Below are 144,179 nucleotides of genomic sequence, written 5' to 3'. Positions count from 1 at the left end.
CAATCCAGGTCATATTCCAGGGCCAATCTGAGTCATCATTATTTTATTGATAGTCTCTTATTGCACTGCTCCCATTTACTAACCAAAAGCTTGGTCCCAAAGCCATGTTTTTAGGTTTTCCCCCTGAAGCTCAGGAGGGAGAGGGCCAATCTAATTTCACTGGGGAGAGAGTTCCATAGACGAGGAGCCACAATTGAGAAGGCCCTGTCTCTTGTCCCCACCATTCACACTTGCAAGAGGTATTAATATACCATGTTAATATATATTAGGCCCTTTACATTCACAGGGATTACAGGATTACAATGAAAGGAAAAGTTGTGAATTGAAAAATCTGCTCTTGTTTTTACCTGAGAAACACCTCTTTAGGAAACTTCTGCTGCTTTCTGCTGGACATTGTCCATAGAATTGCTCAGGAAGACCTAGAGATTTCTAGAGAGTACATATTAACAATGGGTAATCAGATCCATAAAAGTTAAATTCACAAATGGGAGGAACTGACAGTGCCATATTTATATAACATTTTCCCCATGGAAACCCATTGGGTGATCTTAGGCATACTGCCTTAGCTTCAGAGGAAGGCAAAGGCAATTTGTTTCTGAACCAACTTGGCCTAGAAAATGCCAAGATTTTTAAGTGTTTAACATCACCTTAGATCAAAAATTGCTTGAGGACATACAACATTTATGTGACCCACAAAGGGAGTGTGTGCAGAAATTTGTAAACATGTATCTAAAACTCAAACATTTGAAAAAGGTTGCATTTCCAAGAGAAGAGCATTCCATATCACATCATACATAACACGGTGTTAAATGGCCTACTTTAAGCAGCCTCAAAGCACACTTTAGAAGTATGTGGTACTTACCAGGAGACATGCAGATGACCTCAAAGATTCACTATAAGGAGGAAGGTAATTTTTCAACCAAGCAGGGTACAGCTTATTGAGGGATTTATGCACTAACAACAAAACTTTCAGACTGGCTAGTGCAATTCATTCAGCATAGATCTTATATGATGTTGCAGGCAGTTTGTGATGACTCATGGGCCTTGTAGTCCTGCTCCTAGTACTATTGTGGCAGACGAAGAGGAAAACATGGGGTTTTCGCCGGTTCAGCAAGAGCCGGAGCCTCTTCACCTGCAGGATGTTAATGTTTGCCCACAAGAATTCAGCCAAACAGGCCTTGGGCAGAACTTCCCCCCGTTTTCCAGGAGGGAAAATTATTCTAAAGATAGGGGAGTCAGGGAGGCTAATCGCAGAAGCCTGAGAATCGCTGCCAAACAAATGGCTGATTAGGTCTGCTTCCCTTGGGAAATTCTAAGGAGTCATGCATCTGGACAGAGTTGGGTTTCGCTTCTCGTTCTCTAGGGAAAGAGTTCTGTTGGCGGGAAAACGAGACCCAATATAGGTGTTTGGCGCAAGGGATACTTTGCGGAGTCAATTGATCAGCTTGAGGAGAGAGATCGTGTGTGGACTTCATAATCCCAGTTCCTTGCTTCCCGGATCAAGCTTCAAGCCTTGCCTTGTCTCATGGTTTTACCACGGACTCTGTTTCATGCTTCGTGTTCGTCTTGCCTCCAGTCACGGATCTAGTCGAGAATCAAGTTTATTTCCAGCCTTGTTGTCAAGCTTCATTGGACTTTAAAGACTCTGTTATTTCCCCACACTATTGCTTGGCAAAGTGTGTGTTTCGGTCAAGTGGATTAAAACTTTGAACTCTAATATCTTATATTGGACAATACATTTCTGGACTATATTTGACCTTATCTGAAAGGTCTGCTTCTGAACTATATTCTTCACTTGTTTTTATTGATTTTATATATTTCTTTAATAAAGATATTAGATAGAGACTGGCCTCTGTGTAAGGTTATTGATGCTCTGCAGTCAGGGTCCTGACAGTTTGACTCCGCCGCCCTAAACACCAATTAACCTAAGGCCAGAATGTCTACAGGAACCGGAGCGGAAGCTCAACCACCCAGTTACACCATTTCCCAGGAAGAATTCAATAGGATCCGAGACACATTCCGTACGCAGGAGGGAGAAATACGGGGCTTGAAGGAACGCGGAGCCCGTCTCCCTGCCCTAGCGCTACCAACCAAGTTTTCTGGAGAAGCCTCCAAGGTTCATGTTTTCCGTCGCCAGTGCCAGGCGTACTTAGAAGCCCGCCAAGCCGAGTTTTCCCAAGAAGATGTCAAAGTGGTGTGGATCTACAGTCTCCTAGATGGGCCTGCGGCCACTTGGGCTATACGGCGCTATATGATGCGGGTTCCACGCATCTAAGTACCGCGCAAAATTTCTTGAACCACCTTAGAAAGACCTGGGGGATCGAGGACGAGGAGGAGGCGGCCGGCCATAAACTCCGGCGTCTCTTCCAAGGGGACAGGCCATTGTCCCGGTACATAGCCGAGTTCCGGGTGCTGGCTCAGAGCACCGGCTGGAACGATATAGCCCTTAGAGGACAGTTTCGCGAGGGCCTCAACATCGAGATGCAGGAAGAAATCTCTAAGGTGGACCCCCCAGGGACTCTTGAGAGACTCATCAACCAGTGTTTACGAGCCGAAGCCCTGCTTGCCAACAAAAAACAATGGCTCCGAGGCCAGAGTGGAAGAGCCAGAGTGAAACCTCCCGCTTCTGCTAGTGTTCAGCCACGTCCAGTATGGAGATCCTCACCGCCAGCCCCAAACCCCATGGGAAGCGAGGAAGAACCGATGCAGTTGGGCAATGTGCGCCCCCGACTAGATGTTGCCAAAAAGGCCCGCCGCCAACGTTTGAATCTGTGTTGGTACTGCGGGAATGGGGGCCACTTCGCCAGAGAATGTCCAGCCAAAAAGAAGCCCGCCGCCCACCTGGCGGCGGCGTCCTCCGCGGAGGTGGAGGCGGCCGAGGCGGCTGGAGCAAAGCCGGTGGGGGAAGCCAGCGACCGGGCGTAGAGAGGCTCGCCAACCCGGTCAAAAACCCCACTCAAGAGCCGCAAACCGGGGTCCTATTCCTCCTGGTGGTCATGCTGTGGTCAGCGAAAAAAAGACCCGTCATGATCCATGCCATGATAGACTCAGGGGCAACAAACAATTTCATCGATAGAGAGTATGCCGACTCTCTGGGATTACAATATCATGATTTCAAGAATGCCCGGGTGGTGCAGGCCATAGATGGCCGACCCCTAAAGACAGGTCCAATAAGCCAATGGACTGAACCCACCAGAATGTGGATAAGGGAACACATGGAAGAAATTTCTTTCTTCGTTACCGAGGTTCCCCACTTCCCTGTGATTTTGGGAATTCCATGGCTGACACTCCACGACCCAAACATCTCCTGGTCCAACAGAGAACTGCAGTTCGCCTCAAGATATTGCCAAAACCATTGTCTAGTAGCCAAGGTCTGCCATGCCACAGACGCAGAGCCCATCATCACCTTGCCCAAGAAATATTCGGACTTTTGGGATGTTTTCAATGAAAAGGAAGCCAAGAAACTACCCCCACATAGACCCTACGACTGTGCCATTGACCTGGTGGAGGGGGCCCTGATTCCGCGAGGACACCTCTACTCCCTGACTGAACCAGAGCAAGAAGCTCTCAGGGAGTTCATAGAGTCAAACCTCCGCAAGGGGTTCATCAGACCCTCTCAATCCCCAGCAGCTTCCCCAGTGATGTTTGTGAAAAAGAAGTCAGGGGACCTACGCTTGGTTGTGGACTATAGAGCATTGAACAATATCACGAAGCGGAATCGCTACCCCCTGCCTCTGATCTCGGACCTATTAGACCGGCTTCGAGGGGCCAAGGTTTACACCAAGCTGGATCTCCACGGGGCTTACAATCTAGTTCGCATAAGAGAAGGGGACGAATGGAAAACCGCCTTCCAGACCAAATTCGGATTATTTGAGTCCCTAGTCATGAATTACGGATTATCTGGAGCTACCGCAACATTCCAGCATTTTGTCAACGATATCTTCCAGGATTATCTAGATCGGTTCTTGATCATATATTTGGACGATTTTTTTGGTGTATTCTAGATCACAATCGGAACACGAACAAGACGTCAGAATGGTGCTACAACGATTGCGGGATCATGGACTATATGCCAAGTTAGAGAAATGCGCCTTTGATCTGTAAGAGGTAGACTTCCTGGGATACCGCGTCTCGCCACTAGGGCTCTCCATGGACCTGGCAAAGGTTTCAGCAGTATTGGAATGGCGGGCGCCAACCAACAAGAAGGAAGTACAGTGCTTCTTGGGGTTTTCAAACTACTACCGCAAATTCATCCCAGACTTCGCTCGCTGGTCTGACCCAATCACCAGCTGCATCCGAGGGAAACAGCCTTTCCGCTGGACGGAGCAAGCAGAGAAAGGGTTCCACCAGCTAAAGCAGTTATTCACGACCCAGCCAATTCTACAGCACCCTGATCCTAAAACCCCTTTTGTTGTGCAGGCTGACGTCTCTGATGTGGCAATTGGGGCTGTACTCATGCAACCAGTGGGAGAACATCTTCATCTTTGTGCCTATTACTCCCGTCAACTAACAGCCCCAGAGAGAAATTACACTATTTGGGAGAAAGAACTTTTGGCCATAAAGGCAGCTTTTGAAAATTGGAGACATTGGTTGGAAGGGGCCAAATTTCCCATTGAAGTTCATACTGATCATCGAAATTTAGAACACCTAAGGACCGCACGAAAGTTAAATCAAAGGCAGCAGCACTGGGCCTTGTTCTTTGAACGTTTTGACTTCCAGATCCATTATGTGACCCCGGCTCAGACCAAACAAGCAGATGCTCTATCATGGAAACCAGAGTATGCTGCAGGACGCAGAGAGACCTCAGAATCTCGATTGCTGCAACCCGAGAACTTTGCCACGCTCACAGTGAGAAACACCAAATCCACTCCAATTGAACCAACTCCCTCTAACCCAGAATCCCTTTGCACTCAAGAAATTAGAGCCAGTCAACAGACAGATGCCTGGGCTCAAGAACAGATTCGCCAAGGACTACGTTTCCCATTCTCACTTAAGGATGGACTACTATGCTACAGGAATCATGTTTACATTCCTCCAGGTCCCGGCAGAGAAAAAGCACTTCATCTGTGTCATGACAGCAAGCCAGCAGGGCATTTTGGGCTATTTAAAATCATGCACTTGATCCTGCGAGATTTCTGGTGGCCCAAGATCCGCAAGGATGTGGAGAAATATGTCAATACCTGTCCTGTATGTCAGCGCTCCAAGACACGAAGGGAGAAGCCGTCAGGGCTACTACATCCCCTTCCCACTCCTTCTCACCCATGGGAGATAATTTCTGCGGATTTTATCACTGACTTACCACCCTCCCTTGGATTCACCACGATTCTAGTAGTGGTGGACCTTTTTACCAAGTTGGCCCATTTCATCCCCTGCGATGGCCTTCCCACGGACAAAGAGACTGCAGATTTATTCCTTCAACATATCTTTCGACTACATGGATTGCCCAAGAGTTTAGTCATGGATCGTGGATCTCAATTCACCTCTCGTTTCTGGAAAGCACTACAAAAACTATTGGGCATAAACTCTCGTTTATCTTCAGCTCACCATCCCCAAACGGATGGACAAACTGAGCGCACCAATGCCACTTTGGAACAATACCTTCGCTGTTATGTAAACTACCAACAGGACAATTGGGCTTCCCTATTACCTCTGTCAGAGTTTGCATACAACAATGGTGTCCAGGCTTCAACTAAAGAAACCCCGTTCTTTGCAAACTACGGTTTCCATCCACATTTCTTTCCTTCTGTCATTGAAACCTCAGAAGTCCCTGCAGCGGAGGACTGGCTACAGGAACTCACAGCAGTACAAGAACTCTTGCACCAGCAACTGGATCAAGCCAAGGAGGACTACAAACGCCACGCTGACAGCCATCGCCAGCCGGGCCCCGAGATCAAGGTAGGAGATCGGGTTCTGTTGTCCACTCGCTTTTTGCCCTCCCACCGTCCCTGCCGGAAGTTAGATGCCCGTTTCATTGGTCCCTACCCAGTGGTGGCGCAACTTAACCCCGTGACTTTCAAACTCCAACTTCCGCGCTCCATGCGCATTCATCCGGTGTTCCACCGTTCCCTGCTCCTTCCGGCGGATGGTGTCCGCCCCGACACGAGCCGGCCGGCCCCCGCCCCTGTTCTAGTGGACGGAGAGGAGGAGTTCGAGGTTCAGGACATTTTGGATTCTCGTTTCCATCGCCGCCGCCTTCAGTATCTCATTGACTGGGTGGGTTTTGGCCCCGAAGAACGCTCCTGGGAAGACGCTTCCACAGTCCATGCCCCCGACTTAGTCCGCCGCTTCCATCAGGCCTACCCTAACAAGCCGCGGCCCCGCGACTCGAGGAGAGGGGCCCTGTTTGAGGGGGGCCTTGAGGGCGGGGATAGTGTGATGACTCATGGGCCTTGTAGTCCTGCTCCTAGTACTATTGTGGCAGACGAAGAGGAAAACATGGGGTTTTCGCCGGTTCAGCAAGAGCCGGAGCCTCTTCACCTGCAGGATGTTGATGTTTGCCCACAAGAATTCAGCCAAACAGGTCTTGGGCAGAACTCCCCCCCGTTTTCCAGGAGGGAAAATTATTCTAAAGATAGGGGAGTCAGGGAGGCTAATCGCAGAAGCCTGAGAATCGCTGCCAAACAAATGGCTGATTAGGTCTGCTTCCCTTGGGAAATTCTAAGGAGTCATGCATCTGGACAGAGTTGGGTTTCGCTTCTCGTTCTCTAGGGAAAGAGTTCTGTTGGCGGGAAAACGAGACCCAATATAGGTGTTTGGCGCGAGGGATACTTTGCGGAGTCAATTGATCAGCTTGAGGAGAGAGATCGTGTGTGGACTTCATAATCCCAGTTCCTTGCTTCCCGGATCAAGCTTCAAGCCTTGCCTTGTCTCACGGTTTTACCACGGACTCTGTTTCATGCTTCGTGTTCGTCTTGCCTCCAGTCACGGATCTAGTCGAGAATCAAGTTTATTTCCAGCCTTGTTGTCAAGCTTCATTGGACTTTAAAGACTCTGTTATTTCCCCACACTATTGCTTGGCAAAGTGTGTGTTTCGGTCAAGTGGATTAAAACTTTGAACTCTAATATCTTATATTGGACAATACATTTCTGGACTATATTTGACCTTATCTGAAAGGTCTGCTTCTGAACTATATTCTTCACTTGTTTTTATTGATTTTATATATTTCTTTAATAAAGATATTAGATAGAGACTGGCCTCTGTGTAAGGTTATTGGTGCTCTGCAGTCAGGGTCCTGACACAGTTCCACTAGACATTTAGCTTAAGAGTTCTACATCAGCTGCAGACTAGGCTTAAGAATATGCTACAATGGTCCAGTTATGAGATTATCTGAATCACTACAAGTTATTTTTGTCCATGAATGGTTGCAGCTGACATAACAGCCATTCTAAGACCTGGGTATTTGATAACAAAGAGGAATCAAGGAAAACTCTTAGGTTGGGAATTTGATCTTTTAGAGCTTAAAGCCCACCTAGGACCAGTAGTTTACCAGTACCCCAGAACTGAACACTATTCACTACACCTTGACAGGATTTAGCTTCAGTTTAATAATCTTCATTGAGTCTAAACTCTGGGTCAGAACATGCATAACTGTACTTAGTGTGAGTTAATGATATTAATATATTATTAGGTACAAAAAAGAAATAAGAGTTGCTTCTATAAGAAGTTTTACTTTCAATCTTCTACTCCCAGCATATTTATATAGATATTAAATACCACTGGAGAAAATCGGTAACCTGCAGCATGCCATGACAGGTTTGCCAATGGCTGAGAATCTTTCAATATGTCAATCAAAAACCTTCCCTTGCAGGAGATAATAGGGCCACTATAGTACCCCCAATTGCAACCACACCTAGCCAGTATACAAAGTCTCATGGTCATTGATAACAAAAGGTCTCTGAGATATCCAGAAAAATAGGACTTCATTTTCTCTTTGAAAATGCTTCCTGCACTTTGCATAATTTTATGCCCCTTAGTTATATGCCTTCAAGGTTTTTTTTTAAAAAAAACTAAATAACCCTACAACTTTCTTAGAGCTGCTCTCACCACTTAATCATTTTATTTACCTCCTTCTGCATATACTCTAGCTTTGCAATATTCTTTTTCAGTTGCAGCAATCAGAACTGCACACAATAATAGATTTCTATCACAGTACAGTAGGCCTTCCACTTTCAAGGAGGATTAAAGTAGAAAAATCAAGCTTTAAAACCACCTTTTTTACCTGAGAAAATGTTTCTAAGAATATCCAGACTCTGCAGCATGGTTCTGTGGTCAGTCTCCACCTGGCATTGACTTAGGCCCGGTTCTTCATTGATGCCGCTGAAACCACTGCTTCGGGTGCAGCCCTTCCTGGGTGCACCCAAAGTGATGGCAGCAGCGAGTGGTGGCGGCGGTGACCATTGGGTCGTTTGCTGTGGAACCAGGAAGTATTTTGTATTCTCGCGATATTTCGCAAGATCTCACGAGATCTCACGGAAATCTCGCAGGAATACAAGCTACTTCCTGGTTCAGCGGCAAGCGACCCTATGGTCACCACCGCTGCCGCTGGTAAGTTTGGGGTGGGGGGCATAATTTTGGGGGCGGGGCAGCCCTAGGTTGGCTTACAACCTGAAAAAACCTAGGGCCACTCCTGCATTGACTACAAAATCTCTTCAAATGCCTGGAAAGATGTTCTCTTTGTGAAACTCTAGGTTTATGAGCATTACCTATAGAGTCATGGTGGAGAATCTACAGATCCCTAGAAATAACATATTAATGAGATCCATGAATACAAAAATTACAAAAGTGAAACCTACAAATGTGGAGGGTCAGATACCACTGTACTTGCACTCCCTTTTCTTTGACCCTGACACTGATGGTCTCTTTCCTAGAGGCATTGCACAATCCATCGCGATGTCATGACCTCTCATCCAAACTACCAATTCCAGAATTCCACGTACTGTTTCAATTGCAATTAAAGTAGAATCATAGAACTATGATTGTGAAGTGTGAAAGGGCTCAAATTATTTAAAATGTTTTATCTGTTTAAATATTTCTTATTGTTCTACTCTTTTAGCTGACTTTGTTAGAGATTTCTCCAAAATCTTTGGATATGGAGTAGGATAGAAATATTTTAATAAATATAATTAAATATAACTAAATAAAAATAACTTTCTTAATAGATGTGTTGACAAAAGTCTACCTGCAGATGATGAGATGGAAATCAAGTTCAACAATGCTCAAGAAAATTTGAAGAGTAGCAATACTGAGGTGCTAGTCAGTTTCTTACAGTATGTTACCCAAATGTTATGTGGCACAATTGTGTCTGGTCGCTGGGGATCCTTGTTCCCTTGTTCATAGCCTCGATTGGCAGGATGCATTTAGTAAATAAGGCAGACACAAAGAAAACACCTTTATTTTCTTGATTTTTTTTATAAATGTTTAGAACAGCACTTCTAACTTCTGTGGCCAGCAACCACCCTTCTGGAAGGCTATTGTCAGGAGCAGTTCTTCTTTTCCCCCTTTTTAACTAGATGACAGGGACCAATTAAAGTAATGAGCCTCAGAAAGTATTTCCCTTATCTAGCAGCAACTGCATTAACATTTGCAGAAGTGCAGCATTTTAGCCTTAAGCTGATTTGTTAGATGTTAACACTAAGCAAGATACCTCAACATGCTTTTTGTCCCTTTATCAGAGAGTATCTTTCTATTCTGGAAAAGACTGAGAGTCCAGAAAATAAGGGTAAATACATGGGAGGAATATGATTCTATGGAATGAGTAACCATGCTTGGCTCTCTGAAAAGCTTTAAGGGACTTGAAAACAACAGGTATCAAGTCTGGTTCCTGAACTGTAACATCCATGAATCGTCACAGCATCAGTGTTTAGATCAGTATTTCTCAACCTGGGGTCTCCAGATGTTTTTAGCCTTCAATTAACAGAAATCCTAACAGCTGGAAAACTGGCTGGGATTTTTCGGAGTTGTAGGCCAAAAACATCTGGGGACCCCAGGTTGAGAACCACTGGCTTAGATAGTTGATATATATCATTTTGACTACTTCTGTTATTGCTGCTTGCTTTATTAGTTCAACTGCACAGATTTGCCATTCCATGCTCTTGCGATCATACTTCTGCACACCTATTATTATATGCTGCGGTAAATGTAATCATCTTGTAGCATTCAATTACATGTCTATTACTGTTTCTTCCACCAGTTGTAACTCCTGCACCCTGATTATTTGAGCGTAGGGAGTGTTGAATTAGTTTCTCCCCTCCTTTAGCACCTGTCACTTTAAGATTTATTAGACAAGAAGGGAGGGGGGTACAAAGCCTTTTTGTATATAATTTCTGGGCAACTCCCAAGGGGGGGGGGAGGAGAGGAGAGGAAGGAAAATATCAGCTTTAACTTCAAAGGAAGTGGAAGCAGGACAGAGCTGAAATAGGAACTCTGTCCATCTCTAAAAGCCAGGGCCAACATAACGATGGACCAGGTAGGGGGGGGGGGATGGTTGTCCAACAGCAGAGGAGCCCCTATAGAAGTAATTCAGGGGAGGGGGAGATATGGGAAAGGGAGGGAAAAATTAATTCGGCCTAGGGAAAGAAGAGTTCTTGTAGATTTAAAACGGCCTCCTGACACAGTAAATTTGGGTGGCCAGGTTGGCGGTCCCTCCGGTCTAAAGGTAGTGCTGTTGAACGCCAGGTCTGTTAATGGAAAAGCAGCGATCATCCAGGATCTTATCCTGGATGAGCGGGCAGACCTGGCGTTCATAACGGAGACCTGGCTGGATGAGGTTGGGGGAGCCAATCTCAACCAGCTTTGTCCACCAGGTTATACCATGCAGCACCAACCAAGATCTGGAGGGTGGGGAGGAAACGTCGCAGTAGTCTATAAGGAGACTATCCCCCTGTTCAGGTGCCCCATCCCGCAGTCAACCTTGTTTGAGTGTGCTCATCTGAGGGTAGGTGACCAGGACAGAATAGGGATTCTGTTAGTGTACGGACCAGCCCACTGCACTACAGTCTCCCTGCCTGAGCCTGAGCTACCCAGGGTGGTCTCAGGCCTGGCATTGGAGTCCCAATGGCTTATTGTGCTGGGGGACTTCAATGTCCATGTTGAGACCATTCTTTCTGGGGCGGCTCAGGACTTTATGGCCACCATGGCAACCATGGGGCTGTCCCAATTAGTATCTGGCCCTACTCACAGAGTGGGGCACACACTTGACTTGGTTTTCTGCCAGGGATGGGAGGAAGGTGGCGGTGTGGAGAAGCTTACCATTGCTCCATTGCCATGGACCGACCATCACCTGATCAGGTTTAGACTTGCTGCACCCTCTAACCGCCGCAGGGGTGGAGGACCTACTAAAATGGTCCGCCCCAGGAGACTCATGGATCCAGTTCTTGGGGAATTTTCTGCCACCTTGGCTGGTGATCCTGTCAATGCTCTGGTCGCTCTCTGGAACAAGGAGGTGACTAGGGCAATAGACATGATTGCTCCAGACTGTCCCCTCTCGAGTAACCGAGCTAAACCATCTCCTTGGTTCAACGAGGAGCTGGCAGTAATGAAGAGAAAGAAGAGGGAACTAGAGAGCATGTGGCGTTCAGAGCCGAATGAGCAAAACTGAACCCGGCTATGTTCCTATCTTAGAACTTATGCCGTGGCAATAGATGCTGCAAAGACTTCCTTCTTTGCAGCTAATATTGCGTCCGCAAAAAAGTGTCTGGTGGAGCTGTTTCAAGTTGTCAGAGGTTTGTTACATCCTGTCTCTCAGGACGGGATCCCTGACAACTCGGCAGCCCACTGTGAAGCATTTGCTTGGTTCTTTGCGGACAAAGTCTCTTTGATCTGTTCTGGCTTTGACACCATATTAACAGCAGCTTCCGAGGATGTAACATGAGCACCTGTCTGTCCCATTTTCATGGATTCTTTTCAATTGGTTCAGCCTGAGGATGTGGACAAGGTGCTTGGAGAGGTGAGGGTTACCACATGCATCCTAGACCCCTGCCCATTCTGGCTGCTGAAGAAAGCCAGAGGGGCTTTGGCCGAGTGGGTGAAGGTGGTGGTAAATGCCTCCCTTCAAGAAGGCATATTTCCAGTGAGCCTTAAATTGGCTGTGATCAAACCACTGTTGAAAAAGCCATCACTGGACCCCACTCAATTGGACAGCTATTGGCCTATTTCCAATCTCCCCCTTTTGGGCAAGGTCGTGGAACGTGTGGTGGCTGCACAACTCCACTCATTCTTGGTAGACACTGATTTTCTAGATCCGGCACAGTCTGGCTTCAGCCTAGGGCATGGTACTGAGACAGCCTTGGTCGCCTTAGTCGATGATCTACCCGGGGAACTGGACAGGGGGAGTGTGTCCCTGCTGGTTCTGCTGGACCTCTCAGCGGCCTTCGATCATGGTATCCTTCTGGGGTGCCTTGCCAGGATGGGTCTTGGGGGTAGTGTTTTGCAGTGGCTCCGGTCCTTCCTGGAGGGTCGTTCCCAGATGGTGTTACTGGGAGACTCCTGCTCGGCTCCACAACCATTGACTTGTGGGGTCCTGCAGGGTTTAGTACTGTCCCCCATATTGTTTAACATATACATGAAGCCGCTGGGAGAGATCATCTGGAGTTTTGGGGTACAGTGTCATCTGTACGCAGATGATGTCCAGCTCTGTCACTCATTTCCACCTGTCACTAAGGAGGCTGTTCAGGTCCTGAACTGGTGTCTGGCTGCTGTGTCAGACTGGATGAGGGTGAACAAATTGAAATTGAATCCAGACAAGACAGGGGTCCTCCTGGTCGTAGGGCCGAACAGGGTATAGAGTTATAGCACTCCCCCTAAAGACACAGGTTCACAGTCTGGGTGTTCTCCTGGACTCATAACTGAGCCTGAAACCCCAGGTTTCAGCAGTGGCCAGGGGAGCATTCACACAATTAAGACTTGTGTGCCAGCTGCGCCCGTACTTTGGGAAGTCTGACTTGGCCACGGTGTTCCACGCTCTGGTTACATCCCGTTTGGATTACTGCAATGCTCTCTACGTGGGGTTGACTTTGAAGACAGCCCGGAAGCTCCAACTAATACAATGGGTGGCAGCCAGATTAATAACTGGGGCGGCATACTGGGAGCGTACCAACCCCCTGCTAAGCCAGCTCCACTGGCTGCCGATATGTTACCGAGACCAATTCAAAGTGCTGGACTTGGCCTATAAAGCCCTAAATGGTTCTGGCCCAATTTACCTGTCCGTACGTAGTGGCCCCCTGGCTGTGGAACACTCCCCCTCGTAACGTCCGACAGGCCCCAACCCTTTTGGGCTTCAGAAAACCATTAAAGACGTGGCTGTTTGCCCAAGCATTCAATGAATAATCATCAGTCGACATGGTCTGAATTAAGGTTTATGTATGAGGTTCCAGAATGGATGTCCAAGAAGCCAGAATGGATGTCCAAAGAACTTCTAACTGAGCTAAAGCTCAAAAGTGACATGCACAAGAAGTGGAAAAGGGGAGAAATCACCAAAGAAGAATTCAAACGTATAGCCAACACCTGTAGGGAAAAGGTTCGCAAGGCTAAAGCGCAAAATGAGCTCAGGCTTGCCAGGGACATAAAAAACAACAAAAAAGGCTTTTTTGCTTACGTTGGTAGAAAAAGGAAGAAAAAGGAGGCGACAGGGCCATTGCAAGGAGAAGATGGGGTGATGGCGACAGGGGACAGGGAAAAGGCAGAACTACTTAATGCCTTCTTTGCCTTGGTCTTCTCAGAAAAAGAAAGCCATCTTCAACCTCAGCAACACGGAATGGACGAAGGATTGGAGGAAATCCAACCCCAAATAGGGAAACAAGTTGTCCAGGAACACTTGGCCTCTCTAAACGAGTTCAAGTCCCCAGGGCCAGATCAGCTACACCCAAGAGTACTGAAGGAACTAGCGGAAGTTATTTCAGAACCACTGGCAATTATCTTCGAGAGTTCTTGGAGAACGGGAGAAGTCCCAGCAGATTGGAGGAGGGCGAATGTGGTCCCTATCTTCAAGAAGGGAAAAAAGAACGACCCAAACAATTACCTTCCGGTCAGCCTCACATCAATACCAGGCAAAATTCTGGAAAAGATCATTAAGGAAGTGGTCTGCGAACACTTAGAAACAAATGCGGTCATTGCTAATAGTCAACACGGATTTACCAAAAACAAGTCATGCCAGACTAATCTGATCTCTTTTTTCGATAGAGTTACGAGTTGGGTCGATACAGGGAATGCTGTGGATGTAGCGTACCTGGATTTCAGTAAGGCCTTCGACAAAGTCCCCCACGACCTTCTGGCAAACAAACTAGTAAAATGTGGGCTAGACAAAACTACGGTTAGGTGGATCTGTAATTGGCTAAGTGAACGAACCCAAAGGGTGCTCACCAATGCGTCGTCTTCATCATGGAAAGAAGTGACAAGTGGAGTGCCGCAGGGCTCCGTCCTGGGCCCGGTTCTGTTCAACATCTTTATTAACGACTTAGACGAAGGGTTAGAAGGCACGATCATCAAGTTTGCAGACGACACAAAACTGGGAGGGATAGCTAACACTCCAGAAGACAGGAGCAGAATTCAAAACGATCTTGACAGACTAGAGAGATGGGCCAAAACTAACAAAATGAAGTTCAACAGGGACAAATGCAAGATACTTCACTTCGGCAGAAAAAATGGAAATCAAAGATACAGAATGGGGGACGCCTGGCTTGACAGCAGTGTGTGCGAAAAAGACCTTGGAGTCCTCGTGGACAACAAGTTAAACATGAGCCAACAATGTGATGCGGCTGCTAAAAAAGCCAATGGGATTCTGGCCTGCATCAATAGGGGAATAGCGTCTAGATCCAGGGAAGTTATGCTCCCCCTCTATTCTGCCTTGGTCAGACCACACCTGGAATACTGTGTCCAATTTTCGGCACCACAGTTGAAGGGAAATGTTGACAAGCTGGAAAGCGTCCAGAGGAGGGCGACTAAAATGATTAAGGGTCTGGAGAACAAGCCCTATTAGGAGCGGCTTAAAGAGCTGGGCATGTTTAGCCTGCAGAAGAGAAGGCTGAGAGGAGACATGATAGCCATGTACAAATATGTGAAGGGAAGTCATAGGGAAGAGGGAGCAAGCTTGTTTTCTGCTGCCCTGCAGACTAGGACACGGAACAATGGCTTCAAACTACAGGAAAGGAGATTCCACCTGAACATCAGGAAGAACTTCCTCACTGTGAGAGCTGTTCGACAGTGGAACTCTCTCCCTGGGGCTGTGGTGGAGGCTCCTTCCTTGGAGGCTTTTAAGCAGAGGCTGGATGGCCATCTGTCGGGGGTGCTTTGAATGCGATTTCCTGCTTCTTAGCAGGGGGTTGGACTAGATGGCCCATGTGGTCTCTTCCAACTCTACTATTCTATGATTCTATGATTCTAGATGAATTGATTTAATTTAATTATACATATGTTTTTAATGTTTTTATAATGTATTTTAATAATATTATTAACGGATTTATATGTATTGTTTTGATTTTATGATTTTATTCTTTGGGCATTACATTTTTCCAATTTTTGTAAGCTGCCCTGAGTCCCCTCGGGTGAGAAGGGTGGGGTATAAATGTTGTAAATAAATAAATAAATAAATAAATAAACAATACACCTTCATAACCCTGTTTTCCTGCACTACCTTCAGTTTCGTTATTATTAGTAGTATTCTTAACCCAACTGAGAAATTCTGTCACAGTCCTGTGCACCAAATTACTGTTAAACAGCCATACAATGTATCATAGTCCAAAGCAGCTCAAGGTCATCCATAGCAGTCAACCAAAATAAGGGTGAGACATAAGAGTAGTCCAAAGTGCCTTCCAAAATGTTCCAAGTCAAGTAATCTCACAAACACTAATTAAGGCTGCAAGCCAAAACATATTCCATACACCAAAGTTAAGATTCACCAAGAGAGATTCGCACTGTAACAATTTCACCAACATTGCTTCCAGCACCTAACTGATCCAGGCTCCAGCTAGTTGTGCCACTTTCTCAAGTGATCCCACTTGCTGGCCCTACTCGCAGCCAACCAACTTGATCTTTTCAGATGAATGGCATCCGTTCTTAATTGCAGCCTAGTTCACCAGCTGTTAGGAGTTGAAATTCAAAACACCTGGTCGACTGAAGTTTGTCCTTGCCTGAGAATCCTGAAATGAGGGTATAATGTATTCCAAAGAACTGATTTTTCAAATTCCTGGATAGTGCCCCACAGAAATATTGACAAGCCAATCAAGAGTTTTGTCCCAGTCAGTCCGCTCCCAATAAGGCAATAAATGGGGTTAGGTGGAGAACACTTAAACTTATACATTTTGGTCAATTATTATCATTACATCTAGCTTGGTTTTCTATCATGCAGTAATAACCCAAGAAACCACACTGCAGAATTTTGACAATTTTACGTCACTTTAACTGCTATGGGCCTAGCCTGTGGAATCCAGGTTTTTTAGTATGTGGTGGTAATGTAGCCCTCTGAAAAGAAAACTTAATAATTCACAAAAGTCCAAATCTCAGAATTCTATAACACTGAGCTATGGCAGTTAAAATGATGTCAAACTGCTATAATTATGCAGTGTGGGCACATCCCTAGCCTGAAGCCATAATGAATTATAATAGTTCTAAAACATATTAAATGTCTGAGCCATATGACCCATATAGACTTATGAGTGACTGGTAAGAAATGACCACTCTCAGCAGGAAACAGACGCTGGGTAAAAGTTCTACATGGGACTGATAGCACATTTCATTTCATAGCAGCATGGTGCTTTCCCTCCCCAATATAGATTGGCTTCCCAGGTGGCTTAACAGCTTGCAATGTTGGAAGTGTGCCTATTTCTCTTGAAAACAGACACTCAAATCATAGAGGAAAATCAGAAACATGCTCTGTAGCATGTCTTCAGTGGAAGGCAGTAAAGATTTGGCGTTGTGAGTATTTTCCTTTTACATAATAGTGTTGACTTTGTAATTTTGCTATATTTTATTGACTTTAATTGTCACTGTCTTCTCTCCCCATGATAAATTAGCAATCTTTGCAAGTGTGCTCTATAATACTTTAAATGTTTCTATATAAGTGTTTAAGCTCAACATATACTTATTGCTTTGTGTAAGTTGTATGTTACAACACCTATACCTATATTCAGATGTGATTGTGCAAAAGCTTCTTTATAGACGTCCTGTATTCTGCCCACTGAGTGATTTGCAGCCTTGCATAGGACAGAGAAAACCTAGATCTCAAAATAAGTTACTTTGTTGCTGCTGATGCATATTTTATTTCTAGGCTCTTCTGATCTTTGTTCTCAGTCCCCTCATGGCCAAGATGGGACTTACCTTTTACCTGCATCAACCCTCCCTCACCTTAAGCATTGTGCCGTCCGCCAGACAATAAAAAAAACTATAAAGCTGAAACGTGCCGTCCTTTATCCGGGCGAACTGCAAATCCCTATAAGCTGTCCTAAAATATTGAACGACTGAGTCTGGAGAACTTCAAAAAAGGATGTTTATTCATACAAGGTTGTAAACCTGGCACAGATCTTAAAGTTGCAGAAAATGAAACAAATTTCTATAGGTTTTAGGTACAGAATTATCCCTGGTTCCAGAGGGCAAAGGTGATTATAAAACCACTATACCCTAATCACGCTGTCTATATTAGAAGGAGAAACTCTTTCCTTCCCTATCTTTACAGCAAAGATTAGTTCTAGAAGCGACAGAATAGCCCTGCTCCTCTAACTAGATTTCCTATTCCAGATCAATATAATTCAATACTTATCTAATTTGGATAGGCTTAGATTGGCCTGGTTTTGAGGATGATTTGTCCCAGTTAGCTTTGCACAGCTCCAGCACGTTGGAAGACTATAGCCAGAATGAAGCTCCAAAATGGAGACTAGACCCTGGTAAAAAGGGCGGTCCTAAGATGTTGCACTCTTTGACCAATCACTGCAAAGAAAACTGCAGCCAGCTCTTGCAGATTCCAAGCCACTTTTCCTAGGCTTTTGCAGCCAGAGGCTCGAACAAAATGTAAAGGAGGGAAAACAAACAAACGACCAATAGGTAAGGCAAACCATCGTCCTGGGGGACGGAACACTCCCCGCTAAATTCCCAGGATGTGGGAATTTACCAATCAAAAACATACAAACACCTTTGTATACACAACAATACAAACACTAGAACTTTAAACATCTCCAATAAGCAACACGAGGTCACTAACTGGTCTGTCCAAAATGGACACTTTGCCTCTGTTGCAAGTCTTTAATTGAACTTTCCTGACCTTACCGTCCGGGCAAGGAAAGGTCTTTAATACAATGCCCATGGGCCACGCATGGCGGGGCGAGTCTTTGTCCTTTAACAACACAACGTTGTTAACCTCAATGTTGTCCTGTGGGCTTTGCCAGATTCTTCTAGCTTGAAGCTGGCTTAAGTACTCAGCTTTCCACCTTTTCCAAAAGTGGTTGGCCAAGGACTGCACCTGTTTCCACAGGGCACGGTGAGTTCCGTCCGGAACTGGCAACATGACGTCCTTCCATCCTGGCACCTTTTGTGTCAAAATAAGTGCAGGAGTCAGTGGTTGTAAGTTCTCAGGGTCACTGGTAAGGGGAACCAGCGGCCGGTTGTTGATAATTGCGGTAACTTCCGCCATAAGTGTCACCAAAACATCATGCGTCAATGACCTATGACTCAAAAGCATGGCATTAAGGATTTTGCGACTAATACCAATCATCCTCTCCCAAACACCACCCATGTGGGAGGCGTGAGGAACATTGAAAGTCCACATAATTTGTTCAGTATTCGTAAAGTTCTGAACCTTTGGGTCTCTCCCAAGCCTAGACACACAATTGAGCTCTTTGGTCGCACCTACAAAATTGGTGCCACAGTCCGACCGAATTGACTTAATTGGCCCTCTGAGGGCTATGAACCTTTTCAATGCGTTTAAAAATGATGAAGTGTCCATCCCTTCTATGACTTCTATATGGACAGCTCGTATTACTAAACAAGTAAACAAAACTGCCCACCTCTTGTTATTTACAACACCACCCCTGGTTTTCCTAGTGACAACCTCCCAAGGACCAAACACATCGATTCCCACATGGGAAAAGGGTGGGTCTGTCAAAGTCCTATCCTGAGGTAGTTCTGCCATCAACTGACTTTGACAGTTTCGTCTGAGTCGCCGACATTTGACACATTTGAAAATACAACTGTTGACCAACCTTTTGGCATTAACTACCCACAGACCTTCATTTCTAAGGGCTGCCTCAGTTAGAGTTCTACCCTGATGATGGATCCTTTCATGGTGATGCCGAACGAGCAGCAATGCAGTGTGACTATTAGGGGGTATGATGATGGGGTTTTTTATGCACGCCTTGAGTTTAGCTTTGGCTAACCTTCCTCCAACTCTCAAAATACCCTCCTTGTCTAGAAATGGGTTTAACTCATTTAGAAGACTTTGATTAGGGATGTTGAGCCCTTGCTCTAGCCTAGCTATTTCCTGCTTGAAAGCAGATCTCTGCACTGACTTGAATATGACGCTCTTAGCCTTTATCATATCCTGGACCTGTAAAGGCTCACTATCTTTGCAAGCTAAACGATGTATAAGCCTAGCTACTGCTCTAAGAAGACTGTGCCACTCCGAAAAACGTTCAAAACGGTGTGGTTCCAGGCAAGATCTTTGGCCCATCTTGATTTCTGTGGTTGATTTGCAGGCTTTCACCTCTGCACTTCGTGAGACTTGAGCATTCATAATGTCCGAAAACCTTTGCTCATCTTTCGAGAGCGCTGTGGCTTCGTCTCTCTCAGAGACTTTGAAAATGGAGGAATACTCTGGAGTTATTGCTTGGCAGTAGACTGAGATGTGACTTAGGCAACTGCGCACAAGTGTAGGACGTCCACCTTTAAGCACCTGTGCTTGATTGGAGTCCAACGACGATGGTGGGTGCATCTTGTTTATGCACACTGGGCCTGTAACTGTCCAGCCTAGTGGTAGCAGCTGAGCAATGGGCGCCCCTGGAGGTCCCTTAACTTGGTCGTTCACATAGAACAAGTTCGGACAGTCCGCAGCAAGCAGAAGGGCAATGTCCACATCTGGACGGAAAGCAGGTATGGCATTCTTTAATCGTCGCAAATGTGGATGAGCCTCCACAACTTCTCTAGTTACAATTTGTTTTTTGTTCCGAGGGATGGAGGAACACTCAATCAGGTCTGGCAACTTGAACTGCCTCTTCTGGTCGCAAGAGGAAACAACAAAGCCGGATGCTATGCGACCCTGCAACTTCTTCTTCCCTACACAGGTGGACATGGTGTAGTCGACCGTCTGGGTTTTTATGTCAAACAGTTGGAAAAACTCTGGAGTCGCCAGGGAGGCGTCGCTTTGTGAATCCAAAGCCACGTAAAGTCTCTTTTTAAGCCAAGGTCTTCTGGCTGGATATACATCTGCTAGGCAGATGGGATGGCAGACTCTGAACTGGTGCACGTCAGAGCATAGTTCAGTGCAGGCGACCGATGGAGCATCCTCCTGCATCCGTGACGCGGCCTGCATGTTGGTGGCTTCAGTAGATGATCCTTCTTTGGAAAACGTGTCCCCTTTGGCGCGGGAGACAGCGTCAGAGTTGTGCATCGCGGTGCAATGCTTAAGGCTGTTACACCTTGCGCATTTGACGTCCTCTTTGCAGTTGGATGCAAAGTGAAGAGTTGCTCCACAGCACCTAAAACATATGCCCAGCTTCTGTACAATCTGTTGTCTTTCTTTATAAGGCTTCTTGCCAAATTCCCGGCAGTTGGCCAAACTGTGAGGCTTTTGGTGAATGGGGCAGAGCACCTCTTTTACCTCCGACCTGGGTTCATCAGTCTTGTGTTGAGTTTCGACTGCCTTTACGCTGACAGGTCTATTGGCCTCTCTAGGTGGTTTCTTGTCCACTTCAGATGCCTTCCCTGGATGGGTCCCTTGGTATAAGGTGGGGAGGCCCGTCTGCGGATCATTCCTTTCTCTGGCCGCCCTGGTGATGAACTGGACCAAATGAGAAAATGGAGGGTATGCCTGGGAGTGGGCCTCCTTGTAGTTGAAGACCTCCTGTCCCCATCGTTCTTGCAAAGTGAAGGGCAGCTTGGTCAAGATCTGCCTCTGGGACAGGTGCTGATCGAGGCACTTCAAACCGGGCAGTTCTGGATTCTCCTTGGCCGACTCTAATTCCGTAAGGAGATCGCTGAGGTCCCACAAGAGTTTGAAGTCTTTGAGTTTCAAAGCTGGGAACCTTTGGAGCTTGTCCATAAGAGATGCTTCAATCTCTGTGCTGGCCCCATACCTCTGCTGCAACCTGGCCCAGGCCTTTTCCAGGGCTTTGTCGGGATCGGCTACGTGGGCTGCGTAGATCTTCTTAACTTGTGAGGATGAGGCTGGGCCCAACCATGCAGCCAGAAGAGTCAGTTCTTCCTCAGGCAATAACTTTAAGTCTCTGATTGCTCTCTGGAAGGTGGCCTTCCAGAGAAGAAATTCCTCAGGCTTGTCCGAAAACTTTTCGACACCCTTGTCCTTAAGATCTCTTCTGGGGCTTCTGATGATGGAGACAAGCTGGGACTCTGGCGTCGAAGGGAACAATTGAGGAGTTTGCTGTTGTGGAGTGGACTCCCACCGTGCACCTTGCGTCAACCTTTGGCCTCTTGGAGGGATGACATCGACCACTGATGAATCGGTGGCTCCCTGTGCAGCTGTCTGTAAGGGCCAACTAGCACTTGGCCTTGAGGCCCTGATTGACTGACCTAGGGATTTAGCAGGAGGCACAGGTAGCTCGGGCAAGGGTGAGCTCCCCGCTATGACGCTCTGCTCTGCAGGAAACTCAAAAGTGACTTTGGGGCCCTGCTCTGGGTAAGGAGAGAAGTCTTCCTGTTCCTCATCCAAAAACTGGCTGTTTAAGCTATTAAGATGCACAAGCACCTTGGAAGAAGGGTCCTGCTTCGGCAACTGACTTACATTTTCTTCTGTGAGTGGCTCAATTAGGGCCTTGGCCAAAGTCTCAGCCCTTACCCTTTTGGCTGCGGCATCCATCTTTATTCTAAGCATTTCTATTTCACATTGCCTTTGGGCCTGTTCTATTTGCATTTTGCTTTGCAGTCGTTGCTCTTCTTCTTTAAAGGGAAGGGTGAGATCAGCTGCCTTAGCATCAGCCTCCGCCCCCGCTACCTTGCTCTTTAGCTCCAGACGTGCAGCCTCCTTAATGTGCAAGGCAGCTAGGGAAGAGATGGCACTCCCAGCAGCAGAAGACTTGCTAGAGTGGCTATGTTTAGATGATGCACACTCTCTTAGTTTAGATACCTGGCTAGAGCGGTTGGACTTAAGACTAAGTGCCACAGCAGGTGATTTTAAAAGATTGGTCTCATGGCTGCATAAGGAAGACTGATTTCCTTTTGGCTCAGACCTTAGATTAACAGATGGAGAACTAAATTCCAAGGCATCTAGAATTGCCCTCACCTTATTTTCTTTCTCATTAGTGTCAGCTAAGACACTCACTATTTCTAACTCTGAATCCTTGGCGTTAATGCGCTCGAGGACCTGGACTATCTTAGACACCAAACCCCTCCAGAGACCGAAGGTCTCTTCAAGGTCGGTCTGTAATATGGATGGCACCCTTGTAATACCCAAGCTCTCAATTCTGTCCATCAATGTTACAATTCGCTCCCATGCCGAACCTAACCTCACATGGAGGAGCTCCTTTTCATCTATTAGATGGGCTAGCATCTTGGCTGAAGGGTGCTTTATCCTTTGGGGCCTTTCATTCCTACTTTCAGCCTCAGAAGGAGGTATACCATCTGTATCATCTTGAAATTGCATAGACATTATGTATTCTTAATAGCAAGTAAATTTACAACAAAAGCAAATACAACATACCAGCAAGTAAATTTACAATAAAAGCAAATGCAATATATAATACAATGCACAACACTTAACCATAGCAATATATATCACTAAGTAACTATACTTTACAAAGATTGTGACCTTTGGCGCCAGATTTTAGTGGGCAAGCTGCAAAATGCCAACTGACAGCAACTTGCCACTTGATACCTCCCTTGCCCGAGTGACGTAAACTGCCAAAATGGCGACTTCGCCAAATTTTCAAGCACCTCGTGCTCTGCGGCTCGAGGCCTGCCGCCGAAGGAGCACCGAGGCTGGCTTTGGAAAGGAGGAGAGAAAAGACGCCTCCTCCCCGCTGTGAAGGGAGGTCACCACCGCAGGACGATGAAGCAGGTCACCACCGCAGGACGATGAGGCAGGTCACCACCGCAGGACGATGAGGCAGGTCACCACCGCAGGACGATGAGGCAGGTCACCACCGCCAGGCGATGAGGCAGGTCACCACCGCAGGACGATGAGGCAGGTCACCACCGCAGGACGATGAGGCAGGTCGAAGCCGGCCGAGTGCTCCGGCCGAACTCGCAGCAGCGTTGCCAGGCCTGTCCAGGTTCTAGCCTGGTTCTGGTGGGCTTCACGCCTCAGAGCCAGCCAAAGAACTGTCGCTGGTGCTCCGCGGCTCGAGGTCTACCGCCGAGGGAGCCCTGGACGTTGCTGGGAACTGCACAGCCTGTGCAAACCCAGAAAGCCACTGGGCCACGTGCGCACACGCGAGCCAAATAGCAAGGAAATAGAGCCCCACTATTTGACTCCTTCAGGTCTGAGAGCGGGCTCCACTGCCTCAGACGCTGGTAGAGTCTTTAGGTATGCAGACTGAGCTCAGGCGGAAAAGCCGCGGCCTAAACTAAACTTCCTAAACTATAAAAAACTATAAGCCGTGCAAGCTAGCTCAAGCGGAAAAACCGCTGATCTACCTCAAAACTGTGCCGTCCGCCAGACAATAAAAAAAACTATAAAGCTGAAACGTGCCGTCCTTTATCCGGGCGAACTGCAAATCCCTATAAGCTGTCCTAAAATATTGAACGACTGAGTCTGGAGAACTTCAAAAAAGGATGTTTATTCATACAAGGTTGTAAACCTGGCACAGATCTTAAAGTTGCAGAAAATGAAACAAATTTCTATAGGTTTTAGGTACAGAATTATCCCTGGTTCCAGAGGGCAAAGGTGATTATAAAACCACTATACCCTAATCACGCTGTCTATATTAGAAGGAGAAACTCTTTCCTTCCCTATCTTTACAGCAAAGATTAGTTCTAGAAGCGACAGAATAGCCCTGCTCCTCTAACTAGATTTCCTATTCCAGATCAATATAATTCAATACTTATCTAATTTGGATAGGCTTAGATTGGCCTGGTTTTGAGGATGATTTGTCCCAGTTAGCTTTGCACAGCTCCAGCACGTTGGAAGACTATAGCCAGAATGAAGCTCCAAAATGGAGACTAGACCCTGGTAAAAAGGGCGGTCCTAAGATGTTGCACTCTTTGACCAATCACTGCAAAGAAAACTGCAGCCAGCTCTTGCAGATTCCAAGCCACTTTTCCTAGGCTTTTGCAGCCAGAGGCTCGAACAAAATGTAAAGGAGGGAAAACAAACAAACGACCAATAGGTAAGGCAAACCATCGTCCTGGGGGACGGAACAAGCATCAACTTAAGGAAACATAGCAATCAAGACGTGATTCAAGTTATATCACTTTCTTTTTCTGTATGATTTTAGCGTATTTGCAAACATGGTGTAGTATTGGTTTTGTTATTGGATCTAAGAGATCAGGGATCAAATCCCAGCATAGCCAGGGTAAATAACCTTGGGTAAATCAGCCTCTCTTCGCCTCAGAGGAAGTTTTAAATTTGTAAGTCCTTAAGTCCCTCGTGTTGAGGAAAAGGCAGGATATAAATTAATTAAAGCAGCAACAGAACTGATGTTGAGGACGAGGGTGATAAAGAGAACCTTAGATCAGTGGTTCTTAACCAGTGGGTCCCCAGATGTTTTGGCCTTCAATTCCCAGAAATCCTAACAGCTGGTAAACTGGGTTGCTGTGCATTTTCTGGGCTGTATGGCCATATTCCAGAAGCATTCTCTCCTGATGTTTCACCCACATCTATGGCAGGCAGGTGGTAAACTGGCTGGGATTTCTGGGAATTGTAGGCCAAAACACCTGGGGATCCACAGGTTGAGAACCACTGCCTTATACTTGAAACCAGGCCCAACATCCAATGTATAGCAAAGGAACTGTGATATTCATTGATTTCATTTGCATATGAGAGAGTTCCATTTTTTGGTTGTGTGTAGAATTAAAATTATTTTGCTAAAATTAACAGCAACATTGAGGAATGTTAGAAATACTCTTACATGCCAGAAGTTGCTAACTTTCATGCTATGGTATTCTTAGATGGTTGTCTTGTAATATGTATTTTGTCATGTTGCACTGCCAATAGCAACTTCTGCATTCTGTCTTTTTCATGAACTGAAGTCAGCACCATCACATCCTGGCCATTTTTTCACCATCATGCCTTAGCAGGTCTCATTTTGCAGGTAGTGTCTCTAATGAAATAGCTTTTTAAATGTTCAAAATCTATTCAAATGTATGCTTTTTACAGAGACAGTCTAATGAATTAAAAGGCAAATGATGCCTCAATACAGCTATTGTTCAAAACACCTATAGTTCTTTCTTATGAAGTTCTTTTTTATGAAGATTATGAAGTATGGTTTTAAGCAAGCAGCATTTTTATAACTTTAAAATTCAAATTCTGATTACAATTTGTGTTTGACCCTATCATGAACATGGAAATGAATAGAACAAAATGAAGCTCTAGATGTTTGTGATACTGAACTATAAGAAGTCATAATCAATTAATCAGTCTATTCTGTTCATCGCAACTGAAATCTCAGCTAAACAATATCTAGAGTTTTACAGTGCTGATTGCCAGCTGTTGCACATTCTAGCTGTTACTCCAGGACTTAGGTTTTTCTTTTTTCACACAAAAGATGTGATTTTTATCTGACAATCATCTGCAAAGTTTAAGTGATTCCTTTTAACAGACAGTTTGTAATAGGTTTCTACTTGCCTACAGTATTCTGAAACAAGCTACAAGTTGTGATTGCTTTTATTGAAGAAAATAAAATAGCTGAAATTATATTAAATTGCTTTGTCTTTTACCAAAGCTTAAAAACCTGAGCTCTGAGAGAAAGAAAAGATAGCACCAGGAGTGGCAGTAACCGTTTTCTTGAAATTAAAAGCTGCAGAAAACTGTGCCAGTTCTTACTGATACAAGTCATCGATTGCCACATATTGTAGAGCTATGCTGAAATCAATCTTCAGAATTCATCTCCAATGATGGTGAACTGGTAGAAGGCGGAGGGGTAATCCAAAGTGTTAAGCTTTGGAAAGATATTCCTTGACAATATTTTCTCCATTTTGAATGCCATAAATCCATATCAGCTGCACCTTTAGTGCCAAGCCTTTTTCTGGCGTGAACTCTGCACCTTGATCCAGCAATGTTCCTTCTTGTGCTCCTTGGCCATTCCGGGAGATTTTTTTAACGGAAAATGAAATGCCTTCTATTAAGTTCCTATTTCTTGGCATCATAGTCTTTACAATTTTTATTATATTTTTTGTAGCACAGTGTCTATTATTTCCTTGAGTATGAATCCAGAACCTCTTGCATTGCAGATGCATTGCAGACTCCTTATCTCCACAAGGTACAGGTGTATTTCCTATGCCCTTCTTAATACCACCCTGAAAGGCTAAATCATCAATAGCCTTGTACTTCGGTATTAATTTTTTTTATCACTTCCTACCTTTTACTGGATTAAACTAAGAGCCCAGGCATGACTTTCCATGATATTAAATAACCATGGTTAGGCATGGTTAGATATACTGGAGTTTATTTAATAATAGTTCCCCATCTTGTAGCCATGATCAGTAATTTGCAAGTAAGAAGCTTAACATTTTCCATTGGCAGCAGTTGTTGTCAATAGGTGATTCCTAAAGCCAGGGCTGGCCCTAGGTAATTTTCAAATGTAAGCAAGCAGTATTTTTGGCACCCCCCCCCCCCCAAAAAAAACCCACCAATCACTGAAAAATAAAAGGTAGAAGGTAGAGGTGAATAGAATGTGTGTGTGTGTGTGTGTGTAACATAATATATGTGTGTGTGTGTGTGTATATGTATGTATGTATGTATATATATATATATATATATATATATAGAGAGAGAGAGAGAGAGAGAGAGAGAGAGAGAGAGAGAGCACTTACGGTCCCTATATATAGTGTGTGTGTGTGTGTGTGTGTGTGTGTGTGTATATATATCTTATATATACATACACATACACACAATGTGGAGAATATGTGGCAAGGTAGATAGAGAAGTAGGGAGCCATGCCGGAGGAACCTTCCCGGGAGCAAGGCCTAATAATAATAATAATAATAATAATAATAATAATAATAATAATAATAATAATTTAAAAAGTATTCCCCTAGGCAGGAAGCAGTCAAGCTTTGAAGCTGAAAGGCTATTCAATGCTAATCAAGGTGGGCAATTTAAACATTCACACCTGCCTCCAACAGACGAGTTCTTTCTTTTTCCCACCCTAGACCTTCTGCAGATATATAAACCCCACTTGACTATTTTCCAACCTCTGAGGATGCCTGCCATAGATGCGGGCAAAACATTAGGGGAGAATACTTCTGGAACATGGCCATACAGCCCGGAAAAATCACAGCGACCCATTCCCCTGTGTTTTGAGAGTTGCTCTTTATTTACTGTCCTGATGGTATAGTTTTTAAAAAAATACTCAGTCTGTTTAGGGCTGTAAATTGAAATCAAAGCTTGAGCCACCCCTGAAGACCTCCTTTCCTCAGATGGGTGAAAGGAGGTCATGGGGTCCCTCTTTCTAGAGCAGGAGGGTGATGCAGAACTCTTCTGAAGATGTCATTAATCCCAAGGAGGGAATGAAGATGCAGAGAGGCAGGGAAAAGGTTTGGAGGGTTCAGAGACCCTGGGTGGGGATCTTTGCAGGGAGATCTCCAGGCTCTGGGTTGCTGTGAGTTTTCTGGGCCGTACGGCCATGTTTCAGAAGCATTCTCTCCTGACATTTCACTCACAACTATGGCAGGAATCCTTAGAGGTTGTGAGGTGTTGGGAACTAGCCAAGTAGGGTTCATGTATCTATATAATGTTCAGGGTGGAAGAAAGAACACATCTGTTGGAGGTAAGTGTGAATGTTGCCATTGGCCAGTTTGATTAGCATTGAATGGCCTTGTACCTTCAAAGCCTGGTTGCTTCCAGCCTGGGGGAATCCTTTGTTGGGAGGTGTTAACTGGCCCTGATTGTTTCCTGTCTGGAACTCCCCTGGGTTTTTTTTAGTGTTGTACTTTATTTACTGTCCTGATTCTAGAGTTTTAAAATACTGGTAGCCAGATTTTGTTCTTTCTCATGGTTTCCTTCTTTCTGTTGTAATTGTCCACGTGCTTGTAGGTTTCAATGGCTTCTCTGTGTCATCTGACATAGTGGTTGTTAGAGCGGTCCAGCATTTCTGTGTTCTCAAATAACATGCTGTATACAGGTTGGTTCATCCAATGCTCTGCTATGGCTGACTTCTCTGGTGGAGTTAGTCTGCAGTGCCTTTCATGTTCCTTGATTCGTGTCAGACTACACAGAGAAGGTACTGAAATCCACAAGCATGTGGACAATTTCAACAGAAAGGAAGAAACAATGAAAATGAACAAAAGCTGCTCCCAGGACTGTAAATAATGTGTACCACTCAAAAAAAGGGGGGGAATTCCAGACATGAATCATTCAGAGCCAGGCAACATCTCCCAACAAAGGATTTCCCAGGCAGCAAGCAGCCAGGGCTTGAAGCTGCAAAGTTTTGCAATAGCAGCATTCACACTTGCATCAAACAGACAAGAGTTCTTTCTCCCACCCTGGACCTCCACAGATATATAAACCCCACTTGCCTCATTTCCAACAGACTTCACAACTGCGGAGGATGCCTGCCATAGATGTGGGTGAAACGCTGGGAGATAATGCTTCTGGAACATGGCCAGAAAACTCACAGCAACCCAGTGATTCCAGCCATGAAAGCCTTCGATAACACATTCTCCAGGAGGGGGAAGAATAAGAAGAGAAAAGGCAGGGGAAAGGTTTGAAGGGTGCAGTGCAGGCATGGGCAAAACTGGGCCCTCCAGATGTTTTGGACTCCAACTCCCACCCTTCCTAACAGCCTCAGGCCCTTTGCAGCTTATTTATTTATTTGTTTGTTTATTTATTTAAAGTATTTATATTCCGCCCTTCTCACCCCGAAGGGGACTCAGGGTGGATCACATTACACATATAAGGCAAACATTCAATGCATTAACATAGAAAAAAGACAAGACAAACACGGGGCTCCAAGCTGGCCTCGAACTCATGACCTCTTGGTCAGAGTGATTTGTTGCAGCTAGTTGCTCAACAGCCTGCGCCACAGCCTGGCTTAAGCAGCTCAGGGGGGAAAGGTAGGGGCCTGAGGCTGTTAGGTTTATATATATTTGTGGAATGTCCAGGTTGGGAGAAAGAACTCTTGTCTGCTGGAGGCAAGAGGGAATGTTGCAATATATCACCTTGATTAGCATTGAATGGTCTTGCAGTTTCAAAGCCTGGCTGTTTCCTACCTGGGGTAATCCTTTGTTGGGAGGTGTTAAATGGCCTTGATTGTTTCCTATCTGAAATTCCTTGTTTTCAGCGTGTTGTTCTTTATTTACTGTCCTGATTTTAGACTTTTAAAAATACTGGTAGCCAGGTTTTGTTCATTTTCATGGTTTCCTTCTTTTTGTTGAAATGGTCCATATGCTTGTGGATTTCAATGGCTTCTCTGTGTAGCCTGACATGGTGGATGCCGGAGTGGTCCAGCATTTCTGTTTTCTCAAGTAATACGCTGTGTCCAGGTCGGTTTATCAAGCACACTGCTATGGCTTGAAGCAGCCAGGCTATTCAATGCTAATCAAGCTGGCCAACTGCACCATTCACACTCACCTCAAACAGACAAGAGTTATTACTTTCTCCCACCTTGGACATCCTTCCACAGATATGCAATAAACCCCACTTGCTTAGATTCCAACAAACCACACAACCTCCGAGGATGCCTCCCATAGAGGTGGGTGAAATGTCAGGAGAGAATTACCTCTGAAACATGGCCATACAGCCTGGAAAACTCACAGCAACCCAGTAATTCTGGCCATAAAAGCCTTCGATAACACATTCTATAGATATATAAATCCCACTTGCCTAGTTTCCAACAGACCTCACAACCTCAGAGGATGACAACAGAGGGCCAAGCTGCCCGAGACCCCGGTGCAGGGAGCCTGGCTGCTGGGCCTGAAGGAGGGCTGGCACCTGGAGGCCTTTGCAGGGCCCTCCCACTGTCCCTGGGGTGCTCCCTGCACTGCCTGGGCCTCTCCCTCCACTACGAGAAGGAGGAGCTGACCTTCTTTGATGCCAGACAGGCCCTATACCTTCTGCGGGGGCTTTCAGGCAATGCTCTTCCCCATTCTGGACCTCGGGCCCTGGGTGCACTAGAACCCCACCCCCACCCTGCCCATCCTCCTCCCCTCCCCAGCCATGATCTGCCAGCACCAGCAACAGGAAGATGAGGAGGAGGAAGAAGAAGAAGAAGGCAAAGAGCAGGTCAAGGCAGAAGAGAAGGAGGAAGAGGAGGGTTGCCAAGGGGAGACCCAGCAGTACACCAAATTGGAGACGGGAGGAGGGGAAGAGATAGAAAGGAAGGAAGAAAAGTAAAGGAAGGGAGGGAGGGAGGGAGGGAGGGAGGGAGGGGGGAAAGGAAGATAGAAGGGATGGAAGGAAATAAAGATAGAAGGAAGGAAGGAAGGAAGGAAGGAAGGAGAGTAAAGGGAAGGAGGGGAAAGAAAGAAGGGAAGGAAGGGAAGAAATAAAGACAGAAGGAATAAGGATAGATAGGTGGAGGGGAAGGAAGGAAGGAGAGAGGAGAATAAGAATGGATGGATGGATGGATAGATAGATAGACAGATAGGAGGGAAGGAGGGACGAACGGCGGGACGGAGGAAGGAAGGAAGGAAGGAAGGAAGGAAGGAAGGAAGGAGAATAAAGGAAGGGAGGGAAAAGGAAGATAGAAGGGAAGGGAAGGAAGGAAGGGAAAGAAACATGCTGCCCATGTCTCAGAGTGTTGCTTCTTATTTACCCCAACAAGTATCATGTCAGACTACACAGAGAAGCCATTGAAATTCACAAACATGTGGACAACTTCAACAGAAAGGAGGAAACCATGAAAATGAACAAAATCTGGCTACCAGTATTAAAAAAACTCAAAAATCAGAACAGTAAATAAGAAGCAACACTCTGAGACATGGGAACTAGGGGCAGTTAACAAAGAATGCCCCCAGGCAGAAAGTAGCTAGTAGATGTAGCCATTCAATGCAAATTAGAGTGATTATCTGCAACATTTACGCTGGCTTCCAACTGACAAGAGTTCTTCCCTCACCCTGGACTTCACACAGATATATATAAACCTTCCTTGCTTAGTTTCTCCATACCTCACAACCTCTGAGGATGCCTGCCATAGATGTGGGCAAAACGTCAGGAGAGAATACTTCTAGAACATGGCCATACAGCCCGGAAAACACAACAACCCTGTGATCCCAGCCATGAAAGACTTCGACAACACATTACCCAGAAAGACCTCAAACTTTAGTGGCACTGGAGAAAGGTAAAATTTCTAATCTCTGGATGATGAATGGGTAAAAGTGGGGTAATAAAATGTGAACATTTGCACTGAAATATTGGATACATCTGTAACAAATCATCCCTAAATGGGCCTTATTCAGTTTAAGGTTTCATTTAATGAATGTTCATCCAATCCTATAGTACTGGAATGGTTGTGATCTAAATATCTGCACAGCTTGTCTTCTTGAGCCTAAATGCAAGTTCCAAATAGAGAAGAACTACTGAAGCAATAGGATTTACATAAACACTGACTTATGATTCTATTTGCCCAAAAATAAGACCTACTTTGGGATTTTTGAGGATGCTTGAAATATAAGCCCTTCTTCAAAAATAAGCCCTAGTTACAGTTCATAAAAAGTCAATTTAAATAGTGTCCAGGCAACTATAAATGTAAAAAAGTAAAATCAATTGGCAATATAATGCAACAGGACATATAAACTCTTTATCAAGAAAAGCAGACACTCCTAAAAGAATCATACTCAAAAGACCCCAAGAAATCCTAAACAATAAGGATTGGCAAGTACTGGGTTCTCGCACACAGATTGGGTAGTCCTGCTATTGTCATTCCTGTCACAGGCATGTTATGTGCTGTCAGGTCCCCTGGCATTCCAGCTGCTCTATTCCATGTTCTATTGCAGCCAAGTGTAGTGGTTGGCTCCCCTTAGTAACCAGAAGTAGTTACAATACTCTAATATAATGGGCCTTGGAATGGCGTGATGCTAGCAAGACTACCAGATCTGTGTATGAGACCCCAGCACTTACCAACCCTTATTTTTTGGATTTTTGGTCTTTTAAGTGCAATTCTTTTGGGATGTGTCTGCTTTCCTTGGTAAAGGGTTTATCCACCATTTACAGTACCTTGTGTAAACAGATGAACAAGAAACATGTTGCCATGACTAATGAATAAATGTTGATTTTTTTTGTTCAAGAATAAATGCAGAATGTTGTTCATGGAAAAATCCCCTGAAAATAAGATGTAACACATCTTTTGGTTAATATAGGGTTTTATTCTGGGGAAACTAATCCACCAGATTTTTGTCACTTAACTTTTTTTTCTGTCCTTGAATGGCAGTTTATGCCCAAATGTTGCTGAACTGTCTTTTCCATCGAGGCATCCTCTAGATGTGTTGGATGACAACTCTTATCTTTGTCAGTTTGAATGCTCAGTTATCAATATGGCTGGATGAAGACACCAGATTTGAGAAGGATGTTGTAGGGTATTGCTCTATAAAATATCTCAGTTGTCTTTTCCTTGGGGCCGAATCCACTACAATTTCAGTATTACCTAGAAGACTGAAAAGGAAGGGAAGCACAAGACTAGACTATTTAATGCTGGCATAAAATAGTTCAATACTGCCAGTAATTTGGTGAACATCGCATTAATTCTTCAATCAACTGATAAGGAAAGGTATAAAAATGAGCCATAGAGAGTAAAAAAAACCCCAAACAAAACAACAACTGCTTCTAAAACTAGTCATACTGGAAATATAATGGGATTTTGAATTGTGTGCTGGATTTCAACTCTGGCCAGAGCTGATGAGATGTGCAGTGCTGTAACAGCTGGTCATCTTTGGTCCTACATAAGCAAAAGAATGGTGGTATTAAACAAACCAACAAACCAACAAACCAATACCTTTTTACCCCTACAATATAAGAACACTTGTGTGAGGAAACACAGCAATGTGTGGCAACTGCCAAACATATTAGTAGCAAACATCAGCTGAATGCTGAAATAGTGTAATTCTCTTATACAGGTAAACTTCAAGAGCAGCTTGAAATGGATACATGGGTGCTTCTAAAGAATAGGTTTTATGTAAGATCAAGACTTGACGGAAACAATAGCTTGTGTAATACAGATCCCTCTACTTTCCTGTGGAATCCCTCAAATCCCCATCTTCAGAGCTAGTGCTTGCTATTGATCTTGGCTGTAAATGAAACAGTATCACCACATTCTGGATGACAGGGAGAGAACTGAGCACGTCACATCCTGTAGTAAAGACAAGACCACAGAGATAAGGGTGTTGTGGACTTCCTGTAGAAAATGTCAAAGTGAGCTGTGAGACAACAGGAGAGTAAGAAGTGAATACTTGAAAGGAACTTTACATCATCATCATTTTTTAAACTCCATAGTATGATCAGCATAGCCCTTTCTGTCATTGATAGGCTGCAACTGATATTGCTTTAGTGATGCTGTCTCTTCCATTACTAATATTATATTTTAGTGTTAATATGATGAAATAGCAGAGCAGTTTATTTAACCTATATGAAATTTAGATTTTAACACTACTATATGAAGTGAAAAGATGTGATCCTGTAATCTGAAGCCTAAATGCACTAAACACACGAGATCCTGTCTAATCTTGGAAGCTAAGCAGGGTCAGCCTTGGTGAATAGTTGGATAGGAAAATACGAATGAATACCAGTGGTGGCATAGTCCATATTTCAAAAGAAAGTACTTGCAAATACCCTTTTCTAACAAAAACTTATTAAATCCATGGGATTGCCATAAGCCAACAAGCACTGTGAAGGCACATATACATGCAGCATTGAAGACCATAAATCCTATTTCCAAGTATATGTATGTAAGATAATTCCACATGTCCCTGGTCAAGAAATAATAATGGGATGGAGTATAATATGGAAAATATAATACCATTATAGATTCATTAACTGACCCTAATATGAAAGACTGTTTGCACTATTGGTCATTCTAAACTAAAATATACTGCAAAGTCAGAGGAAAGTCAGTATGGAGGAAAGATTGGCAGCAGCGGGGTGCAACGGTGCTCATATAAAAGCAGACTACAAATCTTGAGATTGTTTTCTTTCAAAAAAGAAGTGAATATGATCAAATATATTAAATAATAAATGAGATAGAAAATACCAAGTCTCATAGAACAAGAAGAGAACCAATGAAGTTAAATGCCAGTCAATTAGAATGGATAGCAAAGCCCAGCTTTTAGTTAAGGTGTGTGGAACTCTCTGCAGTGAGATTCCGACCATTCCCAAGTCATGCACCTTGATCCTAAGCACATTTCTTGAAAGTAAGTACCATCAAGTATGAAAAAACTCCCGAATGTATATGTGCATAATACAGCAGCATGTGATACTATCAGTCTTTCCTACCTCCATGCTAAATACCACACAAACTGCATTTTTCATTTGTGGATTTTGATTCCCATTTTGTGCTACTTGCCAAGCTACAGGTCAGGCACACAAATATTTATCTCATCCATCAGTATCTAAAACCAACCCAGTCCATATTTCCATCGAACCTTGACAGTACGGGAACATCATGTGTGCTGATTAAGGGTGCATCTGCACTGTAGAATTAATATGGTTGGACATAACTTTAACTATTACGGCTCAATGCTATGGAATCCTGGGATCTGTAGTGTGGTGAGGCACCAGCAATCTTTGGCAGAGAAGGCTAGAGACTGACAGAAATGGTAAAAGGATGCTGAGAACAGTGTGCTCAGGGGATTTTAGTACCTTAAAAGGGGGGAAAGCAGGATAATGAACAAACTCCAGTTTTTTGGATGCAGGATTTCTGGATGCATAGGATTTTCAGAAACTCCACATTTACACACAAAATTAACTCAGGAGGATGAGGCAAATCAGCTCTGTGGTATCCATTTGACAAATGGAGCTAAATCAGGTTAACACTAGCCAAGGCTCCAGAGTTTCCAGAGATTCTGGAGTGATATGGAACTATTTATATGGACTCAGGTGGCCTGGGGACATTGGATGGTATGCCATCCTCTTCCTGCTCTTGTCATAACAGTAAAAGGCTGGTGACTGTCAATTGCCAACTGGAGTGAAGTTGACTGGAAACAAGGGCAACTAGAGAAGAGATGGAAAGGGATGGATAAATTTCTCTTATCACCTTCCTGTCTCCGATATTGCTCTGGTGTCCTGGCCAATGTCAATCCAGAATGGCCATCTTCCATTCTGTAGCTGATGGTTGCTGCTATGATAAGAACAAGAGGGCATAATCAATGGAGGCCATCCAGCATCCTTGAAGTAAGTTCCTTGCCATTGGATGATCAGAATTCATTACTGCCACCATAGTAATGCAGGGACTGGTCATAGGCCAATCCAGAGTTCTGCACTCTGGATTGGTCTCAGGATGAATTGTCCATGTAGATAAAGCCCAGGATAATGAATTTTGTGGATACCATTTCTCAAAGACATAGCCAGAAACAGATTTTTCGGAAGGGGTGGGGGGTTGAAACAATTTTTAGAAAATCATGAAGAGTAGTTCCATAACACAAAATAATTTAAATTATATTATTCATCATTCTGTATTTTATATAAACTTAATTAAATCAAATTTCATTTTAGTTACAAAGTTTCAAGTCTTAAAAAACCTAAAAATGACTCTTAATTGGCAATTTCATGGTTCCAAAAGAATACCACAACATTGAAAACTGTGTCAATACACTTTGACAAAAATCAGACTCTATTGATAATCTTCAGTAGATACCAGGAGAGCAAGTCCAATCAGTATTTCTTAATAATAATAATGAAAACAATAACTTTATATCCCACCAACCTTCTCCCAAAATGGACTCGGGTGACTTACAAAAGCACATAATAGTTCTGCAAGAATATATAGAATACAGTAAAAGCATAAGGAGGTAAAGCTGGACCATAAGGAAGGCTGAGTGAAGGAAGTAGATGCTTTTGAACGGTGGTGTTGGAGGAAAATTCTGAGAGTGACTTGGACCACAAGAAGATCCAACCAGACCATACTCCAGGAAATAATGCCCGGCTGCTCACTGGAGGGAAGTATATTAGAGGCAAAGATGAAGTACTTTGGCCACATAATGAGAAGACAGGAAAGCTTGGAAAAGATCATGATGCTGGGGGAAATGGAAGGAAAAAGGAAGAGAGGCTGACCAAGGGCAAGATGGATAGATGATATCCTTGAAGTGACTGGCTTGACCTTGAAGGAGCTGGGAGTGGCGATGGCCCGGGCTTGGGCTGGTCACAAAGAGTCAGAAGCAACTGAATGAATAAACAACAACAAGGTAAAGGTTTTCCCCTGACATCATGTCCAATCATGTCCGACTCTGGTGGTTTGTGCTGATCTCCATTTCTAAGACATTTCTAAGTGTTGTCCATAGACACCTCAAAGGGCACGACTTCATGGAGCGCCGTTACCTTCCCACCAGAGCGCTACCTATTGATCTACTCATATTTGCATCTTTTTGAACTGCTAGGTTGGCAGAAGCTGGGGCTAACAGTGGGAGGTTACCCGCTCCCCGGTTTTGAACTGCCAACCTTTTGGTCAGCAAGTTCAGCAGCTCAGCAGTTTAACCCACTAAACAATAACAATATCAATTAATATAAAACCAATTTATAAGAAGTGTACAAATTTATTTATTTATTTGCAAATTTATATGTCGTCCTTCTCAACCCGAAATTAAATTTACAAATTAAATTTACATATATATTATATTATTAGCATAGTACAATACTGGCAATAAATTATTATATTGTACTTTATCAATATATTGTAATATTATTAGTAATATTACATGTAAAATGTAATATAGAATTAATATTATTATATTATATTAGTATTATATCATATTACAACATAATATTATGATTATATGTATATACAATATGTTATAATTATTATATATTGTAAAAAAAAACCCAATCAATTTAAAATGCTCAACTAAAACACAACAATAGCTGCGGATTAAAATGGACAGTGTCAATTTCCAGACTCTTTTCTTTCTTGCTCCCTTGTGTGACTTAAGTATCTTTTCAAAAGTTGAAGAGTTGAAAACAACCTTTCATTTCTAGCTGTTGACACTGTACTAGAGAATATTAATTATACCACAACATTTAGTAAAGTGCTCAAGTGCATTGGCATTGTCCAATAACAACCATCCCTTCCTGCCCTCCTACCAGTCCTCCCTGAGCCTAAATTAATGCACCAATTGATGGAATAGTCCTAATCACAATAGATATTAATTGTAGCAGCAACCATAATAAAATTAAAGTGCTTCAGTGCACAGTTCTCAGTCTAGTGATTAGTTCACAGGGCAAAGTTTCAGTCAACAGGAGTTCGATGATATATGAGGTAGGGTGGTTCAGTTAAGTTCATTAAGTGCAGCAGTCAAGTTTCTCCAATAAAGTGCTCAATAGTAGCAGTTCTGTTCCCTGAAAATCAACAAGGTGCTTTACAAGCAGCAACACTGTCCAATAAGTGCTTAATAGAACGTTCAATTAATAAAGTGCTTAATAGGCAGCAGTTCTGTTGGATAAAGTGCTTGCCGTCTAACTCACCATGCTGCTGCAACAACAGTGATATGATAGCAGCAGGCCAGGTCCAATGGCGGCAACAGTAATGATAGTAATGTCCACCCATCCAGCCAATGAGCAAAGGAGGCATCCCTCTCACAACCGTCAGTTCCACTCGGCTAGCCTGGGTAGTCCCCAGAGGCCTAACCCACGCAGCAGCAGCAGGGTAGAGGCAGTCACCACAGTGGAGCAGCATCCTCTTCACCTGCCATGCTGTTCCCAAACAATGGCTGCCCAGCTCTTAACAGGCACCTCAGGAACTGCTGCAATAGCCATAAAGCACAACCCTGGAACACTTTGCAGCGCGCCAACACTGCCAACACGGGCAACAGACGCACTGCCCTGGGGCGCTCCAGTACCGCCGGTGCACTCTCCACCAGCCTCACGAACCTCTAGTTGGCAGCCGCTCAGCTCTTGGGCAACAGGAACAGAACTACAAGGAGCACTACTGACTCAAAGCGATGGTCTCTAGCCAGGCACCACACAAGGAATAAACAAATGGAGTTCTAATTGACAGCCAGGTATATTGAATAGTGTAGTTCTCAATTCGCAAGTAGTGGTTTTTTGCAGTTCTTGTGGTCCAGAAGGCAGGCAGCAGGAATGCTCTTGTAGAAGCTCTTACCTTCTGGACTGTTTCTGCCACTGGAGTCAGGAGGCTCTTAAAAGGTCCAATGACCCACACCCAAAAGCAGCAGCCCTCAAGTGGAAGCCACGGTAGGTGCAGGGACCCATGCCCAGTTTGTAAGTAGGCCTGCTCAGCAGCAGTTTTTTGCAGTTCTTGTGGTCCAGAAGGCAGGCAGCAGGAATGCTGTTGTAGAAACTCTTAACTTCTGGATGGCATGTTTCACCTTTGCATTGGATGGTTTTTACTGCAGGTATAATCTTTTCCCATTTACTACACCACAGGTCAAACTCTTCCATCTTATAAAGTTCATTGTAAAGTTCTGTGCAATTTTTCAAGTCAGATTTTACTCAGAGTAGGTAACAATTAATTTTAAAGTTTTATTTATTTATCGTATCAGAAATGAATTGAGAATACAATTATAATGTATATTTTAAAAGCATAAGTTAAAAACTAAATTGCTAAATTTCCTTTTGACCAGAAGCTGGTCATTTTAAAGTGAACACAGTATAGTTTTGAAAGTAAAATATTAGATTATGAACAAGACAGTGTGCAGTACAATAGTAATTTTATAACAGGATGAAAGGATGGAAGGAGTAGAAAATGTCTCTGTGAGTAGTGGAAGAGGAATATTTGAATATAGTTCAGAAAGATCCAAGGAATAAGTATTCCAGCATGCTGTTCTATGTCTTTTAATCCAATGCTAGAAACAAGAGGCAACCTCTCTACACTCCTACTCATTCAGTTACCTGGGTCTTGTTGTTCTGCCAAGTACTTTTCCCCCATGGGGTTCAATAACAGAATGTGTTCTTTCTATATGGAAATCATACACATCAAAATAAGGGAAACTTTGCAGGTTACATTTTATATGTAGGAAAAATAAGTGTGACGTGTGCCCTTGACAAATGTGTTTTAAGGAACATGCGAGCCCTTACATGTGTGATCACTTAACCTGTCAAACAATATGAAGAAATTTGCTAAGAAGTATTTTAAAATGTGTATTATAACAGCCAAGAAAAACCAATGACAATCATATTTGCCCAGTATTCAATCAAGCTTCCTGGTTACAGGTTTGCTTGCTGGTGGGAGAGCAGAGGAAAGGTCATCCTGCTTGCACTCCGATCACTAGTTGAATGGAATTCCTTTACCCAATATAGCAGATAATTTTCATGGTAGACTGCTAGCCATTAAAAGGGGCTGTGACAAAATATGATAAGTGAATACAGGGCAGTTATAGATTTGTAATTCTAGGTTATAAATGCATAACTGCAATACTGAATACCTGCCAACATCCTTTTCATCCCAAAATGAAATAGACCTCAGTTAAGCCTAATGAGAAGCAGCATTCGAATCTCTTCCCAAAAAGCTCAAGTGGCATTTTCTTTGGACAATGATCACAAGCAAAACGTGTCCCTCATATTTCTGTTCTCTTGCTGTGTTTTTTTCAAGCAGTTTCCTTTTAATGGCAAACCAAGTTTTTGTTCTGCTTCCCCTAATACAGCTGTGGAAGAGCAAGCCAGGATCCTTGTCTGCTTCATGCATCATTGGCAAAATTGCTAGCTAAAGTCCTGCCTGCAGTTTCTTTATTAGTGGTGATAATGTGAGAGGCAGAAGGGAACACAGCTTGACTTTCAGCTCCCAGGTGGAATTTTCAGTTAGAAAAATTATCCCTCTACTCATAAACTGAGTGAATGTGCTATGGAGTTGTCAATAGGAAATATATATGTGGGAGGCCACAATGGGCCTCAAGCTTCTCTAGTAAATATCTGTTGGAGCTTTGCAGTTAAGAGCTTGATCAGATGCAATCCCATCATTTTTAGTGGGGAAACATTTTCAAAGGCATAAATGACACTTACAGCTGTGAGTCATAAACTTTCATGGAAGTGCGGGTGCAGGCAATCAATTTGGGAGGTGGAAAAGTTGCTGTGAACTGACATTTACCTCCTATTTTTGGACTTAAAGGAGACTTGAGAAAGCACCCTTGTCTATGTTAGCGATAGAAGAGACGTAGAAGGAGCCAGAGGTAGATGTGGTATTGCTGTTTTATTAAAAAAAAAATATTGCCTGTTAACCATGCAATACTTCTGCAATTGTTACATGTATAGGACTATAAACAGAAAGCTATGAGATTTTTTACAAAATATATAAGTTATTAAGGAAACAATACTAGGGCAAGTTATCAAACTCATATTCACCAAGGGTTGCATCAGGCTTATGGTTGCTTTCAACCATAAGGTTGTGAATTTACAATGAAGGTGTGCTTGCAATTAATGGGATCAGAGCAAGCATGGAGTGGAAATGTAATCCTACATGAACCAACACGAAAAGGAGAAGGTCAGTGGGCTTGATTAGACTTGTCAGCTGCTGAGTTAAGTGCTGGATTTTTGCCCCAGGGAGGGACTGTTGCAGTGATCAGAGGGAAGCTAGGAGATTAAATAAAATTATTTATGTACAGTCAGTCATCCACATTCCCTGTAGTTAGGGGCACAGGATCCCCATGAAAGTGAAAAATGGTGAATAGAAAAATTGCCGAGAGAATATGTCTGTAGGAATCCCTAGGTCCTCTATGGCCAACCTTTGCTGGAAGCTGAACATACAATTGCATTGGAGGCCTAAAGGTTCCTAGAGAGATGTTCTCTCTAGATCTTTCAGAGTGAATAGAAAATATTGACAATAGAGTCACACTGGACGACCAAGAGAGAACATAGAAAGCAAATCCACAGAAGCCAAACCCATAAATGTGAAGGGATAGCTGTATGCAGATGTGGACATTTGAAAAGCTAAAATTCCAAATACTTCTGGTCCCAAATATTTTTGCTACTGCAATTATGTTTAAATATTTGAAAGATTGTCATAGGGAAGAGGGAGCAGTCTTGAATATAATAAAAGTGAAAATATGTTTGTATTTTTGTATGTTTGTGGGTGGGCGATTTCTGAGATAGTTCCCACTTTCAACGAGTACTGTGAAACAAACCTAGCACACATACCCAATATCACCAACTTTGAATCCTCATGGGGTTTGGGGAGAATTGACCTATGATGTTGGGAGTTGTAGTTTAACACAATCAAAGAGCACTGAACTCAACTGACAGTGGATCTGGACTACACTTGGCACACATACCCAATATGGCAAACTTTGAATACTGGTTGGGTTTGGGGGGGGGGGGAATTGACACACTATGTTGGGAGCTGTAGTTCATCCACGTCATCATGCATTTTTTAACTGGAGCAATCAGAAAAAAAACAAATGTGAGCAATTACTATTTCTTTTAAACAGCATTACAAAAGGCCTAATCCAGGCATCGCCGAGTACCTAAGCTAGTATTAAATGAACAGAAAGTTTGTGAATGGTGAGGGGAGGGGAGGGGAGAGCTGCCAGCATGTTGGCATGGATGTTGAACAGACCCATTGCACAAGGTGATGGGAATATTTTATGATTGTGAGCTATTGATGGGTTTTACCAGTCAATAGCGAGGGTTAGATTAATTGCAGAGAAGAGGCAGACTTGGGGTGGGATGCACATGGCATTATATGATAGGGATCATCAGGAAAAGTCATGGCCCACCTTTAGTACTGGGCTCATGTGATAAACTCCTGTATAACATTTTCTGCAGTTTATCACTTTGTGTTATCTCTTAACAAATTACATTTATTGTATGATTGTTCATTTTCCTGACCATTTTTTCTCCCTCTCCAAGTCACTTAGCTTTTTTTCTGTACAAATGCTACACTTGCAATGCAAACAAGATTATGTTCAGGCATTGCTATGCACCATCTGTAGCAGGTAAGTCTTGCAGACTCACTGATCCTGTGTATTCCAAAGAGTAGAGCACAGACCAACTTCAGACCAACTTCATAATTTGTCATAGACATGCTTATGTTGCTCTTGTATTGTTATCTTACTTTTGAATCTTAGTATAGTACTTTAGATAGGATAAGTGATGTAAGAAGACTTTCTTTCATTGATTAATGTGTGTTTTGTAAAGCACAATGAAAATACAACAGAACACTAATGTCAGTCCAATAAATATATCAACCTGTAAATGTTTTTAAGGACATATTGTATTGCAAATGTAGGACCCTTTCTTGAAGATATTGTTGGAAGTTCTGAGGGCCCAAATGTATTTTTACAGTGCCTTTAGACAATTCTTTGGGTTTTGACAACTAATACCTGTTTATCACATGTTGCTGTTTTCTGAACCTTCAAATAATTTCTGACTTATGACAACCCTAAGGCAAATGTATTGTGGGTTTTTTGTGGTTATTGTGTGACTTGCCCAAGGTTGCTCAGTGGATTTTCATATGGGAATTTGAATCCTGTTCTCCAGAGTCTGTGTCCAATGCTCAAACCACTATGACATGTATACACTCAAAAGCTTGCAGTAACATGCACCAAATTTCCCATATCAATAAGTCAAAACCTTTTCATTGGGAAAGAAACCAGTGATATTGAAGTTGTCACCTTTACCATTGAGAAGATGAGTGCTGCATCATCAACTTAATCATAGCATTGTACTAGTATTGAAAGAGTCCACAAGGTCTGTCTAGTCCAACTCCCTGCCATGCAAGAATGAACTGTGGAACATTCTAGAAAGATTGCATCTAATCTCTGTTTAAAGATCTGCAAAGGTGGAGAATTTGTTGTACAGTGTTCCCTCACTTATCGCTAGGGTTAGGTTCCAGGGCCACCCGCAATAAGTGAAAATCCACAAAGTAGGGACACTATATTTATTTTAATATTTATACATTATTTTAGTAGTTATACACTATTTTAAGTCTTTATGAACCAATCATGTGTTGCTAAATCACCTCCTCCTCTTGTTGCCACTTGGGCTTCTTTTCTCTCCCTTTGGCTTCACCTTCCTTCCTTCCTTAGGCTGTAAATTGTAATTTTTAATGATTTATAATAGTCTTTTAGAGTTTATTGAAAAACCGCGAAACAGAGAATCCGTGAAAAGTAAACTGTGAAGTAGTTAGGGAACACTGTACTGTGAGACAGTCAATTCCATTGTCAGACATTTATTAGCATCAAGATACCTTTCCTAATATTTAAGTGGAATCATTTCACTTCTAATTTGAATCTAGTGGCTCATGTCCACTAATCTCTGGGACATCAGAAAAGAAGCTTGCTCTTTCTCCATATTCTGTGCAAAGTCCTTTCAGATTTTTAAAAGACAGCTGTCACATCACATCTCAGTGTTTTCTTCTCCAAGCTGAATATACTCAACTCCCTGATTCATTCCTCCCAGGACTCAATTTCTAGATCCTTTACCCTTTTGGTCACTCTTCTCTAGACAGGTTTGTGATCTCCATAATTTGCCCATGAAACCTCTGTAGAAAATTCATTTATTTTCTTTTTTTAACCCCCCCCCCAGTTTTATTTATTTAATTATTTGACTTACATTTTGCAATTTGTATTAAGTTTTCACAATAAACTTAAGAGTTCAAAAGAAGAAACAAAATAAAAAGCTCTGATACAAAAATAACCCCACAATATCCCACCCTTTAACTTCTCCCATCCCTGCCTACCAAAACTAACAACCAAACTCTATCTCCCTTTTTTTTACAAAAGAGATAAAACAGTAAAAATAGGAGGGGGATGAAAAACACAATAAAAACACAGCTGCCTTTCCTCCTCCTCAAGAAAGATTATCAAACTGTTAAATTTATTTTCTTGGGCATAGGTTACGAGATCATTTATCCAAAATAGGCAAACCACCCACCCATTGATTCTACTTTTTAAATGTCCATGCAGAAAAGCATTAAGACAGATACCAATGAGAATGAAAATCATTCACACAATTTCCACCAAAAATAAATTCTTGCAAATACTTCCTCAATAAGGCATAAAACCTTAGGCTGTGAGAAGAAATCAAAAAATGAGATGTTCATTTTCCCCTTGAGAGAGGAAGATCAGCAAGGATTTGCCTCTCTAACTAGGAACAATGGTTAATTATGTAAAGTACAGGTGAAACAGATAGCACCAAAACTTTTCAGAAACATTCCCTCCATTCTTTCTTTGCATTATGTCCCCAATGAATGTCTATATCTTTAAGATCCCTCCTAATCAAACCTCACACCACATAAGGCCATTTTCATCAGTGAAGACCTGGTTGACAAATAATCTGATCAGCCCGGGGGAGCCATTGCAAATGTGCCTCATCTTAATTTTTACCAAACAGAGCCAAATTATGTATCTCATTTCACCTTGCAGGCTCTGTGAAACCACTCCAAAGCAATAAAAACCATGAATTTAGTTTGGCATCCTACCTTTTAGGTTTAAGGTATGCCAAGGGAGCTTTGTATTAACAAATCATATCAAGTACCAGTCCAGCTTAGAAAGGCTGTGAAGGTTCCCCTGACATACACCAATAAATAGAATGAACTGGTTGAACAGGATTTTTTTTTGAAAAAAACCTAGCAGCTAAAGCTGCCCCCCAGTGAGTCTTTCTTGCCCCATCCTTTTGTTTTCCATCTGTTAAGTATCAGATGATTTCCTAAAATGGAAAATGTGATCATGAACAAAATACTGTGCTTCATTAAGTCATAATTTCCCAGTTCATAATCTACCTAGCCTACCTATGTATCATTAGGGTTATTCATGAGGTTTAGATCATGAATGTAAAATCAACAAGTTGTTTTGTATATGGTATGACCTAATTTGGCAGGGCATAATTTGCCAGGATTATGCCCAGATTTTGATATGATGGTCATTGAAAAATTTGAGGAAATACAAAAGAAAATGGGAATAAAGGCTCTTGAAGCTAAAACCAGAATACAAATTGGTCTACAATTCCATCCTCTGCTGTCGACTTGTGCTCCTTAGTCACTCTCTTTGTGATGTCCATCATATATTTCTTCTTTCAGGTCTTATCCTCTTCACAAAATGCCTCATAAAAAAGTTCTGATGGAATAAAGTTGATAACAAAATAAAGTTGATAACAGAATATGGGCAGTGGGCAGGAGTAGTCAGAAGGCATGGAGGCTGTTAAGACAGTTGAGCAATGACTCCTCACAAATTAATACCCATGCCAACATAAAGGCAGACCAGATAGCGCATCAACTTCTGGTGAATGGGAAACCCAAACTTGTCACCAAACTAAGAAGGAAACCAATAGTTAGACAACCAGATAATGAGAACAACAACCTTTATGAACTATTCACATCCACTAAATTGGAAATGGTTCTCAAAAATGTAAAAATGGCAATGCAGCTGACCTGGATGATCTACGGATGGAACAAATTAAGAACTTTGGTCCAAAAGCAAGGTGCTGGCTGCTGAAGCTGATGAACAATTGCATTGCATCCTGTCAGATCCCTAAAATCTGGAGGAAAGCAAGAGACATAGCCATTTTGAAACCAGACAAAGACCATAATGATCCAAAAAGCTAAAGACCAATCTCTTTGTTGTGTCATCTTTATAAAGCTCTGGAGAGACTTATTCTGCATAGAATTATGGAAAAAATAGACCCACTTATGATTCCACAGGAAAAGGAAAAGCTGCACATCACAAGTATTGAACCTGACTCAACACATAGAAAATGGTTTTGAAAGGCAGCAGATCACAGGAGCTGTCTTCATAGACCTGTCCTCAGCTTATGATACTGTGAATCATTGCCTCCTCTTGAGAAAAATGTATAATATCAGAAAGGATTACCACCTCACCCACCTCATAGGAAATCTGCTACAAAACAGGAGTTTTTTTTTTGTTGAATTCCAGGATCACAGAAACAGGTGGCGAAAACAGAAGAATGCCCTACATCAGGAGAGCATACTTGCTCCATAAATGTGTCATATTTACACAAATGATCAGCCACTACCAAAAGGGACGGAGAGTTTCATCTATGCCAGTGGTTCTCAACCTGTGGGTCCCCAGGTGTTTTGGCCTACAACTCCCAGAAATCCCAGCCAGTTTACCAGCTGTTAGGATTTCTGGGAGTTGAAGGACAAAACATCTGGGGACCCACAGGTTGAGAACCACTGATCTATGCTGATGATTGTACCATCACTGCTCAAGCAGGGAGCTTTGAAATTGTTGAACAGAAGCTCTTGGAAGCTTTAGGTGCTCTTGCTGCCCATTATAGGGAAAACCAGTTCATTCTTAATCCACCTAAAACACAGATGTATGCTTTTCATCTTAAGAATGACAAGCATCTCAAGCTCTGAGGATCACCTGGGAAGGAATGCCACTGGAGCATTGCAGTACACCAAAATATCTGGGAGTTACTTTGGACTGTACTCTGACCTTCAAGAAGTACTGCTTGACTATCAAGCAAAAAGTGGGTGCTAGAAATGATATCATACGAATGCTGGCTGACACAATCTAGGGGTCATAACCAGATATAGTGAAGACATCTGCCCTTATGCTTTGCTACTCTGCTGCTGGATATGCATGCCCAGTGTGGAACACATCTCATCATGTTAAAACAATGGATGTGGCTCTCAATGAGACATGCCACATTATTATAGCGTGTGTACACCTCACACTGCTGGAGAAATTATACTGTTTAGCTGGTATTTTACCACCTGATATATGACAGAAAGTAGCAGCCAGTAATGAAAGGACCAAGGCACTGACATCTCCGGCCCATCCTCTGTTCGGATATCAGCCAGCATGCCAACATCTTAAATCAAGAAATAGTTTTCTAAGATTTACAGAGATACTTGCAGGAACACCTCAGCAAGCAAGAGTTCAAAAGTGGCAGGGTAAAACTTGGAACCTCAATCAGTGGCAGATACCAGGTGGGAAACTCTCTCCTGGGTGCACAGAAGACTGGGTGATTTGGAAGGCGTTGAACAGACTGTGCTCTGGTATCATGAAATGCAGAGCCAATGTTAAGAAATGAGGTTTTAAAGTGGAGTTCACGACATGCGAGTGTGGAGAACAAACCACAGGCCGCCAACTACAATGCAGTCTGCCCTGAACATGACAATGGATGATCTTCTTACAGCAACACCAGAGGCACTTGAAATGGCCAGCTTCTGGTCAAAGGAAATTTAGTACAATGCCACTTTTTTAATTTTGTGGGTTTTTTATGCATTATAAACTGTATTCCTAATTTGCTTCTGACACAATGAATAAGGGTAGGGAGGGCAAAGAAACCAGGGAAGCTCCACTGAACATTTGGGCACCATTTCTAAGTATACATTGGGTTTCTAAGAATCTTCATATTTAAAAACGTTTCAGTGATAATAAATACTAGCAATGTAATCCCCCACACACACACACACAAAGTACCTGAAATCAGTAACAACCTTTTGCCAATGCTGAGTCCTCTGGTATAAAGTTTAAGGGCCCTAGTACCTCCTATCTAGAAGTTCAGCATTAAATACTGTAGAGCAGGATATTAGGCTTGAGCGATCCATGAAAAAATTGATTCTAAACTCGTTTCAAAAGTAGGGGGGGTAGCGTTTCGTTTCTGATGTCATTTCCGAATTTTGCCCCCCAAAAAATTCGAAATTAACAAAAATTCGTTAGTTTCAAAAGTAATTCGTTAATGGCGGACGCGCATGCGCAGTGGCCCAAAACAGCCCGAAGGGGGGGGCTTTTATGGGGCTCTCCTGCACTCATTTTTTCAGCTATACTGATCAAATTTGGTACAGTGGGAGAACACAATCCACCCTGCTTGCTCGCTAAATTGCAGAGCGTTTGCCCTTTCCTAAGATTTATTGCGTAATTTCATAGTTCATATTAAAAAACTTTATTTAACAATTGCAAAAATCTGTTCCTGCTTTTGAATTGTTATTTCCTGTTCAATAGGGGTTCCTTCACTGTGAAAGTCCTTCTTCTACTTGTGTGTAACATTGTTTCAGTGCCCGTAAATCTGTCAAAATGTTAGGACATTGGTGGCCATTGGCCAAGAGACACATTGTGCTGCCACAATGCGCAATGACTTTCCCCAGGCATCCAGATTGGAGGCCATTATACCACAGTGGTCAAGCCCCCCCCCCCTCCCAATAAATGTAAGATTTGTGTGACGTTGGTTTGATTTATCGCCTGATGGCAAAATGGGGGCTTGGATCCCACTCCCTTGGGGAGCCGGCCACCGTGGGCCGGCTCCCACCCCTGCCCCTTTCCCCAAAGCAGCAGGGCGAGGGCTTAACTGCGGAGATAGACATGGGGGCTTGGATCCCACTCCCTTGGGGAGCCAGCCACCGTGGGCCGGCTCCCACCCCCGCCGCTTTCCCCAAAGCAGCAGGGTGGGGGCTTAACTGCGGAGATAGACATGGGGGTTTGGATCCCACTCCCCTGGGGAGCCGGCCACCATGGGCCAGCTCCCATCCCTGCCCCTTTCCCCAAAGCAGCAGGGTGGTGGCTTAACTGCGGAAATAGACATATGGGGGCATGGATTCAACTCCCCTGGGGAGCCGGCCACCGTGGGGCGGCTCCCACCCCCGACCCTTTCCCCAAAGCAGTAGGGCGGGGGCTTAGCTGCAGAGATAGACATGGGGGTTTGGATCCATTAAAAGCACTGGCAGGAGGAGTGGAAGGTAGGACTGCAGCCGTTTTGCAGCCTTGGACGGAAGGACAGCTGGGAGAGAAGCGAGATGCATCGCGGGAATCTCGACACAATTGGCCAAGAGGCAGCAAAAAGCAGAAAGAAAAAATCACCGTGGGGATCCGAACAGCAGCAAAGACCCCACCCTGCGCCGGCCACAGTTGGCCGGCACGCATCCCGTAGAGAGAGAGAGAAAAAAGAAGAGGACCCCGCGTCAAAGGAAGGATCTGGGAAAAATTGCCCAAATATGTACGGAAGGACAGCTGGGAGAGAAGAGAGATCCGATGCATTGTGGGAAACTTGACACAATTGGCCAAGAGGGAGCAAAAAGCAGAAAGAAAAATCAACGTGGGGATCCGAACCTCTATGTCTATCTCAGCAGCAAAGACCCCACCCTGCGCCGGCCACAGTTGGCCGGCACGCATCCCGTAGAGAGAGAGAGAGAAAACAAGAGGACCCCGCGCCAAAGGAAGGACCTGGGAAAAATTGCCCAAATATGTACGGAAGGACAGCTGGGAGAGAAGAGAGATGCGATGCATCGTGGGAAACTTGACACAATTGGCCAAGAGGGAGCAAAAAGCAGAAAGAAAAAATCCCTGTGGGGATCCGAACCTCTATGTCTATCTCAGCAGCAAAGACCCCACCCTGCACCGGCCACAGTTGGCCGGCACGCATCCCGTAGAGAGAGAGAAAAAAAACAAGAGGACCCCGTTCAAAAGGAAGGATCTGGGAAAAATAGCACAAACATGTACGGAAGGACAGCTGGGAGAGAAGTGAGATGCATTGCGGGAAACTTGACACAGTTAGCCAAGAGGCAGCAAAAAGAAAAGAAAAATCCGCGGGGAGATACGAACCAGCAGCAAAGACCCCACCCTGCGCCGGCCACAGTTGGCCGGCACGCATCCCGTAGAGAGAGAGAGAGAGAGAAAAAAAACCAGAGGACCCCGCGCCAAAGGAAGGATCTGGGAGAAATTGCCCAAATATGTACGGAAGGACAGCTGGGAGAGAAGAGAGATGCGATGCATCGCAGGAAACTCGACCACGTTGGTCAAGAGGCAGCAAAAAGAAAAAGAAAAAATCCCCGTGGGGATCCGAACCTCTATGTCTATCTCAGCAGCAAAGACCCCACCCTGCGCCGGCCACAGTTGGCCGGCACGCATCCCGTAGAGAGAGAGAGAGAAAAAACCAGAGGACCCTGCGCCAAAGGAAGGATTTGGGAAAAATTGCCCAAATATGTACGGAAGGACAGCTGGGAGAGAAGAGAGATGCATCGCGGGAAACTCGACCACGTTGGCCAAGAGGCAGAAAAAAGCAGAAAGAAAAAGTCACCGTGGGGATCCGAACCTCTATGTCTATCTCAGCAGCAAAGACCCCACCCTGCGCCGGGCACTGTTGGCCGGCACGCATCCCTGAGAGACCTGCCCGGCCCACCCACAAAGTTTTCTGCTTTTGCGACCTTAGCCTCTGCCCTGCGGCAAATTCTGTCATGTAACTTCTCTCCGGGATGATCCGAACCTCTATGTCTACCTCAGCAGCAAAGACCCCACCCTGCGCCGGCCACAGTTGGCCGGCACGCATCCCTGAGAGACCGGCCCGGCCCACCCACAAAGTTTTCTGCTTTTGTGATCTGAGCCTCTGCGCTGCGGCGAAATTCTGTCATGTTACTTCTCTCAGAGAAGATCCGCACTACTGGAAGGTCTCCGTAACGGCTGTCATAAAAGCCCAAGTGTCATCCCACCCCTACGTGGGAAAGACAAATAATTATACCGCCAATCGATTAAACCGAAGAGGCTTTACTGCCAGACAAAAAGGCAGTTAAACAACTCCAGCACTCCAAGGCCTTAGCAGACAGTATATTGCCCATCACGACCAGGAATGCAGAAAAAAATTGGGCCCCCTGACCTCGCAATTTCTCTTGTTTGCTTTCCCTTTCCTCCCCTTTGCGTCGCTTCCACAAACTTTTATGTTTTTGTGACATCTCCTACAGCTTCACTCAATACTAAATCTTCACCATCCCCAAGTCGATGGATAGGATAATGCTGCTCAATTGACCCAAAGAAAAGGTTGTTTGGAGTGTCACAATCTCAGACACTTCCGAGTTATCAAGGTGAGGTAGTCCGTTGTTGATTTTGAGGTAGTCCATTGTTGACTTTGAGGTAGAGATGCAACACAACTGTGCTGTGGTCTCCATCATCCAAGACTCAGTGAGACGATATCAAAGCCATTACCTGTTGCATATGTTTTCAAAATGTCGTGATATTGCGGTGCTACTGTTTAAAAACAACTTCACATCGGTGCGTGTAATTGAACTCCTTTTTTTCTACCAAGAAGTAGCAATACATCATCTTTTCGTTTATCATTCGTAAAATCATGATTTTCAAATTGGATGCTAGCTTCTCGTCAATCTCACCTCGACAAAGATTCTGATGGACCGTTATCTCTGTAAAATGAGACTCTACCGTATTCCTTTACTGAATGTCTTACCGAAGGATCCACATCGATTATAACAATGTTCTTTCGGTACAGTAACTGCGAGGATCTGGAGAAGACCTAACAATCATGGCTCTTTCCCAAAACATTTTTAGCAAAAAAAGGGTAGAGATTTGAATTTAAATCCGTTCTGAACCCAAAGCGGATGCATTTCCTACCTTGGCTTTTATAGACTAAGTTCCCCCTGAATATCCTTCTTCCCAGCCAGAATCATTATTAAGGGAGACAAAACCTTGAGCAACTGCAGGGAACGGCCCCTAGAGATTGATTTACCCAAAAACGAAAGTGGGCAACGGTGTGTGATGATTAAGACGAGAACGGAAGGGATGAGAGGAAGGAAAGCATAGGAGGATAGAGGAGTTGTTGGACATAGGCCAAAGGGGCAAACCCCCCCCCCCCCAAAAAAAAAAAATTTAGCCAAAGTTAATCAGAAGCAGAGCAGCTTAAAGGAGGAGTACTGCTGTTCTAGGAGGCGTCAGTGTCAAAATCCAAATCGGGGAAATTCAACACGGGAAGGTTGGCCTTCAGGAAGACCAGTTTCTCAACTGTTTGAGGGTCCAGCAAGCTGCGGTATGGCGTGACTACATCTCCCGCTAGGCTGAAGACCCTTTCGCTCTGCACGCTGGTGGGCGGACAGCTGAGAAACTGGCGGGCTACGTGCGACAGATCCGGCCACATGTGATCACGTGAAGCCCAATAGGCCAATGGATCACAAGAAATTATCTCAGGAGGCTCCTCAAAGTACCTGTTGACCGAGCATTCGGCCGAGTCTACCTTTTGCACAGAAGCCAGCAAAGAGGAATCTTCCGAGCGGGCTAGTATGGCCACCGTCTCTGCAAAGAAAGCGTTTCCTTGTCGCGGCTGGAGATCCGTAACCCTACGGCAACCCCCTGCCGGCTCCCCGGGACTATCACTCTCGCCACTAGCGCTAGTGCTGGGGGTGGCAGGCATTTCCGGTAGAGGGGCCACTGTGCCCGTTTCCCCCACCCTGGCAGCAAAGACCTCCCTCACAAGGTTAACTAGTTGTGCCTTCCATACGGTAAAGTCTTTTGGGCAGACGGTGTACTTTAGCCGTGGATCACACAAGCATATGCATGGATCACAGCATATGGACCTTGCTGGAAAGAAGTGGCTCTAGGCGTTTCCGTACAGCAAAGGACAACCTCCTCACCACCTCCTGGACCGGCGGTGTCAGCGGTCCAGCCAGGGAGTCCAGTGTTCGACCGGCCCCAAGCATTTCTAGGTGCCTCCTTAGCCCCAAGACAAGGGGCACCGCCTGGCTAAGAAGGGCTTTTGATTCCGAAAGGGTCTCTGTGGCATGTTTGAATGGCTTTAGGACGTCTACCAGCTGGGAGATGGTGTCCCACTCTTGCTTAGTTGGAACAAGCTTGCTAACAGGCGCAACCAAGGTAAGGGAGATGCCGTGTACCGCCTTCTGCTGCTCGACCATGCATTCCAGCATCTTATAGGTTGAATTCCACCGGGTAGAGACGTCCTGGAGCAGCTTGTGCTGCGGGAGCCCTTCAAGGCTCTGTCTCTCTTTCAGCTGCCGGGCTGCCTTGATGCTCCTGTGGAAGTAGCCCGCGATCTTTCTACAGCGCTCGATCAGCAGGGCGATGTTTGCGGTGCTGGCCGGCTGCTCTTCCGGGTTCTTTAAACCTTCCTTGATGGTATTGTGAAGCAAGTGGGCCATGCAGGTGACATTCAAAAACCCTGCACTTTCAACCGCTTTGATCATATTTTTACCAGCGTCAGTCACCATGAACCCCCTCCTCATTTCTTCTGGCCTGCACCGCATCCACTCCCCCATCATGTTTCCCAGATAGCTGCAGATGGTCTCTGCCTTGTGATCACGATCAACTACCTCCAAAGAGAGGAGTGCCCAACGATGGGATGTATCCATACTGCCTTCCTTCTCCCACCAATGTGCCGTGAGAGAGAGGTAGGAATAGCCTCCTCCCAAGCTTGACCAAATATCAGAGGTAAAATGGATGTGTCCTCCCATGGCGCTCCGCAACATCTGGATAATGCGTTCCTTGCAGCCCTCGTACAATCAGGGAATAACTTTTCAGGAAAAGGTGTGACGGGAGGGAATTTTGTAGCGGGGGCACAGGTGTTTCATAAGACGGACGAAGCCATCTTGTTCAACCATGCGGAAGGGATGGTGATCAAGGGCCATCATCTCTCCCACACTTTGGGTAATCTGCTGGGGTGTGGGTAATGTTTCCCCCGTTCTCTTTCTGGCTAATGGCAGGCCCCAATCCTCCAAGGTGGACTGTGTCTGCCTTCCACCTTCTACACCAGGAGAACTTTATGTGCTAATGCTGCCATTGCAAGGGCTTGCAGCTCCCCCTCCTACCGATATCGAGGGATGGTGCCGCTTCATGTGAGAGCTCAACCCCGAGGTCGCAAGATGTCTCGGGTCTCTGCCTCTGCTGATATTTGCACCACAGTGTCTACAAACTGCCAAAGTGGCACGCTGAGTGTGGACATTAAAATGGTCCCAAATATATGACCTTGGCCTCCCCATAGCCACTGTGCCGACGCCCAGGGAGGTAGGAGTCGTGGGCACCATAACAGCGGCATGAGAAAGTCTATGATTTGATGGCACTACCTCCTCTACCTCCTCCTCACTGTCAGTAGCGGGAGGAGGGGTGGGGTTAACAAGATCCTCACTATCCACTACCTGTACTTCCAGGACGGCAACACCTCCATGTTCCATTGTTCGTGCACTTGTCTCAGCTCCAACCGACAACTGGCTCCGGGTGGAGGGCTGTGAACTTTCAACAGTCGAACAGCCAGCTTCATCATCAAGTCCACCCACTCCCATCGTTGCACGTTCCAGACAGATGGGATCCACCCTAACTTTTTTGGCCCCCCACAGTGTCTGGGCTGTAGCTTGACCACTAGCAGGACTTGCTCCACCAGACCCGCGTTCAGCTGAACGCTTCATGATAACGGGAGTGTTTTCAGCTTTCAGAAGGGAGGAAGGTATTGTGTTACTGGGGGGAAAGATGTGTTGTTTCTTGTTTGGCACTGTGTTCTGGGTCGAACTGCCGCAAACACGCTCCCTTTTTCCCAAACCAAGTGGTATTGCGGAGGATAATGGGACTTGCAACCTTTTGCCAGACTTTGCTAGCGTTGATAGGGAAAGAGAGTCACTGCTGCCTGCCAGCCCTATGAGCAGCAGCCCCGAGAAGAAAGGAAAGAGAGGGGGAACCAAATACACGCTCCCTTTTTCCCAAACCAAGTGGTATTGCGGAGGATAATGGGACTTGCAACCTTTTGCCAGACTTTGCTAGCGTTGATAGGGAAAGAGAGTCACTGCTGCCTGCCAGCCCTATGAGCAGCAGCCCCGAGAAGAAAGGAAAGAGAGGGGGAACCAAATACACGCTCCCTTTTTCCCAAACCAAGTGATATTGCAGAGGATAATGGGACTTGCAACCTTTTGCCAGACTTTGCTAGCGTTGATAGGGAAAGAGAGTCACTGCTGCCTGCCAGCCCTATGAGCAGCAGCCCCGAGAAGAAAGGATAGAGAGGGGGAACCAAATACACGCTCCCTTTTTCCCAAACCAAGTGGTATTGCAGAGGATAATGGGACTTGCAACCTTTTGCCAGACTTTGCTAGCGTTGATAGGGAAAGAGAGTCACTGCTGCCTGCCAGCCCTATGAGCAGCAGCCCCGAGAAGAAAGGATAGAGAGGGGGAACCAAATACACGCTCCCTTTTTCCCAAACCAAGTGGTATTGCAGAGGATAATGGGACTTGCAACCTTTTGCCAGACTTTGCTAGCGTTGATAGGAGAAAGAGATTTGCAGCGCACTGAAAGGAAAGAGGGAAAAACAATACACCCTCCCTTTTCCCCAAGTTGTTTTTCAGTGGATTGTGGGGAGTTTTGCCAGACTTTGCAAAATGAAAATTGGAATATTCGATTTCTTCTATTTGCAACTCGCTTTAATGCCTATGCAAAGAAAAGTTTCCTAATCAAACGAAAGCCCACCCCGCTCACACCAGGCAATATGGCGCAGCAGAAAAATTGCAGGGCTGGTGGGCAAATGGCAAACGCCAAGCTTGTGGGGAAAAAAGCCCACAGGCCCTTTGGAAAAACACCCTGCACAAACACCCAACAGTTTCCCACCTCACCTACCCACCCTTTTCTCCCGGTCTTCTAATCTTTAGCTCAGCCAAGGAAGCTGTGACGCAGCAATCTTGCCTGCCTGCCTAGAATCTCACTTCCACCCTCTCCAGATTCCCGGTGCAAATGAGCCACGAGGCTCCCTGTGCTTGCTGTTTTGACGTACAAGCCCCTCCCCTGAGTTAAAAGTACTCTCTGATTGGCCACAAGGTGGAAACAACATGCTAGGTTGCCCCAGTGCACTGAAACAAGTTTGGGTGATTTGCAAAAGCTTGTTTTCCTAACGAAAAAAAACGACGACATTAGAAAAAGGGCCTATCGCGGTTCGAAACTGCGGGATCCACACGAGTGGACAATCTAGGTCGAATATTGCTTCACAAGTTACAAAACTAACGAATTACTAACGACAAACGGGGAAATCGAATTATTTGAGCAAGCCTACAGGATATCCTCTGGATCTGATGCTGAGTTTTCAAAGAGACTCAGCACCTTCCTTTCCTCAACCATGTTTTCTCCATGACTGCTCTGCAGAAGACAAGATGTTACACAATTAACGCTAATATCCTTGCCGTTAGAAAAAAAAAGTATTCAACCTCTTATCTCTAAGGTCCCTTCCACATTGCCCCTATATCCCAGGATCTGATCTCAGATTTTCTGTTTATCCCAGATTATCTGGCAGTGGAGACTCATATAATCCAGCTAAAAGCAGATAATCTGAGATCAGATCCTGGGATATAGGGGCAATGTGGAAGAGACCTTAGAATTGAACTAAAGACTCCTGCTGTACAAAGGTAGACTGTTTTCATCCCACTTAATTTCTTTCTTGAAAACTGCAGCATAAATATTCATATTATGTATGCAACTCACAGTCTTCTCTAAGAAATTAGTTCCATTTCTTACCTCAGGCTTACCGTCTAATCAGTTTCTACAATGCTAACCATTGACTACATTACCTTGGTGCTTCTAAATTAGCTCTTGGATTCTCTCCTACCAGCGCCCCCCCCCCCCTTATTTATACATTGAATTAAAATCACAGTAGGGGATCTCCAGTTTTGCTTCTTCACATCTACAATCTCATCCCCTCCCCATCTGTTGAAAGATACTTGTAGCACAATGTAGCAGGATATTAAGAAGCTATTTTCCCCCTTTTTAAAATATCTGCCCTATTTCAAAAAAGGCACTGCAAACCCAAGTTGCTCCTTTGCATTCTTTTATTAGCTTACAGCATGCTTTGTTAAGCATGACATAGCAAAACAATTTAAAACTGGAAAAGAGTGGCTATGATGAATGCATTTTTTAAGAAAAGGCTAATCCACCATTTAGTCTGGCTTCCCTTTATTGTTGTGCCTTTCTTTTAACGGTCAAAAAAAGAATGATTTCGTTGGTTGCGACAATAAGAAAAGATTAAAATAACAAGAGCTCGGTTTGCTGCTGTAGTTAAAATAAAATCACTCAGAGGGCTAAGCTAGTCTGCATGTGTGGAATTAAAGTTGTGTTTCAGTGCATTGAACTCAGCAAAACTGACAAAGAATTTTCCAGAACTCTTGCATTTCTTACCACTCAGTGAGAAGCAAAAATGTTATTGCTGTGAACTCAAGCCCAGATCATGGAAAACCTTATTTTGAGAATTAGACCCTCTTACAGAATGGAAAACCAATGTGTTGTAGTTTTTTGCGTGTTGAACTAAGATGCTGTGGGCCAGGGTTTGAATCCCTGCTCAGCCATGGCCTTGGGCAAGTCACACTCTCTGCACTTCACTTCACTTCACTTCACTTCACTTCACTTCTTAATTAGTCGCTCTCCACCAGAGTGCTCCGAGCAACTTACAATTTAAAATATCATTCCACAATATAAAAAAACATTCAACATAAAAACATTCAACATAAAAAAATCAACCTAAAATCATTCAACAGTGACTATTTGGCAAATTAGATCTGATTTACTTAAATGCACAGCCAAACAGCCAAGTCTTGAGTGCTTTTACAAAAGGTCGCAACTCCGACATTGCTCTAACATATGGAGGCAATGAGTTCCACAGAATTGGAGCATAGATAGAAAAGGCTCTACGCCTTGTAGCTTCCAGGTGTACCTCCCTAGGGCCCGGTACGTATAGGAGATTTTCCTGGGAGGATCAAGGTGACCACTGATGGAAAAAAGGAATGAGGCGGTCCCTAAGATATAATGGTCCTTGGCCATTTCGAGCTCTAAATGTCAGGATCAGTATCTTGTAAGAGATCCGATGTTCTATTGGTAGCCAATGCAGTTGTTTCAGAATCGGTGTAATATGGGATCTTATAGATGATCCCGCTAGCAGCCTGGCTGCCACATTTTGGACCATTCGGATCTTCTGGGTTTTTGTCTTTGGAAGGCCGGCGTATACGGCGTTACAATAATCCAACCTAGTAGTGACTGTTGCATGGATTACTGTTGCCAATGCTTCTGTTGAAAGGTAGGATGCCAATTTCCTTGCCTGACAAAGATGAAAAAAGGCCTGCTTACTTATGGCAGTGATCTGGGCCTCTATTGTCAGCGATGAGTCCAACACAACCCCAAGTAGCAGTAGCAGACGGAACCAGAACTTCCCCATCAAAATCAGGCAGTGACTGGATTAACTCTGGTGGTTGGCCGGGCCAGAGTATCTCAGTTTTTGTGGGATTCACTTTTAGTCTACTCGCTCGCAGCCAACTCATCACTGCTTCCAAACACAGCTTAAAGTTCTCAGGAATCGTGGTTGTCCCAGGTTCGAGATGCAAGAGTAGCTGGGTATCATCTGCATACTGATAGCACTCTATGCCAAAGCTCCGCACTAGTCCAGCAAGTGGTCGGATGTAGATGTTAAATAACAGGGGCGAAAGGATAGCACCCTGGGGAACTCCACAGCAAAGGCAGGAGCTCTCAGAGCTTTGGTCTGACCACTCCACCTTCTGTCTCCGGTCCCAGAGAAACGAATTGAACTTCAAAGGAAGGCAATGGAAAGACAATATTTCCATCTAGATTTCAAGAATTTAGTTTGCCCATAGGTTAAGGAGCTGTCAGATTTTTTAATGTTTTTGCTCTCCATCAAAACTGGTTTATTTATTTTGCATTAAAAGCTTTGCATAAACTGATAAAAATAGAAGGATCACAAATGGCTAAATATCTTTTGACCAAAAACGGGCAACAGAGTCCACATTGTCTGTAGCTCAAACAATTATTCCTCTGTACATGAGGCAGGACATTCCGGACAAGCATACAGACACGAAGTTGTCTGTTCTGCTCCACAGGTGTAGGATCTTTTTAGATAGTGCCATTTTGCCAGGTTGTCTTGGTTTGCCCCTTGGGGGACATGGAAAGAGCCTCCTCGAAGACTGAGTAAATACAGTCGGGTGTCCCCTGGGCAACGTTTCTTGTAAATGGCCAATCTTTCCAAACCCAAAAGCAATGCTTTTAAACATCAAAACTGTTAATGTGGGATTTTTGTATTGATTGCACCATCCAGAGTGTACTATAGTCTGGAAAGAGTTAATTACTAAGAAGCTGTGTTGACCTTGATGTGTGGCTGGAACTGAGGAGTGTCCAGACACAAGTGTGTGTGTATTCCTGATTGCATCAGTTCTGTTCTGAGTTGAGTTGAGTGCTGTCTGCCTAGGTGTTAAGTCCTGTGTCCATTGTCTGCAAGCCTGTTTGTCTTGATTATTACTGCTTACAGTAAAACTTTGTATATAGTTTTACTAACGTCTCTTGGTGTCACTTTGTTCTGTGTTCCACTGATTCCATCCAACTACTGCTGTGCTGCAATTACTCTGACATTTGGTTATGGGTAAGAGTTTGAAGTGACTGTGATAATTTCTCTATCATCTTAAAGAAAACCCACACGATATCTATCTGCTCATTATATTATTTGGCATTGCATGATTCTTACATTTTAAAGGGGACATTTTGTTGTTATTTACCATGAAGTTATTTTGACTTTTAGTGACTCTATGGATGAGATACCTTGAAGATCCCTGCTCATCAACTGCACTGCTCAGATCTTGCAGACTCAGGCTATGGCCTCCTTGACTGAATCAAACCTTTTGTAAAGATGAAATTACATGTTGATTTACCCACTCCCTTCTCTGCTCTTCCTCAAAGCATATTTTATGCAACAAGTCATAAGATGTGTTATTCTGGGTTTGTTTGTTTTTACTAAGTGGGGACTAGTGTAAAAATAGTGAATGATAAACGCAAAAAATCTGAGAGTTGATACAGAATTAAATTATGAGCTTTTCCAATGAAATGACTGGTTTAAAGGTTCTGGTAAAGAGAACTAAATCTATTTAGCTTACAGTAAATATATTTGACTACAGTGTGTTAACGAGCAATTTAGAGCAGCATTGGATAGTAAGATCCAAGCTGTGGGTTACGTCTGGTGTGAAAAGAAGCCAATAATTTCCAGAATATAACTCACCAAGTCAAAGCAGAAGCCACCGAGGAATTTTATTTAATTTCAGCTGAAAGTGATGCCAGCTTGTGATAGTTCGCCAAAAATAGAATGAGATACATAACATAGCAAAGCATGCACTTTTATACAGTTTTCAGGTTCAAAGTTCCCACCACCCCTGGCTGGACCCAGCCTTGCTGTGATTGTCAGGGGCTCCCTGGAGAGGTTAGAGCTTGACGCGCCTCAGCCAATGAGAGAGCGCCACCTGCCTGTAATCAACCCCGGTACTCTGCTATTTAGCAGGCCCAAGTCATTACCACTGAAGTGGATAACCAAAACATTGGAAAGGGCTCCTCTCCCTGAATCAAACAACTGAGGGCATAAACCATCCAGCAGAGGCCTCTTCACCCCTTCCACTCAGCAGTGGCCATTGAAACCAAACTTAAGTGTTGGCCAAAATAACTCATACGGGCCTGTCACTCTGACCAATGGATGCAACTGTGATTGCAGATCAGCCCTTGTTGTCTGAATACCAGCCTCCTGGCATCTGAAACAATAGAAAATATTAATGTGAGGAAACTGGTTGAACATAATAACATTATGCCCAAGACCTCCATCTGCCCAATGATTGAATACTGTTGGTGTCATAAACCAAGGCTGCCCTGTAGAGGCAGGCCTCAATGCTGAGGAATGCATCACAAATTTCTGGCCATGTATATCCAAGGCTTTCAATGTCCTGGACTTAACAGTTCAAATTTGATATTTAGTGAGCAAAGAAATATCATGGTGGCAGAACAGTGAGTCTGCTGTGGCACCACTAAGACCAATGTGATGCAACATAGATTGTACTGGATATAAGTCTACACTGCTATCTTCCATGAGCACTATGAGGGATCTTTTTTTGTCTTGATCTGTCTTGGATTTTTAATGACCAATTGCAACTGATGAAAGGCTAACTATAGGTCAGAAAACATCAGTGCCATCCATGATTGGTCTTCCCTAACCACCAACTCCCTAAGTCTGAGGGATCATGTTCCAAAATATCTGTCGTTATGCAAGTAAAGACATTTCAATTGTGCTCCTTTAAATAATATATATTTCTAACCTTTTCCTTATACACCACAGCTTTTAAATATTAAAATGTATAGTAATATAATACATATTATATGAATTTGTTAATTTTTGATTGTATGGAGACTTCTAGGACACCCTGTATAATCATTCAAGCTTTGGATTTTGAGGGGGGCCATCATTGGGGGGCATGAATGGGGAACCTGGAGCCCCATGCCCCGCATTACTCAACTCCAATAAAGGGTGATCCTGTGTGGGGTAGTGTCGATCAGCTTCCCCCATGGATTCCAGTAGCAACACAGGAAGCCTCCCCTGTGATCGAGGTGATGCCATACACTGGCTCTGCCCTATTTCACCCAGAGAACCCCACTGGCATCATTTGATGGGAGCCAGCAGGTTCCGTGGGTGACCTGGGCTAAACCGGCATATACCACCGATTTTAGCCCTTTATGATGAGGCCATAAGTGGTCCTAGTCAGCATAACATACCGTACAGTCCACCCTCTTCCATGCACTTCCAACAAATGGCCACTCAACATCTGTTTAAAAACTTCCAAAGAAGCTGATAGTGAAGAATGCTAGGAGGGCCCCATGATCCCCCCTCCAGCTCTAGGATGCTGAATTGAAACTGATGTTATCATTTACATTCATGAAAAATGATAGTGAGAAATGTTAAGTGAGTTTCAGTGTGACTTGTGACATTTCTCTTGTATATCTTAAAAATGGAAAACTTTCATTTTTGGCACATCATCCTTTCTGAAAGCAAACAAACTGCCACTGATGCTGATGATACAATTGTGTGGTCTCCATGTTTGCAAGTGAGGCTAAGTAAGCATTGTGTGAAGGACATGCATTTCTAAGAAATAATATTGGAAAAACAAGCTTTGGCACATTTGAAAAGTTTTGCATGTGCTGTAAGGATACAAGACAGCTTGTTTACTCTTGCAGAGAAAAAAAATGCCATTCCTCTTTTGCTTGCAGTTCTGCACAAGGCAGCTGCCTCCCCAGGGAAGCAGGCCTCCCACTGCTTTTAAGCCACACTTCAGGGGTTCTTGGGCAGGCCATGAGTCCCACTGGAATCAGGTGTGCTTGGAAAATACCAAATAAATAAATAAATAGATAAATATGCTACACAACAGACACATTGGGCGAAAACAGTATTTCCTGCCCTGATTTTGGAGCTTCGTGTCCCATTATTCCAGGCCTAAAATAAATGTAGGTTTTTCAAGCCATTGAGCATCTAGTAAATCATTTTGGATGACAGATACCTTATAAAGCTACTTAACATACATTACTGTAAAAACAAAATATGTTTTTTTTTCCTTTCCCCCAGAAATCTTTAAATGAAACTTTTGGCAACTGTTTTATTAGTGAGCATTCCCATTCCCCTCTGGATGAATAATTCATGAACTGTTGTCATAGCAATCCTTTTTCTCACTCTTTGAAATGTTTAATAACTGCTGTGGATTCAAAAGCAGACAAGGAATCAAGTTGTAAGAAAAGCTTTGCTAACAACAACTACTGTGCCTCTAAGCAAATACACTCATCATAACTTGAGTTGCCTCTGCCTCAGAGACAGCCAATTCTAGTGATGCCTACAATTGAAAATACATAATTATTGAGACTGATAGTTTATAACAGTGGCACCCGTCCAATATGGGCAAAATTTCTGGTTTTTTATAAGCGTGTCCTGGATTTACCGCAACTTTAGCAGGGATGGGGATCAAATAAGATGGGGTTGATGCTAGCACCATCTTTCTTCAATGAAGAAAACTGGTAGAAAAAAATACCAGCTCCTATACATTTGTGGAGCTGGACCAAATAAAAGCATTTCTTTACAAATCAAGCCTGAATATCACTAATACCCACAAAATGGCCTCAAATCAAACTTTTGTCTTATGAAGGTAAATAAAACATAACTTATTGAAAAGACCATAATGCTTGTTGAGGTAAAAAACAATAGGAAAAGAGGAAGACTGCATTACAGAAGGGTTGACACTATAAAGGATCCTAAGTCTGTAGGATCTGGGCAGGGGTTGTGATAACAGGATTCGGTGGAAAGCTCTCATTCATAATGTCAACAAATAAGAATAACTGGCTCTATTGAAATCATAGCTGCTGAGTTGGAATGAAGGATGGTGTTAGTAGACTTGGGATGCCCTGTCCCCACTTCCCCCAGTGCCTCAGAGAATGATAGGTTGTAACTTCCATGTTAGTGAGGCAATGTAATTTTTTTCTTGGTTTTATTACAAATGTTTAAGGAAACCTTGAATAGCATCTTTGAAATCCAAAATAAATTCTGAAGACATTCGCCATCCCACTGACATGGAGGCCAACAATTACGACAGATCACTGATATGCATAAACTATTTCAACACCAGAACATGTGAGGTAAGCAAGATGGTCCAATTGTCTGAAGTGACAGTCAAAACAGCCACTTCCCTTCCCTTCAAATTCTAGCAGAGAGACAGTGCTTTCACCATGTAGGAGGGCAGCAGGTTAACTTAATGGAAACAAATAAGGCTCTGTGATATGTACACAGGTCTGCTCTTTAACACCTCACTGCCACTTGTTGATCCCAGGGTCTGGCTCACTGAAGCAAACACTGTGATGCAGCAGCGGTAATGTCATTGTGTAATACAAGAGTGGAGCTATGTCAGTACACGTGCAATATCTGCTGAAGTGCATGGTCTGCAGTGATTGCTTTGCTACCTGCTTGCATCATCAGGGATCTTTCTCAATAGTTTTGACTGTGACTCATTCATGGAAAATGATTGGTTGGAAGATCCACATACTGGGATAGCAATAAGCAGTAATTGGTTCTCCTGGGGCCCTTGGATCTTCTGTTCCAACACTGATTAATGGAGGCAGCCACCTTATTCTATGTAATGGTAGCATCAACCTTGGCAAGTTGGAGAGATCATGTCTTGTCTGAGGCAACCCTGGTTCCCCATACCTAGACCTCACTTCAATGTACTCCACTGTGGGCATATTCTAAGATAGCAAACCTTATCTCTCAAATAAGTTCAAAACCTTGGAAAGCTACTTGAAAAACCCAGACCAGCTTGTCCACCCACTCACACAGAAGATACCAGCTACTACTGCCCAAAGGCAAAAAGGCTGGGATACTTGCAGGAAAAAAGAAGGTATTATTTCTCATTCTCTCTTCTGTGTAATCTCCAACTTTGCGAACTTTACTTTTCCATTCCTATTGATGCTGATGAAACCATCAAAGTATCACCATTTATTCATTCTTATTGTATGATTGATTTTTAAGATACCCTCTGCCTAGCCAATGTCTGACTGAAAAGGTCAGATTAGTCTTGCTTTTGTAATACAAGTCCAAATATAAAGCAGTATACACATATCTATAACTAGCTGAACATATTTTGTAACACAGCTTGCTATCATGTAGACCTTTGACCAAAACATTATTACTTTTCCTACTTCTATTGAATGGGAACTATATTTAAATCCAAAACATGGGGGAAGGTGACAAGGAAACAATAGCCTTTCTCTTCAGTACGATTTTATAGCATTTACCATACATATTTGTATATATGTCAACCTCATACATAAGTCATGGACAGATTTTGGCACAAAAATTATGGATTTTGAAATGACCTTTCAGTTTTTAAGACATGGGTTCCACTGAAATTGGCGAACAAATCCTTAGGTCAAGAGAAAAAAATATGGTGAAGTCTTATGCATTTCAGGCTCAAACTGCCACCCTGAAGGTGATATCCTTTATTTCCTTTTTCCTGACAATTTCCCCACTTCTAGATCTGTGTTTGAAGCCTTAAATCTACAGAGAGACTGCACCTGCCAGAACTGGAAGACCCCCTTCTCCTAAATGATACCAGTGAGGTAGGGCTTGTCTAAATTAGCAAAAATTCTCATACTTAATGAAAATGGATCACTGGCTATCCCCAGGATACACAATTGTTTCCAGCTGACAAATAGTAACAGAGGAGGAAATAATGAGGATTTTGTAAACAAATGGAGGCTAGCACTTGGGTATCTGGAAAAGAAGACAAAGGTAGATTTGATGACTGCCATAAAGGGGATTTAGTGAAAGAAGATACATGGTTGATGGTTAGTTACGTGATACTTACTGAGGGGTATCGGAGGTCTAGGGGGTTGGGTTCACAGGTGAGGGGTTAGGGGAACAAGGATAAGTTAAGTTATAGCAACGGTCCAGCCACTCTGTGAATCTCCATTAGTTTAACGAGCGCTGGCTGTACACTACAGTGCAAACTTTTATATCTTTCTGTATTTTTTTCTTTTTTGTGTTTATTTTGTTTTACTTCTTGTTTTTCACTTTCATGAATGTCTGTTATATTTTCAATAATAGTAATAAAAAAACTAATTGTTTCCAGTTAGAATCACAACTTTGCCCTATTTTAGACAAAGTCAAGGGATACTCCATGGTTTGGTGTAAACTCTGGTGTGTCCCACAACTTCAGGGCAGTCTGGACACATGGATTGGGTGTGATTCTACCTGATTTGTGGTCAAAAATGAACACTCCCTTTTCCTACACTTATCAGCAAAGGCCATAGAGCTCTCTCCACACTAATGGCTATCATGTGTGCCTTGCTGATGTCAGAATGGGGGTCCTGTGTGGTCAACAAGAAGGTGGCAGGATTACAACAGCAATTTGAAGTGAGATGCCGGCTGCTCTAAGGGGGCAAAAGTTGTCTGAGATTGTCTGGACAAAGCTCCTGGTTCAGCATATTAACACTGAGCTAATCTGCCCATTGTAGATGAGCCTATTAGAATCCCAGAGGACAAATGTACAATTGAGAATATGGCAAATGATGTCTTAGTGTGGGGTTTTCATGATCAGACTGCTTGTACTTTGCCAGCCCTGGGTTGAACTGGCTACCCCCTCATATCCCATGTTTCTGTTAACTTTAAAAACAGAATCTCAAAGAGCCCATCAAACAACACAGGACTGATTCCAGTGGTTACCCATGAGATTTTATCTTTAAATTGTATAGAAATGGGAGGAATGTGAAGTCATGGAGGAACTGACTCCACTGTTCTTCTTGCACATAGAAACAGCTAAAGGGAATATTTTAAGGTGGGATGGGAACTGTTGGATTTTAAAGTGGGCTAGGAACTGTTGCTCAATTCTCTGTTTCCTTTGGATATGAAAGGCCCTGAATGCCATACTAAGAAAATGAATCCCCCCACTACCCCCTTTAGTGGGATGAAATCCTAAATGTATTAGTCTGCTGCCTAGATAAACATCACTCATGGCCAGATGGCAAGATCTACCATAGTATAGACACACGTTCTATAAATATCAAAGACAAAAGTTCTCAACTAGAGTTATACAGGCTTTTTTACTTGTATAAACTTCATTATATAAAATAAAATTCAGCACAGACTTTACAGAAATTCAATCATGGCACAGCAAGAAAAAGCAGAATTACAAACATAACATATAGGTTTTCATAAAAGTACAATAATCCCCTTTAGCAGATTTAATAACACAGGCCCTGTGGAGTATATGGTAAAGAAAACTCTATTTTTTCTCTTTCTCTGAGTCTTTTTTCAGGGTTTTGTTAGAAGCCTTCTAAGAATGAGTTGTTACTGTTGTTGACTTATGTTGACCCTATCCTGGAGAGTTCTTGGTAAGATTTTTCCAGAGGAGGGTTGCCATTGCCTTCCTCTAATGCTAGATACTTGCTCAAGGTCACCCAGTGGATATCCATGGCTGAGAAGGGATTTGAACCTTGGTCTCCTAATGGCATATGATAAACAATGCTTCTAGACACTGCTTGACTAGGATGGTAATTGGATGGCCTCAGACTATTCTGTCTCTCTCAGGCCCAAAATACTACAATGCATTATTCTGAGAAGAAACTTGGGACTAATAGTTAATCCCCACAAGAGTAAGATGCTACAATAATAAGATTTATGTACATGTCTTTTAACAATTTGACAATTGATCCAACAAGGTTACTTTATTAAATACTAAACAACAGAATCCAACATGATCAGAGTGGTATTGCAGCACAGAAATTACTCATGACAGTCCTTATTGTACATATATGAGATAACAGTTCCTTTTTAGGTGAGTACATTGGTAGTTAATGGTATGTGAACCTATAGGCTTGGCCTTTTGGACTGCTTTTGCTATTAGAAATACAATCAAAGAATTATTTGCCCATTCTGAAATACATACAGGCTGACAGAAAAGTAGCCATACTGCTTTTCGAACAATATTTTAACCTGCTTGATCATGTCTCCTGCTGAAGTTTTTTGTGGCTTTGGCCCTAGAAGGAAAGCCAACATGTTGGAGATATGGAAATCATCCAGAAAGACACTTTCAATTTAGAACTCTTACTTTATTAATAGTAAGCTTTAAGGTCAGTTGCGTATACATAATTCTTTAATTATCGCAGATGGTGGCTTTTCACGTCAACTTAATATCCAGAAATATAGCACACATTTGTTGAAATGAATCTAGCACTTAACAGATAATGCAGTGTGTGGAAAGCTGCCAACTGCACCAGGACTGATGAGTTTCTTCCATGCACATACAATTTCGCTTGCTTTCAGGAAGTCTGCCAGTGAAGGATGACTTGTGTGATGGCGGTAGCTTGGGGGAAAAATGGGAAGGGAAGATGTTCTTTTTTAGATCTTTTTCTGTATTTGGGCATTATTTCTACTGAAGCATCTAAAAATACTCTTTATCCTATAGTCAATTGTAGTTTTCCCTTTTCTTTGCTCATAGCAGTGTCTACCATATAGACAAAATCAAAAAATGCAAGATATGAGTAATCTGTTATGGAGGGAAGGATGTATGGAGGGAAGGAGGGATAGCTCGCAATAGGACAGAAAGTTCTATAATAGGAATGATATAGGGGATTATGGGGAAGTTGCACAAGAGAAATTGAGAAGTTTAAATTTTAACATAGCCAATTGCAAGCACAACAACGAATCTTGCAATCTAACAAAATGGCTTTTGACATCTCAGATTCACTTGTAAATAGGGTTAAGTGGAGCTCAATGAAAACTGTCAAATTGTCCTTGGTCCAGATCTTAAGGAAACACCCTACGAAGATTAAGATCAGGTCCATTAAATGGCTCCATAGTGACCACCATGATCTTGCCTCACACCTCCTAATAACATTTGAGGATGCTGAAATATCCAATAAGGCAATAGCACATAAATCATGGTTTAATTATTGGAGAATTTATGTAAGGAGGGTTTTCCAGGACTCTATAATTCGACCTCTTATTACTGGACTGAAAACAGGCCCCCAAAGCAAAGAAAGACCAGACACACTCCAGAGGCCTTTAGAATCATCCCTAGAAACCTGGGGGAGAGCTTCAACTACCCCTCTTATGAGCCCAACCCCCTCATTGAATCTGTTAAATGGCTCTCGCCACCTATCCCCACAGGAATATTTTGTGTCAAGCCTACTTCCAACATACTCACTACCCCAGCAATATTAAACAGTTGATTAGCTCCTCCTACCCCACTTCCCCTCTTCGACATCCCTAGGGTTGGGATTACAGGACCGGGGAGTGCCATTGAGGTCGTGTGGGGGAGGAGGGTGAGTTGTGGTCAACTCCAGCAATCAAGGAAGAAGCACAAAAGAGTTTTTGTGACCCTGAGGAAAGATAGACCAGATAGCCATCATGACAGACTCCCTGGACTTAAGATCCTCCTGATAAATGCTAGATCCATAAATAGTAAAACAGCAGCCATCCAGGACTTGATCCTGGATGAACATGCGGATCTGGCCTGCATCACCAAAACTTGGTTGGACGAGCCGGGAGGGGTTACTCTCACCCAGCTGTGTCCACTGGGTTTGGAGTGCAACAGCAGGCCAGGTCTGAGGGGCGGGGAGGTGGGTTTGCGGTGGTCTATTGGAAATCCATCTCCCTCGTCAGGTGTACCATTCTGCAATCTACCAGGTTTGAGTGTGTTCACTTGAAAGTTTGGAGATTCTGCTGGTGTACTGACCACCCCGCGACATAGCAGTCTCTTTCCCAGAGCTTGCTGATGTGGTTTCTGCCTGGATCTTGGAGTCCCAGCGGCCAGTTGTGCTGGGGGACCTCAACAGCCATGCAGAATTCACCCTATCGGAAGCAGCTCAGGACTTCATGGTTGCCATGATGACCATGGGGCTGTCCCAAGTGGTATCAGGACCCACTCATAAGGCTGGGCACACTTTACACCTGGTTTTTATTGTGGACGGGAACATGGTGGGAGTGGAAGAGCAAAAATATTCTTCCATTGTCATTGACTGATCATCACTTGATCAGTTTTAGATTATCCGTGGCCTCAAACAACCACGGGAGTAGACGAGCTGTTAAAATGGTCCACCCCAGGAGGCTTATGGATCCAGATGGATTCCTTTTTTTTAAAAAATAATTTTTATTAAAATTTTTATCAACATAAAAAGAGTGAGAACAATAGTGAGTAAAGGAAAGATAGTGAAAGGGGAGGGGGTCGTGAGAATGGGAGAGGAGAAAAAAAAAAGAGTACTTCCCGTCTTTTCTTTTGGGTAATGAAAAATTTCGTATTTGTTGTCACTATAAGTCCACTCCGTCATTATGGTTCTGTAAAAAAATTTTCTTGTTCTATATTGGTCGTTAGTAGTGTCCAATCCGTTTCTTTTATTGGTTTGCCATGGTGGGTCTTCATATAGTATGTCAATGTGTCCATGTTCTTTATGTCCATGATTTTTAATATCCATTCTTCTTTAGTTGGTATTTCTGTTGATTTCCACTTTTTTGCGTAGACTATTCTGGCTGCGGTTACAAAAGTAATTAAATAGAATCTCTTGATTTCTATTGAGGTTCGTATCAATCATTCCTAATAAAAAGTATTCCGGTCTTAATTGAATGTTAACTTTAATGATTTTTTGTATCGCTTCATGTATTTTTTTCCAATAACCTTTTGCCAATTTGCATCCCCACCACATATGAAAGAATGTGCCTGTCGGTTTCTCACATTTCCAACAATGATCCTTTACATTTTTATAGCACTTTGCCAGCTTTTGACGAGTCATATACCATTGGTACATCATTTTGTACCAATTTTCCTTGAGATCGTATGAAATCGTATACTTCAATTTGTGGTTCCACATTTTCTCCCATTCTTCCATGTTTATTGGATGTCTCACATAGGATGCCCATTTTATCATGCAATCCTTGACTTGTTCTGTTTCTGTAGTCCATTGTAACAATATTTTATAATTTTTAGTTATTTCTTTTCTCTCATTAAGTCTGATTTTATCCCATAAGGTATCTTTTTCTGCAAACCCATTTTTTTATCTCTGTTGTAATATTCTTGAATCTGTCTATATTGAAACCATGAGACCTTTTGGAATCTATTTCTTATTTCTTCTTGAGTTCTCAATATAAATTCCCCATTCTGTTTTTTCAAAACATCTTTATATGTTGGCCATTCTTCCCATCTTAATTCTGTTCTTTGTGTCGCTTCTATTGGGGATATCCAAAGAGGTGTTTTCTGATAAAATCTTGCTTTATAATTTTCCCATATTTTGATGAGGGCCGATCTAATAAAGTTATTTCCAAAATTCTTTTCCACTTTTTTCTTATCGTACCACATATAGGCATGCCAACCATATCTTAGGTCGAATCCTTCTAAGGTTAAACTTTTGATTTTGTTTAAATTTGACCAATCTTTGATCCAGGTTAGACCACCAGCCTCATAATATGATCTCAGGTCTGGTAGTCCCAGTCCTCCTCTCTTTTTTTCATCAATCAAGTTGAGGAGTTTTATTCTCGCTTTTTTCCCTGTCCAGATAAATTTAGTTATGTCTGAATTCCATTTTTTAAATATTTGATAGTTTCTTATTATAGGGATTGTTTGGAAGAGGAACAAGATTTTTGGTAACACGATCATTTTGACCGTTGATATTCTTCCGAGTAACGATAGATTTAGATGTTTCCACGATTCCATGTCTTTTTTTATTTCCCTCCATTTTTCTTCATAGTTATTCTTTAATAGTTGCGCATTTTTGGGTGTAATGACTATTCCTAAGTATTTTATTTTATTAGTAACTTTTATTCCTGTTATTTTTCCCAATTCTTCTTGTCTTTTCCTTGGAATGTTTTTAGTCATTATCATTGTTTTATTCTTGTTGATTCTCAGTCCCGAGACTTTACCAAATTCTTCGATTTTTTTTAGCCACTTTTGGATGCTTTCTAGTGGATTTTCGATTATACAAATCATGTCGTCGGCGAATGCCCTTATTTTATAGTCCTCTTTTCTTATCTTTATTCCAATTAATTCTTTGTCCTCTCTTATGTTATTTAGGAGCATTTCCAATGAAAGTATGAATAATAAAGGTGAGAGTGGGCAGCCTTGTCTTGTGCCTTTTGCTATATTAATTTTTTTTTTGTTTCTTGGCCATTTATATAGATCTTTGCTTCTTGTTTAGTATATATTGATTTTATTCCTGTAATATATTGATGTCCCATGTCCAATTCTTTTAACAACATAATAAAGAAATCCCAATTAATATTATCAAACGCCTTCTCCGTGTCTAACGCGAGGAAGGCACATTCTTTTTGGTTATTTCTTTCATAATATTCAATTGCATTTAATATTATTCTGACATTATCCTTTATTTGTCTGCTTGGAAGGAATCCGGCTTGGTCTTCTTTTATCCATTCTGTTAAAAAGGTTTTCAATCTCTCTGCCAGTATGTTTGTAAATAATTTGTAGTCTGTGTTTAAAAGCGAGATTGGTCTATAGTTTTTAATGTCCTGAGAATCTGATTTTTCTTTATGAATTAATGTTATTGTAGCCTCCTTCCACGAGTTTGGTATTGTCTGGTTTTGCATTGCTTGATTCATTATTCTTAGAAGTAGTGGTGACAGTTCTTGTTCAAATGTTTTATAGTAACACGCTGTGTATCCATCGGGTCCTGGAGCCTTTGAGGACTCCAGTTTCCTGATTGCTTTGTGTAGTTCTTCTTTTGATATTTCCTTATTTAGATATTCTCTATGTTTATCTGAGATTTTGGCTAGTTTCTGGTTACTTAAATACTTAGCAATCTCCTCCTTTTCTATCTGGTCTTTTGTATATAAGGTTTTATAAAATTTGTGGAATTGGTCCATTATTTCTTGATCCGACGAATATTCTTTGTCCTCTACTGATCCAGATGGATTCCTGACAGGTCTTGGGGTGTTACCTGTATTGGTGGCTGATGATCCTGTTGATGCCTTGGTCGATCTCTACAACACCGAGATGACCAGGGCGGTGGACATCACCCCTGAATGTCCCCTCTTGTCTTGCAGACTCAAGCCAGCTCTTCGGTTTTCTGAGGAGCTGGCAGTGATGAAGAGGACAAGACAGAAGCTAGAGTGCCTCTGGTGAAAGACTTGTAGTGTATCTGACCGAACATGGGCTAGAGCTTCACTTAAGGCCTAATCTGCGGCGTTGAGGGCAGCCAGAAAAGCTTTATCAACTGCCTGCATTGCATCTGCAACTAATAGATCTGCAGAGTTGTTTTGGGTGGTTGAGGAGCTTCTCCACCCTCATGGGGGGGGGATGGCCCTTGACCAATTGCTATTTCACACATCATTTTGCAGACAAAGTCGCTCAGATAAACGCCGACTTAGATGATAGTTTTGCTGCAGTACCAAAGGAGGAAATTGACACACCTGCTTGTCTGATTTTGATGGATTCGTTTCAGCTTGTTCAGCCTGAGGATGTCCGGGGGATCTGTTGCGAGTCAGACACCAGCCAATATAAACAACTCAGTTTATTGCAAAAACAACACAAAAGAGCCTAGGAAACAACCAAAAGGAGGCTCAAAACACTTTCTCTTCAGTGTGAGATAACAATGTCCAAAAAGAACTCAAAAGACCCAAACTTGGGATATAATCTGGATTATCCTGGGAAATAATCCAGATTAAAACAAATTTAGTTGAAAAGGCTGGAGACTGCTCCACCTGCTGGTTGGAGCTAAACAAACACATGAAAGCTACCAGCAGTAACCCACAGTGACCAACGGCCACACAATGCCCCAAAACATTGCTAAAGCAAAACCACGTTGTAAAGGAGAAGTCACAGCTGCCACATCCAGTTCGCATCGTTAGGGAGAAGTCACAGTCACCGAATTCCAGTCCAGGTCATCAGGAAGAAGTCACAGTCACCGAATTCCAGTCCAAGGTAAACACAAAGAGCCAAAGCGACGGAAGCAAGCCGGCAGCTAATGCATAAAACCAACACAGGACAATCCAACGCAAACTCACACAATGCCAGCCCCCATTGCCACTAAAAACCCGGGTTAACACTTACGTCCCAAAGCAGTCTTCCAAACACGTCTTCTGAAACAGAGATCCCAAAAAGCGCCCAACAAAACACCTTGCTGATTGCAAAGTTACATTAGCAACAAACTTACTTTTATCTACAAGTCCTCCTCTGAACTTGAGCCAACCAACACCCCATCCACAGCTGGTTGCTGCAAATCCTCATCAGAGCTGGAGTCACCCAATGCCCCACCTCTAGCTGCAGCCTTTCTATGATATCTCCAGCCAGACCACCTTCTATCCAAACCCATAACTCCTCAGGATCCATCTGTATCTTCTCCGTGCCATCCCTCAAATGTACCACTGCTTGTGGGCTCCTCAAGAATCTCCTGGATCTCCTGAACCTTAGTCCAATCCATCACCTCACTCCCAGAGTCTGACATCCCATCCTCCTGACTCCCAGTCCCACAATCCCCTTCAAAACCCTCAAAGGTATCATCATCAGACGGCTCCATAAGTATTTCCCGGATTCTCTTCTTTGTTGCCCCTCATCAGAGTCTTGCTCACGAGCAGTTTTCCTACCTCTTCTAATACAACTAGTAGGATCTCTACTTGAAGACTCCATCACAACAGGATCCTTGGGGCAGTGATGGTGACCACTTTACGCCCTGGATCCTTCTTGGCTTATCAAACTTGCCAGTTCGCGAGTGGTAGATTGCTTTATGAGGATCATAAACACTTCACTAGATCAGGGACATATTCCATCGAGCCTAAAGCAGGCAATAGTAAGGCCTAGCCTGAAGAAGGCGTCCCTCAATCCTATGGTCCTAAATAACTACCGACCAATCTCCAGTCTCCCCTTTTTGGCCAAGGTTCTGGAGCGGGTGGTTGCCACACAGCTCCAGGGTTTCCTTGATGAGACCAACTATCTGGATCCATCCCAGTCTGATTTCAGGCCTGGTCCCAGTACCGAGATGGCTTTGGTCACCTTGGTGGATGACTTCCACAGAGAGTTCAACAGGGGGAGTGTGTCCCTGTTGGTTCTCTTGGACATCTCAGCTGCTTTCGATACCATAGACCATGGTATCCTTCTGGGTCAACTCTCCGGAATGGCATTGGGGGCATTGCTTTGCAGTAGCTCCGCTCCTTCATGGAGAGTCGTTTCCAGTTAGTGAAGCTAGGAAATACTTGTTCGGACCCCTGGCCTTTGACCTGTGGAGTCTCGCAAGGTTTTATTTGATCTCCTATGCTATTTAACATCTACATGAAACCGCTGGGTGAGGTCATACGGAGTTTTGGAATGCGGTGCCATCTCTATGCATCTCTATCTACTACTCTTTTCCTCCACATTCCAAGGAAGCCCCTCGGATCCTAGACCAGTGCCTGACTGCTGTGGTGGACTGGATGAGGGCTAACAAGCTGAAGCTTAATCCTGACAAGACAGAAGTCCTCCTGGTCAGTCGCTCGACAGATCGGGGTATAGGGTGGCAACCTGTGCTCGATGGGGTCACATTGCCCCTGAAGGCACAGGTCCACAGTCTGGGGGTCCTCCTAGATTCAGCGCTGATGCTTGATGCTCAGGTGTTAGCAATTAAAGTTTGTGCACCAGCTGCAACCGTATTTTGAGATGTCTGACTTGACCAAGGTGGTCCATGTCTTAGTTACCTCCAGACTGGATTACTGCAATGCACTCTACATGGGGCTGCCTTTGAAGACGGCTCAGAAACTACAGTTGGTTCAAAGCTCTGCAGCCAGATTGTTAACTGGAGCCAGTTAGAGGGAGCAGTCATTCCCCCTGTTTAAACAGCTCCACTGGCTGCCGATAAGTTTCCGATCCCAATTCAAGGTGCAGGTTATTACCTATAAAGCCCTAAACAGTTCGGAACCGGCCTATCTTCATGACCGCATCTTCCCCTACGAACGTGTGCGATCTCTAAAATCTTCTGGGGAGGCCCTTCTCTCGTTTCCTCCCCTTTTGCAAGCACAGTTGGTGAGGACGCAGGAGAGGGCCTTCTCTGTGATGGCTCCCCAGCTCTGGAATTCCCTTCCTGGGGAAGTTAGGTTAGCACCTACCCTCTCCATCTTCCATAAAGAACTACAAACATGAATGTTCTGCTATGCATTTGATTAAACAAGTCCTTATAACCGCCCCCTATTCAGATTTGCACTTTGCACTGGTCACTATACTGTTGTTCTCCACCTCAAGATCATTTCTCCTGCCCTGGTTTGTCCACCCCATGCATTTTACTCAACTCATGCACTTTATTAATCAGTTCTAAATTTTAGTGAGTTTGTGACAGCTACCCACTCATGCATAGTTAGATTTTTCAGTGGCTCGTGGATGATTGATTAAGATTGTTTTTATATTTTATGTTTTATAATTTTAAGTTAATTTAAACTCCAGTTTGATTATTCTGATTTAACTAGGATGTATATGTTTTTTAAACTGTCTATTTTATGATGTTTATGATGTTGATTGGGCTTGTCCCTGTGTGAACCGCTCTGAGTTCCTTCGGGGAGATGGAGGCGGTATACAATAATAAAGTTATTGTTTTTATTATTATTATTATTTTATTGTATGACACAGCAAACAAGATAGACATGCTGGATTTCGTATCACAAAATCACAAGTCGAACACATCCCAATGTTTAGGACTGTGTGATGTATTTTCGGATGATGCACGCAGATCCCAGTAAGGTGGCCTTTTGCAGTTGACAGATCGTGATTTTATCAATGTCTATTGTTTCCAAATGCTGGCTGAGATCTTTTGGCACGGCATCCAGTGTGCCCATCACCACCAGGACCACCTGCACTGGTTTCTGCCAGAGTCTTTGAAATTCAATCTTGAAGTCCTGATAGCGGCTGAGTTTTTCCTGTTGTTTTTCGTCAATGCGACTGTCACCTGGGATGGCAACATCAATGATCCAAACCTTTTTCTTTTCCACAACTGTGATGTCTGTTGTGTTGTGTTCCAGAACTTTGTCAGTCTGGATTTGGAAGTCCCACAGTATCTTTGTGTGTTCATTTTCTACGACCTTTGCAGGTTTGTGATCCCACCAGTTCTTTACTGCAGGGAGGTGGTACTTGAGGCATAGGTTCCAATGAATCATTTGGGCCACATAGTTGTGCCTCTGTTTGTAGTCTGTCTGTGCGATTTTCTTACAGCAGCTGAGGATATGATCAATGGTTTTGTTGGTTTCCTTAAATCATATCCTATTATTATTATTATTATTATTATTATTATTGACACAATGGCATTGTATGACACAGCAAACAAGATAGCTCTGCTGGATTTCGTATCACAAAATCACAAGTCGAACACTTCCCAAGTGTTTAGGACTGTGTGATGTATTTTCGGATGATGCGCGCAGATCCCAGTAGTTGATCTGCCTTTTGCAGTTGGCAGATCATAATTTTGTCAATGTCTATTATTTCCAAATGCCGGCTGAGATCTTTTGGCAGAACACTCAATGTGCCCATCACCACTGAGACTACCTGTACTAGTTTCTGCCAGAGTCTTTGAAGTTCAATTTTGAAGTCCTGATAGTGGCTGAGTTTTTCCTGTTGTTTTTCGTCAATGTGACTGTCACCTGGGATGGCAACATCAATGATCCAACCCTTTTTCTTTTCCATAACTGTGAGGTCTGGTGTGTTTTGTTCCAGAACTTTGTCAGTCTGGATTCAGAAGTCCCACAGTATCTTTGCATGCTCATTTGTGATCCCACCAGTTCTTTACTGCTGGGAGGTGGTACTTGAGGCATAAGTTCCAATGAATCATTTGGGCCACATAGTTGTGCCTCTGTTTGTAGTTTGTCTGTGCGATTTTCTTACAGAAGCTGAGGATATGATCGATGGTTTTGTCAGCTTCCTTGCACAGTCTGCATTTTGGGTCATCAGCTGATTTTTCGATCTTGGCCTTAATTGCATTTGTTCTGATGGCTTGCTCCTGGGCTGCAAGGATCAGGCCTTCTGTCTCCTTCTTCAGTGTCCCATTTGTGAGCCATAGCCAGGTCTTCTCCTTATCAGCTTTTCCTTCAATTTTGTCAAGGAACTTTCCATGTAATGTTTTGTTGTGCCAGCTGTCAGCTCTAGTTTGTAGTGTGGTTTTCTTGTACTTTTTTATCTGCTGTGCTTTGAGGAGTTTCTGATTTTTTACTTCAATCAAAATAGGTTCTTCACTTTGCTTTACATATTCTGCCAGGGCATGTTCTTCTTCTTTGACTGCTTGTTTTACTTGTAAGAGTCCTCTGCCACCTGATCATCTAGGCAGATATAGTCGGTCAACATCACTGCGAGGGTGCAGTGAATGATGAATGGTCATGAGTTTTCTTGTTTTTCTATCCAAATTGTCCAGTTCCACCTGTGTCCAATTTATAATGCCAGCAGTATATCTTATGACAAATATGGCCCAGGTGTTTATGGCCTTGATGGTGTTGCCCCCATTGAGCTTGCTTTTGAGAATTTTTGACCCTTTCTTTGCTGACCACAGTTTTCACATCTTCATGCTTGATGTTGTCCAGCTGTAATATGCCCAGATATTTATAGGCCTCTGGCTGGTGACACTTTATTGTTTGGCCATTAGGCATATTTATGCCTTCACTTTCAATGATTTTTCCCTTCTTCAATGCCACTGTTGAACATTTGTCCAAACCAAACTCCATGCTGATATCAGTGCTAAAAATTCAGACAGTGTTAGTAAGAGACTGGATTTCAGTTTCAGTTTTCCCTTACAGCTTCAGGTCAACCATGTACATCAGATGTGAAATTTTGTGAGATTTCTTGGATGTTTGGTAGCCGATATTTGTTTTTTGTAAGATTGTTGACAGAGGGATCATGGCAATAATGAAAAGCAGAGGGGAAAATGGATCTCCCTGGAAAATTCCTCTTCTGATGTTGACAAGTCCATAGCTTTCATTTCCAACAAACAGTTCAGTTTTCCAGTGTTCCATCATGTTTTCAATAAGAGTGCCAATGTTTTTACTAATCCCAATGGCGTCCAGGCACTTGATGATCCAGCTGTGTGGGAGTGAATATTGTTGTTGTTGTTGTTGTTGTTGTTGTTGTTGTTGTTGCTGTTATTATTCCTAACATGTTGTCCATCGATTTATTTATTTCATTGAGGAATTATTTTTTTTCTATTTTTCTTTCTGTCACAGGGTCTTAGGATGACATTAAATGTTAAAAACATTCAGTAGAAGACAATGTAAAAAAGGATATTAAACAAAACTGTTAAAATAACATTAATGGCTACAGCAATTCAAAACAATATACAATGAAGGCTTTATTAAAGTTGCCTTTTGACTTGGTGCCAAAAAGAAATCAACTTTGGTGACAGTCAGACCTTCAGTAGGAGATCATTCCACAATGAAAAAAAACTCCTCTGCTCTTTCTCTGATAATGAATTGTCCCATCTTAGGTGGCAATACAAAATTCTTAATCAAACAAACTGTATAGTCTATTAGTTATATGTTAAAATCAACCTAATGTGAACCCAACTTGGATTTCTTCAGTAGACTTCCTTGTATCAGATCTTTTTAATCATTCTGTGTGTGGCCAGATCATAATATAACATGTCTTCAAAAATCTTTGGGGACTTGGATTTGGAAAAATGGATGCATTGTCATGATCTGCATTTGCATTTAGACATCAATATGAATTCAGCATGCGCAAATCTGTTTTAAAAAGTCAGCTTGCATGATCATTTCAATCAATTTAAAAAAATCTATAAATATTTTTGTTAAATGCTTGCTTTCTAAAATCTATCAAATGTGCATGTTGCTGGTAAAGCTAATAACACCCATAAACCAAAGTTGAACATAGAATCAATAAAATAAAACAGTACCAACTGATACCCTCAAACAAAAGGTTGAAAGGGATACAAATATCAAAGATAGTAAAGTTAAACATATATGACACACCACTATCCCAAAATGTTTATGGAACAATAAGCTATTATTTTCTTATTCAAAAGCAAATAAGTTTATCAAGCTAAATTCTAGAGGAGTGCTTCTTAAACTATCTTTTCTGTGGGATTGGCCAGGTCTTCACTCCACAATATCCCAGGGACTGGCATATTTGTTAGCTGCAACAGTTTCCTTCCCTACTGGAAACATGTTGAGAAACTTTCCCTCCCGGAAATTAGCCATGACTTGTGGATCAACATCAGTCCACAGTCCACAAGTTTGAATAGTGCTGTTCTAAAGTAGAGTTCTTCACTGAAGCTGCTATGTCTTAAAAGGCTCTGTTTCTTTCATTCACCAGTATTCTGTCTCAAATATAACAAAAGTGGTGAAAAAGTGCCCCTACATTTCATTTACACTGAAAAGCTGAAATAACAAAATAAATAAATAAGGAGACTTATGGATCCAGAAGGATTCCTGACGGCTCTTGGGGAATTTCCCGCCTCCTTGGCAGGTGATCCTGTTGATGCTCTGGTCGCCCTCTGGAACAAGGGGGCAACTAGGGCAATAGACACTATCGCTCCGGAGCGTCCCCTCTCAAGTAACCGAGCTAAACCAGCTCCTTGGTTTACTGAGGAGCTGGCAGCAATGAAGCGAAAGAAGAGGGAACTAGAGTGCGTGTAGCGATCAGAGTATAACGAGTCAGACCAAACACGGCTAGGCTCCTATCTTAGGGCATATGCCGTGGCAATCAAAGCCGCAAGGAGAGTCCACCTTGCGGCCAACATTGCGTCCGCACAGAACCGTCCGGCGGTGCTGTTCCATGTCTTCAGAGGGTTGTTAACTCCCACCAATCAAGGTGGGAGCCCTGATAACTCGGCAGCCCGCTGTGAAGCATTTGCTCGGTTCTTTGCGGACAAAGTCGCTCTGATCTGTTCCGACTTTGACACCATATTAATGGTAGTCTCTGAATATGTATCGAGCGCACCTGCTTGTCCAGTTTTGTTGGATTCATTTCAATTGGTTGAGCTCGAGGATGTGGACAAGATCCTTGGAGAGGCGAGACTGAGCACATGCATCCTGGACCCCTGCCCATCCTGGCTGGTGAGAGAAGCCAGAGGAAGATTGACCGAGTGGGTGAAGATGGTGGTGAATGCCTCCCTTCGGGAGGACAAGTTTCCAGTGAGCCTAAAAATGGCTGTGATCAAGCCGCTGTTGAAAAAGCCATCACTGGATCCCACTTAGTTTGGAAACCTTTGGCCTATTTACAATCTCCCCTATTTGGGCAAGGTCTTGGAACATGTGGTTGCCTCGCAGCTCCAGGGATTCTTGGTTGACACTGATTTTCTGGATCTGGCACAGTCTGGCTTCAGGCCGGGGCATGGTACCGAGACAGCCTTGGTCGCCTTAGTCAATGATCTTCACTGGGAACTGGACGGGGGAGTGTGTCCCTGCTGGTTCTGCTGGACCTCTCAGCGGCCTTCGATACCGTCGATCACGGTATCCTTCGGAGACGCCTTGCGGGAATGGGACTTGGAGGTACTGTTTTGCAGTGGCTCCACTCATTCCTGGAGGGTTGTTCCCAGATGGTGTCATTGGGGGACGCCTGCTCAGCCCCATAACTGTTGACTTGTGGGGTCCCGCAGGGTTCTGTATTGTCTCCCATGTTGTTTAACATCTACATGAAGCTGCTGGGAGAGATCATCAGGAGTTTCGGGGTCCGGTGTCATCTGTATGCAGATGATGTCCAGCTCTGTTACTCCTTCTGTCAGGACCCAGGCTACAGAACACCAATAACCATGCGCAGAGGCCGGATTCTATCTAATATCTTTATTAAAGGAATATATAAAGTCAATAAAAACAAGTGAAGAATATAGTTCAGAAGTAGACCTTTCAGGAAAGGAAAATCCAGGAAAATAATGTCCAATATGTGATATTAAGGTCCAAAGTTATAATCCATTAACCGAAACACACACTTTGCCAAGCAATAGTGTGGGGAGATGACAAGGTCTTTTAGTCCATTGAAGCTTGACAACAAGGCTGGAAAACAAACTAGATTCTTGGCAAACAAGACTTGATACGAGGCAAACAAGAAGCAAGAACAAGGTCCGTGGCGAGGTCCGCGGTCAAACGTGAAACAAGGCAGGCTTGGAACTTGATCCAGGAAACAAGGAACTGGGGATTACGAAGTCCACACACGATCTCACTCCTCAAGCTGACGAGTTGACTCCGCAAGGTTTCCCTTGCGGCAAAACACCTAAATAGGGTCTCGTTTCCCGCCAGAAGAACACTTTCCCTGGAGAACGAGAAGTGAAACCCAACTCCGTCCAGATGCATGACTCCTTAGAATTTCCCAAGGGAAGCAGACCTAATCAGCTAATTGTTTGGCTGCGATTCTGAGGCTCCGGCGAGTCGCCTCCCTAGCTCCTCTATCTCTATTATAATTGTCCTTTCGAGAAAACAGGGGAGAATTCTGCCCAAGGCTTGTTTGGCTGACTTCTTGAGGGCAAACATCCTCCAGGTGCAGGGGCTCCGATTCTGGCTGAACCGGTGGAAATCCCATGTTTTCCTCTTCGTCTGCCACAATGGTACTAGGAACGGGACTACAAGGCCCATGAGACATCACACTATCCCCCTCCTCAAGGCCCCTCTCCAACATGGGCCCTCTCCGCAGGGCGCGGGGCCGCGGCTTGGCAGGGTAGGCCAGCCGGTTCGCATCAGGGCGTACACCATCCGCCGGAAGGAGCAGGGAACGATGAAACACTGGATGAATGCGCATGGAGCGCGGAAGTTGGAGTTTGAAAGTCACGGGGTTAAGTTGCGCCACCACTGGATAGGGACCAATGAAACGGGCATCTAGCTTCCGGCAGGGACGGTGGGAGGGCAAAAAGCGAGTGGACAATAGAACCCGATCTCCTACCTTGATTTCAGGGCCCGGCTGGCGATGACCGTCAGCGTGGCGTTTATAGTCCTCCTTGGCTTGATCCAGTTGCTGGTGCAAGAGTTGTTGCACCGCTGTGAGTTCTTGCAGCCAGTCCTCCACGGCAGGGACTTCTGAGGTTTCAATGACAGAAGGAAAGAAACGTGGATGGAAACCGTAGTTTGCAAAGAACGGGGTTTCTTTAGTTGAAGCCTGGACACCGTTGTTGTAGGCAAACTCCGATAGAGGTAATAGGGATGCCCAATTGTCCTGTTGATAGTTTACATAACAGCGAAGGTATTGTTCCAAAATGGCATTGGTGCGCTCCGTTTGCCCATCCGTTTGGGGATGGTGAGCTGAAGATAAACGAGAGTCTATGCCCAATAGTTGTTGCAGTGCCTTCCAGAACCGAGAGGTGAATTGAGATCCACGGTCAGTGATTAAACTCTTGGGCAACCCATGTAGGCGGAAGATATGTTGAAGGAATAAATCTGCAGTCTCTTTGGCCGTGGGAAGGCCGTCACAGGGAACGAAATGGGCCAATTTGGTAAAAAGGTCCACCACTACTAGAATCGTGGTGAATCCAAGGGAGGGTGGCAAATCAGTGATAAAATCTGCGGAAATTATCTCCCATGGACGAGAAGGAGTGGGAAGGGGATGCAGTAGCCCTGACGGCTTCTCCCTTCGTGTCTTGGAGAGCTGACATACAGGGCAGGTATTGACATATTTTTCCACATCCTTGCGGATCTTGGGCCACCAGAAATCTCGCAGGATCAAGTGCATGGTTTTAAATAGTCCGAAATGCCCTGCTGGCTTGCTGTCATGACACAGACGAAGTGCCTTTTCTCTGTCGGGGCCTGGAGGGATGTAAACATGGTTCCTGTAGCATAGCAGGCCGTCTTTGAGCGAAAATGGGAAACGTAGTCCTTGGCGAATCTGTTCTTGAGCCCAAGCATCTGTCTGTTGGCTGGCTCTAATTTCTTGAGAGCAAAGGGATTCTGGGTTGGAGGGAGTTGGTTCAGTTGGAGTGGATTTGGTGTTTCCCACTGTGAGCGTGGCAAAGTTTTCGGGTTGCAGCAATCGAGATTCTGAGGTCTCTCTGCGTCCTGCAGCATACTCCGGTTTCCGTGATAGAGCATCTGCTTGCTTGGTCTGAGCCGGAGTCACATAATGGATCTGGAAGTCAAAACGTTCAAAGAACAAAGCCCAGCGTTGCTGCCTTTGATTTAGCTTTCGTGCAGTTCTTAGATGCTCCAAATTACGATGATCAGTATGAACCTCAATGGGAAATTTGGCCCCTTCCAACCAATGTCTCCAATTTTCAAAAGCTGCCTTTATGGCCAAAAGTTCTTTCTCCCAAATAGTGTAATTTCTCTCTGGGGCTGTTAGTTGATGGGAATAATAGGCACAAGGATGAAGATGTTCTCCCACTGGTTGCATGAGTACAGCCCCAATTGCAACATCGGAGGCGTCAGCCTGCACAACAAAAGGGGTTTTAGGATCAGGGTGCTGTAGAATTGGCTGGGTCGTGAATAACTTCTTTAGCTGCTGGAACCCTTTCTCTGCTTGTTCCGTCCAGCGGAAAGGCTGTTTCCCACGGATGCAGCTGGTGATTGGGTCAGACCAGCGAGCGAAGTCTGGGATGAATTTGCGGTAGTAGTTTGCAAACCCCAAGAAGCTCTGCACTTCCTTCTTGTTGGTTGGCGCCCGCCATTCCAATACTGCTGAAACCTTTGCCGGGTCCATGGAGAGCCCTAGTGGCGAGACACGGTACCCCAGGAAGTCTACTTCTTGCAGATCAAAGGCGCATTTTTCTAACTTGGCATATAGTCCATGATCCCGCAATCGTTGTAGCACCATCCTGACGTGTTGTTCGTGCTCCGATTGTGATCTAGAAAACACCAAAAAATCGTCCAAGTATATGATCAAGAACCGATCTAGATAAACCTGGAAGATGTCGTTGACAAAATGCTGGAACGTTGCGGGAGCTCCGGATAAACCGTAATTCATGACTAGGGACTCAAATAATCCGAATTTGGTCTGGAAGGCGGTTTTCCATTCGTCCCCTTCTCTGATGCGAACTAGATTGTAAGCCCCCCGGAGATCCAGCTTGGTGTAAACCTTGGCCCCTCGAAGCCGGTCTAATAGGTCCGAGATCAAAGGCAGGGGGTAGCGATTCCGCTTCGTGATATTGTTCAATGCTCTATAGTCCACAACCAAGCGTAGGTCCCCTGACTTCTTTTTCACAAACATCACTGGGGAAGCAGCTGGGGATTGAGAGGGTCTGATGAATCCCTTGCGAAGGTTTGACTCTATAAACTCCCTGAGAGCTTCTTGCTCTGGTTCAGTCAGGGAGTAGAGGTGTCCTCGCGGAATCAGGGCCCCCTCCACCAAGTCAATGGCACAGTCGTAGGGTCTATGTGGGGGTAGTTTCTCGGCTTCCTTTTCATTGAAAACGTCCCAAAAGTCCGAATATTTCTTGGGCAAGGTGATGATGGGCTCAGCGTCTGTGGCATGGCAGACCTTGGCTACTAGACAATGGTTCTGGCAATATCTTGAGGCAAACTGTAGTTCTCTGTTGGACCAGGAGATGTTTGGGTCGTGGAGCGTCAGCCATGGAATCCCCAAAATCACAGGGAAGTGGGGATCCTCGGTAACGAAGAAGGAAATTTCTTCCATGTGTTCCCTTATCCACATCCTGGTGGGTTCAGTCCATTGGCTTACTGGGCCCGTCTTTAGGGGACGACCATCTATGGCCTGCACCACCCGGGCATTCTTGAAATCGTGATATTGTAATCCCAGAGAGTCGGCATACTCTCTATCGATGAAATTGTTTGTTGCCCCTGAGTCTATCATGGCATGGATCATGACAGGTCCCTTTTTCACCGACCACAGCGTAATCACCAGGAGAAATAGGACCCCGGTTTGCGGCTCTTGAGCGGGGTTTTTGACCGGGTTGTCGAGCCTCTCTACGCCCGGTCGCTGGCTTCCCCCGCCGGCTTTGCTCCAGTCGCCGTGGCCGCTTCCGCCTCCGCGGAGGACGCCGCCGCCAGGCGGGTGGTGGGCTTTCCCTTGGCTTGGCATCCTTTGGCGAAGTGCGCCCCATTCCCGCAGTACCAACAGAGGTTTAAACGTTGGCGGCGGGCCTTTTCGGCAACATCTAGTCTAGGGCGCACATTGCCCAACTGCATCGGCTCCTCCTCGCTTCCCCTGGGGTTTGGGGCTGGTGGTGGGGGTCTCCACACAGGGCGTGGCTGAATACTGGCGGAAGCGGGAGGTTTCACTCCGGCTCTTCCACTCTGGCCTCGGAGCCACTGTTTTTTGTTGGCAAGCAGGACTTCGGCTCGCAAACAATGATTGATAAGTCTCTCAAGAGAATTTGGAGGATCCACCTTAGAGATTTCTTCCTGCATCTCGATGTTGAGACCCTCACGAAATTGTCCTCTGAGGGCTATATCGTTCCAGCCGGTGTTCTGAGCCAGCACCCGGAACTCGGCTATGTACTGCGACAACGGCCTGTCCCCTTGGAAAAGACGCCGGAGTTTATGGCCGGCCGCCTCCTCATTGTCCTCGATCCCCCATGTCGCTTTAAGGTGATTCAGGAAGTTTTGCGCGGAACTTAGGTGCATGGAACCCGCATCAAATAACGCCATTGCCCAATTGGCCGCAGGCCCTTCTATGAGGCTCTAAATCCACGCCACCTTGACTTCTTCTTGGGGGAACTCGGCTTGGCGGGCTTCTATGTACGCCTGGCACTGGCGACGGAAAACATGAACCTTGGAGGCTTCTCCAGAAAACTTGGTTGGAAGCGCTAGGGCAGGGAGCCGGACACCGCGTTCTTTCAAGCCCCGGATTTCTCCCTCCTGCGTACGGAGTGTATCACGGATTCTGTCGAATTCTTCCTTGGAAATGGTGTAGCTGAGTGGTTGGGCTTCCACCCCGGTTCCTGTAGACATCCTGGCCTAGGTTAATTGGTGCTTAGGGTGGCGGAGTCAAACTGTCAGGACCCAGGCTACAGAACACCAATAACCATGCGCAGAGGCCGGATTCTATCTAATATCTTTATTAAAGGAATATATAAAGTCAATAAAAACAAGTGAAGAATATAGTTCAGAAGTAGACCTTTCAGGAAAGGTCAAATATAGTCCAGGAAAATAATGTCCAATATGTGATATTAAGGTCCAAAGTTATAATCCATTAACCGAAACACACACTTTGCCAAGCAATAGTGTGGGGAGATGACAAGGTCTTTTAGTCCATTGAAGCTTGACAACAAGGCTGGAAAACAAACTAGATTCTTGGCAAACAAGACTTGATACGAGGCAAACAAGAAGCAAGAACAAGGTCCGTGGCGAGGTCCGCGGTCAAACGTGAAACAAGGCAGGCTTGGAACTTGATCCAGGAAACAAGGAACTGGGGATTACGAAGTCCACACACGATCTCACTCCTCAAGCTGACGAGTTGACTCCGCAAGGTTTCCCTTGCGGCAAAACACCTAAATAGGGTCTCATTTCCCGCCAGAAGAACACTTTCCCTGGAGAACGAGAAGTGAAACCCAACTCCGTCCAGATGCATGACTCCTTAGAATTTCCCAAGGGAAGCAGACCTAATCAGCTAATTGTTTGGCTGCGATTCTGAGGCTCCAGCGAGTCGCCTCCCTAGCTCCTCTATCTCTATTATAATTGTCCTTTCGAGAAAACAGGGGAGAATTCTGCCCAAGGCTTGTTTGGCTGACTTCTTGAGGGCAAACATCCTCCAGGTGCAGGGGCTCCGATTCTGGCTGAACCGGTGGAAATCCCATGTTTTCCTCTTCGTCTGCCACAATAGTACTAGGAACTGGACTACAAGGCCCATGAGACATCACACCTTCCCACCTGTCACTAAGGAGGCTGTTCAGGTCCTGAACCGGTGCTTGGCCGTTGTGTCGGACTGGATGAGGGCCAACAAAGTGAAATTGAATCCAGGCAAGACAGAGGTCCTCCTGGTCAGTCGGAAGGCTGATCAGGGTACTGGGTTACAGCCTGTGCTGGATGGGGTCACACTCCCCCTGAAGAAACAGGTTCGCATTCTGCGGGTGATCCTAGACTCATCGTTGAGCCTGGAACCCCAGGTCTCAGCGGTGGCTAGGGGAGCCTTTGCACAGTTAAAACCCGTGCGCCAGCTGCGACCGTACCTTGAGAAGCCGGACTTGGCCACGGTGGTCCATGCTCTCGTTACATCCCGTTTAGACTACTGCAACGCACTCTATGTGGGGCTGCCTTTGAAGACTGTTTGGAAGCTTCAATTAGTCCAACGGGAGGCTGCCAGGCTAATAACTGGAGCGGCGTTCAGGGAACGTACCACTCCTCTGTTACGCCAGCTCCACTGGCTGCCAATTAGCTACCAAGCACAATTCAAGGTGCTGGCTTTAGCCTATAAAGCTCTAAATGGTTCCGGCCCAGCTTATCTGTCCGAACATGTCTCCCGCTACAACCCATCTTGAAGTTTAAGATCATCAGATGAGGCCCTGCTCACGGTCCCATCAGCCTCACAGGTGCGTCTGGCGGGGACGAGAGACAGGGCTTTTTCAGTAGTGGCTCCCCGCCTATGGAACGCCCTCCCCAGTGAAGTCAGGCAGGCTCCCTCCCTCCTATCCTTCCGTAGGAAGGTTAAAACTTGGTTGTGGGGCCAGGCTTTCAAATAAGAATCAGCAGTGCCAATTATTATTATGTACGCCAGAACCTAATTGACAGATCTAGTCTTTTGAACCTGAACATGTCCATTTGTATTTTAGAATGTTTTTATGAATGTTGATGTAAATTAATAATTTTTAATCTGATTTATGTGTACTGTATAATTTTTATATGTGTGTTTATTGTAAGCCGCCCTGAGTCCCCTCTCGGGTGAGAAGGGCGGGATATAAATGTTGTAATAAAATAAATAAATAATAAACAATATAACAAATTTTGCTACTTTTTGGTTATGTAATTGCACAACTAAATTAGGGAAACTTCTGGCGCTCCTTTCTCATGCATTTTTAGAGCTATCAGGATGAACACATTTACCACTGTTCCCCTCCTCCTCAAGTTTTAGAAGGTTTCACACATCCACTAATGTCTGGGAATTTTAAAAAGTTTTTTTTATGAGCAACATTAAAAAAAAAACTACAAGAGCTATCTCATTGAATGTCTATTTTCAATGATACAACATAACCAGGGCATCATTCCCACAGACTTTCAGAAAGATTTGCACATCCACTGATTTTTAGGGAATTTTAATCAACATGAACTTAACAGTACTATTTCACTGGAAGACCCATTCCAACCCTCTTCTGCCAGACAGAAAAAGCATAGTCAAAGCACCACTAACAGATCCCCATCCAGCGTTTGAAATTGATGATGATGATGATGATGATAATGATGAAGAAGAAGAAGAAGAAGAAGAAGAAGAAGAGGCTTAATAGGTAAACTTTGGAGTTACTGCCTCTCAGCTTTGACTGCCTCACAGGGTTGATTCAACTTTATCTCGAAATCCCTTTAGAGAATGTACACCAAAACATTCAGGGAGGAATTCTGGGAAATATAGTTTGGGAAGGTGATGACCCCTGTGGCAGAGCATTCAAAAGATTAAACTACCTTTTCCAGAAGTCTGCTTACTTCCTGTGTTAAAGCCTCAATGGAAGTGTGGTCTCTGCTTGTTTATCTCGGGGATGGCTGGCATCCCTCCCTCCTGCCCACCTGCCACCACAGTTCCCCTCACCACCCCCTTTGAAGAAGGAGCACACCTTCTCCCTCCATTTCTCCCTCCTTTTTTTTTCTCCTCAGGGCCCTTTGGGGAAACCAAATCCAGCTCTTTTGGGGCAGAGGCTGCAACTGTGATGGAGACATGGAGCCATTGTCGAGACCTACAAAACTCTTCCAAAAAGTCATAGGTCAATAATTTGAATCGTAAGGTTTTTTTGTGTGTGGGCATCTCTTGTGTGTCTTAATATTGTGTGCTATGTACAAATCGTATGAAATAGATACAACAAACATGGCACAAATGAAATTTTTCACAGCCTTAGCACTTATCAACAAAATTATCACTGGTTTTATGAATCTCATTACTTCTTCCTCAGGTGACATTTGAACCTCCTTTTCTTTCACACACCTTTTCCCTGGTTTACTTGTCTCTTTTATTCTATCACCACCTTTTTCAGTTTTTCCCCTCCTTTGTTGTCACTGGTCTCCAGTATTCTGTTTTTCTATCCTCTTCATCTGTCTTCTGTTTAGTAACTTTGCATGTCTCCAAGACTATACATTCTATCTTTTCCATTTTTCTCTGCATCTCTCTTTCTCTTTCTCCATTTTTCCTAATTGTTACACTCATTTAGTTCCTTCTGTCCAAATCCTGTCTAGTCCCTCAGTTTTTTTTCTTTTGTCACCTGCCCATCCACTTCTTCTGTTACACATAAACCAGAATTCTGTTAGTGACATATGCATATACATTAGTCACAGTGCAACAGATGTGGCTTGCTGATAATTATGGTTGGTCATTGAGCAGCTATGCACTACACACAGAGGAAGTGCAGTATTGCTGCAGTCTGTCCTCACATGTTTCTTCATGCTACATTGAGGGGATGTTGGGTGCAGCCATTTTTTGCAGCATCTACCCCATGTGCACATACTATGTCCTGGTGTGTCCTGAGGAAATGTGCTACAGGTATCCTGTTCCTTCCTCGCCTTCTTTCCTCTTTGCTGCCTATCACATTTTGTGTGACTCATCTCCATTGCCATCTGAGAAGCAAAAGGTAAGAAGAAACATAGCAAGTGAAGATGTTATCCCTTCCACTCACAGTATCAGTCCTGGAAATTGCCATCAAAAAATACATCAAGTTTAAATGCATAATAAGGTGCTTACATATTTTGGACCTTTGAATTTTTGAAAATTCTGGTCATTCATGTTGACCACCTTTTGTTGTTGTTATGTGCTCCCAAGTAATTTCTGACCAATGGCAACCCTCAACAAACATATCACAGGGTTTGCTTGGCAAGATTTGTTCAGATGAAGTTTGCTCAAATATATCCTCTGAGGCTTAATGATTATAACAAAACATGTATGTCACTGTCAAGTGTGGTCAAGAAATGTTTCATGGGCAAACAGGAATTCAAACCCTGGTCTACAGAGATGTTCCATTATGCCACACTAGCTCCATATAACACAGCACAGTAGTCAAGACATTTCTCGACCACACACGATAGTGACATACATGTTGTTAGAATAGATACTTGCTGCACCTTTTCAACTGCTTGGCAATAAACCTGCTCTTCCAAAGAGATAAAAATGTTCAAGAGATTGAGAGAAGAGGCGGTAGAGGGAGAAAGTGCACAACAGAAATACCTGAGGTTTGATGAGCTGTGACATTTATATACATGAGTTAAACTCACTTGCCATATATTGCCTACAATGTATATTGTGGAAGGGTTTCCTTGCCTCCCACCATTTTTCAGAGAGGCAAGTGCTTTTGAGCACAAGGTGTGGGAAATGAAAACTGCCTTGAATGCGCAGCAATGGATGGTTCAGAATAATGTTAAAATTTTAATAACTCACATGTTGTTATGTCATCAGTTGAACAGCAGCGGAGGAGGGAGAAAGGAGGAATAAAAAGCACATGGTAATCTCTCGGCAGATAGAGTGCCTGTTGACATTCATTTCTTTCCTCACCAATCTTTCTGAAAGATGCTGCTGACTCCAAACCTTCTGTTCTGGTGAGTCAGGTACTGCTGATTACCAGCCGGTGCCTGAAAAGCCCCTTGGGGAACTGGCATGTGCCAGGGTGGGGAGTGAGTGAAGGGAGAGCAGGACAGCCATCTGATGGAGAAAATCTGCTCAGAACTTGGCATAATTTTATTTTCATAATAAGATTAATGTCTTCTCTCTTTTCTCACACAAGTCATAAGAGAAGGGGGAAATGAAAGTTTGGAATAGTTGGTTTTTGGATGTCAGCTGATGGCTCTCATAAACTAACATTTCCAGCCTCTGAGAGGAACACTGGAAGTATATACCATGATAACATATTATTGTTTTGCCAACAAATGTTAAGTCCAGCATTTGACTGTCTAAATATTAAACATTGCAGAAATGCTAATTGCTGCCAAGGTATACTTTAATGTTTGTACTGAAAGTTTTTATTTCTGATTTCTGATGACCTAAGGTGAACGTATCATGTAGTGGCATCACTAACATTGGGAACACTCCAGTGCTTTAGCTCATGGTGTCACCTCCTACCATCACACAACTTCAGTAAGTGGGAAGCACAACCAGAGAGAGGAATCCAGACTTTATTGTACTTCCTCCACATCTGCAGCGCAAAAATGGAAGCAGGAAGGATCCCAGACCAGAGCTTTCTTGGATCCTCCCAGCCCTACAGAAGAAGCCTGGGGGAGAGGAGAAGCATTTGTCCAGGTACTGAGCTTTTCTCCTGACATGCACACACTTGGAATGCAGAACTGAGTGGAAAGAGAGACAGGGAAAGGTGCTGGAAGGAGACACACCAGCAGATGGGAAGGAGCATTCATTCTGCACCCTCATCCTTCTGTCTGCCTGCTTGAACCTCACATCACCCCACTGCTTGCTTGTCTTCCTTCCCACTGTCACAGCTTCCCTTTCTTGGGTTGCTAGGCAGGAGCAGCACCCCACACTCACCACTGACAGCATTGGATGGTCAGCAGTAGGCTTGATCGATCCACGAAAAATTTGATTCTAAACTCGTTTCAAAACTAGAGGGGGGCAGTTTTTCGTTTCTGATGGTATTTCCGAATTTGGCCCCCCAAAAAATTCGAAATTAACGAAAATTCGTTATTTTCTAAATTAATTCGTTAATGGCGGACGCACATGCGCAATTCCCAAAAACAGCACAGAGGGAGAGGACTTTACAGGACTCTCCCACCCTCATTTTTTGAGTGTTCTTCTTCCAACTTGGTACAGTGGTAGAACACATTTAACACTGATAGCTCACCAAAATTTGGAACGTTTCTCTTATCCTCTGATTTTTGGCGAATTTTCATAGCTTTTATAATAAACCATTTTTTAATAATTGCAGAAATCTGTTCCTGGTTTGAAAGTCTTATTTCCTGTTAAATTGGGTTGTCTTTACTGTGAAAGTCATTGTTCTACTTCAGAAACTTTGTTTTTGTGGCTGAAACTTTGTTAAATTGGTGTGTGTGTGATATATACTGTGTATATAGTCCCTGCATAATGTGTGTGTGTGTGTGTGTGTGTGTGTGTGTATAGGTAAAGGTAAAGGTATCCCTTGACATTAAGTTCAGTCATGTCTGACTCTGGGGGTTGGTGCTCATCTCCATTTCTAAGCCCAAGAGCCAGTGTTGTCCATAGACACCTCCAAGGTCATGTGGCTGGCATGACTACATGGAGTGCCATTACCTTCCCGCCAGAGCGGTACCTATTGATCTACTCACATTGGCATGTTTTCAAGCTGCTAGGTTGGCAGAAGCTGGAGCTAACAGCGGGCACTCACTCTGCTCCCGGGATTTGAACCTGGGACCTTTCGGTCTGCAAGTTCAGCAGCTCAGTGCTTTAACACACTTCGCCATCGGGGCTCATGTATATATAATATACATACACATACACACAATGTGGAGAATATGTGGAAAGGTAGATAGATAAGTTGGGAGCCACAGCGAAGGCACCTTCCTGGGAGCAAGGTCTAATAATAATAATAATAATAATAATAATAATAATAATAATAATAATAAATCCCTTACAATATCCAAGATGGGTACCATTATTGGCAGAGAAAGCCAAGCTGTAGGAGTTGAAATCCAATCATTTATCCTCCCTATAGAATCAATTTTATATGCATTTTTAGCTACAGAAAAGCTAAAATCAGGACAGTAAAAGAACAACACCCAGAAAATGGGAATTCCAGACAGGAAACAATCAGGGCCAGCTAATACCTCCCAACAAAGGATTCCCCCAGGTAGGAAGCAGCCAGGCTTTGAAGCTGCAAGGCTATTCAATGCTAATCAAGGTGACCAATTGCAACATTCACACTTGCCTCCCACAGACAAGAGTTCTTTCTCCCACCCTGGACCTTCCACAGATATACAAACCCCACTTGCCTAGCTTCGCACAGACGTCAAAACCTCACCGCCGGGCCCCTCTCTGTCTCTCTCGGTCTCTCCATTCCCGGCTCCATCCGCCGCCTTCCCGCCTCACAGAGAGACACCAGGCCTGAGCTGAGGCGAGGCGGCGGCGGCGGCCATTTCCCCCCTCCGTCTTCCTCCTCCTCCTCGGCCTCCTTCCCCCTCGCCCCCTCCCATTGGCTGAGCCCGTGACGCCCCTTTTGCTGAGGGGCAAAAGGAAAGGGCCTGAATGGTGGGAGTTTGGGTGATTTGCAAAAGCTGTTTTTTCCTAACGAAAAAAACGACGACATAACGAAAAACGGCCTCTCGCGATTCGAAACCGCGATATCCAGACGTGTGGACAACCAATGCTTCAAAATTGCTTCAAACCAAACGAAAATAACGAATTAATAACGGTTAACGGGGAAAACGAATTATTTGAGCAAGCCTAGTCAGCAGAGCTGCCTTGGCAGCTGGAGAAGGGTGACCAAGGGGTGCTAAACTAATGGCAATCACCTCGCTGGATCTTACCCAGCTGCAATGGAGTCATCTAGTTTGGCCCATGCCCACTATTACAAGAAAGGATGGTGAGACTGGGAATAACAATGTAATTATCTGAATATCTTGTTGAGACAAGTGCTATTGAATACAGGATTTATTTAAGTAAATATGTCTCAGATTATGTATTACCTTAGATCTCCTTTTTGACCTGGTGCCCTCAAGATGTTTTAGACCACAATTTGTATCACCACTGAGTGACCTCACAAAAGTTGTAGTCCAAACTAAAGTGGGGGCTAATAAAGGTTGGATTAGAGAGATTCATAGAGAGTGGGCATATTGATGATGAATCACAGACAGTAAGCGATATGAGATTCTTGGAATCCTTTGGAAATTCATTCAACATGGTTCTCTTTATGTTTCCCAGTGAAGAGCATATGGTGAAATGCAATTTAATCATATATGGGTCTGGGACAAATAATAAGATGTGAGAAAATAAAAAGATCTCTGCACATCCCAAATCACAAGAAAAACCTTGATTTATTATAAGTAGAGAAGGAATGAATATGACAAATGAGCTAACCAGTTGTGTGGATCTATTGGCACCACCTTACAAAATTTTTTGAAAGATTAACTTCAAAACATTGATCGCCTTACGCTCCAAGGAAAATGCAGACAACTTCTGTATGTATATGTATTTCTATTCTTCTACTTCTCTTTTCTTTCAGTATTGAAGCACCAGAAAAATCTGAAAATACTAACAACAATAAAGCAAAAATATACACAGGCAGTCCCAAAGTTATGAACAAGATAGGTCTGGTAGGTTTGTTTTTAAGATGAATTCGTATGTAAGTCAGAACAAGTGCATTTTTAAATAAACAAACCTACCAGACCTATCTTTCCAAATATATATTTATATATATACACACACACACACACACACACACACACACACACACACATATCTTTGGATAGCATAGGGAAAGGTTCACACTCCTGTGATGTTTGTTTTGCTGTCTGTGTTTCTGTTCAGAAGATTTCACCTCACTTTCTGTCCCTGTGAAAAATTTGGTTTGTTGTGGATACAAGGATTGGTGATAAAACTTCAGTTGAGACACCTTTTTTTCCATGATAATTCTTTTAAAAGTGAATTTCCTTTCCTAGGGGTGAATTTCTCTCACTTCCTTTTGTCTCAACCCTGTTCTTAAATATGAGTAATTTGTAAGTCAGATGTTTGTATCTTGTGGGCTGCATGTACATGCTTAAAACAGTAGTGCTTTAGAAATACTAAAGCGGCAGAAATGAAATTTTCTGCAACTGCACCAAGAGCACATACAGCAAGATCCAAAACCCTGGAGGAGGCAGGAGGGGAATCAAATCCAGTCGGTCTCATATCGATGGATTCTGTATTCATAAATTCATCTGTTAATGGCTTGCAATTTTTTAAACCCAATAAATGGATCACTGATCTAATTCAGCTTTGTATGTTCATAAGTAAAAGTTTTAGAACAAGTAAAGTTATGAATTCTGATGTAAGTTGAGAAATATATGCATTCAATGACTTCCCTCTGCCTTGGCAAGTTCAGCTGTGAAATTGAATGAGAAAGTCAGGCAGGTTTGATCAAATTCTACCAGCCATATTCTCATAGCAAATATTTCTTTGTAAAAATAAGAGGGAGGAGAAGAGGAAAGAATAAGAAAAAATATATTGAATACAATTCTGGTGCATGTGCTTGCAAGGAGAAAAAAAAACCCTTAAGTTATTTACCTCAGTCATAAGAATGAGTCACTTTCAGTCTCTCTCACTCTCTCAATCTTTCTCCTAAATTATAACTGAACATAGAACAATGTCTTATAGAACAATTCATATGAATGCTTTTCCATTGGGTTTTGTTAATTTAACATCCTAATTTTTATCTGATAATTAAACTGTGCCTTTTGCATCATGTGCTTACATTTTTCTTTTTTAAAAAACAACAACATACAGCAGCATAAATTTAAAATTTACATGGAAGACAAATGTGCATTGTTTTTAGTGTGTTTCCAAGTTTTAGGGGCATTTGTGGTTTTGTTTTCTCTGTGACAAAAAATATAAAAATAATAATTTAAGTGGGCCCTTCATATTAAAGGGTTAAACATAATGTATTTTATTTAAAACTACAGTGTTCTTAGCCATATACAATGTGCTCTTTAAATACAGTTTCACACAAACCCTTTAAATTCACAATTGGTTTAATAAGAATTTGAAGAACTTTGAACGTGCCTCTTTTTCTGACAAAATGAAAGATTGCTTTCTTGGTTACTTATACATTTTTCCGCAAGCATTTGCATAACTGTTACATGGATGCACAGGGAGGTAAACCTGTTTTATGCATATGGTACAATAAGGAAAATCCATTTGTTGATAAAATGTAAAGTGCTAAAGACTGTAAAGTGGATAAAATGCACCTTCTCTAGCAAAATAAGTATTTTTGAAAGAGCACCTCATACTGTTCCAGTTTAATATTGCCCAGCAGGTGGACAATATTGTATACTTTCCACAGAGAGAAAACAGTGTGCATCATGAATGCCACAGGGCTCTGAGATCAAAATAATGGGGACATCGATGGTGTTAGGTGAAGTGCATAACTATAGGCTAAAATGAATCTATGAGGGTTGAATGAAAAGTAATCCCTTCACCTTCGTAACTCCTCCACAGATGGCAGTACTGGTATGCGGCAGGTACTGGCTTGTTCAGTAGACTCTCCCCTACAGTTCCATTTGGCGGGAAGCCTTAGCATTGAATGGTTGTGTTGTTAAAGTGTGAAGTATGGAACCATGCGCAGACGGTCGGTCAATGCGACTTAAGCAACGTGCAGTCATTGAATTCTTGACAGCAGAAGGTGTCACCTTAAAGGAGAAAGGCATCACCTTCAGTTTCGTAACACGAGAGGAGTTCCTGGCAAATTTCAAGTCTGTGCGCTTTCATTTCAGGCATCAGCATCCTGGGTACCCATTGTGCACAGATCTTCCGATAGCCAAGCAATACAATAATGTCACCCACACGTTCTTGTGAAATGCCGATTATGCTTGAAATATCTCTCTGAGTGATATGACATTGTCCTGAATCAATCTATCAACCTTTTGCTTGTGAAACTTGGTGGTTGCTATCACAGGGCATCCAGCTCTTTGTTTGTCACGCAAGTCAGATGTTCCCACCTCAACATCTTTAAACTTACTTGCCCAGTGATGCACAGTACTCACATCAACACAATCATCATAAACAGCTTGCATTCTCTGATGAATCTCCTTTGGGGTGACACCTTCTGCTGTCAAGAATTAAATGACTGCATGTTGCTTAAGTTGCATTGATCAACCGTCTGCGCAGGGTTCCATACTTCTCACTTTAACAACACAACCATTCAATGCTAAGGCTTCCCACCAAATGGAACTGTAGAGGAGAGTCTACTGAACAAGCCAGTACCTGCTGCATACCAGTTCTGCCATCGGTTGAGTTACAAAGGTGGAGGCATTACTTTTCATTCAACCCTCGTACAAAGTCAGAAATCTAGGACAGAATTGCTAGGAAAAACAATAAAGTCATTGTTAAACAAAATAAATAAATGTATCTGGCAATTTATCCCATGCAGTTTTGTCTCCATTTCTTTTTTCTGCCAAAATAGAGGCCCACAGAGGTCATCACATGACCTCAAGGCCACTTCTAGTGGTTGCCCATGACACTCTATTATGACAGCACAGAGAAATGGAGAGAAGGCTGAATTATCAGGAGTTGGGTGCTACCCAACTCCCATTGAAAGAAGATGGATAGAAGCAGGGAAAGGCAGAGAATGAACATGTGATAGCAGAAGAACGTGTGATCACAGAAGATGGAGAGGCACGGCACCTCGACAGTAGGAAACAAACGATAGTTCCCTCTGTTTTTCTGCACTTCCTTCCCTCTCATGTGATGAGGTCCTCAAAGATGGAGACAAAGTTTCCTCAACTGTAGAAAAATGAAATTGCAGCCATATATATGTGTTGCCATGCTAGTTGATACTTTGTATACTTTGTTGAATGCTAATTTTCTACATCCATGGTCTATCATATTGCAGCTGCATCAAATGTAAATACGATTACATAACTATTTTAAACGCTCATTTACAAGTCAAAAAATGTTCATCAAAAAGTCATCTTCAAAAAACTGGTCCAGTTTATCTATGGGCCAGTGTAAGTACTATACCTTAACCATAATAAAAAAAGGAATGATCCCATTTCCTGAGTAGAATGGCAAAAAAGCAAGAACATATTCGATCACCAGAGAACATAAAGAAGGACTCACCTTTCTATTGCCTCCATTGTAGTACCACTTCTGGCCTTTTTAAATATTTGGGCAGGAAAATGGCCTCAAAGGAACACCAAAAAGAAGAGAGAGGGGCAGTACTATTTTTAAGTTCTACTGAGATGGACTAACCTCTTACATTTTACTTCTTCACTTAGAAAAGAGATGATTATTATAATAGTAGTGTACCATTACTTTTTTTTAAAGAACCATCCCCTTAGTGGCATCACTAGGGTCAGTTTCACTCCATGCAATAACTCATTACGTCATACACAAACCCAGTCGAGAAGGCAGCACGAATCTAAATATATAATCTAAATAATGTCAAAGGGGGATAGGAACAGGGCCTCTCCCTTCAGGCAATAGTAGGAATTTTTTCTTGGGGGCACAGGGCAAGTATGCTTAATTAAAAGTAAGCACCATTCCGCTCAATTGGGAGTAATGGAACCAAATATTGGGCTTGTAAGGATTCAAGCTTTGACAGGTGTCAGTTGGAATGGGGGGGGGGGGGTAAGAGGAGTGGGCAAGAGCATGGTGTGGTACGAGTGTGTGCTCTGTGTGTGTGAACTTTAATCTCATTCCCTCCAGTTCCTTAAGGCTGTTTTCCAAAGGTTTCATTTCAGGCTTTACACATAGACTGATTTAAAGATGGCAAGGAAAGACTCACTTAATAACCCTTCTCTTTACCCATCATCCCAGAGATTATTGGCAAAGCCCTAACCTCCCCCTCTCTTCTCCTTTCCTTCGGAGCTCAATTTTGAGAGGATCACAAAGAGATTCAGCTTTCCCAAACCACACCAAAAACATGGAGAGCTCAAATTGGAATTGCCTTTGGCTGGGGAAGGATTTTCAGCATTTCACTTCAGTTCTTTCCCCCATTACAAAACCAGGGGAGAGCATCAAATGGGTATGCAATGCATGTAAAAGTTGAGAGAGCCTACTCCAATAATCTTTGGTGGGGGAGGGGGGTTAAGGAGGCAGGATATTAAAAGGTGCTTTTTTATGATGTCCTTGAAGCAGGCCATAACAACAGAGAAAAAAGAAAGCTTTGGAAAATGACAACACGGAGATGGTATTGGAATACACACACACACACACACACACACACAAAGCATGCACAAATGGCACTAGGCCCTTGCCCACTTCCTCCTATTCAATTCCATCTGCCACCTCTTGAAGCTGGAATTCCTGCAAGACCGACCATTTACTGCTTTTCTCCCAAATAGAATGCAACAGCACTTATTCTTAACTAATCATACGAGCCCTCTGTCCTCCCCTTAGGCTGCAATTCTGTCAAAACCCTAATGATCACTGTAGGAAGAGGAGGAGTGCACATTTCCCATTAATGTTTATGCAGATTAACTTCCATTGTGGTGCTACTCTGGGATTGAAGATACAGCTAGCATCTAAGATAAATTGTCAAGGAAGAATGCAAGCCTGGATGAGGACAAGTTTCTGAGTAAAGCAACGACATGGGACATGAGGAGAGAGAATCATCACAGGTTGCCAGAACCATGATACTGAGGGGAAAATAAGCACTTACATGAAAAAACACCCACACAGGAGCATTTTACTTATAAAAATATTGTTCTTTCATTGCTAGAGTGACATGTTTCCCATTTTAGGCTCTCAACTGGAAGAGGGTGTGACACCATTGGGTGACACCAACCCTAGTAATGGTACTAGTCCCTCTTCTGAGTAGAGTGGCAAAGCACCCTTTTTGAATGCCTGGGTGGGAAAATGGTAGCACTGGCCAACTTAGGCCATGCTGGTATTTTGTAGATTGACCCCTGACTTATCTTTACTTCATATTAAAATCCACAATTTTGGCCAACAAAGTTGTCTATGACTTACACATGAAGTCGACATAGACATGAATATATATGGTTGATTGCTAGAGCTTGCTCAGTACTGACCTGTGACCTCTGCTTATAAACAATGTGAACATGCTTGATTGCGCCATGCAGAAAGAGGACATGTTCAATTAAAGCTTACATTATACAAGACTGAAAAACAACACATATGGAAATTAAACCCTTTCAGTATCCATCTACATCTTAACATTCATACATTGACATAAAAGTAAACAAAAGCTCTCCTCAATCAATTTCAATTCCATTTCCTGACCTGTTTTTTTTAAATCATGTCAATATACATTTCTTTAATTAAATGTGGTTCCATGAACCTTAGTGTTAAGGAAAATAGAATAACTTTTGGGCTCTTATTGCTACCTAAAATATTACCGGGAAAAGAGGGGCTAAGAAAAAAAGAGATTGATGGAAATGATGCAGTGACTGAAGCAAAAGCTGTTGTATACATGATCATAATTATCTTCCATGCTTGGTGATTTCAAAGTAGGATACTAAAAGCATCATTAATTTTTCCTTGATTATCCATCATAAAGTTAACAATTGCAAGGATGAGATAACAAAATATGCTCTAGCTATGGAGTAAACAACGGAGTCACTGCCACAGTTTTTAAGGTTGGTTTTAAGCCCATCTTTAAATCTCTTTTCCTGCCCACCAACATTACATTTCCCATTCTTGAGTTCGGAGTAGAGTAGCTGCTTTGGGAGACGGTGATCGGGCATTCGGACAACGTGGCCAGTCCAGCGGAGTTGATGGCGTAGGAGCATCGCTTCAATGTTGGTGGTCTTTGCTTCTTCCAGCACACTGACATTTGTCCGCCTGTCTTCTCAAGAGATTTGCAGGATTTTTCTGAGGCAATGCTGATGGAAACGCTCTAGGAGTTGAGTGTGACGTCTGTAGACCGTCCACGTTTCGCAGATGTAGAGCAGGATTGGGAGGCTTTATAAACAAGCACCTTGGTATCTCTATGGATGTCCCAATCATCAAACACTCTCTGCTTCATTCTGAAAAATGCTGCACTCGCAGAGCTCAGGTGGTGTTGTATTTCAGTGTCGATGTTCACTTTTGTGGAGAGGTGGCTGCCAAGGTAGCGGAAATGGTCAATGTTTTCTAATGTTACACCATTAAGCTGTTTTCCTGGTATTGCAGAGGGATAGCTGGTGCCTGTTGGAAGAGCACTGGTTTTCTCGATGTTCAATGAGAGGCCGAGCTTCTTGTACGCTTCTGCAAATGTGTTTAGAGTGGCTTGTAGGTCTTCTTCTGAGTGTGCACAGATTACGTTGTCATCGGCATATTGGAGTTCTATAACAGATGTTTATTTATTTATTCATTTATTTATTTACAACATTTATACCCCACCCTTCTCACCCGAGGGGACTCAGGGCGGCTTACAAAAATTGGCAAAATTTAATGCCCCAAATGCAATCATAAAAACAATATAAACAGATCTATTAATAACATTGTTAAAACACATTATAAAAACCTTAAAAACATATATATAATTAATTCCATTCATCCGAGATCCTCATGATTCATCCTTAAATGAGGCCATGTCAACTTTGTCATTTACTCATCAAAAACTTGGGCACATAACCATGTTTTCATGCCCTTCTGAATCCCAGCAGGGTAGGAGCCTGTTGGATATCTCCAGAGAGGGCGTTCCACAGCCGGGGAGCCACCACCGAGAAGGCCCTGTCCCTCGCTCCCACCAGCCGCACCTGTGAGGCAGGTGGGACCGAGAGCAGGGCCTCTCCAGATGATCTTAGTGATCTTACTGGTTCATAGGAGGAGATACGTTCGGAAAAGTAGATTGGGCCAGAACCGTTTAGGGCTTTATAGGTCAAGACCAGCACTTTGAATTGGGCTCGGTAGCATATCGGCAGCCAGTGGAGCTGGCTTAGCAGGGTGGTTGTGCACTCCCTGTAAGCTGCCCCGGTTATTAATCTGGCTGCCCGTTGAATGACCCGTTGTACTAGTTGGAGCTTCCAGGCCGTCTTCAAAGGCAACCCCACGTAGAGCGCGTTGCAGTAGTCCAAACATGATGTAACCAGAGCGTGGACCACCGTGGCCAAGTCAGACCTCCCAAGGAACGAGCGCAGCTGGCGCACAAGTCTGAGTTGTGCGAATGCTCCCCTGGCCACCGCCGAGACCTGGGGCTCCAGGCTCAGCGATGAGTCCAGGAGAACACCCAGACTGCGAAACTGTGTCTTCATGGGGAGTGCGACCCCGTCCAACACAGGCTGTAACCCTATTCCCTATTCAGCTTTATGACTGACCAGGAGGACCTCTGTCTTATCTGGATTCAATTTCAATTTGTTGGCCCTCATCCAGTCCGACACAGCGGCCAGACACCGGTTCAGGACCTGAACAGCCTCCTTAGTGACAAGTGGGAAGGAGTAACAGAGCTGGACATCATCTGCATACAGATGACACCGGACCCCGAAACTCCGGACGATCTCTTCCAATGGCTTCATGTAGATGTTAAACAACATGGGAGACAATACAGAGCCCTGCAGGACCCCACAAGGCAACGGTTGTGGGGTCGAGCAGGTGTCCCCCAATGACACCATCTGGGAACGACCCTCCAGAAAGGACCGGAGCCACTGCAGAGCAGTACCCCTGAGCCCCATCCCAGCAAGGCGCCCCAAAAGGATACTGTGGTCAACAGTATCGAAGGCCGCTGAGAGGTCCAGCAGAAGCAACAGCAGAAGCAACAATCCCCCTGTCCAGTTCCCAGCATAAATCATCGACTAAGGTGACCAAGGCTGTCTTGGTACCATGCCCCGGCCTGAAGCCAGACTGCGCTGGATCCAGAAAATCGGTATCTACCAAGAATGCCTGGAGTTGTGCGGCCACCACACATTCCACGACCTTGCCCAAAAAGGGGAGATTGGAAATAGGCCGATGGTTATCCAATTGAGTGGGGTCCAGTGATGGCTTTTTCAACAGTGGTTTGATAACAGCCAATTTAAAGCTCGCTGGAAATATGCCTTCCTGAAGGGAGGCATTCACCACCACCTTCACCCACTTGGCCAATCCCCCTCTGGCTTCTCTCATCAGCCAGGATGGGCAGGGGTCTAGGATGCATGTGGTAGCCCTCACCTCTTCAAGCACCTTGTCTACGGCCTCAGGCTGAACCAATTGAAATGAATCCATCAAAATAGGACAAGCAGGTGCTCATGCTACATCCTCGGAGACTGCCGTTAATATGGTGTCAAAGCCAGAACGGATCAAAGCGACTTTGTCCGCAAAGAACTGAGCAAATGTTTCACAGAGGGCTGCCGAGTTGTCAGGGATCCCGTCTTGAGGGACGGGATATAACAAACCTCTGACAACTCGGAACAGCTCCACCGGATGGTTCTTTGCGGATGCAATATTAGCTGCAAAGAAAACATTCTTTGCAGCATCTATTGCCGCGGCATATGTCCTGAGATAGAGACATAGCCGTGTTCGGTTTGGCTTGCTCGGCTTCGAACGCCACACGCCTAGTCCCCTCTTCTTCTGCTTCATCGCTGCCAACTCTTCAGTGAACCAAGGAGATGGTTTAGCTCGGGTACTCAAGAGGGGACGTTCCGGAGCAATCGTGTCTATTGCCCTAGTCACCTCCTTATTCCAGAGAGCGACCAGAGCATCAACAAGATCACCAGCCGAGGTGGCGGGAAACTCCCCAAGAGCCATCAGGAATCCATCCGGATACATAAGCCTCCTGGGGCGGACCATTTTAATAGGTACTCCACCCCTGCGGAGGTTGGGGGCGCAGTGAGTTTAAACCTGATCAGATGATGGTCGGTCCATGGCAAAGGAGCGATGGTGAGCTCCTTCACACCTCCACCTTCCTCCCATCCCTGGCAGAAAACCAAGTCAAGTGTGTGCCCTGCTCTGTGGGTAGGGCCAGATACTAGTTGGGACAGCCCCATGGTTGCCATGGTGGCCATGAAGTCCTGAGCCGCCCCGGACAGAGTGGTCTCGGCATGGACATTGAAGTCCCCCAGCACAATGAGCCATTGGAACTCCAATGCCAGGCCGGAGACCACCCCCGTTAGCTCAGGCAAGGAGACTGTAGTGCAGCGGGGTGGTCAGTACACTAACAGAATCCCTATTCTGTCCCGGTCACCTATCCTCAGATGAGTACACTCAAACAAGGTTGACTGCGGGATGGGGCACCTGGTCAGGGGGATGGATTCCTTATAGACCACTGCAACCCCTCCTCCCTTCCCTCCGGATCTTGGTTGGTGCTGCACGGTATACCCTGGCGGACAAAGCTGGGTGAGATTGGCCCCCCCCAGCCTCGTCCAGCCAGGTCTCCGTTATGAACGCCAGATCTGCCTGCTCATCCAGGATAAGATCCTGGATGATTGCTGCTTTTCCATTAACAGACCTGGCGTTCAGCAGCACCACCTTTAGACCGGAGGGATCACCAACCTGGGCACCCAAATTTACTGTGTCAGGAGGCCGTTTTAAATCCATAATTACATTAACCCTCGCTTTTAGAGTGGCCAGAATTCCTATTTCAGCTGCGTCCTGCTTCCACTTCCTTTAGGTTAGAACTAATTATTTCCTTCCCCTCCTCCCCCTTCCCCTGGGGAGTTGCCCAAAGATTATATACAAGAGGCTTTATACCTCCCTCTCTTCTTGTCTAATAAATCCTAAAGTGACAAGTACTAAGGAAGGGGAAAACTAATTCAACACTTCCTATTCTCAAATTATATGAGAATGTTGTGGTGTCCTTGGTTTTGGCTCTTAGTCTGCTGAGGTTAAAAAGCTTGCCATCTGTCCGATAGATGATTTCCACACCGGTGGGAAGCTTCCCATCAACATGGTGAAGTATCATAGTGATGAAGGTAGGGGCAATAACACATCCCTGCTTGACATCTGATTCCACCTTAAATTGGTCACTTTGGGAGCCATTGCTGTCCAAGACTGTTGCCATCATGTCATCATGGAGGAGCCACAGGATGTTCACAAATTTGTCAGGGCACCCGATTTTTTGGAGGATGGTCCAGCGAGCGCTGCGATTCACTGTGTCGAATGCCTTTTCAAGGTCAATGAATGCCATGTACAGAGGTTGGTTTTGTTCCCTGCATTTTCCTTGGAGCTGTCGAGCAGTGAAGATCATGTCCACTGTTCCTCTGGAGGGACGAAAGCCATTCTGGGATTCTTGGAGGGTGTCTTCTGAAACAGGGAGAAGGCGGTTTGCAAGGATTCTTGTGAGGATTTTCCCAGCGGAGGTTAGAAGGGAGATACCACAATAGTTCCCGCAGGCTGTTCTATCCCCTTTCTTGAAAAGGGTAATGATGATGGCATCCTTGAAGTCTGCTGGGATTTTCTCGGTCACCCACACCTTTTCAATGAGCTGGTGGAGTTGTTGTATCAGCTCAGGTCCATTCGCTTTGAAGATTTCAGCAGGGATCCCATCAGGTCCGCTGGCTTTGTTGTTTTTTTGTTGGCTGATGGCATTGCTAACTTCTTCCAAACTAGGTAGTGCTGCAAGCTCATCCCTGGTTTGCTGTTGCGGGATTTGTGAGAGGGTCTCTTCGGCCACATTGGAGCTGTGATTCAGCAGGTTCTGGTAGTGCTCTTTCCAACGTAGTGCAATTGATGTTTTGTCTTTCAGAATTTTGGTTCCATCTGATGAGTGTAGAGGCTGTATGGCATGGTTTCTTGGTCCGTAAATGATTTTTGTGGCTTTGAAACATCCCTGAGCATCATGGGTATCTGCAAAGTGTTGGATTTCTTCAGCCTTCTTTGTCCACCAGATGTTCTAGAATTCTCTGGTCCTTCTTTGGACCTCAGCTTTTGCACTGGCATAGATCTTTTTCTTGGCAGCACAGTTGGTATCTCTCTGCCATGTTTGGAAGGCTTTCCTTTTGTTATCAATTAGCTGTTGGATCTCTTTGTCGTTACCATCAAACCAGTCTTGATGTTTCTTAGTTTGGTATCCAATGGTTTCTTCGCAGGTTGAGATGATGGAGGTCTTCAGTTTGTTCCAATGTTCCTCAACATTTTCGGGGTGTTGAGTGGGTAGATGATCTTTGAGTGTTGTTTGGAGAAGGGCTCATTTGGAGGGCTCCTGAAGGGCTTGGATGTTCATTTTACGCCTTGTTTTTCTTCCTTGGAGTCTGCATTTGGGGACGATCTTGATAGCCATCGTGGATCGGATTAACCTGTGGTCTGTCCAGCAGTCATCAGCACCTGTCATGGCTCTTGTGAGAAGTATATTGCAACGTTCTCTGGCACGTGTAATAACATAGCCAACCTTAAATCCAACCTTAAAAACTGTGGCATAGACACTGAGAACTGGGAAGCCCTGGCCCTTGAGCGCTCTAATTAGAGGTCAGCTGTGACCAGCAGTGCTGCGGAGTTCGAAGAGGCATGAATGGAGGGCTTAAGGGAGAAACGTGCCAAGAGGAAGGAGCGTCAAGGCAACCCTGACCGGGACCGCCTTCCACCTGGAAACCAATGTCCTCACTGTGGGAGAACATGCAGATCAAGAATAGGTCTCTTCAGCCATCTACGGACCCACCCCCAAGATGGAAGACAATAATCCTCGAACTACTAGGGATCGCCTAAGTAAGTAAGTAAGTAAGTAATGAAGTCACTGTTGTGAATGTGTTCTTTGTTAGTTTAGTTGATACTGTGGGCAAGAATGGGAGCGATTCAGTCTTGTTAGAGAAGTAAATGAAATTACATAGACCAATCAATGAAAAGAAACACCTTTAAGTTTGATCTTCTCTTTGCTCTTCTGAGATCTTTTGCTTTCTATCAAAATGTCCAGCTACATATATAACATTTCCCTAATATCATTCTCCTTTTAGCCTCTCCCCTTTCTTTCCTTTTACAGGCACCCACCAAAACTTTTATTCAGCAGATCTTACTGCATGCTGTTTATGGGCCCATCTACACAATACCTAAAACATGAGTTTACATGTTAAAAGGCGGTGGCTACATGATGTTAGCACTAAATGTGCATTGATTTGCTGCAACGGACAAAAACACAGGATAAAAGTTCCCCTTTTATCCCAATTCCAGACAAAAAATGTGCATATTCACATCATTGTATATCCCTGCACTCACCAAAACATGTGATTTCCTTCCCTTCCCCCTGTGGAGACACTCCAGAACATGTCCACTTTTTAAAAGCCCAAAGCAACTGATCAGCTGATCGGACTGTGAAACAGACACACAGCTGATTAAAAGAAAACATGAATGAAGAGCAATTAGAACTCTCTGAAGCTCTTTATTTTAAACTGTATAATATTTATTTACAACATTTATACCTCGCCCTTCTCACCCGAGGAGACTGTTAATATTAAACAGAGCTTGAATAAATAATTAGGAGAAGGGAGAAATCTGGGGGAGGTTTTTTAAAAATACATTTCATTATGTTCTGAACCTCATATGTGCACATGCAAATCTGCTTATATTTAAGATATTTGCCTGTGTGCATATATGGTTCAGTGCATAACAGAGTGAATTAAAAACCTTCCACAGATGTCCCCTGTCTGCCTCCCATTTTGTTCCGAGACAGAAGAGGCCTGTGAGGATGACGAGGTAAGAAATCCCAGGAGCCATAGGTCTGTGTGGAGACCTGCTCTCAGGTCCCTTTTTTTTTTTTGGTCCTCCTTCTTAAACCCATATTTTCTTGCTGTCTGGAAGTGCCCCATAAGTGTTTTACAGGAGGGAAAGAATGCCATTTCATCAATATTTTTTGGACTACACACGATGATAGGGTGTGCAATGCTTTGAATTACAGATAATGACATTAAAAGATGTTAACGGCATTTCTTGCTAAGATTGCCTTTTACTCACTATCCTGGGACTTTTGTGGGAGTTGGGGAAAGTGGCAGTTGAAAAATGTTATAGAGTGCCACCAAGGACCACACAGACAAATTCACATTTGCTTGGCAAGAGAGACAGTAGTGTAAATTCATTCCTCAATTAGAATGCTTTTTCTCCACCTTTGCCTTTACCTTACATCTGTAGAACTAAGTTGGAGACTGTATGGCACTTATGATGCATAAGAAACAAAGCAGAGTGAATGGTTGAAAACCTCTTGGCGTGCAAATGAGATTTAGATGATCTTGAATACTTGTTCATATCACTGTCAGGAACAGATGGTGGACAACTTGTCCTTTCTATCCACTCTGGATGAATGTGTTGATCCTGGATAGAAAAGTAATAATAGTTGGAATGCAACCATTCCCTCCAATATCCAAACCCAAATTAAAACGAGCAGATCAAACATGCTGGAACAAACTCTTTGGACTTGCCTTGACAAAGCTGCCTCTTTCATTTACTCTAGTGCCCTCAAGCAGTTTCAGTAATATTGCTATTTGTACGAGTAGCATGTCAAAACAACAGGCTCCTTCCCAGCCTTGCAGAGTTTCTGCCAATATTCTGTCTTGGCTTTGCTGTCTTTCAGTAGGATTTTCATTCAGGCACCCGGGCCTGCATAGATTATTGTTCACTGGATGATTGTTCATTTCTTGCCAGTGAATTTCTCCATTCTTCTACAAAGGTAATGTTATAATTTATGGGTAAATAATAACATTTTGCCTTAAATTTTTTGAATAGACTAAGGGGTGGAGGAAGCTCACCATAAGGTGCCCCACTTTCCCTTGCCATATGCTCTAGCAATATACTCCAAATTTATCTTCATACCCTTGGTGTAAGGATGCAAGGAAATAAACAATAAAACTACAGTTCAGTTCATTTTAATTTGTATTATTTTGTATCAAAAGCATTTCATAAATTAATATGTACATGAGGAAGGACATTGAGGACAAGAATACAGATGCAGAGTTGTCTGTGCTGCTCCACAGTCACACAAGCTGGAGAATTCTTTTAGGTAGTGCCATTTTGCCAGATTGTCTTTTGATCTACCCCACTCCACTTCTGAATCTGGTCAGGGACTTCCAAGTTGCCCATTCTTGGTTTGCCCCTGGAGGCAGGCCCTCGTGGTGTGCCATCCAACTGGGATTTCCTGGTTTAATTGCTCAGAGGGATACTCTTGATGTTGCTGGGGGAACATCAAGAGGAGTGGTGGTTCTCATGAAGCTTTTCCTTGATTTGAGTCTACTGGGAGGAGGCTGATAGCCATGCAGTGGATGTCTCTCAGTGTTCAACCTTATTTCTCTCACAGTTAGCAGCAACTTCCCGTCGCACTTCAGGAGGGGCAATGGCAGCTAACTTGTAGAGTTTATCAACAGGTGTAGGTTTGAGATATCCTGTGATTATTCTACATGTTTTGTTCAGTGCTATGATCATAGCTTTGCATGGACAAACTTGTGTCAAGCAGGACAGGCATACTCAGCAGTTGAGTAAGACAAGTCCAGGGCTGATGTTCTTATTGATTTTGGGTCTGCACCCCATGTAGTGTCAGCAAGTTTTCGCAGGATGTTATTGCGTGCCGTTACTTTGTGATTAGTGTTTATGCAGTGTTTGCTATATGTTAGTGTTTGATCTAAGGTAACACCAAGATATTAGGATGGAAACAGTGTTCAAGCTCTGGGCCTTCCCAGGTAACTTTCAATTTCCTATTGGCTTCACAGTTCCGTAGGAGGAAAGCATACACTTATGACTTGGCAGGGTTTGGCTTCAGGTGGTTTTCTTTGTAGTAGCTGGAGAGATCTTTCAAGGCATTAGTAAGTTGGATTTTGACTTGATTACTGCTGCTTGGGAATTGGATAAGATAGCCTTGTGATCCTTCCAATTTTAGCATTCTATGATTCTATGATTGTATAAATGTATGCAGTAACATCCTTTGTTTTCTAACAAATACTTGTCATGGCTTAGCACCAATGACTCCAGAGTTCAGCCCTAGAACTGGCAAGCACAGATTTAGTGTTATGGCAAGACAGGGAAGGTGGGATGTCTGTCTTTATTGCCCTTTCACTCCCTAACTTACTTTGTGTAGAGAAATGCCAGAATGCAGCCCACATATCAGAGGCTTTATCCATGCAATTTGATGGGGCAAATTGGAAGATATGGGCAAAGCAGCAGCTGAAATGGCAGGGGAGCATCAGGTAGTTCAAAAGGCAAGTTCAAAAAGCACTGAAGGGAAAAGTGAGAAGGCAGTGAGAAAAAAGCAGACATAATGGGGGTAGGAGAAGAATGAGGGCAGATTCAATAGGAAAGAGGAGAGTAGAAAAGGGGTAAGTGGCTGGTTTTGGAGCAGAAGGGATGAAAGAAGATAATTGGATGGAGTATGGGGAGAAAACTGAATGGATATGAGGTGTCTGGAATGTAACAGAGATAGAAAGACAGAGGGAAATGTAAGCTTTGGATTGATGAATATGATTATCTGATTATCTGGCTTTATGCACAACTGCCCTCTAATGTTTACATATGTTGTCTTAATGTTGTTTTAAATTGTTGCTTAATTGCTTTTAACTGTTGTTCAGGCATGAAATAATGCCACCCATGTAAGCCACCCTGAGTCCCCTTTGGGGTGAGAAGGGTGGAATATAAATGTCTTAAATAAATAAATAAATATGTTTATTGCAATTTGAAACAGATTATCTTAAAATGTCATCTAAATGCCTCAGGCTAATCTGTTGTTTTTTTTGCCCAAGTTTTAGGGCTTTGTAGAAGTGCCCAAAGTCCACATTTCTATCAGTTTCAAGAAAAAAGAGTACAAGTATTGAGCTTTTCAGAACTACGTATTCATAAGGGTGTAGACAAACCTGTTTTCAGAAAAAGTAACAGATTCTTGCCATGTTTGAGAAAAGAAAAGCAACAACCCTTTAATTGCAAAAAATATTTAAACTTGTTAAAATATGAAGTGAAGGAAGAGCAAGTGAAAAAGTGTATGCTCAAATGGATGCAAACTATAAGCATACAAATTCAATAGGAACAATGAAACAAGGTCTGGACAAAGAGTTTGAAATTTACTCTGAGTAATGATTGGAAAGAAAAATATTTTTCTATTTCCTTCTTTTAAATCAAAATTAAATTTAAATAAAAGAAAGAAGAAAAAAGAGTTCATCATGATAAATGGCATGGGTAGCACCTGATGCCAGAGATGCTTTATAAGATGTATAAAGGCAATTCTAGAAAATATTGGAAATGCAAAAAAAAAAAAAAAAAGTTGGAACATTTTACCATATGTGGGGTTCCAAAAAGGCCAAAAATATTGGACTCAAATAGATATGATAATAGAAGAAATGGTTAAGGTTAAAATCATGATGAAACCAGAAATTTACTTGTTATGGATCCTGGATGAAAAACTAGAGAGAAAGCATGGAAAATATTTATTATATATGATTCCTATGATGAGAAAACCTTGACCAATTTTCAGAGATTGGGAGTCATTTATTACTTTCCTACAGCAAAGATCAGAACAAACTTCAACTATAGACTGCTTGAGTTAAAAAAGTATTAAAAGTATAAGGGTGGATATATTTTATATTTTTGGCGGCAAAGTGGCGAGAAGCAGCGTCCTGGTGCTCCAGGAGTTGCGACCCGAAAGACCTGATCTAGGAGGGCTTCTTAACCTCCCCCCCCCCCCCAGCGGACTGAGGCTAAAGGGGAGCACAAACCCATGCACTACCAGCCGACGGTGCCCAGTGGAGTGTCTCCCTCAAGGAGATTCTCCCAGAGGCACCCGGCAGAGGAGCGTAGGGAAGCAGATTGGGACCAGACAAGAGGGAACAGGATTCCCTCAAGGCAAGCCAGCCAGCAAAACCCAAAAATCAGGACAAGATTGGAATATAAATACAGATATCAAGAGAGCATCAAAGGGCTCCGGAGACACTGAACCCCTGAACGAGAAGAGATACTGGCAAAAGCAGATAGGCGGAAGTTAAGAGACAGCAATCGGGAAAGGAAAACCCAAGCCGCAAGTGAAGCTGTGGCGTGGAGAAGCATATATCTAAATAGGAAAAAAAGCAGTTTGAGATTACCATAATAATAAAAGAAAGCAAAATAAAGAACTATTGCAATAAACACAGCTAAGGCTTACCCACAAGGATAGCCATTTCCTCGACCTTGAATCGCTTTTGTTTAGTCTAGCTGGCTTGTCTTCATAAACAAACTGTAGGAAAGCCTATAGAGCTAGAGCAAAGAATACTTACTTCAGAGGCTGTCCTCTGAGACAGGGAGAAGGCGGTTTGCAAGGATTCTTGTGAGGATTTTCCTGGCGGAGATTAAAAGGGAGATACCACGATAGTTCCCGCAGTCTGTTCTGTCCCCTTTCTTGAAAAGGGTGATGATGGTGGCATCCTTGAAGTCTGCTGGGATTTTCTCGGTCACCCACACCTTTTCAATGAGCTGGTGGAGTTGTTGTCTGCTCAGGTCCACCCTCTTTGAAGATTTCAACAGGAATCCCATCAGGTCCTTTGGCTTTGTTGTTTTTTTGTTGGCTGATGGCATTGCTAACTTCTTCCAAACTAGGCAGTGCTGCAAGCTCATCCCTGGTTTGTTGTTGTGGGATTTGTAAGAGGGTCTCTTCGGCCACATTGGAGCTGCGATTCAGCAGGTTCTGGTAATGCTCTTTCCAACGTAGTGCAATTGATGTTTTGTCCTTCAGAATTTTGGTTCCATCTGATGAGTGTAGGGGCTGTATGGCATGGTTTCTTGGTCCATAAATGATCTTTGTGGCTTTGAAAAATCCCTGAGCGTCATGGGTATCTGCAAGGTGTTGGATTTCTTCAGCCTTCTTTGTCCATCAGATGTTCTTGAGTTATCTGGTCCTTCTTTGGACCTCAGCTTTTGCACTGGCATAGATCTTTTTCTTGGCAGCACAGTTGGTATCTCTCTGCCATGTTTGGAAGGCTTTCCTTTTGTTATCAATTAGCTGTTGGATCTCTTTGTCGTTATCATCAAATCAGTCTTGATGTTTCTTAGTTTGGTATCCAATGGTTTCTTTGCAGGCTGTGATGATGGAGGTCTTCAGTTTGATCCAATGTTCCTCAACATTTTCGGGGTGTTCTGTGGGTAGATGATCCTTGAGTGTTGTTTGGAGAAGGGCTCGTTTGGAAGGCTCCTGAAAGGCTTGGGTGTTCGTTTTGTGCCTTTTTTCTTCTTCCTTGAGGTCTGCATTTGGGGATGATCTTGATAGCCATCGTGGATCGGATTAACCTGTGGTCTGTCCAGCAGTCATCAGCACCTGTCATGCCTTTTGTGAGAAGCACATCGCGGCAGTCTCTGGCACGTGTAATAACATAGTCCAAGAGGTGCCAATGCTTTGACCGAGGGTGCTTCCATAATGTCTTGAGCTTGTTTTTCTGGCAGAAGAGCGTGTTGGTGATGACAAGGTTGTGCTCTCCGCATTTGGTGAGAAGCAAGATGCCATTCGAGTTGCTGTTTCCTACCCCGTCTTTTCCTGTGATCCCTGGCCACAGGTCGGAGTCCCTTCCGACTCTTGCATTAAAGTCCCCCAGGAGGATGATTTTGTCCTCCTTAGGTATCTCCGATAGGATGGTGTCCAGCTGGCAATAAAAATTTTCCTTGATGTCTTCGTCAGCATCTAGAGTTGGTACATAGGCACATATGATGGTTGCCTGTTGGTTTTTGGCAAGGTTAATTCGGAGGGTTGAAAGTCATTCATTGATGCCAGTGAGTGCTTCAGTCAGGTGCTTCACCAGGTCGTTTCTGATAGCAAAGCCAACTCCATGTATTCTTCGCTCTTCTTCAGGCAGTCCCTTCCAGAGGAAGGTGTAGCCTCCCTTTTCTTCTTTCAGCTGTCCCTCTCCTGCTCTCCGGGTCTCCTGAAGGGCTGCTATGTCGATCCTAAAGCGTCCCAGCTCCCTTGCAATGATAGCAGTCCTGCGTTCGGGGCGTTCACTGTCAGTGTTATCCAACAGTGTCTGTACGTTCCATGTTCCAAAGTTCATTTTTCTTTTTTGGCCGCAGAGTGGTGACCACTCTGGACGCAGCTGTCCAGTCAGGATAGGAGAGGCAGACTATGTTTAGGGCACCTTTTCTAGCCCCTTCCCCGTGTGGGGTGAGCAGAGCGGATCCTAAAAAGGGCTGCTCAGTCATGGATACAGCTGCCGGACTACTCAACTGCCTCGGTCCTTGAGGTAGAACGACTGAGTCCATATCCACTGCCCATGTGCCAGTCTGTGACTAGGGGCTTCCAGATTTCACAATCCTGCCCCTGTCGCCACTCGCTGATCGCCATGGGACTTTTGTAGGTTTTTTTTATTTTTGTTGGAAGACGCCTGTGTGTGATTTTTTTTTTAATGTGTGGAGATCGGTGCACGGCTGGTCAACACACATTCTTCACAGCCATTGTAACATGTACCATGTTATCCTCCGCCTGCTCCGCCGTTGAGGTCTTTGGGTCTTCGGATTGTGCTTGGTCTGGAACCTCCCCTGCAGCCACTCCTGGGAGTGCATCACTCCAGTGGTTGTGCCCGCAGGTTCATCGGAACACGCAAGCCCCCTCACCACGGCAAGGTGACAATCCATTGAGGGGGAGAGCAAAGAATACCACACTGGAAAATGACAGGGAGAAAGAAAGACTAAATCAGATCAAACCAGGAAGTGGTGACACTACCAGAAAGAGACCATAGAGGTACTAAAACAAAGGAAACCCTTGAAATAAAAGCAAAGGAAATACAGGGACAAACAAACCGACATAAACTAATAAAGAGGATAGACTAACTAAGAAACCACAGAGTGCACCAACTCAAGAAAGGAAACAGTAAAGAATTCAAGGATAAAGACAAACCTCTTCAAAATACCATAGCATAAGTCATAAGAAAAGAAGAAAATTACACAAAATTACCTCAATACCAGGACAGGCTGCATCATCATCACAATATTGAGAAAATAAATAAATTAAATAAATAAAATAAGAAAACAACATAGTCCATATCCAAAGATGTCTTTTTCAAAGGGGAAGATACTACCCATCCCAAAATTACAGGCCAAAAGAGATTCCCTCTTGGAAGAACCAGGACTCAGGGAAATTCTAATGGAAATACAGAAAATTGAGTAGTCAATGTTTTTGTAGTCAATCTTTTCAATACTTTGTGATGTTTTGGTGCTAAATTCATAGATACAGTAATTACTACATAACATTGATGTGTATTGAACTGCTTTTTCGGTCAAATTTGTTGTAAAACATGACGTTTTGGTGCTTAATTTGTAAACTCATAATGTACTTTGATGTTTAATAGGCTTTTCCTTAATCCCTCCTAATTATCCAACATATTCGCTTATCCAACGTTCTGCTGGCCCGTTTATGTTGGATAAGTGAGACTCTACTGTATGCATATTACACATACTGTATATACACACACACAGGCTTTTTATTTTTATTGGGGATACTGTTCTTACTTACTGTAATTCTGTTTTTCCTGGATCTATGCCTGTTTGTTCATATATTTTTTCTTTTTCTGTCTTTTAAATCAAAATTAATGTTTTAAGAAAGAAGAAAAAGAAGAGTTCATCATGGCAAAGTAACAACTGAAATGTGGTATTAAAAGAAATCAAAGAATTGCTTCTATTTCCTTGTAGTCTTGAGTTTATTAAAAAAAATCATAACATTTAAGTACCTCCTTCAGTGAGAAGTCTGAACAGTAATGTATTGTGATAGACCTCAAAGACACAGTACTATTATGATTTGCTTTTTCATTTTTTTATTATTTTTTTTGCTGATGGATGGAGAAGTAGATGCTTGAAATTGACTGACCTGTATTTTCACTATTAGGATATTGACATCCAGGAAAAAATGGCCGTACTATTGCATTTCTGTAGGGATTTCAGGGCACCAAGAATATGAGTTTTAGGTTAATCCTCCTTTCAGTTACAACTCCCCATGGATATTTTTTCCTCAAACAGATCAATTACAATTACTGAGTTCTCTAAAGTAATGCTCTTTGAAAAAGTGGATGCATCCTTATCAACCTGTGATGCCCAATGATGTAACAGGGATCAGAGCTTGTAAGATACAAGTGTGCTAATGCCATTTCCTGATGATAATACTCCTTGGCATATTGTCATTCAAGTGCTGTAACTCCACTGCAAAGAAGTCCACTAGAGCAGCCAACAGCCTTTTTAAAATTTATGCTTTCAGCCCATTTGGCAAATATGGCATGTACACTTATCACAAATGAGATATGTACATACGCCTGGCATACACAAGTACACACATATCATGGTATTAATCTTAAGTGCTTTTTTTGATGTGTACATCCATTCCTTCTTGATCACAACAAAGGAACAATTCAGAGAAATCCAAGATATTAAAAGAAAATGAGGCTGCGTTCACATGGAAATATACGTGTGAGAAAGCCTGCCTGCAGAAACTGGAGCTTAACTTCTATGTAAACACATATGTAAATGAGCTGGGGTATGTGTTTGCATTGTGTGAGGATGCTTAAGGATAGCTTGCCTCATGTCCTGACCATATACTGTCATCACATTTGGTAGAGAATGTTAATTTGGGGAAATTCAGTACTAATAAAATATTATATCTGATTTTACTTCTTGCAATAAACAAAAACATGCTATTCTGTCTCTTATTCCACAGAAATGCCTTCTAGGCATTTTAGTCCCCCACCCCGTGTGCCTTTTTCCCATTATGGTTATTTTACACTGGCAAACTGCTGCCAATTCCATCATATAGCCTAGTGAATTTTCCAGTTCAGAATTCAAACAATAAGGTGATGAAGTACAGTACCATGTCTGCACTGGAAAATCTATCTACTACTCTCTAAGAAAGATTCCTGCCCACAGGTATGGTTGAGGAATCAATGGTCATACTTCTGCAATTCCATGTTCTCATTGACCCAGCAGCTGTAAAGCCATAGGAAAGGCACCTACTGCTGTCACTGTCTAATGTGGAAGTGAGGAAAGAAGAGATGATTTGAAACAGGTACAAACAGCTGGTCTCAGTTCAGATGCAGGAGAGAAATGAGGTTGCATTCTCCAATAGAACTTTTCCTTCCTTGGGGAGCCCAGAACAGCTGGATCATCACTATATGAATAGCTTTCTCCCCTCCTTTTCCCATCTCAATCAGTGGGAAGCAGCAGCAGCAGCAGCAGGGGTTCCTTCCAGATCTTGCCAGTTTCTGGGCAGTAGGAGGCCCCGTGTACACTGCCATTATAATGCAGATTGAACTGTACTACAGTAGAGTCCTGGTTATCCGAGATAAAGGGGTGGACCCAATCAGATTGCCGGGAGGCCCTATTATCCCTCCCAGCAATCCAGTTTAGGGAAGCGCCCATGCGCGCTGCTGCCTAGCAATGCTCATGGGTGTTTCCCAAGGGGGGAGGGCTCACCGAGGGACATCTTCCTGGATCTCCCTCAGCCAGGCCCTTGCTGGAGGAAAAATTTTCTTCCAGCAATGGCCTGGCTGAGGAAAACCCAGGGCATGCTCATCGTTTCTCGGAGGGACAGGCCCTTGCTGGAAAAGCAGAGCACACCCTAGATCTCCCTCAGTCAAACTTTTTCCTCCAGCAAGGGCCTGGCCAAGGGAGATCCAGGGAGACGTCCCTTGGTGAGCCCTCACCCTTTGGGAAGCATCCCACGAGCGCTGCTGCAGCGATCACGGGGCGCTTCTCTGGGCCAAGCCCTTGCCGATCGTGGGGCGCTTCCGCGGCGCTTCCTCCTCCCTCTCCCTCTCCTTCTCTCGAGCTTCCTTCACTCGAGAGAAGGAGAGGGAGAGGGAGGGGCACCCCCGGAGGGGCCTCAGATAATACTGTATAATATAATCATATAACCCAGTTCAATGCAGTTAAGCTGCATTATATGAGGCTACCCTAATCCTATAATGCAGTTCAATCTGCATTATAATGGCAGTGTAGATAGGACTGGAGTGCAAGGGCATGGGTGTAAATTGCACTTCCATGTGTGTAAGTCACTATCTAGCTGTTGGTTACTATCTCCTAACAAGTGTTAGAGAACAATTTGTCTCATTGATTTTTCTGCACAGGGTGAAGGTGTAATTGCTTCAGGCAACACATTCTCTTAAGGTTGTGCTCAATACTTCATAAAATTAAACACACATTGTTTTGTCTCCTACCCTCAACAAATTTACTAGGTCTTTTGTATGACAACTTTTCAGCTATTTAAGAGTTGCTGTCAGGTCACTACTCATTTCTTCTCTTGTCAAAGCTAAAGATGTTCAACTCCCTTAAATGAGCCACAGTTCTGGAGAAAAGTTGGGATATAGGTGGAACAAGTAAATACATAAATGAACTATTAGACTGAATTAATAAACTTGTATTCAGTTCAGTCACATTGCATGAACTAACTTCTCATACAAATAAGAAAATTGTTAGTAATCTTTGAGCACAATGCACCTGTCACTAAATCAAGGGGATGGGGATCAATTATTTTAAAAGAATCAGAACATAGAACAGAATCCAACAGTTTCTATCACTTTAAAATCATTATTACCAGAAGAAGTGGAATGACATTATTTCCTCTTTCATTTCTGTAGCCCTTCAAATGCTTCCAGAGTCTGGTTTCCTGTGGAAGGCTCCAGGTGGAAATTATTCTCAATGCTACTGCATATATAGAATTGGAAGCAGCTCAAAGTATCTCAGAAGAGTAAAAATACAGTTCCAGTGGCTGTTTTAAAGTGCTTAGTATAGGGTTGTTTGAAGCTTAAATAGATAGCGCCGATGTGATATGAAAAATGACTTGGGCAAATCCATCATCTCTAAGACCGCTTCCAAATAAGCCCAACAAATAAAGACGAGCAGTTATGCTTTCCTATGTGCTCAGTGGAAAGAAGCTATCCAGTGTTTGCACCCCACTGCTTCAAGATGCATTAAAATATTTTCTAGTCAAGTGCAAACTATGTCAGCCACTATTGCTATTCTACCTCAATCTATGAGAGAACAAAGGAAATCTTTCTTATGCTGAAGCTGTCAGTGAAGAAAATTATGCTGCTAATGTGAGCTTGAAGTGATCCAGGATTTCATGCTCAACAAGACAAATTTTAGGAACAATTTTGGAACCATTTATTTATTTATTTATTTATTTGCAGCATTTATATTCAGCCCTTCTCACCTCGAAGGGGACTCAGGGCAGATCACATTGCACACATAAAGGCAAACATTCAATGCCATAACATAGAACAGAGACAGAGACGAGACGCAGGCATGGGCGGGCCTTGAACTTATGACCTCTTGGTCAGAGTGATTTGTTGCATATTTAACTTTCTTTGTAAACTCCAAACCAATTCTTAAATGGTATGAACTTGCTGTGGAATAGGCTGAGGCAGTGGCCATCCAAGACCTGCTCCTCAGCTAACTTGGCCCACATACTTGGATCCTCTGAGCACAACCCTGCCTGAGCTATTCTCAGGGCGACCTCTTACGGAAGGTACACAGCGAAGTCAGACCCCAAGTCACAAGGCCCGAATTCCCACCGATGCAGGGCCCGAATGCCCACTGCTCCAAGGCCATTCCCATTCACCCCCATCTTAGTAATCTGAACACACACCCCCCCACACACACACATTGAGGGTTCACAGATTAGGAGTAAGCATCTGTTTTGTCCCTATCCCCCACCAAGCCTGCTAAAACAGCCCTGATAGCTGCTGGTTCCCTGACTCCAAGAGATGGATACCATCAACCTGAAAGAAATCATTCATGTAATGTGATTTCTTAGTTGATGTATGTAAGATCTCAGGCCCTTACTCATGATGTTGCAAATCTCTCAATTGTCTCTCTTTCTGGCCACATTGAGTCTTTTCACATCTTCACCACCTGGCCACCTTTGCTGTGGGATAATCACAGCCCATACCATATATGTCTGAGGCTAAGCCTCCTTAATCCTCTGCATATCCGCCAATGCTTGTAAGATCAGCACACTGTCTTTAAGAAGGCACAAACATGCCATCAAGATGTATCACCAGCACCTCAGGAGGGGCCCCTCCCCCTCCTTAAACAAAAACGGGCTCAGCCCAGCCCAAATGAGGCCCCTTCTCTCCCTCCATTCTACATTGGCTACCATAGTGTTGACTAAATAAGGTATCCCAAGCCTGCTGCTCTGCCCAATGGATATAGCTATGGCTCCAGATTAGCACCTGTTATCTGAATGCCAGCCAACTGATGTCTGCAAAAACAGAAAAGCATTAATACAAAGATAATACCTAAGGCCTTTAAAGCCCTGGATGTAACTGCCCAAAGTTTACATTTTGTTAATGGAGAACCATCATGATGATAAAATAGTAGGCCTTCATGTAGTAGGCCTAATATTAACATAACACGCAGTTGCTTGGACTGGACATAAGTCCATATCCTATATTCAGTGAGAACCACAGATGACCCTTTACCTTTTTTATCCTTCTCAGATGTGAGGTTAACTGCAAATCACATAACATTAAAGCCCTTTGTGAGTGATCTGCTTTGGTGGTTTTTCTTTTAAAAAGAAGCCTAACTAATAGTGGACAATACTACTCATTTTTCATCAAATGGGGGGGGGGGAGGAGTGTAGAGATGATCCATAAAATCCAAAGTGTTCTGCAAGAAAAAAAAATCAAGACTTAACAAAGGGGTGGCAAGATAAAGAGAACTGAAGGAAACAGGGAAAAGATTTAATTCCAGTCTGGGAGATCTGTACCAAGATGATTACAGAAAAAAAGACAGAGTCCTTTTATAAATAGTGGAATAAGTGACAACTGGAGGATCCACTAAATCAATCTATTTTTGATTTCACTCCTTCTCCTCCTACAGATGTTCCAAGTTCTGTGTATTCTGTGAGGGCAAAACCACATAAAAGTCAGCACCTGAAGAGCTCCTGTCCAACTTGGATCAACTGCAAAAGAAATGCAGTTTTTGGATCCAGTAATCCAGTATAGGGTCACAACCTGTGCTCGATAGGAATACACTCCCGCTAAGGACATAGGTTTGCAGTCTGGGGGTTGTTAATGTTTCTTCCAGCAATTTTAATAGTAACTACAGTAGTAGTAACTACCATAGTAACTACAGTAGGGACAGAATGAGCCACTCAATGGAAAAAGAGGTTGAAAACATCACTCTCCTTGCATCTGAATTGAACTCCTTCACCCAATCTGACTGTTGACTGTTAAGGTAGGCTAGAAGAGGTGGGATCAAGTGAGGAGACATACTTAGTTATCCACTATGCACACATAACTAAATAGACAATGTTCAGTATTGGCAATCATAAATATAGAAGCACCTAACATACTTTTATACATTTATTGTGTTTATTAAAAGTCCTAGTATTTCATTATGCTTTTATGGTATTGTTATATTTCTGATATTTGATTTAATATTGTTATTCTACCCAACAGGAAAGGTGACATGTAAGATGTGACAGAGAGGCTATCTATATGAGATAGATCCATGAAAAATAGAAGTTGCTGGTCTAACTTTGTTGGTTACTAATATGGCAGATCACTCAAACCTGCTGATCTTGACTGAGTATGCTGTGGCTTTTAGATAATTTTTCAGAGAACCCTTTGAAAAGTTTCTCATGGGTCAATGAGCTTCATAGTGAAACAACCACTGTCGGATTTTTACAGGGGAAAAGAACTATAAGCTTACAGGCAGTGCTGAATCACTTGTGTAGGCACATTATCACTCTAATTCCCACTCATCTCTAGTCATGGGATGTCTGATACATCACTGGTTTCTGGACATAGCTTTTTCTTCCTCTTTTATAGCAATTTGATTTGAATTTGTTGAGCATAACTGAGGTTAAAAAGGGCAATTTAGCATCATAATGAAAGAATTTAAAGACTGCCCTTTTAAACATCATCATGAGAAAGAGTTAATTTCCTATGTTCTCCTGTTATTGTTGCAGGGTACAACATAAGTGTAGGTTAATTTGTACCAATTACTATCATTTTTGGAAGTTCATCTAGAAAATGATAGCATTTATATCCAATACACATTAATTTATACTCCTTACACTTTAGAAATCAGGTATGCAATTTGATTCTCTACATATCTGAAATATCAGAAATGATTTCCTAGCCAGGAATTTTAAAAATAAGTTAATTTTAATGTCTTTAATTCTATCATGTATTAAGGTGAATACCAAGATAGAATTGGCCATATTGAAGATATGTGGGTTAGAAACTGACATTGAAAAATGAGGCCAAGCTGAAATGAATTTATGGTGGAACATAAAGACTGGGGGAAGTATAAAGCTTTGTCTAGGGCTTATCTGAGAACCTCTGGCCCTGAAAATATTTTGGATTGTGGCCAGCATCTTGTTAGTGGCATGTGTGTATTGAAGTTACCCCACTTCATCATTCACTGTGTCACTCCAACAGTTCCACCCTAACATTAATTCCATTGCTAATGGAGAGCAGAGGAGATTGGAGTAACAGCTGTTTATGTTCCTATAGCCAGATGTAGACCAATGGCACTGTCTGCTGAGACCTCTAAAGGAGCTCAAAGGGCCACAGTGGAATATATCCTTCATCTGCTTCTCTCTATTTCAGCATAGTGCAATGCTTCCTGATTCCCCTCATACTCTCTACTAGCCTGAAAATGAGCACTGGAATAAGGTTATCAAAACAATATGTACTGAAAGCCATGACAAGGAAGCCATCGCAGGCAGCATTCTGCAAAAGGAACACTTACATATTAACAACCATGTACAATCTTGTGTGTTATCTCCTACACTCTTTTACCATTTCAATGCCTGAGACATCTGTAAAGTGAACTCAGAATATTCCCCACTAGATCTAGCACTTCAACCTAGTGTAGATATATATCCATGCCCATATTAAATGCCATGGAGTCATAGAATCTTTGAGTCCAACCGCTGTTTCATTTAAAAACATTCATTTAAAAACAGGTGTTACTTAACCTATATTTGTGCATTTCATTTTACTTGCCTGGAGGCATTGCCTCACATTTGTCTTTGTTGAGATTCATTCTGTTAGTTTGGCACCACACTCCAATCTATCAATGTTATTTGGAATTCTGATTCCGTCCACTGGGGTATTTGCTACCTCACTCTATTTGATGTCATCTACAAATTTGATAAACATGTCTTCTATTTTATCATCTAAGTAATTTATAAATATGTTAAACAATGTTGCCCAGAACAGAACCCTGAAGCATCCCACTAGTCTCTTTGCTCAAGGTGGAAGAGTAAATATTACTGAGTATTCTCTAGGTTTGGTCTGCCACCTAATTACAGATCCATTTAAACTGTAGCACTGGCCCACAGTTCCCCAGATTGCTTACAAGAATATTATAGGGGGCCTTCCTTACTGAAATGAAGATATATTACTTATACAGCACTTCCCAATCTACCAAGCTTGTAAATGTATAGAAAAAAAGAGATAATATTAACTTGGCATTTCCAATTTGTAGTGACCCCGAGGCAAATTTGTCATAGAACTTTCTTGGCCAAATTGGTTCAGAAAAGGGTTTTCTTTGTCTTCCTCTGAAGCTGAGAGTGTGCAACTTTCCCAAGATTACCCAATATGTTTTCATGGCTGAAGACCCTGGTCACCAGTGACAAGTCTGATTCTTAACCTACTACAGCATTCTGGCTGTTGATGTAGGAAGACTCTCCCTCAATATTCATAATACAAGGGGAATCCTCCATTATTTTGCTGACACTAAAACTGGAAAAACATTCAGTCTGCTGTTTTAACATTCTGCTTATTCCACCCCACTTAGTGTTGAATGAAATTGTGTTGTTAGTTCATCCTGGTGGAAACAGAAATTCGTATTTCCCAGAACATTGAACTAAGAGAAGAAGCAGAATAGGAATGAGAAACATTTTGCTCTCCAGATTTTTGTGACCTGCAGCTTCCATCAGTCTTAGCCAAAAAACAATGATGAGTAAAGTTACATTATAGCAAAATTTGGAGAACCACATATTCTCCATCTCTGAAGTAAAACTCAAAGTTGGTGTTTTTTTCTGCAATAATCAGATAGATGAATCTGGATTCAGGATTACACCTGTAATTTGCAATTTAAGAATTTCAGAGAGAAGAGGTGAAATTTCACCACATTTTAAGAATACACAAAAAAATCACAGAGAACATACTAACGATACATTACCATGCTCAGGGTGAAAGCACAGTCCCTTCATCAGTTCCATCTTCCTGTACAGAGACAGCCTGATACTATGAAGGTGGACTAAAATTGGCTGAAATCAAGACAAACTTTCCTTTAATAATTTTGTGGATTGAGTTAGTAGCAACACAGCTGTTTGGGTCCTCTGTTAGTACAGTAGAGTCTCACTTATCCAACATAAACAGGCTGGCAGAATGTTGGATAAGCGAATATGTTGGATAATAAGGAGGCATTAAGGAAAAGCCTATTAAACATCAAATTAGGTTATGATTTTACAAATGAAGCACCAAAACATCATGTTAGACAACAAATTTGGCAGAAAAAGTAGTTCAATATGCAGTAATGCTATGTAGTAATTACTGTATTTATGAATTTAGCACCAAAATATCACGATATATTGAAAACATTGACTACAAAAATGTGTTGGATAATCCAGAACGTTGGATAAGCGAGTGTTGGATAAGTGAGACTCTACTGTATATGCATGACTGTGTTGCATATGCATATCTAAATCTAATTGAGTTGCATGCAAAGTAAGTACAATAGAAACATGAAACATAATAAAGTCCCAGATTTCATTATAACATTGTCTTAAAACAACACTGCCCTGCATAATTTATTTCTAAATCCCAGTCTAGAGACTGAGGTATAGAGCAATTAATACTTGGAGTCATTCAGGTGATCCGTTACCACTGTTTTTAAAATCCATTTGTTCAGAAATTTCTCACAGAGGGCCTGGTCAACATAAAATATTGCCTGCAGCAGCCTTATACAAAATAAGTATTGTTGCACAATTACTGATTGTGGATTTACACAACTTACTTTCTTTTCAGCAATTCATCTCCATTTCATCCTACTTTTCATAGGATCAAGTGAAGAGTTGGAAGGCTCTAGAGTTTGTATTTCAAATATATACCTTTTTCAGGGTCTGTGTTTACTGAAGAGGGACAGTCAAATCCTAAAGAGGAAAACTCACTCTGACCTTTGTACATTTGGATGTACAATATGCTCCTCAAATTAGTCAATTTAGAATATACATAAAAAGCAGAAACAAAAGGGATTGTAGTAGGTTGCTCTTTGTAATTGACTGTGCCTTATTTCTGCTTGTATTATTTATTTGTGTACATTTTCATATGCTGCTTTGAGTACTTATCTTCTTCATAATGACATGAGATCAGTGTGGAAAGCCAAGGGTCATAGTTACAATTCAGGAGCCAGTCAGATGAAAAGCATACATATTTCTCTTGGTCTATTTCAGATGAAAGCCATTTGTCACAAAAAGTCAGCAGAACACAAAAATTGGAAAAGTATATTTTTGGACTAAGAAAGTAACTTTCCAAGTTATGGACCCAATATATGAAAGGATATTTGCACTGTTGGTGATCTTGAAAACCAGGGTATAGGTTGAAATGGGATGGAAATAGTACCTTTTGGTGTTTGCCCTGTAGAACAGAATCTTGTTTGAGACATAAGCATGGGTAAATGTAACGTACACACAATTACCGACAGGGATTCAGCATGGGGAGAGCACACCTAGGAGCAGAAGACATGAAATTTAGGCTGCTTCTACACAGCCACACAATCCAGATCAGATTGTAGATTAAAGAAGTCCAGTTCCACTCCAGAGAGTCTCCACACATACCCTCGCAAACGCGGCTGGTGGGAACGAGGGACAGGGCCTTCTCGGTGGTGGCTCCCCGGCTGTGGAACACCCTCCCCAGAGAGATCAGGCAAGTTCCAACTCTTTTGGGCTTTAGAAGAGCCCTAAAAACATGGCTATGTGCCCAGACTTTTAACGAATAAACAATAAAGATGACACAGACAGACCTATGGATAAAGCACGAGGTTTTCGGATGAACGGATCTGAGCATATGTACTTTTTAAATTTATATATTGCAATTGTATATTGTTTTTAATTGTTTTTAACTGATTTTATGTATTGTTGATTGATTTTGTATAGGGATCTAATTGTGCCAATGTTGTAAGCCGCCCTGAGTCCCTTTGGGTGAGAAGGGCGGGATGTAAATATTGGAAATAAATAAATAAATAAATAAATAAATAATACCCTGGGAAAAACAAAAAAAGCTCCTGTGGACTCCAGAAAGGTCACCTCATGCTAAATTAATCCAACAAAAAGAAAAAAAGTCTTATCCCTCTGAGAGAAATGCACTGGACTGCAACAGGCTATTGAATGAGAATCAGAAATCATCTTCCAACTAAAAAAACCTCTGGGGTAAAGCAATTTCCTCTCGAGGGGTGGGTGGGGGAGGTGTTTGTTTACTTAGAGCACCATAGCTTGTTCCTTTATTTGAATTTTCCAGCAATTGCACCGTTTACACAAGTGTTACATATGCTCCTCCTACATTTCTGCTCTGCAGCGTCTATACACTGATCAGCTACAAGGCATTTTATTGTCGCTTTTGAACTTTCTCCTGAACTTTTTAACACATGTTTTCCATGTAGATGTGTGTTGCAGCATGCATGAGGGGTCTGCAATTTCTAGCCACCCATTTCTAATTCACATCATTCTGGATTTTGCAGCATGTAGAATGGATTAGCTATCCCTGTGATCACTGAACCATTGGGCTAACCTCTTTAGATTTTCTTCAAGATTGGCTTGTAAGAAGGATGCTGATGACCTGTCCATATTTTCTATTTTATCTGAAGAATCTTATGCAGTGAGCCCACAAAGGGGCTAATGAATTGCAGATGTGCTTCATCATAGTCACACACAACTCTGACAAAAATCAATACCAAAGAATTTTCTTCAATTCATTTGGCTGACTCCAACAACTCATTCTCATTCATCATTTTTGAATGAGGATGCTTCATTTAATGCATTCATTTGCTCATATGTTAACACACAATATGGGGAAAGGGAGAAAACTATTATATTTAAAAAATAATATAAATGTATTTTAGTATTAGAAAGAAACAGAAGAAAAAGAGATATAAGCGAACATTCAATCATACATTAACACACAATATTGGGGAAAGGGAGAAAACTATTATCTTTTAACAATAATACAAATGTCTTTTAGTATTAGAAAGAAACAGTTGAAAAGAAAACAGATAGTCTTCAAACTAAACAAGTTTTAAAGTTCACGGGTTGAGGTTTCATTATGTCCCACTTCTGAGAAACATCAATAAATTACTATGATTTGGCAAAAGTTAGTTTGACCACCAAAGTCAGAAACCACGGAAATCCTGTTTGGAAAAAATATGTGGAGTAGCAGTGTGGGCTCTTCTACGGACCATTTAAAACAGGTATTTAATTCTTCAGTAATTTTCTTCTTGAAAGAAGCTACAAAAAAGTTTAGCAATCTTCTTCCTGTAGCAAGGAGGCAGTTGAAAACCACACAGTTCTTTTTGCTATTCTAGGCTTAATTCTGTGCAAAAATTTCTGCTTAAGAAAAAGCATTTTTACAATCTATATTTTGTGAAAAAACTTGTTTACTACAGGTAAAATGTTGTTTTCTGTACATAATGATGACAGGCTAATTTTGTCTTGAACTGCAAAGCACCTCATTGGTCCTGAATTGTTTTCACTGGGATTTCTCAAAAACATATTTTGCAACCATATTTTTTATATATTAGACTATTCTTTGCATCTCTAATCTAGAAAATTTAGAAGGGAGCCATAAGGGTTTTGTGCAAATGCAAACAGTGCCAACAAAGAATAAAAACAAGACAAGTGCAAAGAATTTATTTATTTATTTATTTATTTATTTAATTTATATACCGCTCTTCTCCCCCAGGTGGACCCAGAGCGGTCTTACATAATGGCAAGATTAATGCCACATATAATACAAAATATAGTAAAACAAACAATCGTAAAAACACACTTAAAAACCAATATCATACCACATTTAAAACAGTAAAACACTGTGTGACCATTACATCAGGGCCAGTAGCATTGTGCCAAAAGTCAGAGCCAGTCTGTATTCAATTTCACATTAATCCAACGAATACATCATATTATATCAACCGAAAGAGAGACAGAAATATGTAATAATTAAAATTAACAGATAATACCAATACTGTTCTGAATAAAACCATCCAGAGTAAACAGAAGAATAGAGAACTTATAGAGTATTGAACCGGTACTGATGAAAATGGAAGCTCGATAATTCCCCCCCCCTCTCCTCTCACTTCCCCCCCTTTTTTCTTTTTTTTCTTTTTCACTGCATACCTCCCCCACTTTAACCCTGTGTTTAGTTATGTTTTATATGTGTTCTTGAAAATTGTTTAATAAAAATCATTCCAAAAAAATATATTATATCAACCGTATCTTAGGATGGGCCAAAAACTTGGTCCCACATCCAGGTCTTCAGCTGCTTCCTAAAAGACATGAGTGAGGGGGCTTCCCTAATCTCCCTTGGTAAGGAGTTCCATAGCCACGGAGCCACCACCAAAAAAGCTCTGTCTCTCGTCCCAGGCAAATGCACCTGTGACGGTGGCGGGACCGAGAGCAGGGCCTCACTGGAAGATCTTAATCTGTGGGGCGGCTCATAGGGGGAGATACGTTCGGAGAGGTAAGTTGGACCAGTGCCATTTAGGCCAAAGCCAGCACTTTAAATTGTGCCCAGAAACTAACAGGCAGCCAGTGGAGCTGCTTCAACAGAGGAGTTGTATTCTCCCTGTATGGCGCTCCAGTTAATAACCTGGCTGCGGAACATTGGACTAGTTCCAGCTTCCGAACAGTCTTTGAAGGCAACCCCACGTAGAGCGCATTGCAATAGTCCAAATGAGATGTAACCAGAGCGTGGACCACCGTGGCCATTTCAGGCTTCCCAAGGTACGGGGGCAGTTGGCGCACAAGTTTGAGCCAGAATGGATGTCCAAAGAACTTCTAACTGGTCTAAGACTAAAAAAAAGACATGCACAAGAAGTGGAAAAAGGGAGAAATCACCAAAGAAGAATTCAAATGAATAGGCAACTCCTGTAGGGAAAAGGTTCACAAGGCTAAAGCGCAAAACGAGCCCAGGCTTGCCAGAGACATTAAAAACAATAAAAAGGGCTTCTTTACTTATGTTGATAGGAAAAGGAAGAACAAGGAGGCAATAGGGCATCTGCGAGGAGAAGATGGGGAAACTCTGACAGAGGATAGGGAAAAGGCAGAACTATTTAATGCCTTGGTTTGTTGTATGTTTTCTGGGCTGTATGGCCATCTTCTAGAAGTATTATTTCCTGATGTTTCGCCCACATCTATGGCAGGCATCCTCAGAGGTTGTGAGGTATGGAGAAACTAAGCAAGGAAGGTTTATATCTGTGGAAAGTCCAGGGTGAGAGAACTCTTTGTCAGTTGGAGGCCAGTGTGAATGTTGTAGTTAATCACCTTGATTAGCATTGAATAGCTTCATCTCCTGGCTTCTTCCTGCCTGGGGGCATCCTTTGTTCAGAGTCATTAGCTGCCCCTGGTTCCCATGTGTGGAACTCCTCTGTTTCCAGAGTGTTGCTTCTTATTTACTGTTTTTTATTTACTGATTTTTGAGTTTTTTAATACTGGTAGCCAGATTTTGTTCATTTTCATGGTTTCCTCCCTTCTGTTGAAGTTGTCAACATGCTTGTGAATTTCAATGGCTTCTCTGTGTAGTCTGACATGATAGTTGTTGGAGTGGTCAAGCATTTCTGTGTTCTCAGATAATATACTGTGTCCAGGTTGGTTCATCAAGTGCTCTGTTATGGCTAATTTCTCTGGTTGAGTTAGTCTGCAATGCCTTTCATGTTCTTTGACTCTGCATTTGGTGGTCCCTATGTAGAAAAGGCCTTTGACTCACTCATACACAGCTGGATCATCAAGTGCCTGTATCGGGATCAGTAAAAATGTTGGCACCTTTATTGAAAACATGATGGAGCACTGGAAAACTGAACTGTTTGTTGGAAATGAAGCTATGGACTTGTCAACATCAGAAGAGGAATTTTCCAGGGAGATTCATTGTCCCCTCTGCTTTTCATTATTGCCATGATCCCTCTGTCAACAATCTTACAAAAAACAAATCTTGGCTATCAAACATCTAAGAAATCTCACAAAATTTCACATCTGATATACATGGATGACCTGAAGCTGTATGGGAAAACAGAAACTGAAATCCAGTCTCTGACTAACACTGTCTGAATTTTTAGCACTGATATCAGCATGGAGTTTGGTTTGGACAAATGTTCCGACAGTGGCATTGAAGAAGGGAAAAATCACTGAAAGTGAGGGCATAAATATGCCTGATGGCCAAACAATAAAGTGTCACCAGCCAGAGGCCTATAAATATCTGGACATATTACAGCTGGACAACATCAAGCATGAACATGTGAAAACTGTGGCCAGTAAAGTGTGAAATGTAAAGCAAAGTGAAGAACCTTTGATTGAAGTCAAATATCAGAAACTCCTCAAAGCACAGCAGGCAAAATACCAGTACAAGAAAACCACACTATAAACTAGAGGTGACAGCTGGCACAACAAAACATTGCATGGAAAGTTCCTTGACAAAATTGAAGGAAAAGCTGATAAGGAGAAGACCCAGGGTCACGAATGGGACCCTGAAGAAGGAGACAGAAGGCCTGATCCTTGCAGCCCAGGAGCAAGCCATCAGGACAAATGCAATTAAAGCCAAGATTGAAAAATCAGCTGATGACCCAAAATGCAGACTGTGCAAGGAAACCGACAAAACCATTGATCATCTCCTCAGCTGCTGTAAGAAAATCGTACAGACAGACTACCAACAGAGGCACAACTATGTGGCCCAAATGATTCATTGGAACTTATGCCTCAAGTACCACCTCCCAGCAGTAAAGAACTGGTGGGATCACAAACCTGCAAAGGTCGTGGAAAATGAGCACGCAAAGATACTGTGGGACTTCCGAATCCAGACTGACAAAGTTCTGGAACACAACACACCAGACATCACAGTTGTGGAAAAGAAAAAGGTTTGGATCATTGATGTCGCCATCCCAGGTGATAGTCGCATTGACGAAAAACAACATGAAAAACTCAACTGCTATCAGGACCTCAAGATTGAACTTCAAAGACTCTGGCAGAAACCAGTGTAGGTGGTCCTGGTGGTGATCGGCACATTGGGTGCCATGCCAAAAGATCTCAGCCGGCATTTGGAAACAATAGACATTGACAAAATTATGATCTGCCAACTGCAAAAGGCCACCCTACTGGGATCTGTGCGCATCATCCGAAAATACATCACACAGTCCTAGACACTTGGGAAATGTTCAACTTGTGACTTTGTGATACGAAATCCAGCATATCTATCTTGATTGCTGTGTCATAATAATAATAATAATAATAATAATAATAATAATAATAATAATAATAATAATAATAATAATAACAACAACAACAACAACAAAAACAACTTGCTTTTTATCATGGTTTATAGTTTCCAAAGTTTGTTCCTCCTCACATTCACACTGTGCGTTTTTAATAGTGCATTTTCAAAATGACTTCAATCCTTATTAATTGGTCAGTTTAGACATGTCCTTAAAGTCTTTTTTCTTTTCACTTTTTAATACTTCATCAAATGGTTTTTCCTTGCAGGAATCTGTCATACTTCATCTCTCTTAAGGTAATCATCAGTCTATTACACCATAGACATAATTTATCCTGCTATTTAATGTACTCCTAAGTTGGTCTTATACCTTCCCTATTCTTGGTTTAAATTTCCCTTTTCTTTCTTGGATCTTGTTTTTCTTACATTCTTTTATTGGCGAGGCCAAGTGCCCCAAAAATCCCTAGTATCTCTGTTCCAACAGACAATAGAGACAAGGAGATTTAAAATGCAATAGTTCAATCTGCAGAGTACACTACTGGGTGCAAGAGTGCCAAGTTAGACTGATCTGCATCATGGGTTTTATAGGCCAGAGTAGAGTGAACACACACACACACACAAACCAATCAGCTCTCCCTTTCCTTTTTCGCACTTCTCCCGCCCAGCTGTCTTTCACTTTGGGGCCACTCTGTTCCTCTGTTTTCCAAAACAATTCTCCTGCACTTCCCCTCCTTTCTCTCCTCCTTCATGTCATCACGATCTTCTTTCACCTTTTACACACATCTTCTCCCACTGTGCCTGGCAAAGCTATCTTTTTCCAACTCCTTTACTCTTTCACTTCCTCTTCCCCTTTCTTTAACCCATTCTCAAAACTTTAGTCTTACAAAATTTATACTTATAAAATATTATTCTCTTCATTATTTCCTTACATTGCTTATTATAATACCTCTCATTGTCCCTGCATATAAATCACTGGCTAGTTACATTTAGGATTCTGACCCTATTTCTGTCACTTTTCACTATTTTCCTTCATCTTTCGTCATCCAGTTACCCACTCACTTTCTAACTTGATGAATGGTGGTGTTTTATTGTCCCTGGTTTTGGCATGGAGTTATTCTGGTCCCCCTGTTAATTATGTTTAACAGAGTAAATATGATCTTTACATGTGGGAATGAAGTTTTGATCGCAATTTGGATGATGGTAAATTTCTTTAACTACAATTTTTGGTAGAAACAGTTCACAATCTTCTTGTTTTTGCAGAAAGAATAGAGCTTCTCAATCTTTTGTTTCCAATTATGAAGTTTATTTAATTTACAGTTATCTCTTTGGTTGTATGAATAAATGTGTTTGTAGTCACAAATGGTGATTAGCTTCATTTTTTGTTTCTAGGCCTAGTTTATCCTAAAACATGTTATTGCTTTATTTCATATGTTTTGCATTCTGATTTGTTGTAGTTATCGACATGTCATGATTTAGTCTGTGATCAATTTCCTCTTAGACACCAATGTGCAATATTTCACATTCTTCTTCATTTGCCTTATGGTAAGAACATAAATGTAGTACACACTATATACAGTTTCCCCTTGGATTCCTATTGATATTATATTATATTATTTTGGCATTATATCCCATTACCACTTCTACTACAATTTACCTTGCTATGTTTGAGTGTAATTTCTAGAGCAAGACATTATGTAACTATTCGACTGACACTATCTCATTCTCATACACGTTGTGTTCAGATTTCTTATTTTCCAGTTTTTATTTTTCATCCATACTTCTCATATTTCATGTCCCTTTGGGTAACCTTGCAATTTTCTTTCACCTTTAAGCATGTTAGCAGCTGAATGTCCTTGAGCCTAGTTGTAATATTAGGTATAAAACTGCACAATTCTTGCCATCTGCCTCTGACCCAAGATTCTCACCTGTGTTTTGGATTGCTTCATCATAAGGTGTTAGGGGCAAAGGGTATTCAGAAGGAGTTGACCATTGCATTCTTCTACATGGTGCTATCTCTTTTAGCATGCCACTGCTGTTATCTCTGAAAGATTCACTGCCAGTGTTACCCCTTGGTACCATTGCTATCAGCTACCTGTTTGACATGTTTATTCTGGCTCTGCAGAATTATATGTCTGATTTATGATATTTTTCTTCATGCTTCATCCACATAGCCCCTTTCTTGACTAGAGCACAGAATACCACCATCACAGAAAAGTAGGAAACCTAGTAGAGTAGTTTCCCTACTCTGGAGACTATACTTCTGTTGATGCAGCCTAGAACTGCATTGACATTTTGGTAATTTCTTTCTCTTTCAGTCAATAGTTGCCTTCCCTTTTAATGCTTCCATAAGTATTCAGCATAACATTCCTATTTTCACTATCCATATTTCTGAATGTGGAGTGTCAAATTAGCATTTTGAGTACTTTTTTAAAAAAAGAATATGATGATTTAGACTTTTTATCACCTATGGTTTTTCAATATTTGAATAACTGGTTAGCTTCTGGCTTAGACAGGATTCTGGATCATGGATTCATGGTCTTAGACAGAAGTCTTTGTAATCCAGGTTCCTGAGATTTTTTTTAAAGTGATGATTGAGATTAAATATATGCATTTATTTATTACAAAGCTTTGGACCCAAGGCTGAGATCCATAGAGTCCGTCTTTCATAGATTTTCCTACCACATGGACTAACTGGCAGCTTTCTTTAAAAAGGAAATTGTGTCTCTAGGTTTGTAAATACTTAAAGGGCAATATTAATTTTCATAGTCACTTTTTTCACAGTCATTTTTACCACCAAAAAGGTCTGAGAAAAATATGCTTCTGGTTATTTTATTTCATTTGCTGTAGATTTACAGGAACTTTAACTGTTCAGAATTTCTTGATAGATTAAGTAATAATAAGGCAAGCATGAGAGTAATATATTTTATTCTGTAGAACAGGAACATAAAAATCTTTGAGGGAAAAACACATGAGATGGAATCTTTTGTGGCGGTTCATTTACTGGTGGCTATAAATATTTCTCTAATGGTGCAAAATGTTTCAACGTGGTAAAATGTACGAGCTAGAAATACCACTGGCAGGATTTCCCTTATTAAATAAGACAAACAGGAATAGAAAGAGCTTTCCCGTTTGTGTGCGTGTATGCATGTGAGAAAAATGATTTTCTCTCTGAAAGGGATGCTTGTGAATTGAATTTCTGCTATCATGGTACTGCTTTCATCTGCAAGAAACTAGTCAAAGGAATCATCATACAGTATTATATATCTGTGCTAAGGCCAGGTTGGCCTATTATATACTCAATCTTGCTCCCATACCACTGAAAATCCCTAGTGATAGAAAAAAAATCACTTCTACACTAAAGATACTAAGACCAAAACCCAACTGAAAGTCCCAACAGTAGTGGACTAATTAAATCTATGGAGACTTGCCAAGACAGCATTTATGAAAGTATAATTGATCTAATGGATCTACTCTAATTGGTACTAACAATGAGATTTCGGCTTATTTGTTAAAATCTGCATGTGATAACACATTTTTCAGTTGTTACTGTGTTTGTTCCCAGCTACCACTTTTGCATTCAAATTGTTTTTGTATTCCAGTAGCTCATAATATTGTAATCCACCTAATCAGAAAATTGCATTATATCAAATATTATCTTTTGGCATATTTGCTGATATATCAAATCATTTCCCCAGATGGATGAATGCTTACACAAGCCTATATTTTAAGAACATCTTGATCTGCTACTTAGCATTAGTTAGTGTAACATTAGAAAATGTTGACCATTTTCGCTACCTTAGCAGCCACTTCTCCATAAAAGTCAACATCAACACTGAAATACAACACCGCATGAGCTCTGCGAGTGCAACATTTCTCCAAATGTAGCAGAGAGTGTTTGAGGATTGGGGTATCCATAGGGATGCCAAGGTGCTTGTTTATCCTCCCAACCCTGCTATACGCCTGCGAAATGCGGACTGTCTACACATGTCACTCTCAATTCCTGGAACGATTCCTTCAGTGTTGCCTCTGAAAAATCCTGCAAATCTCTTGGGAAGACAGGCGGACAAATGTCAGCATGCTGGAAGAAGCAAAGACTGTCCAAATGTACGATCACCATCTCCCAAAGCAGTTGCTATACTCCCAACTCAAGAATGGGAAACGTAATGTTGGTGGGCAGGAAAAGAGATTTAAATATGGGTTTAAAGCCAACCTTAAAAATTGTAGCATAGACACCGAGAACTGGGAAGCCCTGGCCCTTGTGCACTCTAACTGGAGGTTAGCTGTGACTAGCAGTGCTGCAGAATTTGAAGAGATGCGAATGGAGGGCGAAAGGGATAAATGTGCCAAGAGGAAGGTGCATCAAGCCAACCCTGGCTAGGACCGCCTTCCACCTGGATGTCCTCACTGTGGAAGAACATGAGGGTCAAGAATAGGTCTCCACAGCCACCTATGCATCCACCACCAAGACACTACACTTGGAGGGCCATCATTCTCGGGCTATGAGGGATTGCCTAAGTAAGTAAGTAAGTAAGTAAGTAAAATCTGATATACCCTGCTGGCTGAGGTGGATCATAAAATGATTCCCCTTCAGAGTAACAGTAGATAGGAACAAAGGCAAAGGAAAGGTTGCCTCCAATGTCTGTTCCCATACCCTGGCAGTGACAGTATTATAATAATAAACTGCAGTATAAACCATAGAAATACGTTCCTGGACTTACCATGAAAATGTGAAACCACAAATAGCATTGATCCCTATAGAAAAAAAAATGACCTTTGACAGAAGCATACTATAGAATCACATTGGAGGGCCTTAAAATAGAGAACATATTTTTCAGATGCAGATAAGTGAAAGCACAGGTATCACTTCCCCAGACTATAATAACCAATAATTTGTTGCAATTTCATGTAATATTCCTGATACTTGCAGATATTTCAGATTGATGTTAAGAACATTTTGAAAATCTTTAATTAACCACTTAGTCTTCTTTATGAAACAACCATCACTGTCTTTAACGTCTTAAAAATACCTGCAGTTGTATCTGTCATGCGCCAGCTGTTAGGAATTGTGGGGACTGAAGCCCATAATACCTGGAAGGCCAAAGTTTGCCCATGCCTGCTCTAGGGACCTCTTCACATGAGCAGATCTTCTCCAGACATTTTCATGAAGTTCAGTTTACTAAAGATATCAATATCATGAAACTGAGAGAAAATATGTGTTTAAATTCTTAGCAAATCCTTATTTAACTTTACATTTGGAGAAGATTTTCACTTTTTTTGAAAAAAAAATGTGCAGGTTAATCTGAAAACAACAGAACAGAATGATAAAACATTTAAGTGTACATCTCTGAAAGATGGAGAATAAATTGTTTCTGCCTAAAGCTTTGGTTATAAAGGTTATCACTACCTAAGGTTTTGGTTATGTTACATTGTTGCTCAAATAATATCTTAGTTTTTTTTAATTTGTTGGGCATCTTCTTCTTCTTTTTCCTTTTATGACTTTCAGCAAAAAAATGGAACTGAACATTTGAAAATGGGAATAATGTGGTATCATTTGTTTTTAATGCAAAACCATGCATTCCAACTAGTTTTATTACACTGTTTCGTATTGCTACAAAAGGGAAAAGATAACAGTTTAGGCAGAAAAATGAACTTGCTTGATCAGTCTCCCAGGCAGGAACAGCAGGCCTGTTCACTCCAGGATGCATAAATGGAAGAGGAATCATTGCTATGGCAACACTTACAAATAAACGTTAAAGTTTATTTTAGGGCTGAGTTGAAAGTGCTTACTGTTTGTCATTAAAATTATTGTTTGCCTTGAAAAAAATCCTTCTTTTTCTTGAATATTGCATTTCACTCCTATCCGTTGCATTGCCCTAAATGCTGTCAATTTCAAATGATGTAATGACACATATAAATATTATTAACCACGTAGCATAGTGATGTCACCAAGAAATACAGAAGGAGAGGTCTCAACCATAGGGGCACAATCCAGAGAAAGATTCCAAATATGAGCAAAACAGCAAAACACCAAATATGAGCAAAACAATATGACTTGCCACTATACAGTAGCAAGTCGTATTGAAAATAATATATACAGCCAAAGTAGGTAACAAATGAACAGCAACCCCTCAAACACACAATTGAATGTTCCAATGCACAATGAAATTGTAAACCTGCATGGAGCACTAGTAAAGACAATTCTAATAATACAAGAAAATAAAGATATATAGAATACTACTCCACAACTTGAAGCAACAATGTCAGTAAAATGTCAGTACAAATAATAGTTTCTATATATGCAAAGTCTACACTTTACTAGGGGATCACTTTCATTACATGTTTTCTGATTTTTGGGATCACTAATATGACTGTTTCAAGAAGAAAAAAGAAGTAGAAACCAGTGAAAATTGCACTAATATAAGACAACTCAGAAGAAAAAATGATCACAAACAAGGGACCATTGCAAAGAGATGTAAAGTTGCAACATCTACAGTGGACCCTCCAGTTCTATGGGATCCAGATCCACGATTCCAAGTGGCTGTGGATCATCATTCCCCTTATTAGTAATAGGCAGCAATGTACCATTACATTGCCACAATTTAATAGACATCACATCGCCACCATTTAATAATATAAGGCATGATTGTCTGCATTTTTTGCATTAATAATAATAATAATAATAATAATAATAATAATAATAATAATAATAACTTCAACTTGTGATTTTGTTATAAGAGATCCAGCATATCTATCTTGTTTGCTGTGTCATACAAAATAATAATAAAACTTTAACTGAACTCCTGCACATATGGTAGTCCCACTATATTCCTATCTTTAAATCTGTAGTTTACATAACATAAAAATATTTAGTACCCACTACCATAGTTATAGTCATTGGCATTATCTGCTGTGCTTATTGGTGCTTTAAAATCACTAATAAGGGAAATACTAATCTTTCTATTCCAGAAGCAATAGATACCTTACCCACTATAGCTCCTAGTTCACTCATTCTCCCAGCAGAATGCATATAGCCTCTTTGGAGACATCCAAAATTGCAGTAAATTAATATTCATTCAGGGGTGGTCAGGGAGATATTTATAATATAATGAAATTAATATGTCTTACATGAAAACCAAAGCTTGATAATATTTTTCACGCTTCTAGGCATTTGATTTTTTAAAACATTCAATTTTCTTCCTTGGAAGAAAGAGTTGAATATGCAACTGCTATATCCTAAGAGTAGAGGAAAGGCATAGAACACTCCAAATTTCTTGGCATGCTGATATCCTTGGTTACCTTTTTTGTGCACCTGTTTCTATTCAAAGCTCTCAATGGGGATCTTAGGCTATATCTATAATGCAGAATTATAACAGTTTGATACTATTTTATCCCCCATGGTTATTCTATGGAATTCTGGAGTTTGCACCTTTCTGAGATATTTACCTTTCTCAGTGAGAGAGATCTAGTGTTGGAATCTTCACACTGCAGAATTTTTGCAGTTTGACACCACTTTATATACTATAGCTCCATCCTATGAAATCCTGAGATTTGTAGTTTCTTGCCATGATATGAATTGATAGCTGTTCTATTTTAGAATATAAGCAACCAAAAACAAATAGATATGATTGCTATAATATATTTTCCTTGAATTGTCAGACTTTTCTGCCTGCATTATATTGGCAAGGAATGGGGGTTAAGAGTAGCCAGATTATTACCAGTGTGGGGAAAGGTTGCAGTTTGTTCAAAATAAGGAGAGCGGCCATAGCTTTGTTTTGTCTGTTTTCATGGAGCAACACAAGATAAATCACTCATAATTTTCACTCCTGGATGTTCACATGATGCTCAACTTAATAGGTGTTGACTTTATCCCATATCATTATCATTCTGTCACAGAATATGAAAGCAAGCAAATATGCAATACAATTGGAAAAAAGTAAATTTAGATTTGCTAAAACATAATGTTTTTGCATTTTCAAAGGGAGGGGCATCAAAACAGACCATGCTGGATTATTATGCCTCTGGAGGGCATAAAGAAAAATATTAGAATTGCTTTCTAGAAGCTCCTGGTAATGTTAGGATCATTAATAACATTTGCAGCTATGCAAGCTAAGATAATGACTCAGACTTCAAGCTCCACTGCATAAAGCCTAGAGAGTGTGTGAAGGAATTTTCCTCCCATGTGCAGCATTTTCCAACAGCCAGGGCTTATTATGGGCTGTTTGTCTTCCTCTGAAGCAACGCGTATTGCTAATCCCCGAGGCCAGACAAACTAATGGTCTGATCAAGTATGGCAACTTCTTCATCCTCATCGAATGATTATCTACTTTTCTTAACTACATTGGCAAAAAAAGGGAGGAGGGAAGAATTTGAAAAAAGCACAGACACCATGAATCTCCAGGAACAGGAGTTCATGCAGTGATAAATAACTGTACCTTTCAGGCATGAGGCAGCTCAAATGACATTTTCCAATCTATTCTCAATGTCATTCCAATGTCGAATAATGATACTGTACAATGAAAACCAAAAAGGGGCAGCTTATTTTTACTAACTTAACACATACATAGCCTTAACCTTTTCCCAATGAATGCCAGGACACATAGCACTCAGCATTTTGTAGAGTGTGGAGGACCCAAGCAACCAAAGTGCAAAAGTTATTAATGAGGAAGAATACAAAAAAATTACTATTTTCAGCAGAGAAACTCTGGAATTGAAGCCTGAAAAGAGGTGCTGGCAGTGGTGGGAGGTCCATAATTATATCGTTCTTTGTGCAAGCATGTGCTGCAGTATGATTAATAATAAATATAATACTATATAATACATTATTGTAAAATAAAAATACTTTACTAGCCTGTTCACAATGAAAGATTTTTCTCAAGCCCCTTCCACACAGCTGTACAAAATTCACATTGAACTGGATTATATGGCAGTGTGGACTCAGATAATCCAGTTCAAAGCAGATATTGTGAGTTATCTGCCTTTATATTCTGGGTTATATGGCTGTGTGGAAGGGTCCTCAGATCCACTGTATCAACTCTGTGTGCACATCTATCCCGCTAACAGATGTATATCAGGGTGAATTCCAGCTTTCCCATAACATCACATTCTCAATCTAAGTAACTTTGCAAAGTTTTTGTTAGGATCAAAAGTAAACTTTTAATTATGAGATTTATGCAATTCTCAAAAACAAAACAAAAACAGAACTAAAAGAAGGAGAAATATATTTTCAAATCAGGACTGTTTCTTTGCAATATTAATCATTTTAATGGGAATGAGAGGTAAGGAAAATCTAAAGTCCGTTCAAGGGTGAATCTGCTTCTGAGGGGAAAAAGAGACTTTGAGAGATGTTTGAAAGGAATTATCTCAGTTCAAGATTCAAACATGAACTACTCAGGGAAACAGAGGCTAGGCGACCATCTGTCAGAATTGTGTATATCTGCATTGCATGGTATTGAACTGGATGGAACTTGCAGTGTCCTCTATGATTCTGTGATTCTAAGAAAATCTCTTTTAGTAATCTGCCATGAGCTGAGCAGGTGGCCTCAGGAAGCCACACTCTGCCAGCTTCAATAGCCGTGTCATCCTTATGGGAAATAATAATGCCAATCTTGGATTATTGTAAGAACTACAATCTTCACAACAATGTATATGTGAAGCACTCCAAACACTTCCAAATACTGTGCAAGTGTTGGCTACTTTTTATCATCATCATTATCATCATCACACACCCCATCTCTCTTTCAAGGTCTTGTGGTTAGATATAAATTCACTTGCTCAAAAAAAGCTGAGAATTAGTTCTGGCTAAGAGATACATTTATTCCCTGAGCTTTATGGGTGAGCAAAGTACTAAAGTCTGCTCTTGTCTTACATGTTGTCCCCTTGACTAAACTGTCCACACATTTATTCCACACTTATTTTCTCTTAGGATCATAAATTAGGAGTGCATACTTTACTGTTCTCAGTTTTTCTTCTAGTCTACACTCCAAAGCAGACAGGGCTCCACTCGTTTTTGCCCATAGGTTAAGCAGGTAACAGAAAAGAAAAATCTTGTTCCTGACTTCTGAAACAGCTGTTGTCCTGTCGATAGCAGTGGCCAGAAAATAGTGACTTCATTAGACATCACTTTATAATCCAGGCAGCTTCCAACCACCCACATATCACCAGAATAGGCAGGGAGGGATATATGGCATTCACACATTCAAAACAAAGAATCCATTGGACTGATAGTCAGATTAGTCCAAAACTAATAAAAAATACAACATTCTTAACCATACTTGGTAAAACTTTGGTTGGGCAAGGAGAACATAGAGAAAATGTTACCCTGTTCCCATTATTTGCTTCCTGAGGCAGCATTTTTTCTGAGGCAGCTTTCCTGCTTTGCTTGATAGTGAGACTAGCCATGCTGATCTCAGTTATCAGGAGTGAGAATAAAGCTGATGCAAAAATCTGTGTATGGCTGTTCTGGGTACCTGTGATATCCCTGGAGACCTACTATTCCCTCAATCCTTGAGAGATTTCACAGTGGTGTCTAAACTCTTTTCAAAGCAGCCATTTGAAAAGATGGAGTACTTTCTGCGGCACCCCTCTATGAATGGGAGAAACAGCTCTATCTGCTACCGTTAATACTTATTACGTTGCCCACTGTGCCAGCTGGCAATTCCCAGCAGTCAAGAATCAATGTGCTGCATCTATTCAATAGTATTGCACCTGCTGCTCCAGAGGGTGAAAGACATGATATATGAGTCCAAAAATGATGTGAGGATAAGTACTGAAAAAGAAAAGAAAGAGTCAAGAAGTCACAACATCATCACAACTGTAACTCTTTTCTCAGGAAAGCAAAAAATATTTGATGTACCACCACATAAAAGAAAAACACTATTCAGATATGAATTTGCCATATGCAAATTAGCACTAGCCTTATTGCAATTCACATAACCCTTCCAGGAATTTCAAGCTGACTAGCATAGGTCCCCTTCTGTGTATAGTTAGAATGGGGAAGATGATGATGATGATGATGATAATAATAACAACAACTACTACTACTACTTTATTTTTGTACCCCACCTCAATCACCCTGAAGGGACTCGGGGCGGCTTACATATGACACAAGATGCCTAAAACAACACATAAAATAAACACAGAGTCAATACAAAAAAGTAAAACTAATGGCCTATAAAACAACAATTTAAACTCAGAACAACACCCAATAACCTATAGCGACAACTGCTGTAAAACATGGCCAAACTGTAAATAAGAACAAGGGAATGGGATAGTGCAAATTGTAGCTAAGGAACAAAGGCATGGGATAAAAGTACAGTGCTGTGTCACCAATTAATTTTGGACCATTGGGGCTAGACATTCTCAAAGACTTGTTTAAAAATCCAAGTCTTCAAATCCCTCCAGAAAGAGGACAGTGTGGAAGCCTGCCTAATCTTACTGGAGAGGGTGTTCCAAAGCTGGGGGCCACCACTGAGAAGGCCCTCTCTCTCGTCTCCTCCAACTGCACTTGTGATAGTGGCAGGACCATGAGGAGGGCCTGCAGAAACGCTCCTGCAGAAACATGGGGGGGGGGGGGGGTGCAGTCATGAAGATAGGCAGGGCCCAAACCATTTAGGGCTTTATAGGTAATTATCTGCTTTTTGAATTGAGACTGGAAACTTATCGGCAGCCAATGGAGCTGCTTTAATAGGAGTGTTGTGTGCTCCCTATAGCCAGCTTCAGTTAGTAGTCTGGCTGCCGATCTTAGAACTAATTACAGTTTCCGAGCAGTCTGCAAAGGCAGCCCCACATAGAGTGCATTACAACAATCCAATCTTGATCTAATTAAGACATGGACCACTGTGGCCAAATCCGGCTTCTCAAGGTATGGTCGCAGCTGGAGCAGAAGCTTTCACTTTGAGAAGGCCACCCAGCCGCCAAAAATCCAAAACCCCAGATAACCTCTCCCAGCGGTTTCATGTGAATATTAAAAGGCATGGGGAATAGAATGGAACCTTGTGGGACCCCACAGGGATCCAAGCCTGTGTCCCGCAGCTTCAGTAACTGGGTGCAATTTTTCAGGAAGCGGTGGAACCACTGTAAAGCAATGGTCCCAAGACCCATTCCGGAAAGCCACCCCAGAAGGCTATTATGGTTGATGGTATCAAAAGCTGCTGAGATGTCCAGGAGAACCAACATGCACGCACTCCCCTGCCACGCTCTCGATGGAAGTCGTCCACCAAGGTGACCAAAACCATCTCCATTCAGTGACCAGGCTTAAAACCAGACTGAGATGCATCAAGATAATAGGTATTTATCCAAGAATCCCTAGAGCTGAGAAACCACCACATGCTGCAGGACCTTGCGCAAGAAAGGGAGGTTAGAAATAGACCAGTAGTTGTTTAATACTGAAGAATCCAGCGATACCTTCTTCATAACTGGTATTACTATTGCCTTTTAAGGCTCACTGGTATTTGTTCCTTCTCCCACAAGGCATTTATTATCCTTGTGAACCACTTAGCCAATCCCCCACTGGTAAGTCAAGAGTTTAGAGTGCATGTGGCCACTCTAACAATTCCAAGAATTTTGTCCATGTCATCAGGCTGAACATGCTGTAACAAATCCATCAAAACCAAACACACTTAGGTACATCCCTTGGTACTGCAATAAGACTGGCATCCAAGTTGGAATGTACCCAAGCGAATTTATCTGCAAAGTGAAGGGTGAACTTCCCACATCAAGTTATTTCATGGACTTTCATCTTTTTACAAAACCATTGATTCCATGATTCTTCAAAATGTCAAAATGAATGAAGGACATCTCCCTCCAGAAATCAAGATATACTAAGGATTTTGGTGCATTCTAGAAATTTTTATTTATTTCTCATTTACCAAACTATGTCTTATTTTGGGTTGCATAGAAGGGCACTTTCTCAACCCCTACTCTGT

The 144,179-nt window shown here is 42.7% G+C and overlaps 1 long non-coding RNA gene across 2 annotated transcripts; it reads left to right on the top strand.

Annotated features, from left to right (window-relative positions):
• The first annotated feature begins 38,492 nt into the window (after positions 1–38,492).
• LOC103281471 (uncharacterized) lies at positions 38,493–94,759 on the top strand. 2 transcript variants are annotated; one of them, XR_507688.3, is made up of 6 exons: positions 38,493–38,639; positions 63,404–63,533; positions 64,926–65,009; positions 89,020–89,126; positions 90,803–90,942; positions 91,389–94,759. It is a non-coding gene; the product is annotated as an uncharacterized LOC103281471 (long non-coding RNA). The 2 variants fall into 2 exon arrangements; XR_507687.3 differs by lacking the exon at positions 63,404–63,533.
• The last annotated feature ends 49,420 nt before the right edge of the window (positions 94,760–144,179 follow it).

The sequence above is a fragment of the Anolis carolinensis genome, chromosome 1 (assembly GCF_035594765.1).
Source record: "Anolis carolinensis isolate JA03-04 chromosome 1, rAnoCar3.1.pri, whole genome shotgun sequence".
Classification (NCBI taxonomy): Eukaryota; Metazoa; Chordata; class Lepidosauria; order Squamata; family Dactyloidae; genus Anolis; species Anolis carolinensis.
Note: the sequence above shows the minus strand (reverse complement) of the source record. Positions and strands in the feature narration are given on the sequence as shown.